General features: G+C 49.9%; 8 protein-coding genes across 14 annotated transcripts; 7 read left to right on the forward strand and 1 right to left on the reverse strand.

The window, feature by feature from the left end:
* The first annotated feature begins 8,695 nt into the window (after positions 1-8,695).
* On the forward strand, positions 8,696-39,726 carry DIXDC1 (DIX domain containing 1). 5 transcript variants are annotated; one of them, XM_071449433.1, is made up of 20 exons: positions 8,696-8,777; positions 21,439-21,568; positions 22,500-22,625; positions 24,117-24,348; positions 25,689-25,796; positions 30,551-30,663; positions 30,980-31,128; positions 32,069-32,158; positions 32,256-32,309; positions 32,928-32,978; positions 33,899-34,003; positions 34,435-34,488; positions 34,995-35,087; positions 35,164-35,235; positions 35,719-35,805; positions 35,889-36,068; positions 36,173-36,239; positions 36,843-36,951; positions 37,139-37,247; positions 38,085-39,726. In XM_071449433.1, the coding sequence occupies exons 1-20, from the start codon at positions 8,721-8,723 to the stop codon at positions 38,163-38,165; spliced, it is 2,067 nt and encodes a 688-aa protein (XP_071305534.1). In that variant the 5' UTR covers positions 8,696-8,720; the 3' UTR covers positions 38,166-39,726. The 5 variants fall into 5 exon arrangements, with proteins under 5 accessions (XP_071305534.1, XP_071305533.1, XP_071305535.1 ...); XM_071449432.1 differs by lacking the exon at positions 8,696-8,777 and adding an exon at positions 11,326-11,692; XM_071449434.1 differs by lacking the exon at positions 8,696-8,777 and adding an exon at positions 11,355-11,692 and having other exon boundaries at positions 35,907-36,068.
* An 895-nt stretch (positions 39,727-40,621) lies between these two features.
* On the forward strand, positions 40,622-49,877 carry DLAT (dihydrolipoamide S-acetyltransferase). Its single transcript, XM_071449762.1, has 14 exons — positions 40,622-40,928; positions 41,831-41,932; positions 42,683-42,807; positions 42,924-43,080; positions 44,043-44,169; positions 44,419-44,612; positions 45,017-45,176; positions 45,395-45,462; positions 46,132-46,215; positions 46,299-46,406; positions 46,838-46,953; positions 47,214-47,376; positions 47,848-47,984; positions 48,448-49,877. The coding sequence occupies exons 1-14, from the start codon at positions 40,710-40,712 to the stop codon at positions 48,575-48,577; spliced, it is 1,890 nt and encodes a 629-aa protein (XP_071305863.1). The 5' UTR covers positions 40,622-40,709; the 3' UTR covers positions 48,578-49,877.
* A 1,335-nt stretch (positions 49,878-51,212) lies between these two features.
* On the forward strand, positions 51,213-54,843 carry NKAPD1 (NKAP domain containing 1). Of its 2 annotated transcripts, none has more exons than XM_071449764.1 (5): positions 51,213-51,413; positions 52,256-52,356; positions 52,549-52,704; positions 53,179-53,232; positions 53,637-54,843. In XM_071449764.1, exons 1-5 carry the CDS (start codon positions 51,345-51,347, stop codon positions 54,160-54,162), a joined length of 906 nt encoding a protein of 301 aa, XP_071305865.1. In that variant the 5' UTR covers positions 51,213-51,344; the 3' UTR covers positions 54,163-54,843. The 2 variants fall into 2 exon arrangements, with proteins under 2 accessions (XP_071305865.1, XP_071305864.1); XM_071449763.1 differs by lacking the exon at positions 51,213-51,413 and adding an exon at positions 51,672-51,816.
* A 607-nt stretch (positions 54,844-55,450) lies between these two features.
* Positions 55,451-59,015, forward strand: SDHD (succinate dehydrogenase complex subunit D). The gene is made up of 4 exons (XM_071449765.1): positions 55,451-55,585; positions 55,854-55,958; positions 56,995-57,139; positions 58,356-59,015. The coding sequence occupies exons 1-4, from the start codon at positions 55,540-55,542 to the stop codon at positions 58,519-58,521; spliced, it is 462 nt and encodes a 153-aa protein (XP_071305866.1). The 5' UTR covers positions 55,451-55,539; the 3' UTR covers positions 58,522-59,015.
* Positions 59,016-59,537: 522 nt separating this feature from the next.
* On the reverse strand, positions 59,538-75,216 carry IL18 (interleukin 18). 2 transcript variants are annotated; one of them, XM_071449768.1, is made up of 6 exons: positions 74,834-75,216; positions 63,147-63,220; positions 62,518-62,526; positions 61,759-61,896; positions 60,540-60,685; positions 60,041-60,411 (listed from the first exon to the last, which is right to left on the reverse strand). In XM_071449768.1, the coding sequence occupies exons 1-6, from the start codon at positions 74,866-74,868 to the stop codon at positions 60,166-60,168; spliced, it is 648 nt and encodes a 215-aa protein (XP_071305869.1). In that variant the 5' UTR covers positions 74,869-75,216; the 3' UTR covers positions 60,041-60,165. The 2 variants fall into 2 exon arrangements, with proteins under 2 accessions (XP_071305868.1, XP_071305869.1); XM_071449767.1 differs by lacking the exons at positions 63,147-63,220; positions 74,834-75,216 and adding an exon at positions 59,538-59,815 and having other exon boundaries at positions 60,201-60,411; positions 62,518-63,125.
* TEX12 (testis expressed 12) lies at positions 68,287-69,746 on the forward strand. The gene is made up of 4 exons (XM_071449770.1): positions 68,287-68,379; positions 68,871-68,976; positions 69,078-69,129; positions 69,390-69,746. The coding sequence occupies exons 1-4, from the start codon at positions 68,323-68,325 to the stop codon at positions 69,532-69,534; spliced, it is 360 nt and encodes a 119-aa protein (XP_071305871.1). The 5' UTR covers positions 68,287-68,322; the 3' UTR covers positions 69,535-69,746.
* Positions 74,454-90,359, forward strand: BCO2 (beta-carotene oxygenase 2). The gene is given in 14 exon segments (XM_071449761.1): positions 74,454-74,715; positions 74,718-74,873; positions 75,653-75,745; positions 79,287-79,491; positions 80,461-80,672; positions 81,576-81,691; positions 83,194-83,296; positions 84,295-84,423; positions 84,551-84,711; positions 86,075-86,242; positions 88,109-88,246; positions 88,420-88,602; positions 88,968-89,078; positions 89,376-90,359. Coding segments are annotated over 14 exon segments (2,106 nt in total). The 5' UTR covers positions 74,454-74,498; the 3' UTR covers positions 89,490-90,359.
* Positions 90,360-92,039: 1,680 nt separating this feature from the next.
* PTS (6-pyruvoyltetrahydropterin synthase) lies at positions 92,040-95,984 on the forward strand. Its single transcript, XM_071449769.1, has 6 exons — positions 92,040-92,246; positions 93,379-93,458; positions 94,145-94,167; positions 94,569-94,625; positions 94,910-94,980; positions 95,512-95,984. Exons 1-6 carry the CDS (start codon positions 92,173-92,175, stop codon positions 95,648-95,650), a joined length of 444 nt encoding a protein of 147 aa, XP_071305870.1. The 5' UTR covers positions 92,040-92,172; the 3' UTR covers positions 95,651-95,984.
* The last annotated feature ends 41,249 nt before the right edge of the window (positions 95,985-137,233 follow it).

A 137,233-nucleotide genomic window follows, 5' to 3' on the forward strand; every position in this document is an offset into this window, starting at 1 on the left:
GTAGAATTGCGCATGCGTGGGCAGCCATGGGGGGGGGGGGTGGGGGTGGTGCGGGAGGCGGCGGAGCTGCGGGAACGGGGCACGGGGCTGCGGGAACGGGACACGGGGCTGCAGGAGGCGGCGGAGCCGCGCCATCCGGCAGCTCGGAAGCAGGAGGCTGCGGCGGGGCACGGCACGGCTCGGGCCGGCGCCGCGGTGCCGAGCGGCGGCAGCAGGAGCGGGAAGGCGGCCGCGGGCGGCGGCGGGGCGGCCTCGCCAGCGGGAGATGATCCCGGCGTGGCGGGAGGCGGCGGGAGGCTGCCGCGGGGGCCCCGTGCCGAGCGGTGCGCTGGGCGGGCGGCTGGAGCGCGGCGTGCGGCCGCTGGGAGCCGGGCTGGCTGCCGGCCCGGCGGGCAGGAGCGGCGCCGGCACGGGGCGGCCGGGCGGGCCGGGGCGCCCCGGTCCCAGCGCCGGCGGTGCCGTGCCGGGACCGGGGGATTGCGCCGGAACGCCGGCGCTGGGACGGGATTAAACACGGGCGTGTGCGCTGCCGCGGGGCCCGTGGGCAGCTCGGGGTGCGCTGCGTGCGCTTGAACGGCGCGGGGGGGGGGGGGGGGGGGGGGGGACAGGGCTGCCCGCGGCAGCGCGCACAGGGGGCGCTGGGGACGCAGCGCGGCCGCGCCAGGCGAGCTCGGCACCGCAGATCCCGGAGCCGCGGGGAACGGCAAAGACGCAGCAGCAGCGGCGGGACCGGGACCAGCACCGGCCCCGCTGGGTCGGCAAAGGGGGCGGGGGGGGCGGCAGGAGCGGCCGCACTCGCGGGTAGCGGGGGGGAAAGCGGCGGGATCGGGGGGGGGGGGTGGGGGGGGAGCCGCGGTGGTGCCGGTGGGCGGGCTCAGAGAGGCGGAATTGAGGGGCGGGGCCGCGAGGATGGCGAAACCGGGGGGGCGGGGACAGCGGGGAAAAAAGGGATGGCAAAGGCGGGGCCGGTGGGAGGGGCGGGGGGCGGGACCGCGAGGGCGGGGGGGCGGGGCGGCAGCGGCGGGCACGGCGGCGGAGACCGGAGCTGTGGGGGGGCGTGTCCCATTGGAGACTCGCGGCACGAGCAGAGCTGGGCGGGGCGGCTGCTGCGGGCATCCCCCGTGCAGCAAACGCCTCAAGCAGCGCCTGGCAAGCTGAGAGCAACTCCGGTGGCAGCCACGGCCCGGCGGGAAATCCCATTAAAGTGCTTTAAACACCTGGGTCCCTGAACGGCACTCCCTTTTACGACAGTCATTTACAGCACTTTTACGACAGTCGCGCTTTACGGCCCCTTTTGCGACAGTCGCGCTTTACGGCCCCTTTTGCGACAGTTCTGCTTTACGGCACCTTTTGCGACAGTTCTGCTTTACGGCACCTTTTGCGACAGTCGCGCTTTACGGCACCTTTTGCGACAGTTCTGCTTTACGGCAGCTTTTGCGACAGTCGCGCTTTACGGCACCTTTTGCGACAGTTCTGCTTTACGGCACCTTTTGCGACAGTCGCGCTTTACGGCCCCTTTTGCGACAGTCGCGCTTTACGGCACCTTTTGCGACAGTCGCGCTTTACGGCCCCTTTTGCGACAGTCGCGCTTTACGGCACCGTTTACGACAGTCGCGCTTTACGGCACCTTTTGCGACAGTTTCTGCTTTACGGCACCTTTTACGACAGTCGCGCTTTACGGCACCTTTTGCGACAGTTCTGCTTTACGGCACCTTTTGCGACAGTCGCGCTTTACGGCACCTTTTACGACAGTCGCGCTTTACGGCCCCCTTTTGCGACAGTCGCGCTTTACGGCACCGTTTACGACAGTCGCGCTTTACGGCACCTTTTGCGACAGTTCTGCTTTACGGCACCTTTTGCGACAGTTCTGCTTTACGGCACCGTTTACGACAGTCGCACTTTACGGCACCTTTTGCGACAGTTCTGCTTTACGGCAGCTTTTGCGACAGTCGCGCTTTACGGCAGCTTTTGCCGACAGTCGCGCTTTACGGCACCTTTTGCGACAGTTCTGCTTTACGGCCCCTTTTGCGACAGTCGCGCTTTACGGCACCTTTTGCGACAGTCGCGCTTTACGGCCCCTTTTGCGACAGTCGCGCTTTACGACACCGTTTACGACAGTCGCGCTTTACGGCACCTTTTGCGACAGTTCTGCTTTACGGCACCTTTTGCGACAGTTCTGCTTTACGGCACCTTTTGCGACAGTCGCGCTTTACGGCCCCTTTTGCGACAGTCGCGCTTTACGGTACCTTTTGCGACAGTCGCGCTTTACGGCCCCTTTTGCGACAGTCGCGCTTTACGGCACCGTTTACGACAGTCGCACTTTACGGCACCTTTTGCGACAGTTCTGCTTTACGGCACCTTTTGCGACAGTCGCGCTTTACGGCCCCTTTTGCGACAGTTCTGCTTTACGGCACCGTTTACGACAGTCGCGCTTTACGGCACCTTTTTGCGACAGTCGCGCTTTACAGCACTACCCTTTATGGACCTTTTACAGTACTTTACAGCATTTTATGGCTTTTATTTTGTTTTTCATTTATTTTTAATTAATTTTATTTTAAAATTTAATTTTTATTTTTAATTTTTCCTATTTTTAAAGCTTTTTATTTTATTTTTTAATTTTATTTTTCTTTCAAATTTTTCTATTTTTAAAGCTTTTTTTTTAATTTTTTTTTTTTTTTTTTACAGCATCTTTTACGACAGTTCTGCTTTACAGCACTACCCTTTATGGAACTTTTACAGTACTTTACAGCATTTTATGGCTTTTATTTTGTTTTTCATTTATTTTTAATTTTTTTTTAATTTATATTTTATTTTTAATTTTTCCTATTTTTAAAGCTTTTGATTTTATTTTTTAATTTTATTTTTCTTTTAAATTTTTCTATTTTTAAAGCTTTTTTTTTAAATTTTGTTTCTTTTTTTTACGGCACCTTTTGCGACAGTTTTGCTTTACAGCACTACCCTTTATGGAACTTTTACAGTACTTTACAGCATTTTACGGCTTTTATTTTTTTTTTCATTTATTTTTAATTAATTTTATTTTTTTAATTTTATTTTTTAATTTATATTTTATTTTTAATTTTTCCTATTTTTAAAGCTTTTTATTTTATTTTTTAATTTTATTTTTCTTTTAAATTTTTCTATTTTTAAAGCTTTTTTTTTAAATTTTGGTTTTTTATTTACGGCACCTTTTGCGACAGTCGTGCTTTACAGCACTACCCTTTATGGAACTTTTACAGTACTTTACAGCATTTTATGGCTTTTATTTTGTTTTTCATTTATTTTTAATTTTTTTTTTAATTTTATTTTTATTTTTAATTTTTCCTATTTTTAAAGCTTTTTATTTTATTTTTTAATTTTATTTTTCTTTTAAATTTTTCTATTTTTAAAGCTTTTTTTTTAAATTTTGGTTTTTTTTTTACGGCACCTTTTGCGACAGTCGTGCTTTACAGCACTACCCTTTATGGAACTTTTACAGTACTTTACAGCATTTTATGGCTTTTATTTTGTTTTTCATTTATTTTTAATTTTTTTTTTAATTTTATTTTTATTTTTAATTTTTCCTATTTTTAAAGCTTTTGATTTTATTTTTTAATTTTATTTTTCTTTTAAATTTTTCTATTTTTAAAGCTTTTTTTTTAATTTTTTTTTTTTTTACGGCACCTTTTGCGACAGTTGTGCTTTACAGCACTACCCTTTATGGAACTTTTACAGTACTTTACAGCATTTTATGGCTTTTATTTTGTTTTTCATTTATTTTTAATTAATTTTATTTTTTTAATTTTATTTTTTAATTTATATTTTATTTTTAATTTTTCCTATTTTTAAAGCTTTTGATTTTATTTTTTAATTTTATTTTTCTTTTAAATTTTTCTATTTTTAAAGCTTTTTTTTAAAATTTTGTTTCTTTTTTTTACGGCACCTTTTGCGACAGTTTTGCTTTACAGCACTACCCTTTATGGAACTTTTACAGTACTTTACAGCATTTTACGGCTTTTATTTTGTTTTTCATTTATTTTTAATTAATTTTATTTTTTTAATTTTATTTTTTAATTTATATTTTATTTTTAATTTTTCCTATTTTTAAAGCTTTTGATTTTATTTTTTAATTTTATTTTTCTTTTAAATTTTTCTATTTTTAAAGTTTTTTTTTTAATTTTTTTTTTTTTTACGGCACCTTTTGCGACAGTCGTGCTTTACAGCACTACCCTTTATGGACCTTTTACAGTACTTTACAGCATTTTATGGCTTTTATTTTGTTTTTCATTTATTTTTAATTAATTTTATTTTTTTAATTTTATTTTTTAATTTATATTTTATTTTTAATTTTTCCTATTTTTAAAGCTTTTGATTTTATTTTTTAATTTTATTTTTCTTTTAAATTTTTCTATTTTTAAAGCTTTTTTTTTTTTTTTTTACGGCACCTTTTGCGACAGTCGTGCTTTACAGCACTACCCTTTATGGACCTTTTACAGTACCTTACAGCATTTTATGGCTTTTAGTTTGTTTTTCATTTATTTTTAATTAATTTTTTTTAATATATTTTTATTTAATTTTTATTTTTAATTTTTCCTATTTTTAAAGCTTTTTATTTTATTTTTTAATTTTATTTTTGTTTTAAATTTTTCTATTTTTAAACCTTTTTTTTTTTTTACGGCACCCTTTTGCAACAGTCACGCTTTATGGCACTTTACAGCACTTCACTTTACAGCAGTTTACAGCTTTTATTTTGTTTTTCATTTATTTTTAATTTATTTTTTAAATTTAAAATAAAAATTAAATAAAAATTCCTTAAAAATAAAAAGCTTTAAAATAGAAAAATAATTGTATTTAATGCTGCCCAGACCAGCTCAAGCCGGTGATTGTGGTGGTGTTTGAGGGTCCACAGGACAAGGGAAGAGATGAGAATCTTGACCCCCTCTTTCAGCAGGCTGATTTATTATTTTATGATCTCTATTATATTAAAAGAAAATGAGATATTAGAACTATACTAAAAGAGCAAGGAGACATCAGAAAGCTGGAGAGGAATGAATAATAAAAACCTGGGACTGCTCACAGCCGACCCAGCTGGACTATGATTGGTCATCGAGTAGAAACATGCACAGGAGGACCAATCCAAGATGCCCCTGTTGCTAAACCATCTCCAGCCCACACTCCACAGCCAGCAGATCGTTATTGGTTCCATTTCTGTTCTGAGGCTTCTCAGGTGAAAAATCCCAGCGAAAGGATTTTCATCAAACACGTCAGTGCCAGGTGATGGCAGCTGGCCACTGCGGGCCACAGACCCCCAAACACCTACGCCAGCCCTTTTCCTTTTGCCCCCCAGCCCTCAGGCTCTGTCTGTCGTCCTCAAGCCCCCCCTATGCCCCTCAAGCCCCCTCTCAGCTGCCCCTCAGCTCCTGTCTGTCACCCTTACTCCCTCTCCTTTGCTCCTCAGCCCCCCAGCTTCTCGTGTCACCCTCCAGCTGCCCCTGCCGCCCTCAGCATCTCTGTGTGTCACCCACTGTGCCCTCTCCCTGCTCCTCCTCAGCTCCCAGCCTCTGCCACCCTCAAGCCCCCACAGTGCCCCTCGAGCTGCCCCCAGCCTGTCATGCTTGAAAGGACCCTAAAAAAACCCTATCAAATCTCTTTTTTGTCCTTCATTCTCTGTCCTGCCCTTCTCCCTGTCCATCTCTTCTCTGTCCTTCTCTCTGTCCTGCCCTGCTCTGTACTGTCCTTCTCTCTGTCCTGCATTCTCTGTCTTGCATTCTGTCCTGCCCTGCTCTGTCCTGTCCTTCTCTCTGTCCTGCCCTTCTGTCTGTCCTGCATTCTGTTCTGCCCTGCTCTGTCCTGCTCATCTCTGTCCAGCTCTTCTGTCTGTCCTGCCTTTCTGTCCAGCCCTCCACTATCCTGCTCTTTTCCCTGTCCTGCATTCCCTGTCCTGCATTCTCTGTCCTGCATTCTGTCCTGCCCCTCTCTCTGTCCAGGCCCTCTCTCTGTCCTTCTCTCTGTCCTGCCCTCTCTGCACCTTGCAGGGGTGTTCTGGGGATGCTGCCTGGCCTCCTGTGCTGCTGGGGGAGGCTCTGTTCCAAGGGAGCTCTCCAGGGCTCTCTGGAGCTGCTCTTTGGAGCAGGGCCCCTTTCTGACCCCACCTCCTTTCACCAGGAGCTGGCCCCTTTCAGCTGCCAGCCAGCCTCTCCTGCCAGCCTCATCAGCTTTAGCTGGAACAATTTCCTTTGAACTCGGCTTGAGTGAGCATCTCCATGGCAATGGGATCGGGGCTTTGTGTCCCTGCACCCTGCCCTGCACCCTGGGCACGGGGAGGTGGGCAGGGGTGGACAGGGATGGGACGGATGGGCAGGGATGGACAGGGATGGGACGGATGGGCAGGGGATCAGGGATGGATGGGCAGGGATGGGATGGATGGGCAGGGATGGACAGGGATGGGATGGATGGGCAGGGGTGGGCAGGGCACCCTGGGCAGCAGGACCAGCCCCTGATGGGCAGAACCAAGGGCAGGAAGGGCTGGTTCTGCTCCTGGAGCTTCCCCAGGGCAGGCAGGACCCTGCAGGGCTGAAGGAGTGGGTGTTGGTGGGGTGAAAGCAAAGGAGATCTTCCTCCACCATGGACAAAACTGAGCTTTGCTGGGTCTGGGGTTCTCTGGTGGAGAAAAAATGAGGGAGGAAAGGAAAGGAAAGGAAAGGAAAGGAAAGGAAAGGAAAGGAAAGGAAAGGAAAGGAAAGGAAAGGAAAGGAAAGGAAAGGAAAGGAAAGGAAAGGAAAAAGGAAAGGAAAAAGGAAAGGAAAAAGGAAAGGAAAGGAAAAAGGAAAGGAAAGGAGAAAAAGAAAGGGGAATGCTCCTGCTGTATCTAAACTCAGCTTTTTCCCTCCTTTCCCCTCATCTCTCCCACAGCCTTCCCCATCTCTGCTCCTTCACCTCCAAGAAGGGAATGTGGCCTCCTCCATGGCTTGGGAATGTGCTGCTGCCCAAGGAGGTTCTCCCGTGCTCCCAGGGACCATCTCCCTGTTTGCTGCTCAGATTCTCCTCCTTATTCCTCCTCTAGCTCCCCCAGAAGGAAGATCCCTCTCTTGGGGCTGTTGGGAAACTTGACCTTTCCATTTCTGCTGCCTGTGCATCACCCCCAGCTCCACCACATCCAGAGCCACTTTATTCCCTCCTGTCCCACTCCTGCTCCCAGCCTGGCCCACGTGGGCCGGGCTCTCTGGCAGGACTGGGCTCTCCCCAACAAAATGGGTTTGTTTTTTTTTCCTCCTGTGCAGTGAGAATGAGCTTTTGCAGCCAACTCTGTAGGTGGAGAGAAAAAAAAAAAAAAAAAAAAAAAAAAAAGAGGTTTTTTTTCTTGGAATGTTGGGTAAATTCCTTGGGAGCTGCCTCAGGGGAATCACAGTTCAGCTGCTTCTTTTTGGAGATGATGTAAACAGTGAAACAGTGCAGGGCTTCTCCTCTTCATCCTTTCCTCTGCTCCTAAACACCCTGGGCAGGCTCTGGGTGCCTGGTGGATGTTTCCTGTGCAGAGAGGTTTTCCTGGGGGTGACACCGAGGTCAGGGCTGTTCCAGCTGTGATCCCCTGAGCCTGCAGGACACAAACCAGCACAACATGGACACGCAGCTCTCACAAGGTAAAAAGAGAATTTTTAATTTCTGACTCCAACGTTTATAGATTTATAGATAACATTTATAGATTTCCAAGAGTGACAGTGGATTGGAGGGTGACAGTGCCACCTCTCCAATGACACTGCACAAACCAACAGCCCATCCAATTTCTCTTCTTCAATAAAAGAATGCAAAGCAATGAGTTATTTACAGAAAGTGTGCGAGGAAGTTTGCTACAAGAATGTAAACATCAGAAAGCTTAGAAAATCTTAAAAAATCAAAGTGACACATCCTAGAGTCAATTCCATGCTCATCCTACAGACAATTCCACACTCCCATTCCGGTGACTTTCCCCAGGTTTTCCGAGATTTTCCTGAAGGATCGGTTTTGCACTGAACATTAAAATCGGCACTTCCCGCGGCTGCCGTGTGTGCCAAACGAGTGCTGCTGTGCCATTAAAGATGCAACATTCAGTTTGAAGTGAGAATTCCGCTCTTTGGGCGAGGCTTTGCGGGGCTGGGGGCACACACAGGGTCCCGCTGCCGGGGGGGCGGTGCGGGGCTGGGCAGGGGCACCCCCGAGCTGGCTCCGATCCCATCCCGATCCCATCCCGATCCCGATCCCGATCCCGATCCCGATCCTGGGGCGGAGCCAGCGCCATCCCGCCCCATCCCGCCCCCGTTCCCGTGGCAACCGGAGACGCGCCGGGAGCAGGTAGGGCCGGGAGTGCGGGTCCTGGGACCACCGCATCCCGCGGCACCGCATCCCACGGTATCCCACCGCATCCCATCCCACCGCATCCCATCCCATCCCACCGCATCCCATCCCACCGCATCCCACCCCCCCTGCCCCGCTCTCTCTTCCCATTTCTCCCCGTGCCACCCCATCCCCAGCATCTCCTCACCCCCAGCACTGCCCTGCTCCTGATCCTATTCCTGTTCCTATTCCCCACATTCCTGTCTCCCACAGCCCATCCCAGCCCTGCTCCTGGGTATCCCCCATGCTCCAGACCCCATCCCATCCATCCCACCAATCCCATCCCACCCCACCCCAAATCCCTGATGGATTTGCTTTTCCCCTCAGGCTCAGGAGTGCTGGGACCCTCCCCTGGCACTGAGGTGACATCCAGCATGGGGACTCTGATGGGCACGGGGCCCTGTCACCCCCCACAGCCTCCTGCACCCTCTGTGAGTTCCCAGAACCTTTTTGGTGCCCTTTCTGTCCCTTTTGGTGTCATTTCTGTCCATTTTGGTGCCCTTTCTGTCCCTTTTGGTGCCCCTTCTGTGCCTTTTGGTGCTTCAGGAGGAGTTTGGGATCAGTGACACAAGTGCAGCCATGCCTTCAGGCAGCTCTTTGGGTTCTTGCTGCAGTCATGGCCCCACAAACCCCATGGGTGAATTCCTGAGCCAGGAATGGGGTTGGATCATCTACGTTGGATCATCTCTGGGCAATGAACAAGTCAGCCCCACAGGTCTCAGGAAATTATTTTTGCTACCCGAGAGAGAAAAGTGATGTATGAGACTGGAATTATTGCTGACCTAGGAATTCCTCTTTTGTTTTTATCCCCCCAGCCCCGATTTTAGTGACCGAAAGGGTGCAAGGACAAGGGCTGGGGTCATGCTGGAAGCGGCCAGGAGATGGCAACGCCACCAGCCCGAGTGCCACCACCTGGGCTGGGCACAGAGGTCACTCACCCCAGGGGCAGCTGCGGGGGCACCCTTTGGGTATCACTGCCCTGACTGGGCTGGAATCACCGGGCAGAGAATTCCCTTGGGAAAATTCAGGGAGAATTCTGAATTTCCTGTTAGTGAGAGGCTCCTTGCGAAAGCAGCACTGAGAGGCAGCTCTTGTGTAAAACTGACAGCAAAGCAACCCCTGCCAGCAGCAGCTGGAAACTTCGGAGTGAAACACAAAGGGAGAAGTGGAATTTAATTTTTAAGAGTTATTTTTAGCCCCCCACGCCCACCCCAGCCCCATTTGTGTCCCCACAATGGGCAGGAGAATGGCTCAGCATGTCCAGCCTGGTTTCTGTTCCCTGGCATTCGGGCAGAGATAAGAAACTGTAAGAATACAACGAGAAACCTCCTGCAGAAGCAAAGCTTTGATGAGAAAACCTCTGAGCTGGGCTGTACCCGAGCCTGGCAGGGAAAGGGAGAACATTTGGAACATTTTTGCCTTTGCTGGGCTGGTGCTGGGGCAGGAGGGGGCTCTGCAGGAGGGAGATGGGATGAAAGGGAGCCCCTGCATCCCAGATCTTCTTGATCGACCCAAAAAATCTCAAAATCCTTCCTTGTTATATTACAAATCCCCTATAAACGTGTGTTTACCATGTAAAAACCAGGTGGTAAATACATGCAATGCAAGAAATATAAATATATGTAATAAATTATTAGTCAAGAAAAGCATTTTAAAGTCCACACTGGAAGCTCAGAGTGTGTTTTGTTGGTTTTTCCTTCAAAATTAGGTCGCTTTTTGTCTCATGGGGGAACCACTTCGTTTTCCCACCAAATTTTATTGGAATTGCACAGGCATAAGCTACTCAATTGCATTAAAAAATGGGGTTAAATATTTATTTAATGGCATTTTGAAGCTCAAAAGTAAACGGGATCAAGGCTCCAACCCCCCGGCAGCTCCAGCTTACGAGGCTTTGTGCAAAGCCTCGCTGTAATCTGTTGTTTTGCTTAACAGATGTGGCATTAGAACCGATGAAAACATCAAAATCTCCACTCCCAGGGAATTATGAAAAGCAGGGAGAGCAAATGTGAATAATTCAAAACGGGAGGAGAGGGAACCGCCTCCTTTTGGGTTGGGTACAGGGGGAACCGACCTGTTGCTTTTCTTTCTGTATTTCAGCTGTGCCAGGCTAAAACTGTGAAATTGTGCCATTGGTTTTTCCTGGGGATGCTTCAACACTTAAGCAGGGAAAAAAAAAAAAAAAATTGTTTTTAACCGCGTTTCACACTGAGAAATGCCGGGCAGGACACTTTGGAAGCCGAGGGCAGCAGGGTCAGGGCTGGCAGAGCCCCTGCCCCAGGAGTTTTCACCCTTTCCGCTTCCATTTTCCATTTTTTCCTTCCCCCTGGGCACTTCCTGAAAGGTGACACCGACTTCGAGGGGCAGCCTGGGGACACTCGATGCTCATTTCTGCCATGGGAGCCTTTATTGGTGTACAGAACGAGCTGGGGGTTGTGTTTATTGTTTGGACGATTTCTCTCGTGTTGGGTTTTTTTTTGGTTTTTTTTGGTTTTTTTTTTTTTTTTGTTTTTTGGGGTTTTTTTTGTTTTTTTTTTTTTTTCTTGTTTTTGTTTTTTGGGGTTTTTTTGTTTTTGTTGTTGTGTTTTGGGGTTTTTTTGTTGTTGTTTTTTGGGGTTTTTGGTCTTGTTGCTGTTGTTTTTTTGGTTTTTTTTTCTATTTTGTTTGTTTGGGGTTTTTTGGTTGTTTTTTTTTGGTTTTTTTTTTTTTGTTTGGTTGGTTTGGTTTTGTTTCGGGTTTTGTTTTTTTTTTTTGTATTTTTGTTTTTCATCGAAAAACGCAATGTTCAAACTTCCGAACCTCCCAGCTGTCGTGGCCTGCCTTGCAGCTTCCTGTGGCCGCAGAACGATCTTCTCTCAGTGCTTTGCTCCCCGTGCAAGACATCACCTCCCTCCCTTCCCCTTCCTCCTCCTCTTCCTCCTCCTCCTCTCTCCCCCCGCTCCACGCAGAGCTCCCTGTGTATGGCGCGTTTGAAAAATTCTCATTTCCACAGCTGCTTTGGGGATAGTTTCGTGAGGGTTTTTTTTTCCCCTGCTTTCGGCTGGAAATGGGTTTCAGATGTTTTTTCCCCGCGCCTGCATCTCGTAAAGCCGCGGCGTTGCCGTGACAACCGAGTGACATCTCCGCTCCCTCCGCCCTCCGAGCATGCCCAAAGCGGCTCCGCTCTGCCCGGGCTGCACAGATGGGACCATGAGAGCCCTGCCCCACCAGCTCCCGGCCTTTGTGCTCGGGAGGAAGAGGAGGGAGAGGAGGCAGAGGCGGCCCCGCAGCCCCTGAGCCCCCCGGGACGATGCTCGCCTGCCTGGCCAGGGGCAATCTGCTGGACATCCTGCAGGAGGGATTCACCGAGGTAAAGCCACGGCCCCCAGCTCCCCCGGCAGGAGGGCAGAGCGGGTTTGTGCGGAACCGTGCGGCAGAAAGGGGAGAAAACAGCGAGGTTCATCAGCGGCGAGCAGGAGTTGGTGGGGAGTTTGTGGCCGCTTTTACAGGCGGGGTTTGAGCTCTTCTCGCTGCTCTGCTGCCGTCCCGGGGAATTGTACAAACCGTGGGGTCCTGGGGAATTGTACAAACCGTGGGGTCCTGGGGAATTGTACAAACCGTGGGGTCCTGGGGAATAACACAAACCGTGGGGTCCTGGTAAATAATACAAACTATGGGATTGCAGGGAATAACAAAAACCGTGGGGTCCCGGTAAATTGTACAAACTGTGGGGTCCTGGTGAATAACACAAACTGTGGGGTCCTGGGAAATAACAAAAACTGTGGGGTCCTGGGAAATAACACAAACTATGGGGTCCCGGTGAACTGTACAAACTGTGGGGTCCTGGTAAATAATACAAACTATGGGGTTGCAGTGAATAACACAAACCGTGGGGTCCTGGGGAATTGTACAAACCGTGGGGTCCTGGGGAATAACACAAACCGTGGGGTCCTGGTAAATAATACAAACTATGGGATTGCAGGGAATAACAAAAACCGTGGGGTCCTGGGGAATAACAAAAACCGTGGGGTCCCGGTAAATTGTACAAACTGTGGGGTCCTGGGAAATAACACAAACTATGGGGTTGCAGTGAATAACACAAACTGTGGGGTCCCAGTGAATTGTACAAACCGTGGGGTCCCGGTAAATTGTACAAACTGTGGGGTCCCGGTAAATTGTACAAACTGTGGGGTCCTGGTAAATAACACAAACCATGGGGTCCTGGGGAATTGTACAAACTGTAGGGTCCTGGTAAATAATACAAACTATGGGGTTGCAGTGAATAACACAAACTGTGGGGTCCCGGTGAATTGTACAAACTGTGAGGTCCAGGTAAATAACACAAACTGTGGGGCAGCGTTTGTTGTGTAAAATCGACTCCTCTGCTGAGGGATGTAAATCTGATTTATGGACTCACATTGCTTGGGAGAGGCAGCCAAAGAGCTGCTTTGGGGTTCCCCCCCCCCCCCCCCCCCCCCCGTCTTTTTCTGTAAATTGAATCCTCAGGGGACTGAAATGCAACTTGGTGGGGAAAATGTAATTTTTAAAGTGTTTTTATTCGCCTATTCTGCTAGGAGAGTAATGAATAATAAAATAAGGACATGCACAAGAAACTGCAGAGATGGGGATCCCGCGGCTGTGTGGGGACAGCAGTGGGACCTCCCTCTTTGGAGGGCACAAAAAATGAGTTTTGTGGGGTATTTATGGATATTTATAATGCCTGGGCAGCCCATGCTGGAGCACGATCTGCTGTCTGTGAGCTGAAAAGGGAGAAAAAACGGGGAGGGATTTGCTGGAACCCCAGAGCTGCTGCTATTTTCTCTTTCACTTTTGAGTGGTTTTTATTCTTTCTTAAAGAACTGAATTCAGTTTAGCGTTGGGTGACTCCTCAGCCGTGCTGTGCCTGTTATGCACAGAAAATGAAAAACGAACCCTGCACATCCCTGCAGGGCTTCTCGAATCCGGGCAAACCAAACTGGGGGTGAAACCTGAGCCTGCCCGGGCTCCTGGGGCTGGAATCGCTCCATCCTCCTCCTCCTCCTCCTCCTCACAGGGTCAGGCTCATTTTTAGCCAGCCAAGGTCTGGGTTTAGATCGAGCTCGTACTTCCTGTGCTCGGGGCAGCACAATTAGTAACTTATTTATTAATAACGGCATCAGTGATTGGAGTGAACCCCAGCCATGCTCAGTGCCTGCTCCTGGCTGGTTTTACCCTCAGCTGTGGAGGAAACTTCCCTGTGCCACCAGAAAAACCCCAGATTATCGGGATCTCTGCCTCCTCACACGCTCCAACAAAAGTAAAACTGAATTGGGTTTAGCGAGGGCAGGACCTGGGGTTTGCCAAGGCTCTGGAAATGAGCGAGGAGCTCTCACTCCATTCTTGCTGCGATCACCAGCTCTGAGCCCTGCCCGTCTCTGTTTGCCTGTTTGGGTGTTTATTTACACAGAAATTAACGTGGAATTGAGTCCCGATGCCCGGTGCTATTTACATTAAAATTAACGCGGAATTGAGTCCCCGTGCCCGGTGCTGACCGAACCCAGCACAGCCGAGAGCCTCGGGGAGGTTCCTTTGTCCCTTTGCCTCCTTTCCCCCCTCCCTCTGCGTCCCCTGTGACCGAGGGCACCTCAGCAGCCCAATTATCCCTAATTAGTGCTGGAGCAGGCAGCAGCATTGTCCTTCTGCGCTGCTGCTTTCTCCGCCATGTGAGGAACCCCATCCTGCTCCAGGCGCCCCGAAATTGCTGGATTGTCACTTGGGGCCCCTTTATTTCCCTTTCCCCCCTTCCCTTTCAGAGCCAGAGCCCTGGTGGACGCTGTCACCTGCAGACATCTGAGGGCAGGATGGTTTTGTTTGATGTTGAGATGCAGCAAAGTCCCCCCCGTGGGCATTAAAGCCGCTCATTAATGGCCTGCCCTGCCTTGAAGGTGTTTCCCCGCTGTTTTTGGGGAGTTCTCTGGCTCCCAGGCAGATAAATAACCCAATCCCACAGCTGGATGGGGCCCTGGGGATGTGTGGCTGCTAAAAGCAGGAGTTTATAATGAAAGGGAACCACAGAGAGGGGGCTCATCTGCTCTGCCTCTGCCCATGTGGCCCCAGCCTGTTCCCTCTCCTCGGGGAAATGCAGTTTATTTATGTGCTGACACTTCTGTCAGCTCTTGAGAACAGATGGGGCACAGAGAAATGTGTCACAAGTGAGCTCCGAGCTGCATCTGAACAACAACTCACCTTCTCTTTTTGGAGCTGGAGGGTATTTCCTGTGGCAAACTTCGTGATGTGGCTGCCTGTGTGCACTGAGTCATCCAAAATAACCATTTTCTTTCCCCCCCTCCCCGAGATTATGTTGAACAAACAATCCATTCCAGAGAGGCCAGGGAGGCTTGCAGAGGTTGTTGGGCAAGCAGGGCAGGGTTAAATGCAGGCTGGGGGAAATCTCCCCCATTTCTGGGCTGCAGAGGTGCTGCAGGGCTGCTCTGCCCCTCGCCAGCTGTTCCATGGGGTTTGCCCCTGGTTCTCAGCCCAGTGGGTGATTCCTGCATTTCCCACTCCTCCTCCTTCGCCCTGGCTGGGTGGAGGTGCCATCCTGCCTGTGAGCTGCCACTCCTCACCCTGGCAATGCCCTGGGGGTGATTTGGGTCCACTTCTCTATTTGGGGTCATTTTCTGGGGTGTGACCTGGCCCTGGCTCTGTTCCCCTCGGGGCAAGGTCCTGAGCTGTGACTCCTTACCCTGGGCAATGCCTTGGGGGTGATTTGGGTCCATTTCTCTATTTGGGGTCATTTTCTGGCTCTGCTGCCCTCGGGGCAAGGTCCTGAGCTGTGACTCCTTGCCCTGGGTGTGATTTGGGTTCGTTTCTCTATTTGGGGTCATTTTCTGGCTCTGCTGCCCTCGGGGCAAGGTCCTCATCTGTCACCAAAAGGTCTCAGCTGGGTGATGTCAGCACCAGGAGCTGGCACTCACCCTCTCCTGCCCCAGGGCTATTTATAGGATTAATAGGATTCACCATGGAGAGCTGGTTTGACTTCTGGCTCCCTCATCCTGCTCAGCCCCAGGGCTCCCTCGGGGGCACCGAATGCTCCCAGGACACCCCAAGCTCCAGAGGTGCTGCTCCATCACCCCAGCTCTGCTTTGGGGTGAGCCTGGCAGCCTTTCCCACCTTCCCCACCCTGCTAAAGCCTCGGGGAGGCAGCTGGGGCTGAGGCAGCCCTGGAGCCTTTGCAGGGTGTCTGCCCTGCCTGGGCTGCCCTGAAACCCCTCCAGGGCCCCAGCACAGACAGAAAACACAGCTGGGGCTCCCCACAGCTGCATTCACCCCCAGATGTGCTCCAGCAGACCTTGCCTTGCTCTGTTTTCAGTTTTGCCCCAAACCCTGGTGCCTGGGACTCCTCAGCAAGGTTTTGCTGCTCTATAGGATTAGGGTGGAGCAGTTGGGATCAGTCCCTGCCTTGGTGGCTAAGCCAGGCTGTTCCTTGGCAGGGTGTCTCTGCAGAGCAATTTGCACAGGAGCACTCCCAGATTTCTGCTTTTCACACCATTTTGCCAGGAACAGGAAGATTATTGCAGCTGCTTTTTGGGTGGAAAGAGGAAAAAGGGGGTGGCACACACACGGGAGTCATGGCAGGGGGAATCCAAAATTCTGCGTCCTAAATGTGCCTTTAGGGCTCTCACCCTGGGCCAGGGGGGCTCTCTGGGGGTCCCTCCCTGCCTGCAGATTTTGGAGTCCTGAGGAGCTGAGGCTGCTCTCAGAGCTGCCTGGGGATGGGGATGGTGATGGGGATGCTGCTGAAGGAGGAGCAATGCTCCTTTTCCTCCCCAGAGCACCAGGGGAGGTGTCAGTGCTTGGGCAGACCTTGGGCTCTGCTTGGAACTGACAGCTCAGGGTCAATCATGTGCTCCAAGGTCCTCTTTGCACTCAGAGCTCAGCTCTTTGCCAGTTTTTTTTTTCCTTTATTTTTTGCCTGTAGCTGGCACAGAAGCTCTGCCTGGGTGGGAAAAGGGCCTCAGGTACCTGCTGAGCATCATGTGAGAGGTGCTTACATTTGCATTATTAAGCCCTTTCACAGCTCAAAATTAATGAAATGCCAGGATTTAGGCACAGGTGGGAATGACTCCATCCTGCACTGCAAGCTGGGTGACTCTGGGATGGGCCATGGCAGCTTTTGGCTTTTTTTTTTCACAAGGAGTGAAAATCAAAGGGGAAGAAATAATTTAGGGAGTTTGGGTGGAATTTGTTCTTGCTGCTTACACTTAAGCTCCTCCTGTTAATGGGTAAAGAAAGAACTGAGGAAAAGGTGGAAAACTCTGGAGTCAGGAATTCCATGTCCTGCTGCAGGGCTGGGCACTCTGGAAACCAACACCTGCTTTAAATTATTACAGGTTTTATGAAGGAGAACTCCTGTGGGTGCTGTTGGTCATTCTGGCCTCACTGTGGTCATAACTGGGTGGTTTTCACTGTTGGATGCATCTGAATACATTGAAAACCCTGAATCACGTTCAAACATCAACTTTGAGGGGAAAACAAAAAATCTTTTGCTGCCTTTGAGAGCAGAGGGAATCATTTTCTTTGCTTGGGAGTTTGTGCTTTCTGCTTCCACAAAGGCCTCCTTGAACAACAACAAAAAATTAATCAGCAAACTGGAGGAAGGCTGGGCGGAAAATTACAGTCCCCATCTAATTAAGGTAATGTCAGAAAGCTTAGAAATCATCCAGGGCCTCAGCCTGATGCAATTGGGCTGCTGCAGACCTTTGGCTCAGGGCTCTGAGGGGAGGAACAGGGAATTCTTTTCATCCTGGGCTCTGCTTGCTGACCTGGGGCTTGGGCAGTGGCCACAACGGTGCCACAAAGGGGAATTGGTGTGAAGAGCCCCAAAAACCTCATCCTAGCAGGATGGTTCCCTAAATCAAACAGTAAGGATGGATTCCAGCTCATCAAAGCAGTGCACAAAGGGAAATCAGTGTAAAGAGCCCCAAAAATCTCATCCTAGAGGATGATTGAGCCCCAAAAATCTCATCCTAGCAGGACGATCCCCTAAATCAAACAGGAATGATGGATTCCAGCTCAGTGCACAAAGCCAAATCAGCGTAAAGAGCCCCAAAAATCTCATCCTGGCAGGATGATTCTCTAAATCCAGTGGTAAGGATGGATTCAAGCTCATCAAATGAATGCAGAGAAGGGATCTGTTTCTAGAAGGAAACAGGGTCACAGGATCTACTGGAAGCTGGCAGTGAGCAGGGCAGGCCCTCCTTGCTAGAAAAATGATTTTGTCCATTTGTTCAACACCAAAAAGTGCAGTATTTTAATCTCAGAGAGGTAAAAATTAACCTCATATATCCCAACCTGGAATTTACCCATGGAACTCTGCTGGGATGTCCTGTAGTCCCCAAGAACTTGCTTTAAAAACCTTCTCCTGCCCTGCAAGGTGTTCCAGAGTAAGACAGAAACACCAAAAAAGCTCCAGCTCCCTTCAGGCACAGCTGCTGCTCTTCCCCATGGCAAGTACAGGTAAAAGGGGCTTTTTTTGGAACACAAAGCTGTGTTAATGTAAACAGGATTAAGCTTAGCTCCACCATAATCCTGAATAATGTGTGTTCTGTAGAGCACACCCCACACCAGGCTGCTTTTCCTCTGAAAAGTTCTGGGTTTGGAAGGAGTGTTGGTGAGGAGCTGAGCAGCCTGAGCCCTGAAAATTCCAAGGCTGGGCTCAAACCAAAGCGCAGGGGAAGCACGAGGGGCGCCGTGGTTGTTCCCAGACCTTTTTTTATTTCGGAATTTTGCCGGCTGAAAGGAGCTGAGAGCTGTGTGAGAGTGGGTGCTGGGATGCCTGCAGCCCCAAACGGGGGTGGATCCCCACTGGGGTGGGTTTGGGGCATTTCTGTGGGCAGGGCAGGCTCAGGAGGGTTTTGGTGGGGTGGGCAGAGCTGCTGCTCCCAGGGCAGGACCCATCCCAGCAAATCTTTGTCCTGCCTGTGCTGGAAGTTGAATTCCTGGAGGATTTCCCAGGGTGGCAGCAGGAATGGTGCCCACCCAAGCAGCAAACCACGCTGTGGTTTGAAATAATATAGGAATTTAAATGATATTTAGGGCTGTGTTGAAGCAGCTGCCTTGGGGCTTGAAACAAACAGAATCATGGGGGGGGGGGGTGAAACAAAAAATATTTCACTTTTTTTTGGAAGCCTGAATCTGTGGATTTAGAGGTGGAAATGTGAGCACTGAGGGCTCATGGCTGTGCTGAAGGTGCAGCCCACAATGTCCTTTGTTATTCCCCTGCGGCATTTTGGACTCTCCAGCTTCAAAAGTTGCCCTTGGGGTTTCTGCTGGGCAGCTCAGGGGCTTTGTCCCTTCATCCCTTGGTGCATTTCACAGCACTTGGCCTTTTTTAGGTCACTTAACTTTTAGTTCTGATAAATTTCCTTGGGAGGTTCAGTCACACGCTCCCCTCTGCTGCCAGCACTGACAGCTCCCTCTCTGGATTTCTGAGTTCTGCAGCAACCCAGGGCTCTTGCTGAAGTCCCTCAGTCTGCCAGGATTTTGGGTACAAACTTAGGAAATGCTCTTCAGTCCAACTGTCTGAACATCTGCAGGAAAATCTGATGTTCAATGGAAAAAACCCAAAACCAACCAAGTGAGTCTGGAAACGAGGTGTAAGTCTGCACAATTACAGCAGCCATGGGAGTGAAATGACTCTGTCCTGGTGCCATCCCAATTCCATTGCCTCAGAAGCCTCCTTTTAATGCTCATTGTTTAAAATGTAACTGCTCTGGGATTTAGGGATGGCTTTTTAAATTTTTTACTAATAATAACAGTGGCAACCTCCTCCTGCTTTTAAGAGATAGAGACTAAAATCTTGCCAAAAATTCTTTTTTTTTGTGAATGCACGAGGAATGTTCTGAGAGGAGGAACAGAAAACAAACTGCTTGGTGAAAGGGATTTTCCTCTAAATGAGACAGAAGAGCCACAGAGACTCCTCCAAAAACTGCAGATTTTCTGCAGCCTGGGAGGGGCTGTGTCCTTGGGGAATCAGTGCCAGTCCCTAAAATGATTAGAAAAATACAAAATAAAGACTTGTGGGGTGTAGGAGTGTCGAGGGTAGGACAGTGGGGATGGACGGAGATGAGAGATCTCTGCAGCCAGGGCTGGAATTTGGGGTTTATTGCAAAGGGCCTGGGTGCAGGGCCCTGCTGGGAGCTGCCAGGCACAGCTCAGAGCAGGCCCAAGAGAAGAGAGGGGAGAGAGTAAAAGGGTAAGAGAGTAAGGGAGTAAAAAGGTAAGAGAGTAAAAGGGGTAAGAGAGCGAGGTTCCCATTACAACACCATAAATCATCTTCTGTGTTGAATATTCTGATTCTCACTGACCAATCTAGTCCAAGATACAAATCCTACAGCATTTCCATACAGCCTATAAGAATCATTACATCACCATCCTGTGTTACATTTTAAACCCTATAAACTCCTCTTTGGGCCCCTTCTGCCAAGCTGTAGGGTCTGCTCTGCCCCTTGGGGCTGTCTGCAAGCAGAGGGTGTTGTTCCATCAAAAGGGGATCACCTTCAGCAGCCACAGCATTGTTTTCCAGTTGTTCAGTAACTGAGGGATCTCAAAGCTTGCTTTCATTTCAATCTCACTTATAGTTTCTATATTCTCCAAATCTTTTGCCAGACAATCACATTGATGAGGCTTTCCTGTTTGATCTCCCCCAGCAGTGGGGGAAGATGGGCATTGCTGGGCATTGCTGGGCATTGCTGCCCCTGCAGCAGGAGAAGCTGCAGAGCCCCTCCCCAGGGCAGGCCAGGTCTGCTGCAGCAAAGATGGATCAGATCTGACATCTCTGCTCCCTTTAGTGCCAGAGCCCCCAGGGCAGCCCCTTTGAGTCCCCCAGGCTGTGCTGAGTGAGCAGAGCTGCCTCCCACAGCTCCAGGCACCTTCCTGAGCCAGCCACGAGTGATCCAAGCTGGATTTCCTCTGTCAGGATGATTCAGAGCCAGGCTGTGACCAGACTGTGACTTTGATGGGCTCAAAAAGCATCAGCACTGCTGAGATCATATGGAATGGGGGCTTAAAACCTGCTGCATGGGCACAATCATGGGGAGCTTAGTGAAAAGGGAGCTAATCCCATCAATGGATCCGTTTGTTTACCCTCCATGTCCCACTGCAGCCTCTGCAGCAGCCCTGCAAGGGTTACAGAGAGGCTGCAAAGGGAAAGGGCACCGGGATCTGCTCATGGCCTTGGGGTCATTTGTGCCAGATCACAGGGTCCTCAGGGTGATGGGGAACCTGAGTTTGAGTTTCCCTGGTCTGAGTTTGAGTTTCCCTGGTCTGAGTTTGAGTTTCCCTGGTCTGAGTTTGAGTTTCCCTGGTCCGAATTTGAGTTTCCCTGGTCTGAGTTCCCCTGCTCTCTCCCACCCACAGCATCTCTCCTAAGCTGCTGGCCAGGCCCTTTCCTGGCTCCCATGCCTCAAGGCAGCTTCCCTGTATGCAGGAATAGAAACTGGGCCACTGGAAGTGCTGAGGCAGCTCCCAGGATGTGGAGGGGGCTGTACAAGAGTTCCAAAGGAGCCACACTGGGAGTGTTACAGAGGGAGGCTCTTGTCTCTCCAGGAATCCTCCCCTGCTTGTCCTGGGGTTGTTAAATGAGCAGGCAATTGTTAAATTGTTAAATAACTCAGTGTTCCCTGCTCCTGCACGCTGGGTTCCTGCTCTGGGGGTGAGCAAACTCCCAAAGTGAGGGGATGACAGCGCTGGTGTGGCTCCAGTGCAGGTGGAATGCAAAGCTCTGGGGTCAGCTCCAATTTAGATGAAAAGCAAAGCTCTGGAGTCAGCTCCAATGCAGATTGTGAGAAATGAACCCCATTTATCTCACAGATGCCATGCAGAGCTCTGGGGTCAGCTCCAATGCAGATTGTAAGAAATGAACCCCTTTTATCTCACAGATGCCATGCAGAGCTCTGGGGTCAGCTGTGCCAGCTCAGGACTCCTGTCCTGCTCCCTCCTCCAGGCTGAGCTGCCCCAGGCAGGCTCTGGGGTGACACCTCTGCTCTGTGCTCCCCAGGGCAGGGACTGAGATCTGTGAAAATCACAGAGAAAAGCGAAATCCCTGCAATGCAAACGTTCTGGTTTCTGTTTCAGCAACAGCTGCAGGCCTATGTGGCCTGGGTGAATTCCCAGCTGAAGAAGAAGCCAGGGGTGAGGCCAGTGCAGGACCTGAGGCAGGACCTGCGGGATGGGGTCACCCTTGCCCTGCTCATCGAGATTGTAGGTCAGTGCTGCCATCTGGCCCTGTTTATCCCCTCAGCTCTGGCTCTGGCCTGCAGGGCTGCCCTGGCTCTGGCATCTGTCAGGCAGATGCTGCTGGGGGTGGCAGAGCTGGCTGGGAAGGAAAACAATCACAAATCAGATCACAAATGCAATTCCATTACAGCCCTTATGGTTCAGAGGCCGTTGGAGCAGATGGGGAAGGCTGGCAGGGGCACTGGGAGCTCCCACAGGGCTGGCATGGACTTGGGGGTGGTTTTTGGGAAGAGTGACCTGTTTGCTGATGGCATTGGGCAGGGGGACAGGGAATGGGGCTGCAGTGAGTTCATTGTGCTCACTGCTCCTTCCTGCTCCCACTCAGCCCCTGCCCCAGTGGGGACAGCTCTCAAACTCCTCCCTGGTGGGGCTGCCCCGCTTTGGCACCAGCTGAGCCCTTTCCATGGAGCTCAGTCCTTTGGGAAGGGGCAGCTCCAGCGTGGGTGCCTCAGGGGGCCACAAATCCTGCCAGAATCCAGCCCCCAAACCCTGCCATCGTCCCAACACAGCCCCAAACCCAGCCACTCCTGCTGCTGGTTCTTGCTAAGCTGGACCAGTCACTCCTGGTGCTGGTTCCTGTTAAACTGGACCAGTCAATCCTGGTGCTGGTTCCTGTTAAGCAGCTCCAATCAATCCTGGTGCTGGTGTTAAGCTGGACCAGTTAGTCCTGGTGCTGGTTCTTGCTGAGCAGTTCCAGTCACTCCTGGTGCTGGTTCCTGTTGAGCAGCACCAGGAGCCCCATGCAGGACCCAGCCATGAGACCAGAGCAGTGCCAGCAGTGCCTCTGGCAGTGCCCAGAGCTCCAGCCCTCCTCTGATAATGCCCAGAGCTTCAGCTCTCCTCTGATAATGCCCAGAGCTTCAGCTCTCCTCTGATAAAGCTTTTTTCTCTCCCTTCAGCTGGTGAGAAGCTGAGTGGCATCGAGCCCAACCCCAGCAGCCAGCAGGAGATGAGGGAAAATGTGGACAGAGTCTTGCAGTTCGTGGCATCCAGAAAGATCCGCATGCACCAGACGTCAGCTAAAGGTGTGTGGCCCTGGGAGGGGATTTCAGCTGCTGAAATCCTGGTTTTGGCTTTGTTTTCTATCAAACAGGTCATTTATGAGTAAATTCATGTGTCAGTTTGTGGGGCAATTGGGGGTTTTTGCCCCCTCTGGTTTAGTGGAGTTTTTGGGTTAAAAGATAGGGAATGCAGAGAAAAAAAAACCCTGACTTTTTTTCTTGCTACTGAGCACTGAGAAGGCCAGGCAGTGGTGTAATGAAAAATACAGGCTTGGAATCTTTCACCAAAAGGACACATAAACCTGCTAGAGTGAAAGGAGACATGGAAAAAATATTTGTGGTTCACTGGAAGCCATGGGCTGGAAACAGAGAGGAGACACAAGGCACAATCACATGTCTGTGGCGTGGTTTAGTCAGGACTTTGAGCAGCTCTGACTAAATTGTTTTGGGAAATCTTGGTCTGGGAGAGTGGCTGATCTTTGCCATGACATCAGCGTGCTGGAAAACACTCGTGTGATCTCACTGAATGTCATTAATTTACATTTACATTCGCAGGGTGCTGCAAACAGCTGATGGCACCACTGGAGAAATGCATCGCTGTTCTGCCTTTAGTGTTTCAAAAAAGAGAATTCTCTGCCAATAAAGTCAGTGGCAATCCTCAGTAACTGCTCTGCCCCTGAGTGAGCACTCAGTAATTATGTGTCCAGTAATTAACTGCTGGAAATGGCCATGAAGGGAGGCTCAGGGCTGTGCTGTGGAGGTGGCAGCACTTTGCAGTGCCCTGCACCACCAGGGCTGAGCTGTGGCCGCCAAAGTGAGGAGATGAGAGCGCTGGTGTGGCTCGAGTGCAGATGAAATGCAAAGCTCTGGGGTCAGCCCCAATGCAGATGAAATGCAGAGCTCTGGGGTCAGCTCCAATGCAGATTGTGAGAAATGAACCCTATTTATGTCACAGATGAAATGCAGAGATCTGGGGTCAGCCCCAATGCAGATGCAATGCAAAGCTCTGGGGTCAGCCCCAATGCAGGTGAAATGCAAAGCTCTGGGGTCAGCTCCAGTGCAGATGAAATGCAGAGCTCTTGGGTCAGCCCCAATACAGATGAAATGCAGAGCTCTGGGGTCAGCTCCAGTGCAGGTGAAATGCAGAGCTCTGGGGTCAGCTCCAGTGCAGATTGTGAGAAATGAACCCTATTTATCTCACAGATGAAATGCAAAGCTCTGGGGTCAGCTCCAGTGCAGATGAAATGCAGAGCTCTTGGGTCAGCCCCAATGCAGATGCAATGCAGAGCTCTGGGGTCAGCTCCAGTGCAGATTGTGAGAAATGAACCCTATTTATGTCACAGATGCCATGCAGAGCTCTGGGGTCAGCTGTGCCCAGCTCAGGACTCCTGTCCTGCTCCCTCCTCCCATCCTGAGCTGCCCTTGCTGCCTTTCCCCATCTCCATTTCTCCCGCAGCGCCCACAGCTCTGCCAGCACCCCCGTTAACCACCCACCCAACCGTTTGCATTTTGCAGATATCGTCGAGGGCAACTTGAAATCCACCATGAGGCTGATCCTGGCCTTGGCTGCTCACTTCAAGCCGGGCTCTGGCAGGGCCGGCTCGGGGGGCAGGGGCTGGGCAGCGCCCCCGGGCCGGCTCCGGCCGCGCTCGGCCGCCGCGGTGGCGCAGGGGGCGGCGGCCGCGCTGGCCGATGTCCGGCAGGATGTCCAGCACTCCGGCCGGGAGCTGCTCCGCCACAGGCACAGGTGAGGCTCAGAGGTGACCTCATTGCTCCCTGCTGGGGCCCTGTTCACAGCGGTCCCAGGGTGAGGGGACAGACGAGGGTCTGACTCCATGGTTCAGAAGGTTTGATTTATTATTTTGTGATATATATTATATTAAAGCTATGCTAAAAGAATAGAAGAAGGGATTTCATCAGAAGGCTGGCTAAGAATAGCAAAAGAAAGAATGATAACAAAGGTTATCATTATCCAACTCTCTGTCTGAGCCAGCTGGGCTGTGATTGGCCATTAATTAGAAACAACCACATGAGCCCAATCCCAGATGCACCTGTTGCATTCCACAGCAGCAGATAACCATTGTTTGCATTTTGTTCCTGAGGCCTCTCAGCTTCTCAGGAGGAACAATCCTAAGGAAAGGATTTTTCAGAAAATTTTTCACCAAAAGAATTATAAAGCACTGGAATGCTCTTCCCAGGGAGGTGGTGGAATCACCATCTCTGGATGTGTTTAAAAACAGACTGGGCATGGCACTGGGTGCTGTGGTCTGGGTGAGGTGTGAGGGCACAGGTTGGACTCAATGATCTTAGAGGTCTCTTCCAACCTCATCATTCTGGGATTCTGTGATTCTGTGAGGGCTTTTCCCTGCTTATGCAAGCCTGGGTTGGATTCAAATGCAAAAGAAAATGAAAATAAATGTATTGCAGCCGGGGTCTGTGTACAAACCATGAGCAGGACATCAGGATGTTGTACAAGTCCTTTCTGGCTCCTCCACTGCTCATCCCACTGCTCCAGGCAGCTTCTGAGTCCTGGGGGTGCTGAAAATCCACACACGGGGGGAATAATGCTAAAAATCCCATTTTCCCATATGCCAAAGGTGCTGTGGGGGTGACAATAACAATAATAGCAGTGACATTTAGCTGGGAGCCAGGTGCTGGGGCTGTGCAGGGTTTCGTTTACACAGCTGAAGGTCATTTCCCATTTGATACTGGCTCGAGGGAGCACCCATGAAACAGTCTGGACAGGAGGCTGAAATGGTAATTTTGATTGAAAAATGAAATGTTAAATGTTTCCCTGGCACAGACCTTGGAGTTCTTCAGGAAAGCCAGTCCTTGTGATGCTTCCTTGCATTTCCAGAGCTTTTGGAGTTTTCTAGTCACAGAATTAGGGATGAGTTTAAAACAAGGCCCGTTTGCCTGTTTTCCCTTAAGAAGATGGGGATCCCTGATAGGAAAATTGGCATTTTTCTGGCTGTCTCCTCTCCCTTGCCTCCTTTTCCTCAGCTCTCCTCCCTTCCTTTTTGGAGAGAGAAGAATCCCAGCAGCACCCAGGTGAGGCTCCCCTCATTTTGTGACTGTCACCCCCAGGAACAGCAGCGTGGACGAGGAGATTGAGAACCCCTGCTGGAGCGTGCGGGCGCTGGTGCAGCAGTACGAGGGCCAGCAGCACGTGCCCCTGGAGCCCCACCCTGCCAGGTGAGCAATTTTATTGCCAAGGTGTCTCCTCTTCAAGATGCCACCCTGCCAGGTGAGGAATCTTATTGCCAAGGTGTCTCCTGTGCCTGACATGGCCTAAAGTGCCTGCTCTCCTCACCAAAATCCGCTCGGGTCTGATGGAAAAAGGCATCCCTGGCTGGTCTGGAGGGAGAGAGCTCAGGAATCAACATAAAGCAGTTCTCTGTGAGAAAATGCAGCCAAAAAGGGGCTTTTGAATGAAAATTACTCCAGTGAGGGAGCTGATCCAGCATGGAGAGCTCTGTAGTAAAGGGAAGTCGCTCCCTTTTCCCCCAGAGAACCAGAAACGACCCAGAAGAGCCAGAGCTGAGTTACTGAACCACTGGAACTCCCTCTGGAGATGGTGCTGTGCTCCAGTTAATCTCATCTGGAGCAGATTCCAGGGCAGGGCTGCACGTGGGGAGCTGCAGCTCTTTGCTTCAGAGCCTCCCCCTGCCACTGGAAGCCCCAACTCTGATTTTCCGTGTCCTTCCCCTGCCTGGGCTGCTCCCCGAGTGCCTCCCTCCCGTTGGTGTGGGAGTGAGGAGCTCATTTGCCAAGGACAGATTGCCACTGACAGCCTCTCAGCAGGCAGGACGTTTCCCCAGCGTTTCTCAGGCCAATTTTTACGCTCCACAGCACCAATAATTCTCCGTGTACCTGAAAATTAAGGTTGCTTTGCCCAGCAGAGGAGAAAAACACAAGAGTTTGTGTTTATCCCCCAATTCTGCTGCGTGTCATTGAGAGTGTGTTTATAAATAGACTTTTGGAGGAGTGTGGGGCTCCCGGGGAGGCAGTGCTGGAGCAGTGCCTCCACATGATGTCAGCAGTGTGCTTTTGAGGCCAGTCTGCCAGGGGGGATGTAGAAATCTGCTCTTGGCAGCGGCATTTCATGGATAATGCCACAGGAGCTTGGCTCTTGAACCGGGAGCCTCAGCAGTGCCACATCTTCTGCCTGCTCCCATCCCTCCCTTTAAGGCAGATGGAATATTTGATGCATTCTTCTGCCCCATCAGGTGGCTGCTGTTTCTTCGTATTTTGGTATTTTGGCGGTAAACCAAAATACCAAAATCTCTCTGCGCATCCTGCCTTTCTATTTTATTTTCCCCCACAATGTCACGGATTCTCTGGTGATGTCATTGCTGATAGGGCGGAACACAGCGAGAATCTTTCCAAAATGATCAAAAACTGGGAGAATTCTTCCCCTCCAGCTGCTGGGGGGGTGTCTGTGCTGGGACAATTCTGCACGATGAAAACGAGCTGCGTTCCCTTCCCTGGCGGGGAGGAATGTGCTTAGAACAGCCTGGGAGGATCGAGATGCTTTTTTTATAGGTGAGAGACGTTACTGAGTGCAGCGACCCCCTCCTCCAGCCGGCTGGGGTGTCCCGGGGCAGCATCCCCGGCCCCTTCCCCGCTCCGAGCCCTCCCAATTCCCAGGGGCGGCAGCGCAGGCTGCCGAAATGATTCATGGAAAAATCTGCCCAAAATCAGATGATTCCCAGGCTGCCGAGCCCCTCACCCATCCCTCTCCATTTCCCCTCCCCTTCCAGCAGCATTCCCTCCCCCACCCCTGAGCCAGGCATCTCGGAGAAAGCTGTGCCTGCACAGCCCGTGTGACAGCAGGAGGGAGAGGAGAGGGAGAGGGAGAGGGAGAGGAGAGGAGAGGGAGCCGTGCCTGGGGCTGGGGAGAGCCTGGGCACAGCCTGCATCCCTCTGGGAGCTGGGAGAGCATCCTGAGCAGAGCCCGCATCCCTCTGGAATCTGGGAGAGCAGCTTGGGCAGAGCCCGCATCCCCCTAAAGCTGGGACCCTGGAACCTGGGAGAGCATCCTGAGCAGAGCCCGCATCCCTCTGGAAGCTGGGAGAGCATCCTGAGCAAAGCCTGCATCCCCCTAAAACCGGGGAGAGCAGCCTGAGCAGAGCCCGCATCCCTCTGGAAGCTGGGAGAGCAGCCTGAGCAAATCCTGCATCCCCCTAAAACCGGGGAGAGCAGCCTGGGCAGAGCCCGCATCCCTCTGGAAGCCGGGAGAGCATCCTGAGCAAAGCCTGCATCCCTCTGGAAGCTGGGAGAGCAGCCTGGGAAGAGCCCGCATCCCCCTAAAGCCGGGGAGAGCATCCTGAGCTCATCCCGCATCCCCCTAAAGCCGGGGAGAGCATCCTGAGCTCATCCCGCATCCCCCTAAAGCCGGGGAGAGCATCCTGAGCTCATCCCGCATCCCCCGGCAGCGCACGGACCCCGCGCCGGCAGCGGCTCCTTCCCTCCCCCGGCGGCTCCTCGGATGCTCGGCAGCACAAGGAGGGCGGGATGGGATGAGAAACACCCCCGGCAAGCCCGGAGCCTTGTGATGAACACAAGCGGCGGTGCAGCTGAGCAAAATGCAGCAGCAGCGGGAGGCGAATAACCGGCGAGGGAAAGCAGCGGGAGCCACGGGCAGGCTGCAGAATTCCCCCCCGGCTCCCGAATCCTGCCCGTTCCTGGGGGCTGCGGATTCGCCCCTCGGCCGGAGGAGCCCCTGAGCCGGTTGTTTTGGGGGTGTTTGCTGTGTTTCGGCTGGGAATCTCCTCGGCACTCGGGCTCGCAGAAATTTCCCCCGGAGTTTGGCAGGAGCTGAGCCCCGGGCAGTGAAGAAGGGAAGGAGGAATGAGCAGAGCCGGGATCCTGCGGATTCTGTGAGGCCACAGCTTCAAGTGGGATCATGGGAGGGAAGCAGGTCAAATGGTGAGCGATTGTGTGCATTGTGATGGGTGTTTATTAAAATTGGGGGCATTCAGGGGCTCGTTGCTCTGAAGCTGGGCTGTGCTGGAGGATCTGGGGCTCAGGGGAGGCAGGATGTGGGTTAAGGAACCAAGTGGTGAAAGGAATAAAGTGGAGCAGTTTGCATCATAAATCTCTCTTGGAAAGCTTTCATTTCCCAGCCCTCGTTCCTGCATGCTTTAATAGGAAATTGTTCTGCACTTTTAAAGGCATTGCATCAGCAGCTGTTTTGTACTCTGATGGCTCAGACTGATACAGAACCTGGGCAAGTGTTTGCAGCATTAATTGGGTGATGCAGAAAGCAACCTGACCTGTGCTGCTGCTTCAGCTGCCTCTGGCCCTGCCACTGTGTGCAGCGTTTGGGAGGTGGTTGTGAATGCTGGCTGGACCCAGGGGCCTTTGGAAATAGGAAAACCCCTGGAAAGGGTCTGGGCATGTGGGAATGCCTCAGGAAATGTAAATCTGTGTGCTGGGGGGACCTGTCCCCACCTGTGGTGCCTTTTCTTGGCTTTGGGCTGTGGATCCTGTGCTGGGAGAAGAGGATGTGGAATGTTATTTCCAGGCTTGTTTTTCACCCTGCTCATCCCTTCCCCTGTCTCACCACCTTCTCTCCCATCTGTGCCTGGTGGTGTTTTTCTGGGACAGCTTCTGCATGGATGAGAGCCAGCAGTGCCTCGGGGTGAGGGCAGGTTCAGAGCATCAGCTGGGAACAGGAGGGAGGGAATTCTGAGATCTGTTCCTAGAAAGAAGTGAAATCCCTCCTGGAGCTGCTGGCCATGTCAGACCAGCTGGGCTTCCTGCTGGCATCTGTGTTGTGTGAAAGTTCCATCCTTTCTTCTGGCCCCTGTTACATAATGCAATCCCAGCAGAACTGCCAAATCAAGCCATAAACAGCATTTAAAAAAATCCAAAACAACCCATCATTTTATGCCATGCCCCCCATTCAGCAATGAGCAGGAGCAGGGGCTGGTTTGATATTAAATTTGATATTAAAAATGTGTCTAATGAGGGACTGCTGTGATGGATTTGGAATTCCTGGAGGTAAATCCTGGAGCAAAGCCAGGTGGCTGGGAGCCCTTTAAGCATCATGGACACACCTGAAAGGACTGGCACTGTCCCTGTGGGACATTTCTATTGGACATTGATTATTCTTTCACTTTAACTCAGGGGAAGCCTGGGCCACAAAAATCTGGACTCAGGTCTGTAATTTGAATGAGGAGAGGCTGTCCTGGCCGTGGGAGTGGGGCAGGCAGGAGCAGCAAGTCATTTCCATCTCTATTGCAGGGCTTGTCCCATTCTGTGGGAGCTGTGGGAGACGAGCAGCAGGGCTGGGAAGATGCAGGGAGGGAGCTGCTGAAGCCTCTTATTTTTCTAAACCTATTATATTATTTCCACACTGTTTTTCTTTTTGTTCCCTGCCCTTTGTTTCTGTGTTGGGGGAGAATGAAAAATTAACTCCTGCTCACACTTGCAAGGATTAATTCCTGCGACTTTCGGGGTACATTGAATGGGTCAGTGAGCTTCAGCCACCTTTTGATGTTGTCTGGGAGATGCACTTAGGAAGAATTTCTGAGAAAAAGATTGCTTGAACCTCCCAGTCAGCTGAGACGGCTCCTGTGAAAATATGTGGGCACTTCCAAGAAGTTTTAATCGAAGAACACGAGTGAGTGGAATCTGCCTCTCGAATATATTGGGATTTAAAGTTGGAATGATTAATCTGAAAGTTCTAGAGCCAGAGATGAAGCCAGGGTGGCTTTTTGTCCAGCATAAGGCTGGCAGTAAATGACTCCTCAGTGTGGTCCAACCCCTGTGTGAGAGTCTGAGATCAAAAATTTACATGTTCAGGCTGGGTTGTTAAAGGTTTCTCTGGGATGCAGATAATTCTTAGACAAAAGTGAATATGGAGAAATGCTTGTTCAGAATTAGTGCTGATTAACATAATCTCCACCATCTAAAAGAGCTGTTCCTGCCTTGCTCTGCAGCCTGACTTCACCCAGCCCCGTGCACAGCGCAAAGAGCGAATCCACTGTAGCCCCCTCGGAGGAGAAGGAGAGGCTTGTGATCCTCCAGGCTGAAGAAACAGAGCCTAGAGCAGGTAAAACCTTGGGATTGTTCTGTGTGATGGACTGGAAAAGCTCCCCAGGGACTGCAGTGCTGCCTCCAGGGTGTCCTTGGGCACGGAGGGATGCTGTGCAAAGCCCCCAGGTGCTTCTCCCCCTCTGTCACTGTCCCCAGTGCTGAGCTTGGAGCTCTCCCGCTGCAGTTACAAATGGAGTGTGTAGCACAGCTTGGATTGCCTCAGGAATGGGGCAGGGATCCTGGGGGCAGCTGAGCTGTCAGCCCTCGGCCCTGGGAGTGCAGCAGGGCCCTGCTGGGCTGCCAGCAGCACACCCAGCCCCTCTCTCCTGCAGAAGAGCCCCAGGCTCACTCCCAGCCCGAGTGGCAGCCGGGGAGCTCTGGGTCCTACCTGGAGAACTCATGGGAGGAGCAGCTCCTGGAGCAGCAGGACCACCTGGAAAAGGAAATGGAAGAGGCAAAAAAGATGATTTCGGGTTTGCAGGTGAGAGATTTCTCTTCTCAGAGAGCGCTCCCTTCCAGGGTCACCCAGCCCTGCATCGGTCAGTCCATGAGCTTGGCTGAACCTTCACATTTGGCACATTCTCCCCACAATTCTTCATTTCTGGGGTCTTTCCCTCGCCTCCCCTCCCTGCCCCTCAGCCCGGTGTGTGCCTGGGGAACAGAGCCCCTTGATCCATATGGTGAAGGCACTGAACTCTCTCAGAGCATCCCTTTCTGTTTGTGCTGGGAACCACAGTGGCTTTGAATTGTAAATATTTATGTGGCAGTAAACAAAGCAGAGATTGTGCGAGGAGCACAGGCAGCTGGGCGGGCACTTTCCCAGGGGACAATGGGCAGGACACAAAAGAGTCCCCAAAAAAAAAAAAGAAAAAAAATTCCTTGGTTGACTGGTAAAATCCCTGCATTTTGTGCCCACTGGGAGCAGGGACAGGAGGGACTGGCACTGCTGCCCCCTCATCCCCTGGGAGTGGGGAGAGGCAGCTGATGTGGCCAGGCAGGAAATTGGATTTGGTTCATCGATTTTCCTCCTCTTACTCAATAATTGAGAAGCCTCAGATTGTGACAGTTTGGTTGAAATATTGGGGATCTGATGCACACACACCCTATAAGGTGCCAAAGCTGAGACTTCACTCCCTGGAAATCTGAGTTGTCCTTGTTTGGTTCTTTCTGTGGGGAAGAGCATGGGCTGACAGATCCCTGGGAGAGCTTTGTCAGGGGATAAATCTTCTTGTTCATTCCTGAAAAAAACAAAAACCAAAAAACCCCTCATTTTTGAGGGGAATAAATGAGCAGAAATGGGAAATGAAGCTGGTTAGGGACTGTTGATAGGAGTGACTGCTGGCCAGAGCTGCAGCTCACCTCTTCCCCTTTGAAATCTCTGAAAATGAGATTTTTTTTTCCTTCCCTCTTTATCTCCCCAGGCTTTGTTGCTCAATGGGTCTTTACCTGAGGATGAGCAGGAAGGGTCCTTTGAACTCTCTGAGCGTGGAGCCTGCCCTGAGGAGCAGCTGGTGAGCACAGCCCTGGACCCACCTTTCCCTGCTGCAGCTGCCTTTTGGCCTGCCCTGCCCCTGCTGCACAATAACCACGCTGACATTTTGCATTCAGATCATCATCCGCAGCCGCCTGGACCAGAGCGTGGAGGAAAATCAAGATCTGAAGGTTAGAGGGTGACAGATGGAGGGGGAAGAGAGGTTTTGCAGATTGTTCCACTTGACTTTTTAGGGGAAAACGGGGTGGGGATGAAGCAGGGTGAGCAACATGATGGGTAAAACTGGGAATATTCTGTGAGGGCTCCAACTCTGGAGGCTTGGGACCAGTTCTGATGCTGGCAGAAGTGTTTGATGTTGGCCTGAAGGAGAGGTTTGGGGGACTGGGCAATCGTTATTTTCTTTATTATTTTATTATTATTTTATTTATTATTATTTGTTATTTATTAATATTTATTAATATTTAATATTATAATATTTACTAATATTTATTATTATTTTCTTTATTGTTTTATTATTATTTATCAATAGCTATTAAAAGTTATTAATATTTATTAATATTATATTTACTAATATTTATTATTATCTTTATTATTTTATTATTATTTTACTTTAATAACAGAGATCAGCTCTTTGTCATGCTCGTAACTCACTAACATTTCTCAGGCTCTTGGATCTGTGGGAAGAGGAGGGATGTGCTTCCTCCTGCAGAGAAAACACCAGCTCTGCTTAGTTCTGAAGGGGTTAACAACACAAGGTGCTGTTTAACCAAATTGTGTTGCATTTGCAGAAGGAGCTGCTGAAATACAAACAAGAAGCTCGGAACCTCCAGGGAATAAAGGTGAGGAAAGGGGCATTTCATCAAAAATGAATAGTAGTGCTTTAGGTGAGTAGGGCCAGCAGGCACCACACACCTCTGAGGAACCCCAGATTGTGGAAGGAGGAGTATTGGGGGATCCTGTGGTTCATTTCTGAATTTTTAGGCAGATGTAAGGAGCTGGGTTTCCAGTTTTCTGCTCTGTCTGTAAGATTGTGGTCAAATATTCCCCTTTTTCTCTATTTCCCCCTGTTTCTCCTAAACAAAAAGAGGCATAAATTGGCTGGCTGGCTCTTTTATTCCCTCCTCTCTTGGAGTACACAGCCAGCAGCATTGGCCCAGTGAACTCATTCCTGCCAGCACAGGGAAAAGAGCCTGGGGTGTCCCTGTCCTGGCCAGAAGCAGCTCAGTTTGTGCCTCTGGAGTGCTAACACTGCTGATCTCCTCCTGACAGAGGCATTTTTAGAGCTGCCTGTCAGAAGGGAGCAAACAGCAGTAGCTGTGCAAGGTGCAGCTCTGGGTGAGTGAAAGGTGCAGAATTAGTGCTGACTTTGGCCTCTGCAGAGAGGATTCCACTGCACAACTGGGTCACGCTCAGGCCTTAAGGCTCCCTGTGTCCTGGGCTGACCTTGGCCTCTCTGTGCCCTCGGATGAGTGGCTGGGGCAGGAGCTGCAGGGCTCAACGCCCTCCAGAGCTGTTCCTGTCCATCACAGCCAATATTCATCACTTCTGGAGAGGGAAATCCAGGCTGAAGCACAGAAATCCCTCTGTGCTGGTGGCCAAAATGTTGGCAGGGAAATCAGTTTTGGCTAAGGGAGAGGCAGGAGGGCTGAGAGCCCCTTCAGCAGCTCAGGCCTGGGTGGCCACGGGGTGTTGTGGCCCCTGAGCCCCAGGGAGGGGTCCCTGTCCCCCCTGCCCTCCTGCAGAGGTCACCTCTCCCCAGGACGCCCTGCAGCAGAGGCTGCTCCAGCAGGATGCTGCAGTCCTGCAGCTCAAGCAGGAGCTGCTGAGAGCCAACATGGACAAGGAGGAGCTGCACAACCAGAACGTGAGTCACTGCTGCTGCTGGGGTTGTTTTGGGGGGGTTGTGGCCCCAGGGGTGGCTGCAGCAGAGATTTCAGGGTCGTGGGATAGTGAACACGCAGCCAGAGGTCTCTGCACAGCACAGGCTGCTCACAGCCTGCTGGCCAGCTCTGAGGCTGGACATTCCTGACCTGCACTCCCACTTCCTGTCCTCCAGGACCTTCAGCTGGGACAGGGAGGGGCTTTCCCTGATGTTTTCAGTGCTGTTGCATTTGTCCCTCCTCGTTCCCTGGCTTAGCAGGTGGCACCTGCCCTGTGCAGGTCTCTGTCCAAAGGTGCCACCCTAAACAGCAGCTGCCTTGACCTCTGTAGGTTTCTGGTCACCCTTTAGCACAAGGGGCAGAGGTTTTCACTCTCTGGGAATATCTGCCTCACACCTGGCTGTTACTCCTGCAGGTTGACCTCCAGAGGAAGGTTGAAGAGAGAAACCGGCTCCTGGCAGAGTACAAAGTAATGGAACCTCTTCCATGGGGGTTTGGGTGGATCTCCAGTTCTGGCAATGGGATTGTTCTTTCCCTGGCACTTGGACAGCCCTGGGAGGGAGCCGTGGGAGCCAGGGGTGTTTGCAGTGAGGTGGGGGGATCAGAAGTTCTTTGCATTCCCCCCACAGCTTCCTGCAGATCTTTAATTGTCGTGGGTTTTGGTGGTGGCTGCTGAGTGTCCAGCACTTGTGCAGAGGAGGGTGGGTGACCTGTTTGTGCTCTGATCCCTGGGGAGTCTGTGTGCTCTGGGACAGCTGTGTGACCTCAGCAGCAGGTCTTTGGCCAAGGGGACTTTGGGCAATAAAAACCTGATTGATCTTGTCCAAAAAAAGCTCTGACACTCAGCTCTAACAGCTGGCAAAGCACACCCTGCGTGAGCCACCTGATCCTGGCACACGACAGGGCTTTCCCTGCCATGGGAAGATGACAGAGCCTCCCTCCTGCCCTGCTGATTCCCTGCACCCTGTGTTGCAGAAGGAGCTGTGCCAGAAGGAGCGGCACCTGCAGCAGCAGCAGACCAAGCTGGATGAGATGCTCAGGCAGCTTTCTGAGGCCAGCTACCAGCAGGTAGGGAGAGCTGGGCTGGGCTGGGAGCTGCTCTGCTGGCCCATGGGGTGCTGACCCCTCTGCTGGCCCTCCACAGGTGGATTTGGAGCGGGAGCTGGAGCACAAGGAGGCCCTGCTGGCTCACTGCATGAAGAGAGAAGCTGAGGAGGTATGGGAGCCTTGCTCCACACCTGGGCTGATGTTTGCCCAGCACCCTGCAGGGACCTGTCTCCAGAAACCCTCCCCTTCATCCCACAGAGGTCTGGCTCCCCTTTCTCACTGACCAAGGCAGGGAAAGGCCCCAGCACAGAGCACTCTGGCTCAGCCTCTTGGCTCAGAATGCTCAGGGATGAAAGCCAGAGGCTTTCTCAGCTTCCAGCTTCACCTGTGACCCTGGCAGTGGTTAGACCACAGCTCAATTTACTTCCCCCTTTTCCTGCTGACCCTGGTTTTGAGTCTTTCCACCTTTACGTGAGGAATCAGGTCTGTGCTGTGAGCAGGAACTCCCTGCAGGCTTTAGGGAGCGTCTTTACCTGGGAGAAGATGGGAGCTTTATCCCTGATGTGGAAAGCTCTCATTCCCTCTCACTTTGATGTGCATAAATGTGGATTTCTGGGGAGATCCTGACCCTCCCACATCTTCCCCTGCCCAGGTGATGGCTTTCAGCAGTCACAGTGCCCAGAGCAACGGCTTTCTGCAGCCAGCAGGAAAAGGAGCAGCTCCCCCAGCCCACCGAGGGGTAAGTGCCCCTGAGGGCTGCATTCCCAGCCACACATCGAGAGGTTTCCCCTTGCTGGGGAGGCAGCCCCGGGCTGGGGTCAGCTGTGCTGTTTTGGGCAGACCAGTGACCTGCAGCTGGTGCGGGACGCGCTGCGCAGCCTCAGGAACAGCTTCAGCGGGCACGACCCGCAGCACCACACCATTGACAGCCTGGAGCAGGGCATCTCCAGCCTCATGGAGCGCCTGCACCGCATGGAGACGCACAAGAGGCAGGACAGGAGGGTAAAGGCTCCCCTGGGCGCTCAGCTCCTGCCCCTCACGCCCTCACACCCCAGCCTGGCTCTGCCTGCGAGCTGACACTCTGTTCTTCTGGTTTTGTGCCCCAGGTGAGGGGGAAATCACCAGCAAGCAGAGCAACCAACGAGTGCAGAGACTCCTGGCCTCCCAAATCCAGTAAGTGCCTGGCAGATCCTGCCCTTCCACTGCCAAATCCACTGCTCAGTTCCCAGGTGTAGAATCCCCTTGGGAATCTCCCCCTCCGGGATCCTCCCTGGGGCAGAGCTCCCTGCAAAGGGAAGGGACACATGTTTATGGCTGGTGTTCTGTGAAAAGAAAAAATCATCCACCATCACAGCGCTGCTCTGGGCCTCTTGGGCAGGGCTGCAGCACAAATAAGCACGGCAATCACTGGGAAAAGGGATGTCATCCCAGCTTTCTGCTGCTGTGCACCATCTAGTGGGGACAGAGGAGTGTTTCCTGCTCAGTGTTTACTGCCTTTCATATCCACAGAATGAAACACCACATTTCCTTTTTAAACACCACATTTCTGTGTGTGCAGAGAATTCTCTGCATAAAAGGAGCCTTAAAACTGTGGAGTTCAGTTCCTCTGTTTCAGCTCTTGGGGGGAAGCAGGAAACAAGGCAGGACCTGGGGAGAGAAACACAAATGGACAAATTAAAATCCATGCACCACCATCCATCCTGGCCAGCAGGAACGGGAAGCTGGGGAGGGATAATGATGATAAGGGATGATAATGAGGGAGTTGCTGCCTTGCAGAGCTGCCTCACTCTCAGAGCACGCCCGTGATGAGCACCAGTGCCTGCACCAAAGTGTTGTACTTCACCGACCGCTCCCTCACCCCCTTCATGGTCAGCATACCAAAGAGGTGAGCCTGGCCTTCCTAAGCCTCCTGTGCCCCTAAAACCAGCACTCTGATTTCCTGGGCATGCTCCCAGCCAGCACAGGTTTGCTGTGCTTTAACTGGATTTCATGCTGTTGGCTGGGGAAGATTATCTGCAGTAGTCCCTGAGCTTTGTTTTTGTGTTTTGTATTTGCATTTATTTCCCTTGCAGGTTAGGGGAAGTGACTCTGAGGGATTTCAAGGCAGCCATCGATAGGGAAGGAACCCATCGGTACCACTTCAAAGCCCTGGACCCAGAGTTTGGCACAGTGAAGGAGGAGGTAAAAGTGGGACTGGCCTTGGGATCAGTGTCAGCACACAGCCCTGGGGACCATGGTCACCTCACTTTTAAGCTAATGAAATAGTGGATGTTCCCCCAAACAAAACTGTCTGCTTTCCCAGCCGTGGGTTAAGCTCCTGTTGTGCTAAAATATTTTCATCCTCAGCAAAAGCAACTCCATGGATGTGGTTGTGACTGCCTGGGAGTTGCAGAGCCCCTTGGGCAAAGCCAGCCTGTGACACAGCCCAGGGACACAGCACAAATCTGGGCTGCAGGTTTTATAAACCCCATTGCAATGGAAGAGCCTGTATTAAACGTACAATTTCTTCCTTTCCTCTGAAGGTTTTTCAGAGAGAGCTCTGTGTGTGTGGCATCGTTCCCTTTGTGTGCTGCAGTGCAGCCCTGTTTGTGCTCAGGCTGGCGTGGGTGTGGATTGGATTCATCTCAGGTTATTGGGACAGTTCTTGCTTCACAGATTGATTAGGGCAAGGGCAAAGGGTCACCCTCTCTGGGGACAGGCAGCAGCAGCAGCTGGAGGTCGTGGTCTGGCTCAGAAAAGCCGTGATTCCTGTCTTTAGTTTACCTTTAATGTCAAAAAAAAACGGCTGACAATAACCCTGATATTCATTGGTTAATGAGGCCTGGTCTGTTATTTACCTAAATTGTGAAAATGTGACTCATACCTCAGCCATCACTGCCATGTGTTCCCTGGATTATTTTGGGAAATCTGAGCTAGGATTTGACTTCATGCCCCTGATGCCACTCACACTGCAGAACCCTGTCTCCAGACCCCAGACATGACTGAAATACTTTATTTTTTTAATTTTTTTTTTGGTAGGTGTTCCATGACGATGACATCATTCCTGGCTGGGAGGGGAAAATCGTGGCCTGGGTGGAAGAAGACCATGGGGAGAATTAATGGATCTTTCAAGCCCTGTTTCTATGGAAACCTGTGACTGTCTGCAGAGCTCAGAGAGTGACCAAGGAGCCCAGGTGCTGGGAGGAGGCCAATTCAAGCTGCCAAAAAAGAGCCTCTGTGCCAGCCACGGGTGGTGCAGGCTGTGTGCATGGACAGCTGGCACCTGAGTGCCCGTGCCCGAGGGCAGCTGCTGTCCTGAGGCTGCAGGGACGGCTCTGTGGAACAGAAACACCCGGCTCAGCCCTGCCAGAAAAACCCTGGAGGCCTTAAGGATGCTTTGCCCCCTTCTCCTCCATCCCTGCAGCGTGTGCTGCGGGCTCAGCTGGGCATCTCCTGTGCTGGTGTCACAGAAAACTGCACTGATGGTGAAAATGTGAAGCCTTGCCTTCATGGAGAAGAGGTTGCTGGACCAGCTGTTGTCCTGCAGGAGCAGAGTGACTCTGTGGACACTGCAGGCTGACCAGACCTGTTCTGGGTGAGGGAAGAGTCCTCTGGAGGGTTGATGCATGGTCTGAAACAAAGCTCACCAACGTTTCTCCCAAACTCAGGCTCCCTCCTTCCAGCCCTGCCTTCCCCACTTCCCAAAGCTGTTCCCATTTCCGAGGGGTTTGCTCTGCAGCTGTGGGGACTCTGGGATCTCGGTGCTTGTTTGTTTGCTGAAGGATTTCAGGGGTGGGGGAGCTGCCATCAGCTGCTCCCTGAGGTCTTTGCTGAGCCTCTGTCCCTGTGCTCCTGCCCTCTCTGCTGTCACCCCCTGTGCACAAGCATCCCCTGCTGCTGTCCCCACTGCCAGGGCCACCAAGCACTTACCCACACCAGTTCCTTGCTATGCTGAGTCCTGAAGGATCAGGAAAGAACTGCTGGGGAAAGAAGAAGCCCTACAATCCCCCAAGGGTGGGTTTTTCCCTTTGGTTTTGTGTTTTTTTTCTCTACGTTGCCCGTGGGCTTGGGAGGTCAAATGGGCTCTGCTCCTTCCCAGCTCCTGTGGGACTGTCTGTGTGTGCTGTGCATGAGGCTGGAAAAGGGGGCAACCTGGTTTTACTGTTTTATATTAACATGTCCTTTTGTAAACCTGTTCTTGAAATTATTTTGTACCGATTCACATTTGTCTGAGGACTGTGGATATTTTTATACTAGTGCAAGTGCTCTCTGTATATTTCTGCACGCATTATACTGTGTTTTACTCCTTTCCTGGTGGATGCTGAGATGTTTTGTATTGTCTTCTGTTGACACAACACTGGCCTTGTAATTTTACCTTACTATGGAAATCCAATTGGTTGATACTGGGTTTTATATCAAGGGTCCTACGTGATTTTGTGCCACATTGGCACAACACAAGCTGCCTCCTGTTCTGGACAATTTGTGTGACTTTCTGCTTACAGACAGCAGGAGGAAAGTTCATCAATGAACAGGTTATAATTAATGGGGGAAATACATCCCTTTGGAAAAGAAATGATGATTTTCTTTCTCCCCTGGACACAGTTTCTCTGTTGCATGGTCTCTAGTGAAGAGGGTATGGGCTTGTGATACTGAGATCAATTGTATTTGAATTGCAAACTTCTCACAAGTGTTTCATTCTTTGGGTTTTACTCATTGATTTTATTCCAGCAATAGCCACACACCCGGGCTGGAGTTTCATGGAGCAAATTTCAAAGCTTTTCAAGGTCTATTGTTGGCCAGCCTCATGTCCTTCTCTGCTACCGGAGGAGCAGTTTGCTTTGGGAGGTTTCTCCCCCATAAAAGCAAAAGGTGTCAATTTTAAATGAGTTTTTACTGACTCCAGAGATGTTGCTACAAGATCAAGTTATCAAGTACAGGAACAGGAAAGTAACTCTGAGGATATTGGCAGAAATAAACCAATTGTAAGCAGTGAAACAGACAAGCCTGGGATATGGCAGCGAGAGCACACCTCAGAACAAACCCGCCCTCCGTGGAAAAAACCTGCTTAGCTTGAGGTGGAACTTGGTATGTTTTAATTTAGGACTGAACGGAGCCTGGCCTGTCCCCTGACACCCCTGGGTGTATTTAATGTGTTCTGCCCCATCCACAGCCGCTTCCCTCCCGTTCCCGGGGAGCAGAGCCCATCCGCGGCCGTCCCCTCTTCCAGGGAGCTGTGCAGCGCCAGAACGAGCCCCATATCCCCATTTTCTGCCGGCTGAGCCCTGTGCAGAGCCAGAACGAGCCCCATATGCCGTTTTCCCTAGGCTGAGCCCTGCGCAGAGCCAGAACGAGCCCCATATGCCGTTTTCCTTAGGCTGAGCCCTGCGCAGAGCCAGAACGAGCCCCATATGCCGTTTTCGGCAGGCGGAGCCCCGTACGCTCGCCGCTCCGGGCAGGGCGGTGCCGAGGCGGTGCTGAGGCGATTCTGAGGCGGTGCCGAGGCCGTGCCGAGGCGGTTCCTGAGGCGGGCCGGTTCCCGCCCGCCGCCGCTTTACGGCCGCCCCAGTGTCGCGCCGCGCCGCCCGCACGGAGGTCACCGAGCGCCGCCGGCCCCGGTGCGCCCGGCCCAGCCCAGCCCGGCTGCAGCCCAGCCCCAGCCCCAGCATGTGGCGGGTGTTGGCGCGACGCGTGTCCCGGGGCGCGGCCGGGCCGCCCGGCCTGGTGCGGCCCCGCCGAGCGCTCGGGGCCGGGGTCGGGGCCGGGGCTGGCCCGGCCCGGCGCGGCCCGGTCTGGGGCGGCCCCGCGCCTCGCCCGCTGCTGCCGCCGCCCGCCTGGCCCCGGCTCGTCCCGCGCCGCTGCTGCAGCCTCCCGGCGCACCAGAAGGTGAGAGTCACACCCGGAGCCTGCCCCGCTGTCCCTCGTGTCCCCCTCGCTTTTCCCCTCGCTTTCCCCTTCGCTTTCCCCGTCCCTGCCCTTTCCCTGTCCCTGGCCCTTCGCTTTTCCCGTCCCTGCCCCTTCGCTCTCCCCCTCCCTCCTCCTTGGCTTTCCCCCTCGCTCTCCCCCTCCTGCCCCTTCCCTTTCCCCCTCCCTGCCCCTTCGCTTTCCCCTCTCCGTTTTCCGTCCCCTCCCCGCGTGGCTCACTTTGCCCCGGGGATTGAGTTATGGGATCATCAAGGCTGGAAAAGTCCTTTAGGATCAGCGAGCCAGCGCTGCGCTGGAGCCCCCCACCCGCACGGCTCTTAGACGCCCCCGGGGATGGGAGCTCTGCCACTTCTGTGGGTAATCCTGTTTCAACGCCTGGCCGCCCAAACTGGGAGAAAATCGATGTTTTTTGTGTCTTTGGCACCACTTAGCCTCGAGCCCCTGGGTGGCTGTTGGGTGCTCCCTCCATCACCTCTGTCCTTTATCCCAGCTCCCTGTTGGCCCTTGGCAGACCCAGGCTGAGAGCGGGCTCTCTGTAACCCTTTCGTGGGAGAGTCACAGAGTGCCAAGGGGTTGGAATGGACCTTAGAGCCATGTGCAGGGACACTTTCCACTGTCCCAGGTTGCTCCAAGCCCCACCCAGGCTGACCTTGAACACTTCCAGGGATGGGGCAAGCACAGCCTCTGCCCTCAGCACCCACTGTGGCTTTGCCAGGGTCCTTCACCAGCAGCTTGGGGCAGTGCTGGGGATTTGCAGCAGATCTGTGCCCCACATCCAGGCTGAGCTGAGGATTTGTCTCTGTCCCATGCGTGCTGCCTGCTGCTGCATCTGCCTGGCTGTGACACTGCCCTGTCCCTCACAGGTGGCACTGCCAGCGCTGTCCCCCACGATGCAGATGGGCACCATCGCACGCTGGGAGAAGAAGGAGGGGGACAAGATCAACGAAGGGGATCTCATAGCAGAGGTATCCTGGGGGCCAGGCTGGGCTGAAAGGGATCTCATAGCAGAGGTATCCTGATAATGAGGCTGGGCTGAAAGGGATCTCATAGCAGAAATATCCTGGGGAGGAGGCTGGGCTGAAAGGGATCTCATAGCAGAAATATCCTGGGGATGAGGCTGGGCTGAAAGGGATCTCATAGCAGAAATATCCTGGGGGCCAGGCTGGGCTGAGGGGGATCTCATAGGGGATCTCATAGCAGAAATATCCTGGGGGCCAGGCTGGGCTGAAGGGGATCTCATAGCAGAAATATCCTGGGGGCCAGGCTGGGCTGAGGGGGATCTCATAGGGGATCTCATAGCAGAAATATCCTGGGGATGAGGCTGGGCTGAAGGGGATCTCATAGGGGATCTCATAGCAGAAATATCCTGGGGACCAGGCTGGGCTGAGGGGGATCTCATAGGGGATCTCATAGCAGAAATATCCTGGGGGCCAGGCTGGGCTGAAGGGGATCTCATAGCAGAAATATCCTGGGGACCAGGCTGGGCTGTTTCTCTTGAGCTGCATGTCTGGCCTAGGGGCTGTCCCTGGCTGAAGGCAGATTTTGGATCCCAGGTGCCAAGGGGTACTGGTGGGAAGGAGTGGCTGTCAGCCTCTCAGAGCTGGTTTGAGGGCAAACTTCCCTAGAGCTGCTGCCTCAGGGTGATTGTTCCAGAACTGTGACCCTGCAACAGACTGGGGGGCTCTGGGCTCACCATTTGCTGTTTTCTCTCAAAGGTGGAGACAGACAAAGCCACAGTTGGCTTTGAGAGCGTAGAGGAATGTTACCTGGCCAAGATCCTGGTGCCTGAAGGAACAAGAGATGTTCCTATTGGGGCCATAATATGTATCACAGTAGAAAAGTATGTATTTTCCTAACCCTTGATGTGAATTTCCCCTCTTGGGGCTTCTGGGGTGCCTTGAGTGAAAGACTGAGACCATCACCTGATGGGCTTTGGGGCTCTGTGTGTTCTTCTAGGCCTGAATTTATTGATGCCTTCAAAAACTACACCCTGGATTCTGCAGCAGCTGCTGCCCCCCCAGCCTCAGTGCCTCCCCCTCCAGCTGCAGCCCCCTCCCCACCACCTCAGCCTTCTCCTCAGGCCCCTGGCAGCTCCTACCCTCCTCACATGCAGGTAAGAGAGCACTGCTCCTGCTTTAAGGCTTCTTGCACTCCTTTTCTGCCCCAGCATTGCTGCCTGTGGGGCATTTTGTCATAAAAACTGTCTGGAGAATTTATTAACTGTGCTGCTTCAGTTGTGGTGTGCTTAGAGCAGGTGTTGGGGGACACCCCAGAAAGCTTTTTTAATAAATTCATTTCAGCATCCCAGCTGCTGGTGGAGGAGAGACTTGTGCCTCCACGGTTGTTGCTTTGAAAAATGTGTTAAATCTGCATTTTTTGGACAGTTGTGGTGTTAAAAGCCCTTGTGCTTAGTGTAAGTAGGCTCTGCTCATATCTCAGAGCAGAACTGCAGCCTGTGGTGCTCTGGTGACCACACCAGATGTGTCTGTGGCTGACTAATAATGAATTGTGTTTGTGGGTACAACCTTTTTGCTTTGCTTGGGTTTTGAAGTGTATCCACTGATGGATTTGAGCATTTTGTACAGGGGCTTGCTTTGAAAAGGAAAATTTGGAATATTGAACCCCATCCCACAGATAAAGCATGGGGGAACTGATTTGTGTGAGATGTTACTCAAAGTCAGGAATAAAATAATCAATGGATGGCTTCTAAATGTGTGTTTTGGCTACTAAAGTTGCTTTCTTCCCTCTGCTTGCCCCCTCTGCCCAGTTTTGCTCCCCATGTGTGTGTCACAGTGACAGAGGGACTTGCTGCAGCCTTCCTTAGCCTTGCAGGGTGATGATTCTTTTGATTTATCCATTTCTTGCCCTCTGCTCTTGCTGGCTCCCTGTTCAGGCCTCGCTAACAGAAGCCAAAGCAGCACAGAGGGACAGCTCTGTTTGGCTGCCATGGAGCCAGCCTAGGAGTGCATTAAAGCTGCTTCTTTAGGTTGGCATCGCTTCTCAGGAGTCCAGGCTGTGTTGCTGAGCCCTGGGGATGAGCAGGGTCTGACTGTGCTGTGTTCTGTGCCTTCCCAGATCACCCTCCCTGCTCTGTCCCCCACCATGACAATGGGCACAGTGCAGAGGTGGGAGAAGAAGGTTGGGGAGAAGCTGAATGAGGGAGATTTGCTGGCTGAGATCGAGACAGACAAAGCCACGATCGGTGAGTCCCCAGCCAGGGTGGGTGAGGTGCCCTTGGGAGAGTCCTGAGCAGCCTCTGGGAGCTCCTCTGCCTGCTCAGGGGGTGGTGCTGTGGGACAGTAAAAACACTTCTATTTCCTCATCAATCCTTCTTAGCAGGTGCATGGAGAGGTTCCCTGCTGGAAAGGGCTCTCCTGCTTCACTGCCAGGCTCCAGCAGCAGCACTTGCAGCAGCCCTTCAGCTCCTCAGTGTTGTTTCTCTCCCCTGCAGGCTTTGAAGTGCAGGAAGAAGGCTACCTGGCAAAGATCTTGGTGCCTGAAGGAACAAGAGATGTGCCCCTAGGAACTCCTCTGTGCATCATTGTGGAGAAGGAGGCTGATATTCCAGCCTTTGCTGACTACCAGGCTGCTGCAGTCACTGACATGAAGGCACCAGCTCCTCCTCCCCCTCCTCCTCCTCCACAGGTAAGGAGAACTCATGGGCACCACTGAAAAGCCTGAGCTGAGCTGTTGTTGACAGTGTGAAGCTCAGGCTTCAACTGGAGTGTTCTGATTTTTGAGTGCAAGGCTGATCCATGTGCTGAGAAGTGATCCCTAATTTGCCCTCCAAGACCTACAGCAGGTTTCATTCATTCTGATCATTTTCCCAGCTTGTTGCTTGTGCCAGTTCTGATTCCTCATCCTTGAAAATGGGGAGCTCAAGTTCTGTATTTTATTTGGTTTTTTATTCAGCTGACCTCCTTCCCAGTGAGTTTCTGATTTAATTTTCGGGAGCCTTTGTGCACACGAGTCATTATCTCTTGATTGATAATTAGATGGGCCAGTTCTCTTACTGTGGGTTCCACTGATGGCTTTGATTCTTTGTTAAGGTGGCAGCAACCCCTGCAGCTGCTCCTCCTGCTCCCCAGCCTGCCCCTGCTCCAGCAGCCCCCTCAGCAGGGCCGCCCCGCAAAGGAGGAAGGGTCGTGGTCAGTCCCCTGGCAAAGAAGTTGGCAGCAGAGAAAGGAATCGACCTTACCCAAGTGAAAGGTACCTTCCCTTTCCACTGCTTTGCTCCCACTGTCAGTTTTCTGTCCCTGTAGAGCCATGTTTTCCTGTTCTTCTGACTGTGCAGCTGTGAGCCAGGAGTTGTGTTCAATGATTCTCTCTGTTGAATAAAGCTGAATAAAACTCGGCTTTATAAAACTAAAGCAAAGCCATGTTGGAAATAACCAAAATCCTCTCTCGTTTTCCTTTGTCCCTTTCAGGCACTGGACCAGATGGCAGAATCACCAAAAAAGATGTGGAGTCATTTGTGCCATCAAAGGCTGCTCCTGTGAGTAGGCTGGAAATCTGTGGGAGTGGATTTTACAGGCATGGAAAGCTCTGTGGAAGGGCAGTTCCTGCATGGAACAGGCATTGCTGGGTTCTGTGGGTGGTGGTGACTGTAAGGTTGGGAAATTTAACCTGCCAGAAACACTGGTGAAGCCCTCTCCCTTTGTTTGTCCCTTTGATATTCCACTGAAAACTAAAATAGTGTGCTCCCAGCCCTTCTCTGGCTGCTAAATCTTCATGGGCTGAGGTCACCCAGTCCCAGCTGGTCCAGATTGCTGGGGAGAGGGGCTCAGAAGGAAAGCCAGGCCTAGCAAAGCCCAGCCTGTCACTGCTGCCCCAGGAGTGCTCTGATGCTGTGGTTTGTGTTGTCCCTGAGCTGATGGAGGTGTTTTCTGTGTGCTGCAGTTTGGGAGAGCCCCCCCAGCACAGCTCTGCTCTCTGTACAGCCACCAGAGCAGGACTGGCTGGGCTGGGAGCTGCACAGCAGCACATCTCAGTGCTGAGCTGTTAAATCACTCCATGCTGCATTTAGTAACCAAACAGAGGGGTTGGAAGGAGCTTGGTGGGCACTGAGAGGTGGAAATGGCTGCTGCTCTTCCCAAGGGGCAGCTTGGCCTTGGCACTGAGCTCCCTTTGGCTGTTTCTGGGCTGACACTGGTGTTCCCTGCAGGCTGCAGCTCCGGAGGCAGTTCCTGGGGTGGCAGCAGCACCCGAGGGGACCTTCACAGACATCCCCATCAGCAACATCCGCAGGGTAAGGGCTCAGTCTGTGCCAAGGCCCTTGTTCTGGCTGGGAGGGTTCCAGGCTGATCTGTGTTCATGCTCTGCACACCCCAGGTCATTGCTCAGAGGCTGATGCAGTCCAAACAAACAATACCTCACTACTACCTGTCCATTGATGTCAACATGGGGAAGGTCCTGGTGCTAAGGAAGGAGCTCAATCAGGTGAGGTTTGGCATCTTGGCTTGGGAAAAAAACCCATTCTTTTCAGTGCCTTTTGCGGGTCAGTTCTGGACTGTCTGTGACAGAATGAGATTTTCCTCATGCTTGCTCCTTCCTGACTTCCCTAAGGGGCTGTTCTGAGCTCTGCTTGGTGGTGATTCATTTTTTCAGGTGGAAAATAAAAGGATAGGAAGATTTTTAATAAGAAGAAAGGTAAAATAATTCCAAGCCAAGTTTGAAGAAAACCGAACATTAACAAAACCTACGTTCTTAAATTATAAAGGAAATACTTTCACCTTCTAAATTATCCCTGAATTTTAATGCTTGCAAGTGGTGTGATTGTTTTCTGTTTCCTGTGAACTGCAGTGACTGCCCTTGTTAACTGGGGGGATGTGCAGGGGACAAACTGACACCTGGAATCTCTTCATTTGCAGGAGGTCTCAGAGAACATCAAGCTTTCTGTCAATGATTTCATAATTAAAGCTTCTGCATTGGCATGCTTGAAAGTGCCTGAGGCAAATTCTTCATGGATGGACACAGTTATTAGGCAGTAAGTTTATGGCATGGTCAGAGCCAGAAACTTCCTTTGTTCGTGGCAAAACAGAACTTCTGCTGGGATTTGAGGGAGGGGAAAAATATGGTGTGAAGGTGAGAGGTTTTGTTAAAACGATAAAATCTTTGAGTCTAAGGCTGGTGGGCAAGGTGAAATAATTGTCACAAATTCATGTTAATTCTGGGTTGTCTGGACCGTTTCTGTTTTTCCTGTTTGCTGCCTTGCTGGAGTGCTTTCAGCTGCTGTGTGTGTTGCAGGAATCACGTGGTGGATGTGAGTGTGGCTGTCAGCACCCCCGCAGGGCTCATCACCCCCATCGTGTTCAACGCCCACATCAAGGGCCTGGCTGCCATCAGCAAGGACGTGGCTTCCCTGGCAGCCAGAGCCCGCGAGGGCAAGCTCCAGCCCCACGAGTTCCAGGTCAGACACCCGAGGTGGTGTTAAACTCTGCTGCTCTTGACTTGCTTGAAAGGAGCAAAGGCTGCTTTGTGATGTTGGAGCCTTGTTCAGCAGTCACAGAATGTCCTGAGTGGGAAGGGCCCCACAGGGGTCATTGAATGCAGCCCCTGGCCCTGCCCTGACACCCCAGATCCCACCCTGGGCATCCCTGAGCACCATCCAACCCTCCTGGAGCTCTGGCAGCCTCAGGGCTGTGCCCATTCCCTGGGGAGCCTGGGCAGTGCCAGCACCCTCTGGGGGAAGAACCTTGCCCTGAGATCCATCCCAAATTCCCCTGGCACAGCTCCAGCTCTCCCTGGATCCTGTCCCTGCTCACCAAAAGCCTCCCCTCCTCAGGAAGGTGCAGACTGGAATGAGGTCCCCCCTCTCCTCATATTCCCACATAAAACAGTTCTTGTGAGTTTGCCCATGAATGTGTTTGTTTTCTTTTAGGGTGGTACTTTCACAATTTCCAATTTAGGAATGTATGGGATTAAGAATTTCTCTGCCATAATCAATCCACCTCAAGCCTGCATCCTGGCAGTGGGTTCCTCAAAAGAAATACTGGTGCCAGCTGATAATGAGAAAGGGTGAGTTTCCATCTGATCCTGGACTCAAACTCTGAAGTCATGCCTAGTTTCCTAACACCTACCTTAGACAGTAATTGTAAAGACACTAAAATGTATTGTTGACACAGTGCTTTCAGTACTTGCTTCAGTTTGCATTTAAGGAAATCCTCAAGGATGGACCCTGTATGAATATCCCCTTGCTTGGAGCTAAAATGGTGTGGGGCTGTCCTTGTGCTGCAGGGAAAGCTGAGCTCCCTGCCCTCAGGAGAGCACACAGAGGTGTTTTTAGTGCCTCTGGGAAGCTCCTTCCTTGGTTTTCCTCAGAGAAGGAATGAACATGATCTGCTCCCCAGTGCAAATGGGGGAAACATCAGTCACCAGGCACCAGCTGCTATTCCTGGCTCTCCAAGCAGCCTCTCTGCTCTGTAGTGGCACTGCCTTGCAGAGGAGTGTGTTAACCCTTGTTTTGTTGTTTTTCTCCCAGCTTTGACGTGGCCAGCGTGATGTCTGTCACCCTGAGCTGTGATCACCGTGTTGTGGATGGAGCAGTTGGAGCACAGTGGCTTGCTGAGTTCAAGAACTTCCTTGAAAAGCCAGTAACCATGCTGCTATAATTTAACCATGCAAAGCAGAATTTTCATGGGTCACACTGTTGTGTTTTAAACAAGCTATTTAGACTTTAGTGTTCAGACTTTGAGAGAGTTCCTTTTTTTATTTAAAAAAATGTATTATATTATCTGGTAATGTTATTTACCAGTCTGTACAGAAAAAAAAAAAGTTTGCAAAAGTGCTTTTCAGAGCAATATTACAGCTACACTGTATTTTTATACAGTTAGTTAACTTGCAAACTCTTCCAAAACAGAGTTAAGCGTCCCAGATTTTAAATAAAACAAAATTATCCTGGCATTGTGCCAGCTGCTTCTAAACTCGGGTGCCCAGGGGCTGCACACCAACATTTTCTTTCATGACCTCGGTGTTGTCAGAGCCTGGAGTTTCAAACATCTCTTGCCAGGAGCACAGGTGAGAGGGCCACAGAAGGGCCAAGAGGAGGGGACCTGCCCCGTGCTGTTCTGGGCTGGGGGTGGCACAGCAGGGCTGGGGACAGTCCCAAAGGCCAGCGCTGCTGTTCCAAACCTGTTTGGAATTTGGCTCTGGCCGGGACCTTCTCAGCTCCCTGAGCACTTTAGGGTGAAGGAGCTCTGCTGCTGGGGGTCCCAGCTCTGGGGCACCCCACACAACGTGCTGTGCTGTCTCTCATGGTCCCACTGCCATCTGCTTTGCTGTGGAACCTCTGCAGCTGCTGTTCCTGTGGCTGAGTGAACCCCGGGCTCTGGTGCCATGGAAGTCACTGTTTTGCAGAATGTCCAGTGTGTGTTGGAAAGCAGTGCAGGCAAATCACACATGCTGATAACCCCAGCAGGGGATGGGAATCATGTGAGGACTGGGATGTTTGGGATTTTTCATTTCAGGCATTCTTACATAGGAAGCTCTGACTTAAGCCACAGGAACTGCAGACCTTCCCCGGATTGTCCATGTTGTCCAGCCCCAGTGAAGCTGCAGAATGTGCTCTCCATGTACATATTGTATGTAAGGTGCTTCTCTAGTCTGTTGGACTCGTGTCCAGTTACCCCAGGCATTGCACCCTGCGAGGGCTGCAGTGCTGAACATTCTGAAATTCCACTTTCCACATGGAAACGTTCATGTAAAAAAAAAGGACAAACATGCAGTAATGACAGAGTGACCAGGAGAATTAAATAGGGGGGCAGAGTTGGAAAAAAAAAAGGAAGAAGTTGTTCAGGCTGATCCTGTTATTCTGTATATTGCATTAAGTACTGTCTCCTGTAAAATTCTACATAATTCACTAAAGATACTGAAAGAAAATACTGTGGAAATTAAATATTTTTGTGGGAACTATTTAGTGTCTGGTTGCTGTGATGCCTTGCTTAAGCGCAAAAAGTGCATTAAGATTTTGGATTTTCTTGAATGACCCGAAATACCTTGATTCCAGACTGGCTCTAGTGAACCCATGTTCCATTAAATGTTGGGAATTGACAACTACTAAACCATGTCCCAGTGCTTTTCTCTTCAGCTGTGTGTGGCTTTCCTGCTGTGCCTCAGTGCTCTGCAGCCTCTCAGTCTCACAGTGCAACTCACCCTATTAACCTGAGATTTAATCACAGATCTTTGGCTTTTTGCTGTCTGCAGCTTCCTCTCTGCTCTGCTCACCCGTGGGGCTGTGTGGGACAGGTTGTTCCAGCATTAAATACTCGAAGAGAGCTGCCCTAACCGTGGCATCCTGTCCATTTATTTATTTAACAAAAACACATCACCACTGTTCCTGCTGTCCCTTCAGTAAAGCCTGTGGGTGTTGATGGTTCTTTACTACAGCACATAACAAATTCTGTAACTAAATATTCAACTATTCTTTGAATATTTACAGTCTTTACTCATTTTTACTGCTGTTCCTCCAGTCTTCCTTTTCTGCTTGCATCTCTAAAGGCATTTGAGATATTCACCCCTCATGAGTAAAAAGTGAATTAAAAACGCCCTTAACTCCACTCCTACCAAAGATTTTCACTCTGGGCTTTTGTTGTGTAATCTGCCAAAACTTCAAGAAGTTTCAGTCGTTTTCCCAAGCTGTGTTTGTGCAGAAGTATCTTTGCTAAATGCTGGCTAAGAATATCCACAATTACGGAAAACAATTAATTAAAAGGCAATTCAAAATACATTATAAATAAGACTCAAAATTTATTAAAACTTAAAACTTATTTAAAATGTTATTAAAAACATTACTTTAAGCCATTAATTAAAATTGAATTTAAGCTATTCCTTAAAATTAAAATCAAACCATTACTTAAATTTTATTAGTTAAGTAATTGATTCAAATTACTATCGTTTCCAGCATTACCCAGCCACAGTGTTTCTGGCAATTTCTGCCTTAGTTTGGGGTATTTTTTCCCCAAAAAGAGAATTTCTTTCGAGCAGCCACCTGCTGTCCGGGGCCCATCGCTGCGGCAGCGGGGCCCAGGCGATCCGAGCCAGGGCGGGCAGGGCGGGGATGGATCCGGTGCCGGGCCGGGTGGAACTGGGGCGGTTCGGGTCCATTCGTGCCAGTTCGGGTCCGTTCGTGCCAGTTCGGGTCCGTTCGGGTCCGTTCGGGCCGGTTCGGGTCCGTTCGGGCCGCCCGGAACCCACGGCCCTCACGGCCATGGCGGCGCCGTTGCCCCGGAGACGGCGCCGGAAGCGGCGCGCGCGCGGCCCCGCGCGTTTCCGCGTCCCCCGCCCGGCCCGGCCCGGCCCGGCCCCGCCGCCACAAACAGCGCCAGCACCGCCACCGATACCGGCACCGAGCCCGGGCCGGCCCGCGGCAGCGCCCGCAGCATGTCCCGCGTGCCCGTGGGGAAGGTGCTGCTGCGCAACGTCATACGGCACACCGGAGCGCACAACAAGGTAAGGCCCGGGCCGCCCGCGCCCGGCGGGGCCTGCGGGGCCGAGCGGGGCGGCCCGGGCTGCGGGGGGGACACCGTGAGAGACATCCCGGGCTGCGGGGACACCGTGGGGGACATCCCGGGGTGCGGGGACACCGTGAGGGACATCCCGGGGTGCGGGGACACCGTGAGGGACATCCCGGGGTACGGGGACACCGTGAGGGTGCGGGGACAGCCCCGGTGTGCGGGGACAGCCCCGGTGTGCGGGGACAGCCCCGGTGTGCGGGGACATCTCTGTGTACGGGACACCCCGGCGGTGCCGCCCGGAGATGCGGGAAGATCCCGGCGTGCGGGGCAGGCTTCGTGCCCCGCTGCTGATGCTGCAGGGCAGAGCGGCAGCGTTGGGCAGAAATCAAAGGAATTTGGTAAATCCGCCACATACTCAGGGTCACTTTTGGTTTAACGCCGTTCCGGTTTTCCCCGAGTTTCGGTTTCACCCCAATATGTCTGTATTTACTTAAAAAGTAGCAAATCTCAAATCGGTTTTGTTGTATTTTATTTGTTGCCCAGTGTATGTGCTTTTAATTGCATTAAACAATTTGAACTTTGTTTTGCACAGGCAGGATTTTAGTGCAAGATTAAGCAACTCCATTAAGTTTAGCAAACTGTTTCATGAATCATAATTCAGCAGGTCTAACCAGCACCAGGAAGTTCTGTTTGGGATACAGATATGTGTAAATAATCCTTTGTTTGGGGATGGTAGGAGAGGTGGCTGTGAGTTTCCTTACCAGGAGTGTTGAGGTGGGTGCGGCATAACTGAATTTCCCATGATGTTCAACTCATTTCCCTTTCTGTGACTTTCAGCTTCAGGAAGAGACAGAAATGTGGAAAATAAGGGAGTGGGAGAAGCAGACAGAAGAGACTTACTGGAAAAGGCAGAGTAGAATGCTGTCAGACACCTCCAGGTGAGATACACCACAGAAATATTGATTTTCTCCTTGAAGACTCCCTGCAAAGAGGTCAGGCCTGTGCTTGAGCCTGGTCTCAGAGTGTTGATTGAGACGTGAGGTGTTGGAGGTGCCAGGTGAATGAGTGAGGGGGTTTTGGGGGGCTCTGGGAGGTGCTCCCCACCTGAAGGAGCCGTTCCCTCTCTGCAGCAGCCGCATGCGCAGCGACGGCTTCGACGAGGAGGGGCACAGGGCAGACTGGAAACCCAGGAACCCGCAGCTCCTTGACCTGGTGGAAGATGATCTCCTCAGGGCCAGATCCTGGAATAAAAAGCTGTATGAATGTGAAGCCAACATGCCAGACAGGTCTGTGGGGGAATTCTGTGTTCTGTGGTTGTGATTAAAACATCTTTTTGGAGCCCTGTACCAAAAAATGACACTGTTTCTGTTTGGTGTGTGCTGTGATGAAATAGAGCTTCAGCTCATTTTGAGAATGAATAACATGTACAAACTTCTGCCGTGTCACAGAATAACCAATTTGAGCTCATCAGTGGAGTTTCTAAGACACACTAAGCAGCAAAAGCCCAGCCCTAAACTTAATATTTACTACTCTGCCCAGAAAGCTTAGAAAATCTCAAGAAACACAAGTCCAGGGTTGGATTTAAAGAAATCAGAGTTGTGCTTTGAGAATATAAGGTGTATTTAAATAGCACCAAGCAAATCAGTCCCATTTCCTTCCTGTCTAAACTCAGATTCATCTGTGGCTCTGCCTTTTCAAAATTGCATTTTTGTCATCAAACACATTGTCTGTTTTTAATGGATGGTTCTGCTTTCTTACAGGTGGGGGCACAGTGGATACAAAGAGTTGTACCCTGAAGAATTTGACACAGACAGGTAAGGCAGACACCCTTACTGATGGATCCAGAATCTGCCTTCTGACAAGTTCTGAGGGGAATTTTACAAACTGAGTTTCGAATTTTGAATACAAATCAACCTTGACTGCAAAGCCTTACTGTTAAAAAACTCAAATCCATTAACGTGGTGTGAGTCTTCAGAGAATCTTTTGTATTAATTAAGATATTCATGTTTAGCTGGAGTTACCAAAATCGATGAGTCTGGGAGGTAAATAAATTCTTGCAGTATCCTGGACAGTGGAAAAACAAGATTTTAAGACAGAATTAATTATTTTTAACCTACACCCAGCAGAATCATCGATATTTTTCAGGCTTACAGTTTGGATATAAATGAGTTTCATCACTCAGTGGCTTCCAGTTCACCTCCTCCTGTTCTTTTTCCAGTGATCAGCAGGAAGGAGATGAGCAAAATGCTGTCAATGGGAAGAAGAGATCCCACCTGGGGAAACAAACAGCCCGTGAGCCCCACAAAAGGAAAAAAACCAAGAAATCCCACAAGAAGAAGCAAAAAAAGCGCTCACACAAAAAGAGGAAGAAAAAGAAAAAGGAGCAGGAGAGAAGTTCCACAGATTCCTCCCGGGGGGAGAGCGAGGGCTCAGGAGAGGAGACTCCGAGCGCCCGGAAAGGAAAACACAAGCGCAAGAAAAAGCCCAGGAAAGTGCCTGCCAAGGAACCTACCTCTTCTTCTGGGCAGGAGAGTGACTTTTGCCATGCAAGCAGCTCCAGCACCAGCAGCTCTGAGGACACTGAATCCGAGGGCAAAAAGGAGAAGCGGCCCCCAAGGAAGAGGAAGAAGCGGCACAGCTCCGTGCCCGAGAGGCCGAGCGAGGTGCCCGAGAAGAGGAGCAAGAGGAAGAACTGGAAGGTGGCGGGGGATGAGAAATCTGAGGACAGCTCTGATGAGGACTGAGGGGTCTGGGTGCAGCTCAGAGCAGGAGGGGAGGACAGAGGCAGTTCTTTGTCACTCAGCACTGCTCCAACACTGGTTTACACACGCGCTGCCAGCCCGCAGGGAGCAGGGCTCGCCAGGCAGCACTGCAGGACAGCACCTACCTGGCCCACAGGTGGGCTCATCCTGCCAGCTTGGCTGTGATCAGGTTGTTTTGTTTCTTAAATTATGTTTGAACAGATTGCTCATTGGCTCACCAAAACAATGGCCAGTAGGAGAGAGGACAGGCTGGTAAATCAAGCTGGTAACAGAGGAAATGTCGCTGTAACCCCCACGGTAGTTTTGTCTTCCCATCCTCCACCAAAAGCAGAGCTGTGGGGGCATGCACAGGGTCAGCTGGACACGGAGGGGAGCTGAGGGAATATTCCCATTCCAGCTGAAGGGCAGTGACTTCCCTAATGGTGAAAAAATCCAGCAGTTTGCTTGGTTTAGACTCCTGTCCAGAGCCTGCTGTGGGCTGGCCACCGTGTCCACCTTCCTTCCTCCCCTCGGGGGATGCTGAAAGCATTTGTGCTGACAGAGAGGCCTTGGTGGGTGTTGTGTCCTGTCTCTGCTCTGCCCAGTGTGTTACTGGAGAAACTGGTACCAGGCCGTTCTCCCTGCAGCGAACAGCCAAGCCTTTTAATAAAACAAATAAATCCAGATGTGTTTGATGCTTTAGTCATTGTTCTGGAGCAAAGCCCGGGGACAGAGCACAGGCCTGGGAGTCTGGGTGGTGCCTGTGTTCTCTCTGTGCTGTTTGTTGCTGCCCGACCACACTTGCAGGAGATGAAATCAGGGCACTGGGAAATGTGTGGGGTGATTGTTGTCTCCTGGACAGGCACGAAACAGTGCCAGCGGCCCTAAATCCTCACTCCAAGCCCTGCTTGCTGTTCCTTTTTTCCCTCCAAATGGAAAGAAGAACAGGATATTCATGGAGGTGTTTATGGTCTGTACCAAGGTGTTGCAGTAGTGAACACACAGATGAAGAGCACCTGGGTCTGTTGCGGGGTTTAAGACAGAATGATAGAATTACAGAATGGTTCTGCCTGGAAGGGAATTTAGAGATATTCCAGCTCCCTGAGCACCACACCTTCCACCAGGATGCTCCAACCTGTCCTTGGGTGCTTCCAGGGATGGGGCAGCCACAGCTCCTCTGGGCAGCTGTGCCAGGGCCTGCCCGCCCTCACAGCGGAGCATTCCTGCCCTAGATCCCCCCACCGCTGCCTCGGGCGTTCACATCCTCCCCGCGGAGCCCCGCGGCGGCCGCTCCCGGCCGTGCCGGTGCCCCGGAGGCGGAAGCGGCGGCGGAAGCTCGGGCGCGGTTCCGTGTCCGGGCGCGGTGCCCTTGGAGCGGACATGGCGCTGGCGCTGCTGCGGCCGCGGCCCCGCGGGGCCGCCCTGGGTCAGTGAGGCCGGGGCAGCGGGGCGGGGAGCGGGACCCGGAGAGAGCGGGATCCCGGAGGGTGCGGGACCCCGAGGGTGCGGGACCCGGAGGGAGCGGGACCCCGGTGGCTCCGGGACCCCAGTGAGTGCGGGATCCCGGAGGGAGCGGGACCCCGGAGGGTGCAGGACCCCGGTGGCTCCGGGTCCCCGGAGGGAGCGGGACCCCGGTGGCTCCGGGTCCCCGGAGGGTGCGGGGTTCTCACGTCGCGCCCCCGTTGTCCCCGCAGCTCTGCTGGGCTCGGCCCTGCTCCGCCGCCCCGCCGCGCTCGGTGCCGCCGCCGCCCGCTGCGCTCCGGCCCGCGACAGCCACGGCCCGCCCCGCCAGGGACACGGTACGGCCCTGTCTGTGTCTGTCTGTCTGTCTGTCTGTCTGTTCGTCCGTGCTGGTGTGCGGGGATCTCGTTTTCCCGGAATCAGGACCCTTTTCCCATCCCTGGAACTGCCGAAACCCGAGCACCCAGGTCTAGCTCAAGGCATCCTGCCCAGGGCTGGATGTTAGATGATCCTTCAAGTCTATTCCAACTTCTGAATATTCTGTGATTCTGCCAAGAAAGGGCTGTAAAGGACCAGATTTTGGCTCCTTTGGGTCCTTCAAGGCACCAACAGAGGTGACAGAGGTAGTACCTGATGGCCATGCAGGGACCTAAGAACAAGATGAGCTTTAAGGTCCCTCCCATCCCCAAACCAGGCTGAGTCTATAATTTTTTGGGGCCACTCTAGGAGATTTTAAGTGGCAGCTGTAACAGAGAACAGAAGATATTTACATATGGTGCAGTGCTTTTCTTGGTGTCCTGTTGGGTGATGTACAGTTATGGGTGTTACCAGCAAAGGAAAAAATAATCCTAAATGCCCGTTGGTTTAAGGGAAAAGCTGTGAAATGCTGAGCGTTGTTAGATAGGGCAGTAATTGTGCAGAGATGTTATTTGTGATAAATAAAGGTGCAGTTGTGGTGCCTCAGGCTGTGAGGAGTGTGTGCACCCTCCCCTTCAGCAGCACTCTTACCAGTCAATAGCACTTCAGTTTGCACTTTGCCCAAGTCCAAACTTCAGATCCTTTGCTTTCCTTGTCTTGTCGCTTTCTAAATTTCTTTTCTCCGTGCCAAAACGAAGGAAACCATTTGCATTTTGGTTTAGGTGTATGATATCTGTGTGTTAGTTGAGCACTTTGGGGTGTTGCATTGATAATTTCGCAGAGTCAGTTCTTGATGGTTTCAGCCTGGGCTGATGCTCCCGTTGTGTTGCCAAGCCTTGCTCAAGCAGGGTTTTGGTTTGCAAACCCTCCAGATGTCCAAGCCATCCCAGCCAGCCCTCCAAGGGCTGCAGAGCCCTTGGCAGAGGGGCTTTTCCCTGAGAATGTCTCTCCTTGCAGGCGGTTCCAAGGCTGCGTCTCTGCACTGGACAGGGGAGCGAGCTGTCAGTGTGCTGCTGCTGGGGCTGCTCCCCGCAGCCTACCTGTGCCCTGGACCAGCTGTGGACTATTCCCTGGCTGCAGCCCTCACCCTGCACGGCCACTGGTAAGCACAGCAGGGCTCAGCTCACAGCAAAGGAGCTTTGGTGCCTCCAAACCTCATCCTGGGCTAGGGTAAAACAGCTGGAAAAAGTCCTTGGTTTCCACGTTCGGTGGCAGGAGTGGTTGTACTTTGGTCTTCCTTTCTCACACTGTCCTCTCACTCAGAAAAAGAATCCATAAAATCTTAACCTTAAGAGCACTTCCTTGCCACTGGAGGTGTAGAATCCTGGATGTTTTTAGCATGTGGAAGAATCAGTGTTGTGTGAACAGAAGGAAACAGAAAGAGGACAGATCTGTATAAAAAAATACACAAATATTCTGCCTCTAAAGCTCCGTGCACTGGCTTTGTACATCTCAGTGGTGATGAGATGGTCATCTCATCCATCTCAGTGGTTCTGCATAATAAAGAACTCACAGCAAATATTCCACTAAGGAGACATGGGTGATTATTTCCTTTATTCCTGGATGGATGTTTGCTCAGTGTAGTTCTGCTGTGATCCTTAATGAGAGCAGGGACAAGACTAATTAGGAGTGGATCCAGCTACGTGGTTGGCCAGGCTGGCAGCACCCACCTTCCTGAGGTGATCCTGGTTTGGGAGTTCCTGGCCACAAGGATAAAACAGATTTTTGTGGTACTTTGGGGGTGCCAGGTTTTCTTAAACTTCAGCTTTGCCCTTAGGAATTTGTGCCAGGGATTCTTGCACTTTCCTTGCTCTGACTGGGAGCTTTTTCCCAAAACAAGCATCCCGTGTCTCAGGTTGCTGGATAGTTCAAATCTGGACAGGAGTTCACTTCCAGATGTAGAAACAAACTAAAAATACACTAATTTCTTTGGTTGCCACTCTTTTAATCTAAAGGCATACCCAGGAGTCTTCTGTGTCTTTGTGACAGTGGCTGGTCCCAGATATTTCCTTGCTTTTCCTCTTTTCCAGTCCTTGGAAGTCAGATAAGAAGGCAGATCCAAGGATTCTGTTTGGAGAGCTGTGGTCAGCCCTTGTTTTCCTCAAGAAAACTCTGAGCCAATGTGTGTATTTTCAAGGGAATCTGGAATGTTTTGGTTTGTTTTTGAAATAGATTTTTCCTCTTTCTGTGTGGGAGCTGAGCATTCTTCAGGAAAGGCTGGAAAGGGGGAGAAAAGCCAGTTGGCAGAACGGGGGACACAAAGAGGATGGGTTTTAGTGAGTGAACTTTGCTGATTTGAGCTTTTCTCTCTCCTTCAGGGGTCTGGGCCAGGTAATCACTGATTATGTGCACGGAGATGTCCCCATTAAAGTGGCCAACACGGGGCTGTACGTCCTGTCTGCCCTGACCTTCGCTGGCCTCTGCCACTTCAACTACCACGACGTGGGCATCTGCAAGGCTGTGGCCATGCTCTGGAGCCTCTGAGGAGCCCCAGCCCTGACACACACGATTGTCCTCTGCTGCCTCTGCTTCATCAGCTTGTCAGCAACATCCTGCACCACAAAGGAACAGCCAAGGGTCCCCAGAGAGCCTGCAGGGGGCTCAGAGCTAGTTTAGGATATATAGAGAAAAACGTGGTTTAAATACAGATTTAACTGGAAGATGCCCAGTGAGATGAGTGGATTCAAGCTGCACTGTAAATAAATTGGGATGGATGGATGGATGAATTACATCAGTGGCAGATTTGCATAGCTAAAGGGAGCTCTCCTTGTAATACCAGCTTTATTGAGTGTTTTTCTAACTGTTGGTTGGTTTCCTGTTCTGTAAAACAAGCTTGGCTTGCGGAAAACTGAACTCCTTCTTCTGACATCAGTGTGTAAGGCAGACCCTGTAACACTTGGGACCCTGGGAGCTGATGAGCTGATGTAGAAAAGGGAATACTTTTTTTCAGAATCCATGCAATAAAGAATTTACAGAAATTTCGTGTGTGCTTCTGAACCATTTTTACTGCTTTGGGTTGCCTAAAATGTTTTCTCTGTCGATAGGTCTGCTCTGCCTTACTTCATAAAATGAAGAATATTTGTATGAATTAATACTTAGAGGTGACTTAGACCTAACACAAGGATAATTAATGCCCCTTAGAAAACACAGCAAGAATAAAAATACTTCTGCAGATTGACTTTAGGAACATTTGACTTTCAAGGTTTTTATGTTCATCTACAACACTTTTTTGAGGTTTATTTTCTAAATACTCTGGTCCGTGTTGTCCTGTGTGACAGAAAAGACAACGAAGAGGAGGCTGAGGGAATGTTCTGTTCTTTAAGGGATTTTTTTAGGGGGAACTGAGATTGTGGTTTCTAACTTTTGCTTCATCCTGTCTGACTTTCACATTACCAAGGAGTGGAACACTCTTTCCACACTCTCATGGTACTTCTGTGGCACTATTAACAGTGAGAGGAAGAGAATGTTACTCTGCAATGAACAGAACAACCAAGTCACTATTTGGATTCTACAAGACTCTGAGGTTTTTTCTCGTTTTAATGTGGATTGGAAATTTTATTTATTAACAAAAGCAGGTAGCTGGCCAAAGTTTTGATGGTGTTGTGGCCAGAATGGAGCTGTGGGCTGGTGTAAATGCCAGCATGTGTTACGGTAGGGCCAGGAGGAGGAGCAGACAGATGGTGAGTCATGGGGAAGTCCCTCTGGGCAAGCTGGGGGTCTCATGGAAAGTTCATCTGAGGTTTCCTCACACAGGATGCAGCTGGATGTGGTGTCTAAGCTGCTTGGGAGAGAAATTCATTATCTGAGAGGTTTGGCAATGTAGAAGTCCAAAGCTAATGCAAAAGCTGTTGGGTTGATGTTAAAGATTTTAGGGATTTAGGCATTAAAGATTTTAGGGATCAAATTCTACAGGGCTATATTGACATTATGGACATTCTTGTTTCTTCAGAGTGTAGTTCTCTTCTGTCTGACTGGAAAACATGCTTGACCTTTTGCCAAAAACTTGCATTTATTTTTTTTTAATGAGTACTGACAGTAGTTAAAACTGACATGTTTAGGATAAAGGACTAAAGTTTCTTGGGTAGAAAAAAAAAACCAAACTGTATTTTAAAACTGCTGAAGTGTTCCTCATAGGTTGTGATTTTCATTCTGACCGAACTTACATAAACTCATCTTCATGGTTTCATCCACTTCATCTTCTGACAGTTTCTTAAGGATTAATTTTCTCAAGTAGCCTTCTTCCTCAAAGGCCAAGAACATTCCTTGTTCCATGGAGTATTCAAACTTAAATGCTTGGGAGCAGCAAGATGTAAATGTCTTTTTGAAAAAGATGATGTTGCTTTCACCAGGAATTTCTTTGGGAACTTCTCCTTCCTGAGGCAGGAGAAATGGAGCAGGTTAATCAATCCCAGCACGAGCCCTGAGCAGTTTTATTCCAGCTCTGAGCTGGTAATTGTGCCTGTTGGATTGGTAGAGATGAGGAGAGGGAGGCAGATCCTTACCTTGAACCTGACGATGATTTTCCCACATTCCCTCTCACAGCACATGTAATAACTCTTGTTTTCCACTTGGACACTGAAGGCCACGGGCAGCCCAGCTAAGGGCGTGGTGGTTTTGTAGCAGTGAATGCTGAAATGCATCCCTTTGCCTGGAAGTAAATGGGTTCTTGTTGATAACCTGCCCCAAGGCAGCTCCAGCAACTGCATCCAGTGATGCTTTACCATTCCCCTGGCAGCTCTGGCTGCCTCACCAGGGTATTTTCCCTGACAGAAGAGCCAGGACTTGAATTTTTATGGCTTCTGGTTGTGCTTTATGCAATCAGGCAACAACCAGGGTGCACCAAGGTCACCAGGCAGGGTCAGACCCTTTTATGGGCATGCAGGAACTGAGACTGGCATGTGGAACTGGCTATCTGTAAATCAGAGCATGGCTGGATACATGTGATCCAGAAATAAATACGGGCAATAAATAGAGGTGTAAATAAACTGCTGAGGAACCCCAAGAAGTCAAAGCCAGAACAGTTTATAGCTAATATTATTAATAATATATATTAATAATATTAATAATATTAGCTATAAACTGTTCTGGCTTTGATTATATATATATATATATATATATATATATATATATATATATATAATATTATTATATATATAATAATAAATAGAGGTGTAAATAAATTGCTGAAGAACCCCAAGAAGTCAAAGCCAGAACAGTTTATAGCTAATATTATTAATATATATTATTAATAATATTAGCTATATTATTAGCTAATATTATTATTAAGTTTATAACTAATATTATTATTAAGTTATTATTATTAGCTATATTATTAGCTAATATTATTATTGAGTTTATAGCTAATATTATTAGAAGAAAGTAGGACCTTTTAGTGCCAATAAATTGTTTGAATTTTAAAGTGATTTTTGGTAATCCAGCTTAAGAAAAAGGGAGGAATTAAGAATTTTGTGATGAGAATCAAGCAAAAATCTTAACAGCCCTTTTTCTGCATGTGACATCCTGCAGGCTTCGGTCTGACCCAGAAACCTCATCCATCACCAATGCCCAAGACACAAAATTTCACTCTCAGCTTCGTTTTCTTCTGGCAAATGAAGCTTTAAATCTTTACTCTCAGTCCCATCATTGATCACAAAGCACAAAACCACCTCCAGGATAAAGCAGCAGGGCAGTGGGGATGGTTTCTGCTGGTTTGGGAATTACCAGATTGCATCTCCTGGTCGGTCACATCCTCAAAGGCGGCCACGTTGAGGTCGGGGCGCACCACCAGCAGCTGGCTGTTCACGTTCCTCAGCACTCGCTGCAGAACCTTCTCCTTGCACAGGGCATCACACTCCAGCTCTGCAGGAAAAATCAAGCAAAATTCTGCATATTTTAGCTGTCTCCTCACATCCTGACAGCTGGCTGCCAGCTTGATCCTGGCGTTATGGGTGTCGTGTGAAAGAGTTCAGAGAATGACATCACACACATCAGCTTTTACACCTCTGCTTGAAGCAGATTTCCAGAATCTGAAATTTAGTTACATAAGCAGAATCTGAAATTTAGTTATAGAAGCAGAAATTTATTTATAACATAATATTTTAATACAATTTTTAATATAATATAACATAATATTTATAATAGACATAATATTTATTTATAACAGAAATGTATTTATAACAGAAATTTGTTTATATAAAATTATTTATAGATATTTTATTTTTAAGAAAAGCTGCTGTGTTTGTTAATGAGAATGCAGAAACAACAGTTCTCTTTTGCCCAGCGATTAAAGTGCATTGAAAGGTGGCTGCCAGGGAAGCCACCACCCTGTGTCTTGAGGGGAATTAAAGCAACATCAGCATCACAAGTGATGAGCTGTAGCTCTGTGTTTTTTGCAGCCGCTCTCAGTGTGAAACTTGCCCTCTCTGGATTAGTAGGTATGAAATGAGCAATAAAATCATAAAAGACGAGTTCTCAGCTTACCATCGTCGTCTTGGTTCCAAGTGAGCAGTGCAAAAAAAGGAAAGAAAAACAACATTAAGCTCTGCCCCCACAGAAGTCACTTTGTGCCCAGGCAGCCACCTACACGTTCCCACAGCCAGTGCCACCAAGGCTGAGCTGCTCACTACAGACAGGATTTGTCTGTCAGCAAAACAAATGAAAACCCAGACATCTGAGAACTGAGTCACCGCCAAACCAGAGGAATGCAAAATGCTTTTTTAGGGTTATTTAAGGGTGAGAATGTCACCCTAAGCCTAAAACTGAGGAATAATTGCATGCAAATTTTTGGTTTTGTCAGTGCCTTCAAGTGAGCGAAAGGACAAGAAGAACTCATTACAAATTGCTTTTAAAGAAGAAACTGTTTCCTAATTGACTTTTTTCCTCAAGATCGGAAATTACTCACTCCAGGTCCACACCCCAGTATTCCAACACTTCGAGTGTCCTTTCCCAGGGTTTTTTTGTAAAAGCAACAGCTATTCCCCTGACTCAGCTACTTGGCTAGCAACACTTCAAACTGAAGCTTATGGGGGAAATTGGGTGAAATCAGACTGACAAAGGAATTGTGTTAAATCAGTATTCAAACAGAAAAGGTTATTAAATGCTCTAATTACCTTCAAAGTAGAGGCAGAAATTTTTTCCAAGTTCTACTGCATGCATCAGGACCTCTTTAGCACTCATCTTCACCCTGCCCACAGCACAGGAAGAGGAATCAGAGTTAACCTCTATGCTTCTTACCCCATAAAGGGATAAAAGCTAGGTCTGCACACACTGATCTTACCAGGTTCCCCCTAAAAAAGCATGAGCTTCCAAAATACCCCAAAGTTAGAACCCATTTCTGACTGCCCCTAGGAAGGTCATCCCTTGCACTAAAGATAATAAATGTCTTAAAACCAGGTGAACAATGGAGAGATCTGGCTCTTGCACGGGGATTTGATTGTGCAATCAAAATACCCAGCTCACTCCAAAGCTTTCTCACCAGATGAAAATGACCTTTTACACAAAGAATGAGCAATATAAACATAAGTAAACATGCACACCCAGAGCGGTTAGGGTGGGAATCACTGTAGTTTTCTTTGTCCCTGTAGCAAAGCACTTTAATTAATGTATTTGAGAGTGATTTTTATCTCTTTGTATTTCATATGGTTTTTATGCAGTTGCAGCTGTGCAGAAGGGACAGCAGGCTCCCAGCAGCATCTTTGTTTGCAAACATGCACATTCACACCTTGGAAACGAGATTCCGCAGCACCCAACCGAGCACGTCTCATTCTTAGCACATTAACCTCAAAATCCTCTGTTATTGTAAAACCCAGGGGCAAGCCCAGGCAGAGGACTAAAGGAACAAGTGGCCCTTGGTTTAATGGGTCAAACAAAACGACTGCGCTTCTTCCCTTGATCACAGAATCCAAAACGTTGGAAAAGACCTCCAGGATCATAAAACCCAAGCCTGAGCAATAAAAGATGGTTATTTAGACCTTTCACCGAGGACCGTTTTTAGACCTTTTACCTTTGAAAGGAACGGCAAGAGCTCAAAGGAGTTCCTGACTCGGTCGTGGAATGACTCACCCCGGGAAGCGGCAGGGATGCGGGGCGGGAGCAGAGATGGCTCTCGGTGATCCTTTCTGGCTCTCTGTGATCCTTTCTGGCTCTCAGTGGTCCTTTCTGGCTCCTGGTGGTCCTTTCTGGCTCTCGGTGTTCCTTTCTGGCTCTCAGTGGTCCTTTCTGGCTCTCAGTGGCCCTTTCTGGCTCTCGAGAGTCCTTTCTGACTCCTGGGGAGCTGCAGCCGGGCGATGGGAGCCGGCAGAAGCGCAAGATGCAGGGTGGGAGCAGAGGTGGCTCCCGGTGGCCCTTTCTGGCTCTCGGTGATCCTTTCTGGCTCCTCGGGAGTCCTTTCTGGCTCTCAGTGATCCTTTCTGGCTCTCAGTGGTCTTTTCTGGCTCTCAGTGGTCTTTTCTGGCTCTCAGTGATCCTTTCTGGCTCTCAGTGGTGCTTTCTGGCTCTCGGGGGCTCTTTCTGGCTCTCAGTGATCCTTTCTGGCTCCCGGTGGCCCTTTTTGGCTCTCGGTGGCCCTTTCTGGCTCTCGGTGGCCCTTTCCGGCTCCCGGTGGCCCTTTCTGGCTCTCGGTGGCCCTTTCTGGCTCCTCGGGAGTCCCTTCTGTCCCCTGGGGAGCCGCAGCCGGGCGATGGGAGCCGGCCGAAGCGCAGCTGCCGGCTCAGGAGCGGAGCGGTGCCTCCCCGGGGCAGTGGCCGCCGCCGCCGGGGATGCCCCAGCCGGAGGGAAGCCGGCGCTGCCGGAGCGCTGCCGGGAGGGGTTTTATAGCGGCTGAGGCGGCCGAAATCGGGACGTTTTCCCAAGGTCTGTGCCTACGTCCGCATTTCTCGCACGACATTTCCCCTCCTCGCTGCAGGAGCCAGCGCCTTATGCAAATCTGGGGCTCCGAGGGTGGCTTCGTGCCGCTCGCTCGGTGTCGCGCTGATGTCAGCGGGCTCGTCCTGTTGCTCCATCATTCCGTGTGCCTCGCCGGCTCCCCGTCTGTCGGAAAAGCCGCTGTGGGATGGAATCAGGAATGCCGGCCGGGGCGGGGAAATCTCCCGAGGCAGCAGCCCCGAGTGCAGGAGCGGCTGCATGGGAGGAGTTCACGGACGGGGAGAACGCCCCGTCCGCATCCCGCTGCCTTTGGGGAGGAACGCTGCAACTGCAGCCATGGGACAGGCCCTAAAAACCCGGGCAGCCAGCTTGGGAACGAATTATTTCTCAATGTCTTGAGATTTTGGGAAATTTGGGAGAAAACCTCAAAAGGGGTTTTCTCTGCAAAGCAAATTTAAGTGGCCTTTCTTCCAATTGGTTTGGAAAAAAATATTTATTTGGCGAAAAGTGGGAAAAACTTGTTTATTTAACAGGCAAAGCATTCACTAACACATAAAACGAACAATATTCAACAATAAAACTCGCTGCTCCAAAAGAGATGACAAACTCAGGAAGTCCCTCTGTGGGCTGTAGCTTGGCTCACTCAGTGTCTTATCACTGTCTTATCAGTGTCATATCAGTCTCTTATCAGTCTCTTATCAGTCTCTTATCAGTGTCTTATCGGTCCCCCCAGTGCTGGAAATGCCGCGGCCCAGGCCCAGCCTGGTGGGCTATAGGTGCTCTTCTGGGTGTTCAGTCCAGAGCAGGTTCAAATAGTTCTGAAGAAAAAGAAAAACCACATTCCATGGAATTCCTCTTCCTCAGCTAGCTAAAAAAATAACTAAAAGCAAAGGAGAGCTCCGTCCTGCTGTCTGTCCATGCTGCAGACAACACAGTCCAGGAGCCGGAATGTGGAGGAGTGCAAATTCTGAAAATAAACTCTGCACTTCTTCTCTCCCCCCTTCACTCTCAGAACCAGCCTTAAAGGTGCAAAACTTATTTCTGGGCTAAACAGAGAACTGGGGACACGAGCACCATACGGTGCCCCCGGTTTTTACGTCTCCATGCCTGGATTTGCTGTTTCTGGGGCCGGTCACAATTTCGGGTACTCAGCCCTGCAGCTTGGGGGGTAAATTGAAGAGCCCCAGCTGGTGAGGATTATAAAAACACCCCCACAAAATCTCCACATCAAACCCAAACCCAAGTTCTCAGGGCATTCTCTCAGCTGCTCACATGCCTTTTACTGGTCCCGGAGGCAAAAAAAAAACACCAAAAAAAACCAAAGATCACAGGGATGTTTTAATATCTGTATGATAAACATGAGGAGGTGGTTTTGAGGTTAAAAACATGGCTTTCAACTTTATTTGAAGTGGTAAAGATAAAAAAACCTGCTTCTTTTACTAATAAACCTGGATTTTGGCTGGTTTAGCCAAAACCATTTTTCAAAAATTAAAGCCGTACTACTAATTCATAATTTAAGTTTAAATATACATTCAGATAATTCTTTATTTTGTATTAGCTGTTGGCACTGACATTTTTGGCCAATTGATATTCCATACAAAGCTATCAGAAGGACTTGGTCTTTCATGTCAGCCTTTGAGAGCCTTAAAATTCAATTAGTTCACTGAACACATTGAATAAAAGGCATTTCCTTATCCTTTGTGCACATATTCACATTTTTCAGGACCAGATCTAGCTCATACAATGGCTTCTGTGGTACAGTTTAGAATTTTCATTTCTCCTGGATATTAATATCTCCAATCTTAGAGGAACTGCAACTACTTTTAGAGTAATGGTTTTGATCATTTTGCTCCAGTTTTAAAGGAACTGGAACTCCAGTAAGAGTGAACTCTCTCCTCTTAGATAATTTTCTTTTAAATGTTTTAATGTTATTTTTAGTCCTAGTTTTATTCCTAGACTATTATATCCATAAGAAAATGGAAATGAAAATTCAAATGTTTAATTTGTTTTACTCCAGGTGGTCTGTTAATAAAAGCTATTACCATGACACAATTAAGTGAACATCTTAAGAATATTTTCCTAACATGTTCTGTCATATCTGTTTGTTAATGTTTTGATAATAATACTTATAACATAATTACATATGAGATATCTGATAATTAAATGAAGTGGGCTATGGCCACTTATGAAAAGTTGTTTCTACTATGAGGAAATATTTAGTTCTTGTTCCTTCAGGAGTTTGATTTCTCATGCTGATATTTTAATTTCCTCTGTGGATGATGTGTGTGAGATTCAGGTCCTTTCCTGTCTTCAAAAGAGAACATAGAAAAAGAAAGAAAAGAAAAAAAAAAGGAAAAAGCACCCAAGTGAGAGGCAAAGTTCACATAATCTTACATGCCATAACTTTAATACATCATAATTGAGACGCATAACATAGCATAACATAATCATAAATTCCCATCTTGCAATGAACAAAGACTTGGTTCACCTACAGCAGTGAAACACAGCCTAGGGAAATTTACAATTTTATTCCCCGCTTATTAGCGAGAGAGAGAAAATATGGTCTTGGCAGCCCTGTGTCGTGGTGGTGTTAATCGTTTTAGTGTTACTCATTTTAGTGTTTTTATGCGTTTTTAGTTTTTACTAGTTTTGTGCTGTTACTCATCTTAGTGCTGTAACTCATTTTAGAGTCTTTACTCATTTTAGTGCCTGGCCGCTCCAACTGAGCTCATTTGGGGCTCGTTTTTGGGGGCAGATCCATCGCGCATGAGACGCATTCCAAGGATTTCATTTAGAAGGTGAAATTTGACGGGAAATTTGAAGAACTTTTCAAAGCTTTAATTAATCGAATTTGATTGAATTAATCCCAGCCCGGGCCGGAGCCGCTCCTTGGGCCCTCAGGGCGCGCCTCGGGCCGCTCCTGCCGCTGCCACCGAGGGTGGCACCGGGGTGCTGCCAGCCCTGAGGGGAACGAGTGTCCCTTGTGTCCCTTTTTTCCTGTCCCCTGTGTCCTTTCTTGTCCCTTGTGTCCCTTGTTTCTCGTCCTTTGTCCCCCTTCCCTTGTCGCCGCAGTCGCGGCCCCTCAAGGCCATTGCCCGCCTGCCTGAAGGGGAAGCGGCGGGGCCGGGGCATCCTGGGCTCCTCGGTGCCTTCAGGCTCCGGGGGGATCAGAAAGGTTTAAATCCCCTCGGGTATCGAATTTAATTCCCTCGGATATCGAATTAAATCCCCTTGGATATCGAATTTAGGCCGGCCCGGGACTCCCCGGCATTCCCCCGCCGTCTCCAGCCCTTTGAGGCGCTGCCTCCCCCGTGAGAGGAGCGCCCTTGCAGAGGAGCCAGCCGCAGGTTTTACAGGTTTTTATTTAAACATTCTTCCAGCGTGACCTCTCAGCAAACACCTCGTGCTTTTCGTGAGGCAGCCATGGCGAGCAACTCGCAAAAAGCAGATAAAAATAGAAATAAAAGCAAAAAGATGGAGGTGAGCGGTGCTGTATGAGGGAGGAACCCCCCATCCCATGTCCTCCTCCCGACTGAAGGAACAGAGATCCACGGCACTTTAGGGAAGTTTAGGGGAGCAGAAATGATTTTTTCAGTGTGGGGAAACCACAGTTTCTATGAGGGCTTCAAGCCCACCAAAACTGGGTAAGCCCTGGGGTATATTTATGTAGAACTTCTTGAGAGCGAGATTCTGAAGTGCACCAGCTTTTACTGTGCTATATATACCACATATATCAGTATATAGATATAAATATGTGTGTATATATATATATAATGTGTGTATATGGAGAGATCTCAGTCTGGTACTTCCACCCACTCCCCAAGATGCTCATGATACTGTGAACCCACTTGCATTTTCTCCAAAAACATCCTCAAGGTCTTTTTAAACCTTTTCTTTCTCTCAGCTAAACTCTGTGCAAAGCTTGTTTTAAATCCCAGAACTGTATTTTTCCTAATGTGCTCTGTTGTTAGAATGAAGCTTCAGAAAATCCTCCATTTTCCGACAAAACAGATTTGGCTCCTTCTGAGGACTCGCAGTCCCTTTTCAAGACTGAACCACTGGAAAAGGTTGTAAATGGTGATGTAGTAAATACACTGGAAGTAAGTATGGAATGACCTAATTTCATCTTGAGATTCACCCAAATGTTTAAATAAAATTATCTTTTTCTCTCTTAACAGAGATCAGCAAAGAAATTAATAATTTGCTATCAAAATATGCTGACACTATAAGGCAAGTTAACTTTGTGCTATTTGCACAGCAATTTTAAAATTCTCTAGATAAGATGGATGGGTGGCTGCAGTTTAGGGAAATTAACACTGAAAACTGTCAAGCAGATCTTGAAAGAAAAATGGTGGTTTTTATTACAACAGAGGATTAATTTGGTCAGAAACTGGGTATTGATACACGACCCATTTTTAAGAAAAAAATAAAAGTCGTGAGAAAGTTAATGACATTAGCACTGATTTTAACCACAGATTTCTTCACTTTAGTGCAGGAATAGCATTGGATTCTTCTTATGTCCAGGAACTCGATGAGATCCTAAAAGAAGCCAGGGCCATTGAAAAGCACTTAAAGCAGAAAAGGGAGAAGCTGAAACAGAGATTCTCTGTCATTGCCAATAGTCTGCAAAGCTAAATGGAGTTTGTTCTAAAAATGCAGAGCCAAAGTTGTGTTTGTGTATGAAAACAAACTGTGATGAGTGTTGTGATGTCTGTTTCTTGTATAAATATTTCTGTCAGTTCAGGAAACTTCCAACAAGTTAAGCAGCTACTTAGTGTTTAAATACATAGTGTAGGGGCAGTTAATAAAACCAATTCTGAATATCTGTCTTAAATCCTGTGATTCAAGGGATTAAGACATTAAGCAATGTTAACCCATTAAACATAGCAAAAAACCATTTCTATGAAATATAGAAATTTATGATGTAAGTGGAAAATGACCTCAGATTATTTCATGTTAACCATTTTCTGCTTATGAGTTGTTGTTTTTTCCTTTCTACTTTAAAAAATGGGGTTTTTGCTAAAATCTTAGTAGAATGTACTTGCAATGTTATTTACATTTGGCCAGAATGCAAACAGGCTGAAAAGATCAGCTTAGAAAGAAGAGAGTTCTATAAAGAACTTTGAAAAAGTATAAAGTCTTAATTTCAAATGCATTGTAATACTGGTAAAATGTGTTATATTTCGAGGCCACGTAGTTATAAAACATAATCAAAGCTCTGCTGTTGATGTCAATAAGTAAATAGACAATGTTAACATGATCTAGAATTACAGTGTTATTTTACTTGGCTTCATGAGTGTTGTTTGTTGATATTCAGTTTTTCTGAGAACACTGAGCTCTTTTTCTTTCTCGTCATTTTACTGCATTAAAAGATAAAAAAAGATGAAACATGGAATGTACAAAGGATCACTTGTACAAAGTGTGGGGCTTATGTAATAAAGAGAAGTGCTGGAACAAGATATATTTCCATCTCTACCCCAGTAGTGTGCAGTGATTTCCTCTCTAAATCCTCTCAGATCTAATCCACCCTCCTTTCCCCCTTTCCTGAGCTCAGAGCCAAACGTGCTGCGTGTCACAGTGACACGATTTAAAGCAAAGAATGAGAGGAACTGGACATGTAGGGTGAGCTTTAGATCCCTAAAGATGCAGAGATGTCCTTAGCAGGATTTTCAAAGTGCCTAAGCATGGTGTAAGCGCCTTACCCGCTTAGGAATTTTGGAAAATCCCATAAGGTGCCTATCTGCATCTTTAGCATCTGAAGGCTCTCCAAAGTCTCACCACTGCTCTGCCATCATATTTAGCAGTCCCCTATTTTTTTTCCATGATACTCTCAGGCTTCTCTGTTTATACAGAGAAGATTTAGGAAGTGACATTTCTTAAAATACTGGGCTGGGTATTTCTAAAATCCTGGCTCATCTGCAGTGATGACACAACCTGGAGTTTCACAATGACACCTGCCAAGAGCCTGAACTCAGACATTTACCCACAGTTACTTCTGAATTGTAAAGAAAAGTTACACAACTCTAATTACTGAGGAGCATCTGCCCGTTACTGCATTTGAGCTGTTTGTGATTGGGGAAATTGTGCAACCTCTTCAGGGCATCTGGGTTTGGATTATCTCCATTTAGTTTACATGGCCAATATATCCAACTATCATTGAGTGTCAGAACTTAATTTTGGGATACAGTAATTTTATAAGATTTTTTTCCCACGAGGAATCAACTGCTCCTGTTGCAGCAGTTTTCTCTATTTAAAAACTTCATAAAATCCAACAAAAATGATTAAAGTTCCACTTTTAAAACAATGAAGGACTGCTTCGTGCAGTTCAATCCAGGATTTATTTTTAGAATGATGACTCTAGGTTTTTTACAGTGATTTCTTATACAGTTGGTTGTCATTCCAATTAATAACCTTTAATAGAGTGGGATCTCTGGGATAATAAGAGGAATTTAAAGTTTGAGGAGTAAAGTCAGTGAGTATGCCCATAGTAACTTAGGTCAGCTTATGTGTGGTCATAATTATTAAATTTTTTTAATTACTAAGAGCAACAAAGCTTCTGGTTTTGCTGCACAAATATAGGTGACAAGATATATATATATATATATATATATAAAATATATATCTATTCATTTTACTTTATATATATGTAGTAAGTAAAATGAATTCAATATCTATTTTAGAGAGTTTAGGCTTGAAATGGTGAGTTCAGAAATTTTAAAACATCCATTGAAAATAAGTCAGCCTCTCCTCTTGTGAAGTTAAATAATATTTCAATAATGGAAATAATTCCTACATTGGAAATTGTAATTGAAAATGGAAATGGAAATCAATCATACATTTATCTCTCCCTACTGAAAGGGAACTTTCCATAATTGTGCTGGTCAAAAACACAGAGCACTTTTCTGCTGGCTGCTCTTTAGTGTTCCACTCAGTATCTTAATATATAAACACACTCATTACACACTCTTTTCCTTCTAAACCATTAAAAATAAAAATTTACCACTTTCCTTTTTGACTAAAACTCATCCACTCGGCTGATTACCCCCCTTATGGATTTCAGTGTTCATTGGGTGAAACAAAAGAACTTTTCTCTTCTGATCTGACACCAAGGGCTCCTTCCCGCTCTCCCTGAGGAGTGAGCTCCTTGTGAAACCCACCTGGCACCCATCCCATCCCTGTCTGCTTTCCAGTTTTACTGCAGGAGGTTTGGACAGAAAATTAATTGGCTTTAAAGCTGCTAAACCTGATCAGCAAAGCTCAGCTGGTAACTACGTTTTCTTTTAAGCTTCTCCCCTCCTTGCTTAAGCTCCAGCCTATAAATTAGCAAGAACGTCTAAGATGACAGATCAGTAACAGAATATAAATGGATTTTTTTTTTTTTTAAATCTGGAAGCATTTTAGATGAAGTTCTGACCGCTCTTGGAGTCAAGGGGATCTTGACACTGAGCCTTTGCATTTCTGAGCTTGCTGTGAATTTCTTCACAGGCTGGAAAGTGTAAGTGATGAAAAACTCAATTTCTCTCATTGCTCTTCTATTATCTAAAAGCTAAAAATGGGAAATAACAGATAATGCAGAGAGTTTAGATAATCAGTGATGGGAATTCTTTCCTTTCCCGAGAAAAGGCTAATCTTGATTGTTTACTTAAAATGAAACTGCCTTTTAGCATAAATGTGGGTCAGAATAGGAAAAAAAAAACCCAAATCTAGTGGGGACTTAGAGGTGCTTTAGGCTCAGGACATTCTGTCCAGAACCAATCAAAATGCAATTTTGCTAATGGTAGAATGCTTGACCTTTGAATTGTCTTTGAAGGTGGCACTGGAAAAGAGCAGAGTGGGCATTTTGCATCAACAGGGGAAGAGCCAGGAAAAGATGGAGGGCAAAGATCCATAGCTCAGTCAGCCTAAATCCCATCCTGCAGAGAGGCTGGAGGAAACTTCTTAACTATGACTTGGATAACAATAAACTAAAAAAAAAAAAAAAAAAATCCTTTATGAGAATAGCTGGTTTAATATGGAAAAATTACCAGTAGGTGCAGCTTGATGTAAGGTCATAGACAACATTGTGTATGATGATATAGAAAATAAGAGCAATCAGTTAGTCAGGGCAAACAAATGAGTTTAAAAGTAAACGAATACTCTTGGTTTTTTCGTCATAGATCAGCCTATGTGGTTTCGCATAGTGATCTGCTTCCAGCTTTGCTAATTCCACATTATCCCAAATGATTTAGGAAAAAAACCCCAGAATTAATATTAAAACAGAAATAAAAATAATATAAACCCAGAAAAAAACCAGAATTAATATAATTAATTTTTTTAAAGAGCAGCAAACTAGAAGTCACAAATGCATCACTAACATACATTAAAAATTCATGGTAATCTCAAAAACATGAAGGGTTGAGTGGAAATCAAGATTTCCAGAAACCAGAAATAATAAAGAGCTGAGAAAAGATGATCTGTGGGAAAAGGTTGAAGCAGATGGATTTGTTGAGAGAAAGCACAACTCAAGGGAGGGAATAATAAGAGAGGAGTTCTAAAGGTGCAGGAAGGACGGGAAGAAATCAGCTTAATTCAGAGCAGGTTTCAGATGAGATTTAATCTGTCTGTGGAATGGGGTCCCTGGCGTGCTGTGCCTGCTGCCCAGCTCCCTCTCCAGGCACAGCACAGCCTTTAAGAGCAGATTAATGACATGAAACCAATGTTCCATCACAAATCCAGAGCGCTGGCAGCTCGCCCCTGGCATCCCCAAGGGAAGGCTCTGTCCCAGGTGCAGCTCAGCAGAGCACAGCCCATCCTGCTGGGTTTGGAGGGGGAATCTGGCAGCCAATACTCCCAAAGAGATTCATTAAGGTGCAAAATGGCTCCTCAGGTTTTGAAACAAAACTATTTTGCATCCCAAGTATTTCTGGGAGCTGAACACGAAGGTGAGGTGATGGGAATTTCCTAAAATTACCTGGAAGCCTGGCTGCTCTGATACACAGATCCACGTCCTGTTCTTGCCTGTCTTTCCATCTCCCCGGCTGGCACACAGCGCTGGAGAATTTTTCCCAGGCGCCACAGTGCCCTGGCAGCGGCAGCAACGCCCTGGTAGTGATGGGCAGAGACCTGGCAGGGGCAGAAATGCCCTGGCAGTGATGGGCAGAGCCCCGAGAGCAGCAGCAACGCCCTGGCAGTGATGGCAGAGCCCTGGCAGTGATGGCAGTGCCCTAAGGGCAGCAGCAACGCCCTGGTAGTGATGGGCAGAGCTCCGAGAGCAGAACAATGCCCTGGCAGTGATGGCAGAGCCCTAAGGGCAGCAGCAATGCCCGAGCAGTGGTGGCAGAGCCCTGAGAGCAGCAGCAACGCCCTGGCAGTGATGGCAGAGCCCTGGCAGCGGCAGGAACGCCCTGGCAGTGATGGCAGAGCCCTAAGGGCAGCAGCAATGCCCGGGCAGTGGTCCCAGTACCCTGGCAGCAGCAGCAATGCCCGGGCAGTGGTCCCAGTATCCTGGCAGTGGTGGCAGTGCCCTGGCAGTGGTCACAGTACCCTGGCAGTGATGGCAGAGCCCTGAGAGCAGCAGCAATGCCCGGGCAGTGGTGGGCAGAGCCCTGAGAGCAGCAGCAATGCCCGGGCAGTGGTCCCAGTACCCTGGCAGCAGCAGCAATGCCCTGGCAAACGCAGCTCACCTGGCCCAGGTGCACGGAGCGCTCGGGGCCGGCGAGCCCGCGCTGGCGGCAGGATCCGCCCCGGCCCGCGGGACGCGGCGCTGCTGCGGACACGGCTCTTATTGTGAAAGGATGATGAGAGGCAGCGCTCACCTCTCCCGACCATCGCTGCCTCCCTGCTCGCTGCCCTGGCACCGCTACCTCCGCCCGGCCGCTCCGAGCCGATGCCTCCTGCCCGCCGGAATATGTTCGCCAAAATCCTTTTGTCCGCCGCCAGCCTCCTGCTCGCTCACCTGCTGCATTTCCTCTGCTCTTTGATGCAATTCATTCCAGGTAAAACGCCTTAAAATCCCTTTCATCCACTGCCCTCGGAAAGGGGCTGCTGCTGCTGACACGGGTCGGGAGAACAATTCCTATTGTCAGGCGTTCGCGACGGAGCGATTTGAAGCCTTTGTTAGATGGCAGAAAATGCCTGTTATTTGTTGAATGGATAAAGGGCAGAGGCAAGGATTACGGCAGATACAGATGGTCTAGAGCTGGAAAAGCAGCACACAGCCGATTCTCTGTGCGAGGGAGCCAGCTGGAAGTGGGCAGGGAGAAGGTTCTTTGGAGCCGCATCGTTGCCGAGGCTTTAGCCCGAACGTGCAAACGGTGAACTGCCCCAAAGGATTTTGTATCACAGCCCGACTCTGCGCTTTGTGTCATCATTGCAACGCTTGAGCTGCTTTTTTTTGGGGTTTTTTTCTTCGTTTTATTTTGTTTATTTGTTTACTCGTTTTCAGAAATTAGGAACCAATAAAAATCATGGCCGACCTCACGGGAATTTCTGCTTTTTGATGGTAGTGGTGCCCCTTTAAATTCAAAGCATTGCTTCCGAGGTATCCAAAGAGCTGAAAAAAATCTCAAATCTGCCTTGTTGTGCCACCAGAAGACCCCAGAATGTAAACTCTAATTTTTCTGGGAAATCAACAGCTATTTCATGTGCTGGAGTTCACTGTCGCCTTCCTCCTTTCCTTCCTTTGAGCCTTCCCCTGCTCTTTTTCTCCATTTATTTTTTTCCCTGCGTTTTCTGTCGTTTCTTTTCTGTTTTCCTTTGCTCCTCGGGCTGTTAGAGAGGAAGTCGGTGCCCGAGCCCCTGGCCATGGGGAACCAAGCAGCTGCATGGAACAAGGAGCCCAGCACGGGCACATCCCGGCGCTCGCAAGGCAAGTGCTGCACCTTCCCTTCAGAATTCCCTGGGAGCTCAGGGCTCCGACCCTGGGGATGGCTGGAGTCCAGAGGGCACAAATCCACAGCTCTGGTTCGGGCTGGGGTTGGGGAAAATTGATCCGCTTCCATGTTGTGCCAGTGTTTTATATGGAACAAAACACAACCTGTGCCAGAGGATAATTCCCAGTTTGAATGATCCTCGGGGAAAACAGAATTCTTGCCTCATTCTCCCTATTTGAAGAATATAATGAGCTTTCTATGTGCTAAATTTTGCCCTTCATTGTGGAGTCGAACAATTAGTCTGTCTGTGGAGAGGGGGACCCCGAGCCTTGGCTTTGAACGTGTAGATTAAGATCAAAATGGCTTTGCCCTCTCCCATGTGATCCCATGTAGCAAATGGCTCCCATGCCTCTGTCATCCGCCATTACAGATTTCGTGTCCCACCCACTGCTGTTGAAGTACAATTTAATGTCTGATTCATAGTGGCTGCACCCACGGCAGCTTTCTCTTCAAGAGCCTGGTCCCTCGTCCCACCATATCTGCATATAAGCAATCAATAAATAATCAGTGCTGGAGTGTCAGTTTGTATTGGTCAGTGAAATCATGGCACACTGTACAGGGAGCTGGACAAAGGGTAACTCTGCAGTGACTGCCTGCTATCTTGAGAAAATATTGGAGGAAAGTTACACCGCCGTGTCTGGCACTGCCTCTGCCAAAGACCTTAAGCCTGTTTGTAAAAGTCTGAGGTAGGATGGAAAGAAACTACAGTGGAGAAATGAAGGTTCTGGATCTTGTGCTGATTTTCAGGTGTTCAAGCACACACAGAGAGCCCCGCTGGGACTGTCGGGTTTTAATTGTGGATTCAAGTCCTTCCATCTCAGAGCGTGGCCAGAACTGAGGGAGTCATTTTATTTACGCATTGTTTAATATTAAAAACCAGTCTGTCTTCTGCCTTTCTCAGAGAGAGATTGGTCCCTTCTTGGGGAGCTGGATGTTAAAAAAGGGTTTTGTTATGAGTGAGTTTCTCCCTGAAGCTGAAACAGCATTTTTGAAATTACTCAGGAACATTGTATTGAGCAGGAGTTTTCTGTGTTCTGTGCATTCAAAATTCGGTTAAAGTGAACAGTTATTACTCAGATGTCTTTTTGTTCAATAGGGAAGATATGTTGGGGTTTTTTTTCTTCTTGCATGCCTTCCTTCCCCCTAGCTATTCAGAATTGTCTGCAATGACTTGTCTTGTTTCTGAGAGCCTCTGTTTTGGCTGATCTTAGTGTTGGGAGTCGCTCCCATTTTGCGCTCATTTCTGCCAGGATCTTCAGCTCTTTTGAGTGATGCCCGGAAGAAAAAAACAATCGATTTTCTTGCTGAGCTTCTTTCTCTCTCTTTGGCCTGGGTTTGGGGCATTCCCGTAAATATTCTTGTTGTTTACAGTCCATTTTATTGAATTCCAGTTTGTAGGGGATGCCTTGGAATGAATTGTAATGAGATGAGTTCTAACTAGATCAGATTTCAAGGATTACTGAGATGACCACGTGAATGGTTATCACAGGACAGGAAAAACAAAAAGAACTTGGCTTACTTAGCTTAGGAAGTGATATGATTCTTCACCCTAAATACAAGACAAGGAAGGGAAAACTACCTAAACCACACACCAGAGCTGCCAGAAAAACAAGAATAATGTCCTTTGGTAAATTGAAAGCATTTTCCTGATCATCTGGACAAGGAGCAGTTATCCAAAGAGGGAATAAGTGCCTGTACACAGAATAATTTTTAAGACAGAATTCTTATATAAGAATTTCTGGGGCAGCAGTTGGGAGGGGTGGACTCAGGAGGTCTTTTCCAACCCTGGCCAGGCTTTTTTGTGGAATGTGTCTTTGCAAAATTTCCATTTACAGTGCTCTCCAGGAACTTTCAATGTAGTGCTGTCCTGAGTCATGCCAGCTTTGTTTCTGCTTGGATGTGAAATATCTCCTTAAGGATGTGTTCCTCTCATTCTTTAATGCGTATTCTGCACCTTTGCAAACGAAATCTTCAAAATATCTCCTTATGGTTGTGTTCCTCTCATTCTTTAATGCGTATTCTACACCTTTGCAAACGAAATCTTCAAAATATCTCCTTAAGGATGTGTTCCTCTCATTCTTTAATGCATATTCTGCACCTTTGCAACGAAATCTTCAAAATATCTCCTTATGGTTGTGTTCCTCTCATTCTTTAATGAGATGTAAAAATTTGCATATTTTTATGCAATTTTAATGTAAAAATTTGCATATTTTACAAATGAATCTTCCAAACATCTTCTTATGGTTTGTTCCTCTCATTCTTTAGTGCATATTTTGCATCTTTGCAATCCACATTTGCATTTCTGCAAACACTTCAGAGATCTAAAGGAGGATTTGGGGATTGGCAGATTGGAGAGCTAGATTGGAACCTTGCATTTTACCTTCTTGCAATCCTAACACGCAACCTGTGGTGGTTTTGTGTAGAAAAACAAGCTCAGCAGAATTCTGTCTTCCAGCTCAGCTCTTTTGCAAATAGTCCAGCTGAAAGAGCAGATTTCCTCTGGAGATGTTGAGCAAAGGGTTTCAGAGGAGGGAAGCTGGGCAGCAGCTACACTTGGTCACCTGGATTAAAGGATGTAGGCCAGAAGCGGCGGTGGTGAAAGAGCAGAAAATCAGAGTGAATTCTGTAACAGCCTGGACTCCTTCAGTGTGTGGTGTCTGAGCAGCCCTGGGTGATGGAGCTCTGCCTGCCAGGTGCCCTTTCTGGTCAGCATTTCAGCCCACTCAGTGCTCAGCAGCTCAGGCTGGCTCCGTGGTCTGGGGGAGAGCACAGAGCGGCTGCGCTGAGGGCAGCACGGGCAGGTGCCAACCTGGGCAGGGAGGCACCCCCGGCTAAATCCACCTCTGCAGCTAAATGGATTGCTAAAACAATCCTTGTGTTGATGAGGCTTTGCAAACCAGGCTGTGGGAGCCAATCACGGACATCACTGGTAGCTCACAGCATTCCAATCGCTTCATGCTCTCCTGCGGCTTTTGTTCTCCAGAAGGGGTGGTTGCAGCCAAACCAGAGGCTCCACCAGTAATTATCCTTCTCTGCTTATCTCCCTGCCAAATAAAACTTGTAAGTCTGTTTTGTGCTGTAAATGGGCTTGGGCTCAGTTTCATTGTTGTTCTTCCATTTTTGCATTTCTTTTTTCTTCTCTTAATTATTTGCGAAATTAAATCCAAATATACATTTCTTTGATTAAAAGAAAATTCATCATCTTTTCTATCGTCCTATGTTCTGTTACCTCCTTTGGGCTGCAGAACTAATGTCTCTTGTGGGTTAACTAGAGCAGAGTAGAATCCCCAGGATTTTCAGCTCCCTGTGGATATGTTGGGTTTTGTCGCTTTACCTTGAGTATCCACCACAACCTGGCTGCTTGCAGATGCTGAATGCTCTTCTCCCTGACATCCAATCTCAAGATCTAGCATTTTTCACTTTAATCCAGTGAAAATCTCAATTCCCTTTGTTTTGTTCTCCCTGCTCTCTTTGCAGGCTTCAAGAATTACCTGCCCAGCCCATCCAGGGAGCAAATCCCCTGCCACAGACCCCGGGGGCTGCAATGCATCTCCCCCTTAGTGCAGAGCGTGGAGGAGACCCCCGAGCCCATCCCAGCCAAGATCAAAGGACATATTCCCAAGTGGATTAATGGAAATCTGCTGAGGAATGGCCCTGGCAAGTTCGAGTTTGGCAATGACAAGTAAGTCTCCTTTAAATGAATTTTTAAATGGTTCTGGCCAGAACTCTGCCTAAACCTAAAGGGGAGTCCCCCTCATGACTATTTAGAGCATCTTTTAGTTTCTTTTTACGTACGGGAAGGAAGAAATATCGATGTCAGTCTTTTGAGAGCAGTTGCTCCCTCATTTGGGAACTCCTGTTTTCTGCAAAGAGGAGATGAATGGTGAAGTCACCCAGGCTGGAGAAGCTGAGTCACAGAGAGGCTCTCACCCACTCACCATGGTGGCGTGGGGAATAAAACATGCCCAGCTTTGTCCTCTGTCCTGAACAAAAATCCACCCCTGAGCACTCTGAAATAAATCCAGGGCAGGAATTTGGAGAGTTGGTTGCACCAAATGGTGTGAACTGATTGAGAAGCAAATCCACCCAGTGCTAAGAATAATATATTAAAACATCCTCAGAAGGCACTTACTCCCTGTGGCTTGGAATGTGCCATTCTAGTAACTGACAGCTCAGCTGATGGCAGCAAGTGGCCAAAGCTGATCTCCTCCTCATATTCCTGGAGTGAGACCATCAGGTGCTCTGGGAGTCTCATAAATCCCTTGGTTTGGAGACAATAAATTCCTGCAAGAAGCTGAGAGCTAAAGGCCTCTGGGTTTGCAGTATTAATTTATATTGTTGTACAGTACAGCACAAACTCCATTCCCTGTGCAAGAAGTGGGTGGTTTATCTGTATATTCCCAAAAAACCTTACAGCATTTGCAAACATCACACCCCACAGCTGTGAATATACTTGTTTTGATTCGTTTTGATTTGGTTTGGTTTGATTTGATTGATTCAGGGGTTTTCCCAAACAAAGCTGTGCCTGGTTAATAATTCAGGGGATCTGGGAATCAGCTTTTACAAAGATCACTAAACCTAAAAAGAGGGTACTACACAGTATCATATAATGCCCAACTCTTCTTCATCTCTTTTTTCTCTCTCCTGGAAGGTTTAACCACTGGTTTGATGGCATGGCCCTGCTGCACCAGTTCCAGCTGGCCCATGGCACGGTGAGCTACAGGAGCAGGTTCCTGCAGAGCAGCTCCTACCTGAGGAACAGCCAGCACAGCCGCATTGTGGCCTCCGAGTTTGGCACCTTGGCCATGCCAGACCCGTGCAAGAGCCTCTTTGGGCGCTTCCTGGCCCGCTTCGAGCCGCCACGTAAGAGAGCTTCTGTAAAACTCGAGGGGCTTCTGAGATTTCCTTGGAGGAACTTGTGGTTAGGTGGAAAGGGAGGGGTGAGGAAGTCTGACAGACTTTCTGTGAGTCCATGTTTTTCTTAGAATATGGCCCAAATGCCGAAATTATGCAAATTGGTGTCAGCCTCAGCGGGGGGAGGCAGAGTTTAATGTTTTGATGCCACTTGAGCTCGCTCAATCCTGGATCTTTCTGCAAATTTCCCAAAGAAAGCTCTCCCCGAGAGAATATCCTGTGCAGTGCTGACCCTGATGTTCTACCTGAGACACAGCTTTGCCCTTAAAACACCTTGCCTTGCTAAGCTTGTAGGGTAAGTGGGCTAATCCCTCCCTTCCTGGACTAAGGGGCAGGAGATTATTGAGTAGGGTGAGGGATGGTGCTGCACAGCCATGGAAGTTCCAGGACCTTTAGGATTCTGTGTACGTCAGGGAAGAAAGAGGCTTAAATGCAAGCAAAGTGCTCCCCACTAAAACCAGCGCAGGGCTGAAGTTTGCAGCCTGTTGCTGATGCTGTGACCATCTTCCTTTTGTCCTCTCCCCTCCTGCCACATCATCTGTCCTTTCCCGAGGTGCTCACACCTTCACTCGTGGTGACACCCCCCAAATCCCCACCCCAGCTCCCTCAAGACGTTCCAGACCTCTCCACATCCCTCACCTGCCTTTGCCCAGCTCCCACAGTGATTTCCATCCCTGTCCTCGTCCTTTTAACTCAGTTCCACCTGCACAGTTTCCCTTTGTAGATGAGCAAAATATTTCCAGTCAATCTCACAGGGATTAATGTCACTGCAAATAGGTATATTTGTTTAAATATGTCTAACTTGCCATGATCCAACATGAGCTGTGCACAATGCCAAGATTTCTGTTTCAGAGCCCAGTGACAACTGCAATGTGAACTATGTGCTGTACAGAGGGGATTATTATGTCAGCAGCGAGAACATCTGCATGCACAAGGTGGACCCAGAGACACTGGAAACAAAGGAGAAGGTGTGTTCAGGTGGGATTAGGGAGCTGGGGCACGGTGGTACAGAACCACACCTTGCTGGCTCAAGGGCAATTCCACCTCCAGAGGAATTTGCCTGTGCCTGCAGCGTCTCCCAGCTGGGTCCCTGGGCAGCTCTCAGGGGTGGAGGTGCAGTCACTGCCTGGCTGGGCACAGCTATCAGTTCTCCTCTGCTCTCCCTGCTTGCCTGGGCTTGCCTGCACCTCTTAGCAGAACAGGAAACAGCTTTTTTCTGTGTACAAGAAAAAGTGAACACTGCTGATCTCACATCTGCCTTTTCCCTGGTGCTTTGCTTTCATATCAATTCTCTTGATCTGCTTTTTACGCCTCGAGCTTCGCACACTCCAAAGCTGCCCTTGATCAAACCCTGCTGTAAAGGGGTGGTTCAGCTGCCACTTGATTTTCTCTCCCTGCTAGAAAATGACCAAAACTTCAGAGAAGTTTTTCCCTGTGGCCAGAAGTGACAGAAGGTGACCTGTGACAGGACAGCACAAGCTATGTAGGGCTGGCCTGAGTCATGCCAGCTTTGTTTCTGCTTGGATGGGAAATATTTCCTTATGGATGTGTTCCTCTCATTCTTTAATGCATATCTTGCACCTTTGCAAATGAAATCTTCAAAATATCTCCTTATGGATGTGTTTCTCTCATTTTTAATGATATTTTTCACCTTTGCAAACGAAATCCCCCCTGCCTGCACCCTTAGAGGGGATTTGGACTGGACAGCTGTGGGAAGGGCTGAGTGAGGATTCTGCCCTTCCTCAGTCTGTATTTACTGCTGGGTCTGTTTGACACCAAAAAATGCCAGCTCAGAGCATCCCTCAGGTCATGAGGGAGCCACTCCAGGAATTCCTATCTGCAGGATCAGTAGTGAGTCATGAATAAGCTGTGTGTAAAGCACAGCCACCGAGCTGGAGCTGTCCTGGGTGGTTTGCCAGCTGATCTGTTTGTAAATCAGACTGCAGTCATGAAAAGACACGTGGGGATTTTCAGGTTCAGCTCTGCTGAGCCATCTTATCATAAAATGAAAATAATTCCCCTCAAGCATTTTTTTTTAGATGCAGGCTGTTATTTTTTTGGGTAAGTGAAGAAATGGAAGGGATGATCTCACATTTAAGCTCTCCAGTTTGAGATGCCTTAATAGGACCTGGTTTTCTGAGCATGCAGTGACAAAACTCTTGGTGATTGTTTTGGGGCAGTGACCGTCCCTTCACACACCTGCCTGTGCTTGTTATGGGCATCATTCCCACCGTGCCAGCACTTGTACCATAAGGAGCATCTGTGTCCTCCAAGGAATGTCTACTGCTATTAGTCCTGCTTTCCTGATAGAGAAATATCCTCATTTTCAAGGATTTGCAGGCAGAATGAAGGCTGGAGTCCAGATCCCACATTATTAATAATGAATAAAATCTGCTCTTCTTCCTCAGACTTCCACAAAAGCGACCCTTGGGGAAGTTCTGCACTGACTGAAAATCTCTGGCATTTGCAGGTGGACTGGAGCAAGTTTATAGCAGTGAATGGGGCCACAGCTCATCCCCACTACGAGTCTGATGGGACAACCTACAACATGGGCAACTCCTATGGGAAGCACGGTGAGGAGGCCTTGGCCAGGCTGGTTTTTTTGGGCAGGGGGTACAGGACCCCTCCTGGTGCTGCTGTTCCTCAGTCAACGTGTCAGTGCCAGTCTGCCCCATAAAACTGGCTCCTGTCAGGATTTAGTTTCAGATGCTTCTGACTTTGGCCTGTGAGTGTCCAGCAAATTCTCCTCTTCCTCTCCCAAGCTTTGCTGGAAAACAGGAGAATGACTTTTGTAAAGTCCCCTCCACTGCTGAAGCCTCATCTGAGGAAATTTAGCAATTCATGTTTTTCACTTAGAATAAATTGGCTTTTGGTGAGCACCATAAGGGTTTTTGCAGGAGGGAAGACAGAATTTATTCTGGTCACCTGGCTATCTTCCAGCAAAGCTGAGTTTTATGGGATATTTTTCTTCTTCTCAGAACTCTGAGCATCTTGATAGGACCCTGTTCCATCTACAAGGCTGCTCAGAGCAATCAGTCCCTGTCAGCTGTGTGAAATCCTTCTTTTCAAGGGGCCTCTGAAAGCAGCCACTGCCCTTTATTGAGATCCCTTAGGCCAGCTCTACATTTTCCCAATTTTGACCATTTTTCGTTCTTGCTGCTTTCATTTCCCTTTGGCCTCAGCAAAGCCCAGCTCTGTGCCACGTGCTTTTTCCAGCTGGACATACCAAGCTTTAGATCATTATTATTCAGCCATCCTTTCCTGCTCATATGCCAGGTTTATTAAATGAGCATTACTAAGGCTCCGAGTTCTCATTTCCTGTGAGCTTGGTTTTCATCCTGCCCCTGTTATTACAGGAGAGTGCTTCAGGCAGAGCTGGCATTCTCCTAGGCTAAGATCCCTCTATTTCCTTTCAAGCATCCTCTTTTTGTTTTTCTTTTGGTAGATAAATCCTCTGTAGAATGCTTTACTGCCTGTGGGGAGACATTTAGGAGAGGTTGTTCCAAGTATTCCTGGAGAACGGGAAGGAGCAGAGCCTGAGTTTGGTTTGAACACCTTCTCCCCTTTCCAGGATCCAGCTACAACATCATCAGGGTCCCCCCACAGGAGTCAGGCCACGGGGACACCTTGGAGGGAGCCAAAGTTCTGTGCTCCATCCCTCCCAGGGACAGGGCAAAGCCGTCCTACTACCACAGCTTTGGTAAGAGCCCACCCCAAACTCAGGGAATTTGGGAAAATGCGATGCAGAAAGGGCCGGCCAGCTCTCTCTGCCCTTGAGATGTTTTCCTGCCTCATATTTGGGTGATATTCCTCCCTTCTCTCCTCAGGGATGACTGAAAACTACATCATTTTCATCGAGCAGCCCCTCAAGCTGAACCTGCTGAAGATCATCACCTCCAAGCTCCGTGGGACAGCCATCTATGATGGGATCAGCTGGGAGCCTCAGCACAACACCTACTTCCACGTGGTGAACAAGCACACTGGGGAGGTGAGGGGGTCTTTGGCCCCTGCAATGGCTGATCTGGAACTTTTAAGTTCCAAATTTCCAATTTTTTCTTTTTCCAACTTCCATTCCCAAAAGTGTTACGTAGCAGCCATGGGGAGTTTAAGAAACAACCCAGAAGTTACTGCAATAAATATTTTAAAGTTTATTGTAGTGTAGATTTACACCACAATGTTTATTTGTAGATTTGCTAAAAATGGGGTTTCTTCATGCATTTTCCTCTTTATTCATTCATTTCTTTGCCAGCCCTAAAAGGACAGGCAGAAAGAAGCAGTTTGGAGGGACAGGGACTGAAATGCAGGTCCCAGGTACTACAGGGTACAAAAAGGTCAGAACCTGGGAAAGATGCACAGCAAGGGGCTGCTTGGCATTTTGGGTTTTCTTCTTCCAGCTTTGCTCCTTAGGGGCTTAGAGCAGCCCTTTTGTGGTGACACAAGGACAGAAGGCAAACCCCAAGGAATGAGAGGGGTTGCAGTGGGGGGCAGAGTGTAGTATTTGCAGGGATCCTCAGTGAGGGGAGAGAGTGATGCATCTGACTCCATCTCATCAGAAGGCTAATTAATTACTTGATTACACTATTACTCTACACTATATTTGACTATATTACATTACCTCTATAAACTGAGTCTGCCAAGCACTCAACTGCATTGAATTTCATGACTGTCAGCCCACAGTCCTGACACACACACACACACAGACCTGGCCCTGACAGGCCAAGGAAACAAAACCCCATCACTGTGGGTAAACAATCTCCATCTTGCATTCTCCTCTGGCACAAACACAGGCACAGCAAATGATAAGAACTGTTTTTCCTTTCTCTGAGGTTCAGAGAACGTGAGACCCAGAAATATTCTTGGGAAGAACTGTGCCTTGCTTTCCTCTGTGAAGGTGAATTTCTCTGTGAATGATGAGGAGGACTGCATTGCTATCAGAAGGCAAATTAATTACTTCATTATACTATATTATTCCATACTATATTACACTATGTTCCATTCCATCTACACTGAATCTGCCAAGCACCCAGCTCTGCACACAATCTCGTGACTGTCCCGACTCAGACACACACACCTGGCCCTGACAGTCCAAGGAAACAAAACACCACGACTTTGGGTAAATAATCTCCATATTGCATTCTACTTTGGCACAAACACGGGCACCCCAAATGAGATAAGAGTTGTTTTGGTCATTCTCTGAGGCTCAGAGGATGTGAAACCCAGAAATATTCTTGGGAAGAACTGTGCCCTGCGTTTCTCTGCGAAGAGAAGTGTGGGGCTACAGGAGAGAGGAGAAGGAGGGGGCGAGGCAGGAGCTGTGCAGAGGAGCTGCAGCTGTGCCCTGCTCCCTGCAGGTTCTGCCGGGCTCGTGGTGCTCCCAGCCCTTCGTCACCTTCCACCAGATCAACGCCTTCGAGGAGCGGGGCTGCGTGGTGCTGGACCTGTGCTGCCAGGACGAGGGCACCAGCCTGGCCCTCTACACGCTGCAGAACCTCAGGAGGAGTGGGCAAGGGCTGGACCAGGTGAGACCCCGGCCTCTGCTCCCCCAGCGTCTGCTGCAGGAGTTGATTTTCTGCAGCAAAGCTCAGGCTGGGAGAATGGGAACAACACCGTGGGGACAGCACGAGCACAACCCATGAAAAACGGAATGATCATCTCTTGATGCTTTCTCTCCTTTTTAAATCTCTCTCCATGGAGTATGCCCATGAAATTCTTCAAGCCCTGTGTGTGACACAGAGCTCCATAGCCTGGCAGAATTTATTTCTGTTTTAAAACCTTGGTTTTAATGACATTCATTTTCCCTGTCCTTGTGTAATGCAATTTTCCCCCCAGAAATGATGCAAAATAAGTTGTAGCATAACTTCGAAATGGAAAAAGAAAAAGGAACCCTGTTCTTTAAGACATTACTTCATAAAAGGAGCAGTTTTTATGAAAATCACAGAAACACAAATACCACAGAAACCCCTGCCCTGCTCCCCACAGACACCTCACAACAGCACATTCAAATAAATTATTTATTGTGGACACTGTGGGCTCTGTGAAAAGCCCCGTGTCAGGCTGTGTGAGGGGCATTAGTTTGCATAGGTCACACATGGGAAAAGTGGGGCTGCTTTCAGTTTCTCACCCTGCAGATGTGTTTGTTGGAAACCCAGCGTGCTGGGGGGGCTGCTGCATGTCCAGACAGGGCTGAACTTCCCCTGTCTGTCCTGAGCTGTCTAGAACCAGCTCAGCTCCGACCTGAAAGGAGCACAGCTGTGTCCCATCGGGTTCTGCTTTCTCTTGGCATTTATTCTGGGGCTTTTTCAAGCATTTTTTGAGCATAGTCAAGTACAGCGGGTTGTTAATCCCAGTTTTTTGTTTGTCCTTCTCTGAGCACAGCCCAGGTGGAGTTTGATGTGGCTGAAGGTGTCCTGGTGCCAGCACTGGGCCTGTGTTTCCAGCAGGCACAATCTTCAAGTGACAAGTGATGGCATCCCCAGCACACTTCAGCCACCCACACACACAGGAGTCATTTCACAACAGAAGCTCAAATTCACTGCATCAAAAGCCTCAGGAGTGTCTGGGCATGGCTTGTCTCCTTTCCCCAAATTTGCTGGCTCACTAACCCTGGCAGAGTACTCTGTCTGGCAGAGTTCCTCAGCCAGATTACATGAACCAGAAAAGGTTTGAAAACAAGGTTAACATGTAATTAACAGGGAGTTTCACAAGTGAGCTGGTGAGTTGTGGATTGAAGTAACCACAACACGCCAAAACAGGGTCCTTATCTGTTTTACTTAAATGGGAATATGATGGGTTGTGAACTTGGCTCGAGCAGAGCTTTAGTGGCAGTGGTGGAATTATCCTCTCAATTTGCTGAGTGTCTGCCACACTGGGGGCTGCACTTTGCTCCCCAGGTAAATCCACCATCATTCCCCTGGACTTCCAACCATGAATCCACGGCTACCTGAGCATGGAGGAGGGAATCCTGCAGGGGAGCTTCAGGCACTGAAGGCACAGTGCTCTCCTGCTTCTCCTCAGAGTGATGTGAAGCAACACAAGCCTGTTCTAACTGAATAAAACACATGCAGTGTCTGTCCCATTGCTGGATTTGGTGATAATGGTTTTTTATTGGGCTGATTTGCATACCCAGCTCAGCATTAATTACTGTGAGAGCAGTGCTGACCCTTTTAATTCATGTGGTTTTAGTTTCTGCTGTAAATTACTGGAACATGCAGGAACTTCTTCTTTCCATTATGTGCTTTACCTTACCAGAACTTGGTCAAACACATAAGGAAAAGAAGAAGAAGAATTCAGGGGTGTCTAAAACTTCAGAATTGTTCCCTAAAAGTGCATTTAAGCTGAAATGTCTGTCCTCTGTCCATCACCATCACTCTCTGTCTCTCTAACAGGTTTATGCCTCCGTCCCCAGAGCTTTCCCTCGCCGCTTCGTTCTCCCTCTGGACGTGGGTCCAGACACACCCGTGGGGAAAAACCTGAACCCACTGCCTTACACCCAGGCAAAGGCTGTGAAGGGTGCAGATGGCAAGGTGTGTACCAAAGCATAAATGCATTTCTGCAGCAGCTCCCGTTCCTCAGAGCTTTCAGCACCTTTGGTTGTGCGGTGGTTGGTGGGACCAGCCAGCTCTCCTGCCCTGTCCAAGCTGAACCAACCCCGCACATTTCCTGGAGAAATTACTCTGCAATTTTCTTTTTCTCCCAGGTCTGGTGCACACACGAAAATCTCCACCCTGAGGGCTTTGAGAAAGTCGGGGGGCTGGAGTTCCCCCAGATCAATTACGCGGCGCACAACGGCCGCAGGTACCGCTACTTCTACGGCTGCGGCTTCGGGCACCTGCTCGGGGACTCCTTGATCAAGGTTGATGTGGAGACCAAGAATTTCAAGGTGAGGTGAAGTCAGCTCGTCGAGTCCTTCCCCTGAACTGGATTTGAAGGTGTGACGTTTACTGGGGGTTTTTTAGGGCTTTGCACAGATGGCTTTGGGAGGAGATTCCCAGTTTCATCCCTCACCTGGCACCTTATGAACGTGGCACAGTCACCAAACAGGAGAGGATGGCACCAGCACTCTCCTGGAATGGAAAAAAACAGTTCATAAAAAGTTGAACTCTTAAGTTTCTTGGAGCCCAGAGTATTTCCAGGTGCCTTTGTGGGGAGCACTTGTAACTCTGCTCACCGTAGCAGACAAGTATTAATGCAATGAGGCTCATCCATACGTCCCTGAAGCTCATCCATATGTTCTGTGCTTGCTAGATTTGGCAGGAGGAGGGATGCTACCCATCAGAGCCCGTGTTTGTGCCAGTGCCCAATGCCACGGCAGAGGACAGCGGAGTCATCTTGTCTGTGGTGGTCTCCCCTGCTGAGGTAACTTGCTGGCTGTAGTTTGTCAAAGTCACACGGCATTAATTCACTTTTTAAACCTCAAAGCCGAGCTGGAGGCTCCCTGGCAGGTAGTTCTGGCTCTCCAGAGTGCCTGGCCAAGCACAGGCAGTGCAGGCAGGAGTTTTGCCCAGGATGTTGCTGTGTCCCCAGTGGAAGCTGTGAGGCTCAGAGCTCCTGCCCTGCAGGTTTGGTCTCCGTGGTTTGCTCTGTGCCTTTGTGTGCAAACAGTGCAAGAAGTTCAGCCCGGCCACTCACTCTGCCTTTCTGCTCCTCCTGCAGAACCAAAGTGCTTTCCTGCTCATCCTGGATGCAGAGACCTTCCAGGAGCTGGGGCGAGCAGAAGTCGGGGTGCCAATGCCTTACGGGTTCCACGGCATCTTCAGTGCCCACTGAGGGACTCCTGGGCACCTCCTGGGACTCAGGGCTGAGCCAGCCCCACAAAGAACCTCTGCTGCCTTCACCTCCCACCTTTCCATCACGGCTGGGATGAAGGAGCTGCTTTTTCTCCACCACAACCTCCTGTATTCTATATAACAAAACACAGCCAAGGAAGGCAGGAGCCCTTTGCTCCCACAGCCCACTGCTTTATCTGCATTTCTTTTACTATCTTGCTAGGCCAGCTATAGGAGCAGTTCACTAAGGATGCCAGGGTGAGGCTTGCAAGGCAGAAAATGGAAACTGAGGTGATAAATCCCTTCCTTTGGTGCCCTGAGGGGAAGAGAACATCAACGCTCGGGGCTGTGACTTTGGCTGGAATGTGTAGAGCAGAAGAGAGGAGTAAAGCCCAGCAGGTGACAGGTGGGCCCAGGGAAGGGGAGTAAATGCCCCCCTTGCATCCAGGTTGCCTTCAGTGGGCTCCAGGGGGTAGATGCAGACACTGACAGAAGCTGTGCTTGTGCTTTTTTCTGTACCATAGCAGTGCCCTCAAATAAAACCTTGGGAAGTTTTTCCTTTCTCTGCCTGCCCTCAGAGTCTTGTAGATGTGGGGACACATCTCCAGGGCAGGACACAGCTCTGCTGGCTGACAGTGCCTGCCTTCCTCCCAGTTCCACCAGTAGGAAACACAGAGAGCCCCACTGAGGCCTTGGTGTCCCTCTGGGGTTAAGCAGAGCAGAACAAACTCCAGCCCCCTGTGTCATCCAGGCTTCTTCAGATCCTGGACTCTGGGTGGGTCAGCAGTGAGGACTTCTGGTTGTACTTTTTCATTGTGAAGAATTATTTGAATCATTTCCTTGAGTAATAAAGGAGCCCTTTCGCCCTTGGGGTTTTTCCTCCTCTTAGCTTCCTTCACCTTCCTTACAGGTCTGGGGAAAAGAAAAAGGATTTTGCCTCAGGGCTGCTGCTCTGGGAGAGGCAGAGGAGGCTCAGCCGGAGCTGGTGGAAGCCACTAGATGGCAAACAGCTCCCGTTCAGCAGCCTCCGGTCACTGTCACACCCTGCCCTCCTCCTGGAGCCCGTCCCCGCGGGGGCAGCCCCAGCACGGGCAGCACAATGGTGCCACGAGGAGTTTGATGGAGTTCAGCCACCATTGGTTCTCTTTTTTAAATTTTTTTTTTTTCTCGTTGAGGTGGGAAACGGAAAGAGGTCAGAGGCTCAGGTGGCGCCTTGAGTGGATTAGAGAAAAGTTGCCGTGTTTAAAGCTCCGCTTCCCCAGCACACAGCCCTGCCTGGGCTGCGCACACGGGCTGTGCTCCCCACCCCAGCAGCTCCGGCGTGGAGGATAGAAGGGGGTGGCACGGTCGGGACGGACGGAGATGAGAGATCTCTGCAGCCAGGTCAGGAATTTGGGGTTTATTGCAAAGGGCCTGGGTGCAGGGCCCTGCTGGGAGCTGCCAGGCACAGCTCAGAGCAGGACTGAGAGAAGAGAGAGGGTAAGAGAGTAAAAGGGTAAGAGAGTAAAAGGCAAGAGCTAAGAGGCAAGAGGTAAGTGAGGTTCCCGTTACAACACCATAAATCTTCTGTGTTGAATATTCTGATTCTCACTAACCAATCTAGTACAACACACAAATCCTACAGCATTTCCATACAGACTATAAGAATCATTACATCACCATCCTGTGTTACATTTTAAACCCTACAAACTCCTCTTTGGGCCCCTTCTGCCAAGCTGTAGGGTCTGCTCTGCCCCTTGGGGCTGTCTGCAAGCAGAGGGTGTTGTTCCATCAAAAGGGGATCACCTTCAGTGGCCACACCATTGTTTTCCAGTTGTTCAGTAACTGAGGGATCTCAAATCTTGCTTTCATTTCAATCTCGCTTATAGTTTCCATATTCTCCAAATCTTTTGCCAGGCAATCATTTGATAAGGCTTTCCTGTTTGATCTTCCCCAACACCTGCGGATCCTCTCACACAGACCCTGCCCCGCGGCTCGGGGTTTTCCCACCCTGACAGATTCACTCCGGTACCGCCGGCAGTTCCCAGGAACTGAGGGAATGCACATTCAAACCCTTGCAGCGCTGAGAAATCCAGTTACTCCCTTTCTGAAAATCACCACACTCTAAGGCTTCCTCTGCTTGAACTCCATGAATGTTATTGCCGGGGTGTGCCCCTTCAGGGATGTCCATAACCAGCCCTGGGTCCAACGCTGACATTGGGGGGACAAGGAGCTTCCTGAGGCTGAACACGGGGAATTGGAGCATCCCGGGGCTGAACACGGGGAATTGGAGCATCCCGGGGCTGAACACGGGGAATTGGAGCATCCCGGGGGCTGAACATGGGGGATTGGAGCATCCTCGGGTCTGAACACGGGGGGATTGGAGTATCCCGGGGGCTGAACACGGGGGATTGGAGCATCCTCGGGGCTGAACACGGGGGATTGGAGCATCCCCGGGGCAGAACACGGGGAATTGGAGCATCCCGGGGGCTGAACACGGGGAACAGGAGCATCCTCGGGTCTGAACACGGGGGATTGGAGCATTCTTGAGTCCGACACCGGCAGGGAGGGACCGGAGCACCCCGGGTCTGAACACGGGGAGGAACTGGAGCGTTCCCCGGTCTCGGAGGGCGGATTCCGCGGGCCGGAGCCGCCCCCGGGGCCGGGCTGGAGCCGCCCCGCTCCGGCCCCGCTGCGTCCCCGCGATGTCGCCGCGCTCCGCCCGCCTGGCGCGGCTGTCGCGCTCCGTCACCTTCAGCGCCTGCCACCGCCTGCACAGGTGAGACCCGCACAGGGGAGCGGCTCCGCACAGGGGAGCCCAGCACAGGGAGCGCCGCATAGGGAGCCCCGCACAGGGAGCCCCGCACAGGGAGCCCCGCACAGAGCCCAGCACAGGGAGCCCCGCACAGGGAGCGGCCCCGCACAGGGGAGCCCCGCACAGGGAGCGGCCCTGCATAGGGAGCCCCGCACAGGGAGCCCCGCACGGCTGAGCCCCGCACAGGGAGCGGCCCCGCACGGCTGAGCCCCGCCGGGAGGAGGCTCCCGGCCCCGCTGCGTTTCCCGGTTGTGTCCCTCGCCCGGCCCCTTCCCGCAGCCAGCCCTCAGTGCCCGGCTGCAGTTCCGTCTTCTGACAGAGCCGGCAGCGCTTTCGCTTTGTAAACATCGCCCTGCGCCCCCCGATCTGCTGGTTTTCCCCCCAAAACTGATAAATTCCTTGACTGAAGATGCCTCAGTTTTAGGCTCAGTCTCTTCTCCCTGGCTAGGAGCGGTAGGATGAGGGGAAACAGCCTCGAGCTGTGCCAGAGGAGGTTTAGGCTGGAGATCAGGGGGATTTCTCCATGGAAACGGTGGCCAGGCCTTGGAAGGGGCTGCCCGGGGAGTCCCCATCCCTGGAGGTGCCCGAGGAACTCCTGGATGCGGCACTCGGTGCTCTGGCTCTGGTTGGAGCCCATGATCTCACAGTTCTTTCCCAACCGCAGTGACCCTGGGGTTCTGTGATGTTCCCAAAATGTGCCTTGACCTGAAACACTCAGAGCAGGGCCCCGGAGTGCTTCAAAGGGAAGATTCAGAGGGAAATCCTTTGTACTTTATGGAGAGGCTCCCTCAGCTTTGTTAATCAGTAATAATAAACCCAAATGTGCAGCTTGCTCCAGGCCTAAGTGATTTTTGGCCCAGATGTTGAACATTTATCCAGCAGTGGTGTCAGGCAGATGCTGTGAAACAGACACAAAACCACAGCAAGGAAAGATTCAGTGCTGTCAACAGCATCTTTTCATGGACCAGACACTCTGCCTGTGTTTGTGCCTCCTGGGCCGGTGAAATGTGGGAGAGGGAAGGGATGGAGAGCTGGAAAGCAGAGTGGAGTGAATCCATGGAGATGTGGAACAGATCCATGCCCGCCTTTCCCACAGCAAATCCCTGAGTGATGAGGAGAACCTGAAGCTGTTTGGGAAGTGCAACAATCCAAACGGCCACGGACACAACTACAAAGGTAGGAAGGGAGCTGATTTCCATCCTGGCTCTGGAGTGGTGCTCTCAGCGTGGGGAGGGCTGGGCCGCTCATTCTCAGCAGCCTGATGCAGCTTTTAGTGGCTGGGTTTGTGTTTTTATTCAGAATTAGGAGGGAATTTCAGCAGCAGGGCGTTGAACCATAGCGTGGGTTTGCCATTTTTCAGCTGAATAGATAATAAATATTTATTTTCAAATGCCACTTTTTGAATCAAGTCTGCTTGTTTACACTCTGCAGAGTCATTGTGATTGGAATGGAGATTTTTCTAAGCAAAAGCCATGCAAATTAAACAGCCTGTAAACATTATTTGAATGGGTTTTTTCACAAGTTCTCCCATTTGTACACCCCGAGCACACAGAATTAGATCTCTCCCGTTCCTGGAGTGGCTCCCTGTGTTGCTGGCACCCTGAAACCTCTGCTGAGGAGCTGCTTTACCAGGGGAGACAGGCTTATCTCCAGCCTGCCTGTGGCACCAGCCCTTGGGGAGGGATTTTTGTGCCTCTGAGTCACTGTTCCTATGGAGCATCCCCTCACAGTCCCACTCCCGAGTGCAGCCCAGCAGCAGCAGCAGATTTGGTTTGGGGTTGTGTGTCCCAGCAGCAGCAGCAGCTGCAGCTTTGGTTTGGGTTCATGGGCATCACAGTGACCTGATCTTTTCTCTTTTTCAGTTGTGGTCACTGTGCGTGGAGAGGTGAGTGCTGCCAGCGCCTTTTTCTGTCCCTCGGTGTGGCAGAATCCCCACAGTTCTGGCCCCCAAGCCTGGATTTCCCGGAGTATTTCAGAAACTCTGTGCACATCACTAGAGCAGGTTTTCTGTGGCCAGTCCTGTTCACAGCAAGGATTTGCAGTTTAATGCTGTTTTCATGCTTGAAGGCTCTTCCAGAGCATTGTTTCTGCCTGGTGTCAGCTTTTAGGAAAGAGTGGAACCTCTGGAATTGTTTCCAGGCTGTATCAAGCCCTTGGAAACATCACAGGAGTGGAGCTGGAGCCCCCTGACAGTGGGAAGACAATTTCCTTGTGGCTCAGATGAGCTGAGCAGAGATATTCCTGTCTGGTTTGTGTTGCCACCAATGTCCCTTGTGCTTCCTGCAGATTGACCCAGTCTCGGGGATGGTGATGAACCTGACAGACCTGAAGGAATACATGCAGGTAAAAATAGCCCAGTTTTCCTTCTAATCCCCTGGGAGAGATGATCAGAGCTTGTCTGGTCCGTGGTGAGCTGCTGATGGCAGGACATCAAAAGGAAATTAGGCAATAATTGAAGAATAAATGGCTTAGCTCTGTTCTGTGAGGCAGAGCCACGTCTCCAGCTGGGAATCTCACAGCTGGATCTGGGGCTCTTTCCCTTTCTTCCCATCCTGGCTGTGTGGGGTGACCTGAGCCTCAGGCCAGGCAGGGACAGGGACAGGGCTGGCACTGTCCTCTCTCTGCAGGCAGCGATCATGGAGCCCCTTGACCACAAAAACCTGGACAAGGACGTGCCCTACTTCTCTGAGGTGGTGAGGTGGGTCTGGGGGGCTCCTGGAGGGGCTGATCCTCCCTGGAAGCAGCAGCAGCAGCAGCAGCAGCAGCAGCAGCCTGTCCCTGTGTGCTGACCACACTGTGTCCAGCCCTGCTGCCCCTCCTCACATCAGCCTGGACAGGCTGGACCTGCCCATCCCACCCCATCCCACCCCATCCCATCCCATCCCATCCCATCCCACCCCATCCCACCCCATCCCACCCATCCCATCCCATCCCATCCCACCCCATCCCACCCATCCCATCCCATCCCATCCCATCCCATCCCATCCCATCCCATCCCATCCCATCCCACCCATCCCATCCCATCCCAATCCATCCCATCCCATCCCATCCCATCTCATCCCATCCCATCCCACCCCACCCCATCCCACCCCCTGTGCTGGCAGTGCCACCATCCCCACACAGCTCAGGTGTCCCCAGCTGCCCCTCAGCATCCCCCAGCCCACCCTGGCTGCAGATTTTGGTGTCAGTTCTGCCATTCCAGCCCTGCCCTGCTGCTGTTCCCCCTCAGCACCACGGAGAACGTGGCTGTGTTCATCTGGGACAGCCTCCAGAAGCTCCTGCCCCAGGGCATCCTTTACAAGGTGGAAGTGCACGAGACAGAGCAGAACGTGGTGGTTTACAAGGGAGAAGAAACAATTGTCAAGTGAGATCAGCCTGAGCTCAGCTGCTCAGGAGAAATCTCCATCATCAGCTCCGTGGATCCCTGCTCAGCATTTCCTGCAGCCAGCCCTGGGTTCTGTGCTACAGCAGGACAAGGGCAGATGTTTCACAAGGACCCTCCCAGCAGTTTGCCCATCTGGCTTCTCAGAACGGGTCGGTTTCTCTGCTTTTCCTCAAGACCTTCCTGTTTTGCCAGCTGATGTGAAATTTAGAGTTGTGCCGTGGTAAATAAAGCAGCTTTGTGGAGAGGAGGTGGCCTGGCAAAATCACAAAAGTCTTTGATTTCTCTCTGATTAAAAATTGAATTAATTTATTTGATAATGTGAGCTTTGGTGTTGCTTTGCTCTTTGATCAAGCAGAGAAGCATTTTTGAAGGTGAGAACAACATTATCTTTTCTTTTTTTTTTTTTTTTTTTTGCTTCTTATCAGTTTATTTCCTGTGCTGCAGGCACATTTCTTCCTGTGGCCAACAGATCTTCATGGGTGTGTGTGTAACTTCTGTAGTGAGCAGTAAAAAAAGCATTTCTGATCCAAACTGGAGAGCCAAAGGGAGCAGGGTGAGAATGGGAAACTGAGGGAACTGCAGTGGGAATGTCCCAGCCCCAGTGGTGGCAGAGCCCTGGGGAGGGAGTGCAAGAATAAACCCTCAAATCAACCTTTAAATCCAGCCTTAAATCAACCCCAAAACTCAGCAGAGGCTGTTGCAGCAGGATGAGGCTGTGAGAGGAGTTTAGATGGACACTACCCCAATTATCCTGGATATTCTGGAGCTGGGGCCACGCTGGGAAAGCTGAGGAAGGGCAGTGAGGGGATGGATATTGCACAGTTCCTGTGGTTAAAGGCCATCCAGTCCCAGTGCCTGTCCAGAGGCAGCAGTGGCACTGCTGTGTGTGATTCCCTTGGTCACATCAGCAGTGTCCTGAGGAGTAATTGGGAGTGGCCATCAAGAATAATTTAATGCATATAATTAAAAAAAACCAACCTGATAATGATAAGCAAGGCAGCAATTCCTCTGCTTTCCAAGGAAATGGGGTATTTGAGTAACAGGAACAAACATCCCCTTTGGGGAGGTTTAATGAAGCTTGCCTAATTGTTCACCTTGGCCTCACTCTGCTGCAGGTTCAGGTAAAGTGGGGTTTGCACTGCCAAAAAAAAAAAAACTGGGATGGTTTTAAACTTTAAATTCACAGGAGTCTGGGCTGCTCTGGAGTGTAAAATGGGAACTGCTTTAGCTGGGGACAGCCCTGTGCTGTCCCCTGCACTGGTTCAGCTTCACTCCATCTCCCTGGAGAGCTTCAGAAAGGGAATTGGGAGAGAAATGAGGGAAATTCCCTTTGGCAGAGCAGAACCTCTGCCCTGGCAGCTGCAGCTTTGAGGAGTTTTGAGGTTTTCTTTCCTTTTTAAAGGTGGTGCTTTGGGGGATATTTGGCTGCAGGTTCCTTGCGGTGTGAGCCAGGCACGGAGCGCTCAGTGCCTTGGGAGAATAAACACTCAGCTGGCACATTTGCCCCATTTTACTCTCTGCAGGCTGAGGTTAAGTGGGGTTTGCACTGCCAAAAAAACCCCAAAAAACCTGGGATGGTTTTAAACTTTAAGTTCACAGGAGTTTGGGCTGCTCTGGAGTGTAAAATGGGAACTGCTTTAGCTGGGGACAGCTCTGTGCTGTCCCTGCCCTGGTTCAGCTTCACTCAACCTCCCTGGAGAGCTTCAGAAAGGGAATTGGGAGAGAAATGAGGGAAATTCCCTTTGGCAGAGCAGAACCTCTGCCCTGGCAGCTGCAGCTTTGAGGAGTTTTGAGGTTTTTTTCCCTTTTTAAAGGTGGTGCTTTGGGGGATATTTGGCTGCGGGTTCCTTACAGTGTGAGCCAGGCACGGAGCGCTCAGTGCCCCGGGAGGAATAAACACTCAGCTGGCACATTTGCCCCATTTTACTCTCTGCAGGCTGAGGTTAAGTGGGGTTTGCACTGCCAAAAAAAACCAACTGGGATGGTTTTAAACTTTAAATTCGCAGGAGTCTGGGCTGCTCTGGAATGTAAAATGGAACTGCTTTAGCTGGGGACAGCCCTGTGCTGTCCCTGCCCTGCTTCAGCTTCACTCAACCTCCCTGGAGAGCTTCAGAAAGGGAATTGGGAGAGAAATGAGGGAAATTCCCTTTGGCAGAGCAGAACCTCTGCCCTGGCAGCTGCAGCTTTGAGGAGTTTTGTTTTTTTTTTTCCTTTTTAAAGGTGGTGCTTTGGGGGATATTTGGCTGCAGGTTCCTTGCGGTGTGAGCCAGGCACGGAGCGCTCAGTGCCTTGGGAGAATAAACACTCAGCTGGCACATTTGCCCCATTTTACTCTCTGCAGGCTGAGGTTAAGTGGGGTTTGCACTGCCAAAAAAACCCCAAAAAACCTGGGATGGTTTTAAACTTTAAGTTCACAGGAGTTTGGGCTGCTCTAGAGTGTAAAATGGGAACTGCTTTAGCTGGGGACAGCTCTGTGCTGTCCCTGCCCTGCTTCAGCTTCGCTCAACCTCCCTGGAGAGCTTCAGAAAGGGAATTGGGAGAGAAATGAGGGAAATTCCCTTTGGCAGAGCAGAACCTCTGCCCTGGCAGCTGCAGCTTTGAGGAGTTTTGAGGTTTTTTTCCCTTTTTAAAGGTGGTGCTTTGGGGGATATTTGGCTGCAGGTTCCTTGCGGTGTGAGCCAGGCACGGAGCGCTCAGTGCCTTGGGAGAATAAACACTCAGCTGGCACATTTGCCCCATTTTACTCTCTGCAGGCTGAGGTTAAGTGGGGTTTGCACTGCCAAAAAAACCCCAAAAAACCTGGGATGGTTTTAAACTTTAAGTTCACAGGAGTCTGGGCTGCTCTGGAGTGTAAAATGGGAACTGCTTTAGCTGGGGACAGCTCTGTGCTGTCCCTGCCCTGGTTCAGCTTCACTCCACCTCCCTGGAGAGCTTCAGAAAGGGAATTGGGAGAGAAATGAGGGAAATTCCCTTTGGCAGAGCAGAACCTCTGCCCTGGCAGCTGCAGCTTTGAGGAGTTTTGGGTTTTTTTTCCCTTTTTAAAGGTGGTGCTTTGGGGGATATTTGGCTGCAGGTTCCTTGCGGTGTGAGCCAGGCACGGAGCGCTCAGTGCCCCGGGAGGAATAAACACTCAGCTGGCACATTTGCCCCTTTTCCCTGCTTTTTTCCCTCCCCAAATGTGGAAGCAGCAGGTTTTATTCAGCCTGGGGGTTTCTGCAGCTGCTCTGCCCCCTCGTGCTGCTCTGCAATGATGTAAATTCGGGGCTGGTGCTGCTGATTCACAGAGCACCCGTGGCTGCGGTGACTCACGGACACTCAAACGCATCATGTGCTCTCTTTATCAGAGCACGAATCCATTCAGCTGCTGGCAAAAGCCGAGCAAACAAACCTTACATCTGCCCAGCACTGCCCGCTGCTTTTATTGGCACGGAGGCAGAAAAAGCAGCCCAGACTGCTGAGGGTTTGTGCAGCTCCGCAGCCCTGACAAAGCCCCTGAGTGCGTTTATTGCTGTGAAGATTGATCTGTGCCAATTATTCTGATTTCTCGGATTTAAATGACCGCAGCTCTGGGGAAATGGGAATAAATTGGGTGCCTGGGCAGGGGTTTGGGTGAAAGGGGGCTGGAAACAGCAGGGCTGGAGGTGAAATTGGGATTTCAGTGGTGTGAGAATTGGGATTTCGGTGGGTTTTGTCCCCTCATCGTGCTCAGAGGGAATTCTCTGTGGGATTCCAGATTCCCAGCTGAGGGAGGGAGGGAAAGAACTCCCAGAATTAAACATTAAGCTCTGCCCGGGTTACTGAGTGATGAAATGCTTTGAGGACAGTTCAGGTGACAGTGGGGACAGCCCTGAGAGGCCACAGCTGATCCCAGCAGAGGCTGTGGGACCAGGATTTCCAGCTTTGGTGCATGGAAATGAGAATGGCAGGGAAATAACGACAGGAAATGTCATTAACAGTGCCCAGTTGTGTTTAGTGGGACTGAAAGACCCAGCCCTGCCTTCCTGCCCCATGCTAAAACCAAATCAGGGTTTGTGGAAGAGCTGGGCACAATAAATAATTTATTTGAATGTCCTGTGAGGTGTCTGTGGGATCAGTGCAGGGGTTTCTGTGATTTTCACCAAAACTGCTCCTTTTCTGAGCAAATGCCAGGCCAGGGCTGGCTGTGCCAGCAGCTGCTGGAGTTTGACACCTGTGGCACCATCTGCTCCTGTCAGCCAAAAGCAAAGGTTGAGGCAGCCCAGGAAATCTGTCCAGCAGCAGCTTTCCTTTTTATTTTCATTTATTTTCATTTATTTTCATTTTAATTTTTAGTTTAGGGAGGTTTTCCCCATTCTGCCTCACTGGAGGAGGAAAAATCTTGGGTTTTTTTTTTCCCGTTTTTGAAGCACAGCAGCCAAGGGAGGACTGAGGGTGCAGCTGTGGCAGTGGAGCTGATCCCGTTCCTGTGACACCTGGGGACATTCGGAGCCCAGAAGGAGCAGCAGAGAGAGGAAACTGCCCCAGGTTCTGCCAGGCAGGGGCCACTCCTCGGGCTGGCTTTTTACAGCCCATGGTAGCCCAAACAATGCAGGAGTTAATCAATAATCCACACACGGAGGGATGAGGAGCTGCTCCTCTGGGCTCAGAGCTCCAGCTCCAGCTCCCCACTGGGATTTCCCTCCTGAAGGTGCTTTTATTTCTCTCCTTAAGGTGATTTTATTTCTCTCCTTAAGGCGCTTCTATTTCCCTTCCTTAAGGTGCTTTTATTTCACTCCTTAAGGTGCTTCTATTTCCCTTTCTGAAGGTGTTTTCATTTCCTTCCTTAAGGTGCTTCTATTTCCCTCCTTAAGGTGATTTCATTTCCTTCCTTAAGATGCTTTTATTTCCCTTCCTTAAGGTGCTTTCATTTCCTTCCTTAAGGGGTTTTTATTTCCCTTCCTTAAGGTGCTTTTATTTCACTCCTTAAGGTGCTTTTATTTCCCTTCCTTAAGGTGTTTTCATTTCCTTCCTTAAGGTGCTTCTATTTCCCTTCCTTAAGGTGCTTCTATTTCCCTTCCTTAAGGTGCTTCTATTTCCCTCCTTAAGGTGTTTTCATTTCCTTCCTTAAGGGGTTTTTATTTTCCTCCTTAAGGTGCTTTTATTTCTCTCCTTAAGGTGCTTTTATTTCCCTTCCTTAAGGTGTTTTCATTTCCTTCCTTAAGGTGCTTCTATTTCCCTTCCTTAAGGTGCTTTTATTTCCCTTCCTTAAGGTGTTTTCATTTCCTTCCTTAAGGGGTTTTTATTTTCCTCCTTAAGACGTTTTTATTTCCCTCCTTAAAGTGCTTTTATTTCCCTGTTTAAGGTGCTTTTATTTCCCTTTTTAAGGTGTTTTTATTTCCCTCCTAAAGGGTTTTGTTTTTCTTGGGATTGCAGTGCCCCTGCTCACTTTGGGGCTGGGCTGGCAGTGCCAGCACAGGGAACTGAATAAATCCAACAAGGAGCCAAAAACTGGAGCAGGCCACTGAGAAAAGGAACCGTCTGTGCCCCAGAATTCCCCAAATTTCCTCATTTTCCAGAGCCCCGGAGCAGACACAGCTCCCACCCAGCAATTCCCACCCTGGGTAAAGCTCATTAGGGTGTTTGTTTGTGCCTGGCGTTAATTGGCACCAATTAATTAATACCTGTGCAGGGGGGAGGCCAAGTGGAAACGGAGCGTGGAAGTCTGAAAAATGAGGAGGAAAAACTGGGGCTGGGTGTTCAGGGGCATTTCGTGGCTTTTCCCCTGAAATTGTTTGTACACTGGTGTGGGAAATTCCAATTTCTGCTGGTAAATTTACCCAGAAATTCAGTGAATGTGGCAAAGAATTGAACAGCTCCGTCCCTGTAAATTTACCCAGAAATTCAGTGAATGTGGTAAAGGATTAAATAATTCTGTTCCCATAAATAGACCTAGAAATTCAGTGAATGTGGAAAAGGATTGAAAAACTTTGTCCCTGTAAATTTACCCAGAAATCCAGTGAATGTGGTAAAGGATTAAATAATTCTGTTCCCATAAATAGACCTAGAAATTCAGTGAATGTGGCAAAGGATTAAACAATTCTGTCCCTGTAAGTTTACCCAGAAATTGAGTGAATGTACCCAGAAATTCAGTGAATGTGGCAAAGAATTAAATCATTCTGTTTCCATAGATTTACCCAGAAATTCAGTGAATGTGGCAAAGGATTAAATAATTCTGTTCCCATAAACACACCTAGAAATTCAGTGAATGTGGAAAAGGATTAAAAAACTTTGTCCCCATAAATTTACCTAGAAATTCAGTGAATGTGGAAAAGGATTAAGCAGATATGTTCCCATAAATATACCTAGAAATCCAGGGAATGTGGCAAAGAATGAAAAAATTGTGTTTCCATAGATTTACCCAGAAATTCAGTGAATGTGGCAAAGAATGAAACAATTCTGTTCCCATAGATTTACCCAGAAATTCAGTGAATGTGGCAAAGAATTAAACAATTCTGTTCCCATAAATATACCCAGAAATTCTCTGATTATGGGAAAGAATTAAACAGCTCTGTCCCTGTAAATTTATCCAGAAATTCAGTGATTGTGGCAAAGAATGAAAAAATTCCGTTTCCATAGATTTACCTAGAAATTCAGTGAATGTGGCAAAGGATTAAGCAGATATGTTCCCATAAATATACCTAGAAATCCAGGGAATGTGGCAAAGAATGAAAAAATTGTGTTTCCATAGATTTACCCAGAAATTCAGTGATTATGGCAAAGGATTAAGCAGCTCACCCTGCAGCGCTGGGCTTTTGGTGGGATGGAAATGGAGCAAATTTAACCCTCAGTGTGGTGTTGAGCCCAGAATTCCCCCTGAGACACCCACAGGGAGATTTTTCAGTGAGAAATCCTCTCTAAAACAAAAAATTGGGGCTGTTCTGATTTTTGTGAATTTATTTTTTAGCACTTAAAAAAAAAAAAGGTTTTTTTCCCTCTTTTTAAGGGAAAATAGGGTGTAAAAGGAAATGTTCATTTTTGCTGCTCAACACAGTAAAATTAATGAAAATTAAGCCTGGTTATTTTGTGAAATTTAAGTTTTTAGCTTTTTTTTTTTCTTGTGAATTAATTTTTAGCACTTTTTAAAAAATGTTTTTCTCCTGTTTTTTAGGGAAAATAGGGTGTAAAAGGAAAGGTTCATTTTTTGCTGCTCAACAGAGTAAAAAATAATGAAAATTAAACTTGGTTGTTCTTGTAAAATTTAAGTTTTTAGCTTCTTTTGTGAATTTAGTTTTTAGCACTTTTTGAAAAAAGTTTTTTCCCTATTTTTAAGGGAAAATGGATGGAGCATAAAAGGAAATGTTCATTTTTGCAGCTCAAAATTGTAAAAATTAATGAAAATTAAGCTTGGTTGTTTTTGTAAAATTTAAGTTTTTAGCTTTTTTTTCTTGTGAATTTAGTTTTTAGCACTTTTTAAAAAAAAGCTTTTCCCTATTTTTTGGGGGATTTAGATGGGGTGTAAAAGGAAATGTTCGTTTTTGCTGCTCAATAGAGTAAAAATGAATGAAAATTAAACCCGGTTGAATTAATATTTGTGAAATTTAAGTTTTAAGCTTTTTTTTTTTTGTGAACTTAGTTTAGTTTGTGGGTTTAGTTTGTGAATTTAGCACTTTTTAAAAATGTTTTTTCCTTATTATTTAGGGAAAATAGACAGGGCGTAAAAGGAAAAGTTCATTTTTGCTGCTCAATAGAGTAGAAATGAATGAAAATGCCACTGATGAGGCCCACGGATGGGACAAAGCAGCACATGGGGATAATGTGGGACATGGGAGGTGCCACAGGGACATTTAAATGCAATTTCACATTTATCATCCGAGGCTGTAATCTCAGCAGATAGATGGGTCCACAAAGAGATGGGAGTCATTTCCAGCACTAATTAGGATTTTATTGTGTGCTGTGCACTGATAAAGAACCTTCCTATCTCTGCTAATTGCCCTGTCTGCTAAACAGAAGCCGAATTTAATGGCTGGCCACTAAAATAAAAGTCATTTCTCTGAAATGCTGCGAGAACATTCCGTGGATGGAGCCCTGCAGGCTCAAACTGCACCTGAGAAAATGTGAAATTGTGCTGGGGAATTCTTCCTTCACAGGAATCGGGGAAGAAGTGGAAATTAGGATCAAACAAGTGGAATTTGCACTCAGGGCACGGGAGGGAGAATTACCTTGAATTACCTTTATTTTTTTGAGGCAAACCATGGCTTTTGTACAATTTGAACGAGCAAGAATTGAGTGAAAGCTCAACCTGAAAGCCAAACCAGCCTCAGCAATGTTCAATCACAGCTGTCAGCTTTTAGGGATAATATTTTGGACAATTCTGATGGAATTTAAAAAAAAAATCCCTCTTAGGGCTGATCTGAGTGCCTGAGAAATAGAAATGGGCAGGCACAATTTCTCTCTGAATTCCTGAGAAATATATATATAATAATTTTTTTCTGAATGCTTGGGAAATATAAGTGGGCAGGCACTTTTTTTTTTCTGAATTCCTGAGAAATAGAAATACAACAAATATTTTTTTCTGAATTCCTGAGAAATGGAAACGGGCAGGCAGAATTTCTTTCTGAATTCCTGAGAAATAGAAATATAGCAATTTGGGATCAAAGTGGGATCAAAGCCAAATATTTCGGGATAATTTCAAACCCCCCCCAGCCCCAACAACATCAGCAGGAAATAATGGCAGGTGCAAGAACCAATCTTAATTCCTTATTTTATTTAGATTTGTAATTCCTTATTTTATTTAGATTTGTAATTCCTTATTTTATTTAGATTTGTTTAAGGGGGAAAAAAAATCGCTTCCCACAAGTTGGAAAATTTCCAAACACACATTTTGCCCATATAAAAATACAAACAACAATAAAATCAAGACATCCATTGGCCCACACAATGATCTTGCCCTACAGCAAAAATCAGCTGTTGATTTAAAAAAAAAATAAAGAGGAACACAAAATGCCCACCTTGCCTTTCCAGGGCAAAAGAATAGAGGGAGAACAAAGAGAAACTTTGTCATCTGCTGGAAGAAGGAAATTTCGGGGGATTTTGGAGCAGAAATTCCTGGGCTTGGCGGGGGCTGTGCAGCCTCTCCTGGGCTCAGCCTGGCCGGGTTTGGGGGTTCTGGGCTGGATTTCCCTCCCCAGGCTCCCTGAGATCCAGGGCTGTGCCAGGAGGGGATGGGGGACAGAGGCAGAGCCCTCCTGGAGCTTCTTGGAGGAGGAGGAGGAGGAGGAAGGAGAAGAAAAAGAAGGAGAAGAAGATGAAGATGAAGAAAAAGGAGAAGAAGATGAAGAAGGAGAAGGAGAAGAAGGAGAAGAAGGAGAAGAAGACAAAGAAGATGAAGAAGACAAAGAAGACAAAGAAGGAGAAGAAGGAGAAGAAGACGAAGAAGGAGAAGAAGGAGAAGAAGGAGAAGAAGGAGAAGAAGACAAAGAAGACGAAGAAGACGAAGAAGACGAAGAAGACGGAGAAGACGGAGAAGACGGAGAAGACGGAGAAGACGGAGAAGACGGAGAAGACGGAGAAGACGGAGAAGACGGAGAAGATGGAGAAGATGGAGAAGGAGACAAAGAAGAAAAAGAAGAAGAGAAGAAGGGATAATAATAATAATAATAATAATAATTGTCCTCCCTTTGGGCATTTTGTGCTTCACAGAATGCCTTCAGGCAATGAGGAAATCATGGATTCACGAGTGCCCCGTGTTCCTTGGGCTCTGCTCGCCCGTTTTTGGGTCGGAGAAGCACAGGCAGGGCAGGGGGATCTCTGCTGGGGAAATTTCCTTTTGCTGAGCTCATGGGCAGCAGGGGAGGATCAGCTGGGCACTGACACAAACCTTCCTCATTTCCCGTGCAGGTGCATTTCTCACACATTCCTCCCAGCAAGGGAGAGTTTTCCTGAGTGAATCAGCTCAGCCCCGTGCTCCTGAGGCGGGGAAGGGGCCCCTCTAGGAGAGCAGCCGGGCTGTGAGCAGCAGCAGCAGCAGGGCAGGCAGGAGCCAGGAGCTGCCCTGAGCTCTGCCCGCAGAGCTGGGAGTGGTGCTGGCCGTGGAGAGGGTGCTGGAGGGCACCGGGGTGGTTTCTGCCCCTGAAATGGAAAAAAAAAATTGATTGCAAATGCAAAAGGACCAGATGAGAGCTTCTGCTTCTGTGAGTTCACAGGAATGAGAGGTCACAGTCTCTGTGCAGGAGGGGGGTGGCTGAGGACATCAGAGGAGCCTGAGCCTGAGCCTGACCCTGATTCTGAGCCTGAGCCTAACCCTGATCCTAATCCTGACCCTAACCCTCATCCTAATCCTGACCATGGCCCTGACCCTAACCCTGACCCTAATCCTGACCCTAACCCTAATCCTGACCCTAATCCTGACCCTAACCCTGATCCTGAGCCTGACCCTGATCCTAATCCTGACCATGGCCCTGACCCTAATCCTGACCCTAACCCTGATCCTGACCCTAACCCTCATCCTAATCCTGACCCTGATCCTGAGCCTAACCCTCATCCTAATCCTGACCATGGCCCTAACATTAACCCTAACCCTGACCCTAATCCTAACCCTGATCCTGACCCTAATCCTGACCTTAACCCTGACCCTGACCCTAATCCTGACCCTAATCCTGACCCTGACCTTAACCCTGACCCTGACCCTAATCCTGACCTTAACCCTGACCCTGATCCCCCTCTGGCCTGGAGCACCAGAAATGCTCCCTGGCAGCAAAACCACAGCTCCCCGCCCTCTCCTGTGCCAGTCTCTGCAGAGATCAACAAGCCTGGCCCCTGGTTTGCAGCTGTTTCACGTCCCTTAAAGCAAAAAGGGAGCTGGGAAAGGTTTTAAGTTGGAATTCTGACCTGAAAACCCTCTGTCTTTGCCTGGCTGCTGGAGAGAGGGGAAATCCTCAGCTCCAGGCACCCCAAATCCCTCCCTGCCCTCTCCCCAAGCCCTGAGCAGAGTGAAGCCCCAGCTCAGTGTGTCCTGTCCTCGCCCAGAGGCTGGAAATGAAGATTATTCACCTCTATGGAGATGATTTATTTACCTCTGTTCAGCATCCAGGTCTTGAGCTCAGTGATGTTATCAGGGAGCCTGAGATAGACCCTGTGGGAGGAGGGAAGAGAGAGGAAAACAAGTTCAGGGGAGAGGAGCTGAGTGTCCCAGGGGGATGGGAAAGGGGACACTGCCAGCAGAGGAAGGGTCAGGAATTCCAGAGCCACCCTGAGCTCACTGATGCTGCCCTCCAGCCACACTGAGGGGTTTTTCTTTGGGGGGGTGTTTTCAACATCTGAAATTGTTTCTCCATCACCTTTTGGCTGGGCTGGGGATGGATGGCAATTACCTGGGAACCATCTGCTCCCTGTAATTAGCAGCGCTCCTGGCAGGAGCTGCCTGAGCTTCCTCCCCACAGATGAGGCTGGAGGCTCTGCTTGCCTTGGATAAGCCTCTCCCACTGGGGTAACGGGAGTGCTCAGCTGGGCCATTTCCATGGGATTAATCTGCATTTCTACTCTGGGAGCATCTCCAGACTCCCACAGCACCCCTGGGGTGGCTTTTGGCAGCAAAAGTTGGAGAAGAAGAAGGAAAAAAGGAGGAAAAGGAAAATCCAGAGGGCTGTGGAGGACGTGCTCAGGCCCTGCTCTGGAGGAGGGGGTGGCTGTGGGTTTGTCCCAGCTGGAGGCTCGGGGGGATCAATGCTCACCTGATCTGCACAGAGGAGAGGTTCCCTTCAGGGGGGGATGTCCAGCTGGCTGCTCTCTCAGAGATGTTCAGCACTGCTGTGAGCACAGAGCTGCACATCCCTGTGGATGCATTCTCCCACCGCCCCACCGAGGCGTTCTGGGGGCTCAGGGCCTGCAGCAGGAACGTCCCCGAGCTGTTGCTGTGGTTCCTGTCATCCTTTATGGTCACTGGGAGCAGAGCGAGAGGGACAAAGTGAGATTTCTGCCAAAACGAGATTTCCATTTCTGCCAAAACGAGATTCCTGCCAAAATGAGATTTCTGCCAAAACAAGATTTCCATTTCTGCCAAAATGAGATTTCCATTTCTGCCAAAATGGGATTTCTGCCAAAATGGGATTTCTGCCAAAATGGGATTTACATTTCTGCCAAAATGAGATTTCTGCCAAAACGGGATTTCTGCCAAAACGGGATTTACATTTCTGCCATTATTACATTTCTGCCAAAACGAGATTCCTGCCAAAATGAGATTTCTGCCAAAACAAGATTTCCATTTCTGCCAAAATGAGATTTCTGCCAAAATGAGATTTCTGCCAAAATGAGATTTCCGTTTCTGCCAAAATGGGATTTCCATTTCCGCCAAAATGAGATTTCTGCCCTGCCAGGACCCCGAGCCCTCAGGATTTGCCCAGTCCCTGTGTGGCACTCGTGGTGACAGCAGCCAGCACAGAGGGTGTTTTACCCCCCCAAAAAACCCCTTTATGTGTCCCTGAGCTGCTCACACCGGGCTCAGCCCCTGGCGCCACACCTGGTGCCACACCTGGTGCCACACCTGGTGCCACACCTGGTGCCACACCTGGCGGCCCAGGCAGAGCCCTGTGCCCGCCCTGCAGACGGGAAGGGCTGGAGAAGGAACCTCTGGGCAGCCCCAGCCTGGCTGGGTGTGCCTCACCCTCCCTGCCCAGCCCCGGGGCTCTCGGGGCTTTTCTCCAGAGCAGAAGCCGGACCATGGCCGGGTGGGGCAGGGAGGAGCTGCTGGCCACCACCAACCCCGGCCGGCCACCACCAACCCCTGCTGGCCACACCAACCCCTGCTGGCCACCGCCAACCCCTGCTGGCCACCAACCCCTGGCGGCCACCGCCAACCCCGGCCGGCCACCACCAACACCTGCTGGCCACCGCCAACCCCTGCCAGCCACACCAACCCCTGCTGGCCACCACCAACCCCTGCCGGCCACCACCAACCCCTGCTGGCCACCACCAACCCCTGCCGAACACCAACCCCTGCTGGCCACCACCAACCCCTGCTGGCCACCAACCCCTGCCGAACACCAACCCCTGCCGGCCACCACCAACCCCGGCCGGCCACCAACACCTGCCCAGGTCCCTGTGAGTGCCCTGCCATGCGCCCGCCTCAGGCCAGCCCTGCTTCAAACCAAAGCTGCCAGAACCTCCAGCAGCTGAGATGAGGCAGGAACTGCCATCCAACCTCAATTCCCTGCTCAAAAATATTGAAATAACAGCCAGAACCTCCAGGAGCTGAGGTGAGGCAGGAGCTGCCATCCAACCTCAATTCCCTGCTCGAAACAATGGAAATAGCAGCAGTGAGCAAATGAAAGGAACCCAGCTGAGCGCTGTGGGTGCTGCCTGGTGGGATCTGAGGGAGCCCCTGTGCGTGGTTCACTCCTCCTCCCTGCAGGAAGGATCACATAAGGCTCAGGATGTCTTTTCTCCACTGTTTTCTCAGAATTTGGGTTTTCCTGGACCTCAGGGCACAGGGGGGTTTGTTGGCAGGCTCAGGGCTGTGTTTGCCCCATCCTTCTGCAGCCTGAAATCCATTTCCTCCCGTGGATGCTGAACGTTTGTCAGCACCAAAGTCACCTCTTCCCCTTTGTCTGTGCAGAAAGGCAAAGTCCGAGAGGAGGGGAGGGAACCAAACCACAAAACAACTTCCCCAAGTTCTGTCTTTTCTTTGCTCCTTCTGTGCAAGCTCAGGCAAAAAGATAAAGGAGGAGAGAAAGGGGATTTGGGATTGAGCTGTGGATGGAAAGATGAAGTAGGAACAAAGAGGTAACAACAGCACCATTTACCCATCTCCCGCCTGAAATGAAGAAGAATTAAAGCAGAAAGAGCACGTTGCAGTTGCAGCGGGAGTCGGGAGGGGCAGGCACAGAGGGCACTCTCTCTGTGAGCTCCAGGCAGGGCTGGCTTACCCAGGTAGGTCGTGTTGGGCTGGTAAGTCCCAGGTGTGGTTTCCACAGAGAAATTCCCCTCGGTGGCGTTCCAGAGCCACAGGCACCCCTCAGTGTCCGTGTCGGCCTGGCCAGGCGCTGTCCCCAGCAGGAGGAGCGGTGCCAGGAGCAGGAAAGCTGCCATGACCCCTCTGGTGCCTCCTGCTCACCCACCTGCCCTGGGACTGAGGGAGCCTCACCCCCTCCCAGCCCCTTTTATACCCGGGCTGTGATGAGGTAAATGCAAATATTTCCTCCTCCCCATCCAGCTCACACGTCCACACCCCCCTGCAGATTTCGCTGATAGAGACGCTTCCTCCTACCTGCCCAGAACTGGTGAAAAACAAGGGGTGAGCCCTGTTTAAGGGGTTCAAATCGACTCTGGGGACATCCCTGGGCTGGACACCAAGGTCTGTGAATGTCTGTGTCCCTTGGAGTGGTGACCAGCCGTGAGAGCTCTTTGTAGAAACCCTGGAATTGTGGAGGAGCCTCCAGTCTTGATCTCCAGGCTTTTCTTGAAATTCCAGAGGATGTGGAAAACCCAGAGAGGGAACAGCCCTGTAAAAATGCTCAAATTCAGCTTCTGATCCTGCTTGGGAAAAGCTGGATCATGAAGGGCCAAGGGTCTGTGGATCATGAAGGGCCAAGAGCCCCTGGAGGTTTCACTGATAGAGACACTTCCTCCTACCTGCCCAGAACTGGTGAAAAACAAGGGGTGAGCCCTGTTTAAGGGGTTCAAATGCACTCTGGGGACATCCCTGAGGAACCCCTGCATTGGACACCAAGGTCTGTGAATGTCTGTGTCCCTTGGAGTGGTGACCAGCCCTGTGAGCTCTTTGTAGAAATCCTGGAAATGTGGAGGAGCCTCCAGTCTTGATCTCCAGGCTTTTCTTGAAATTCCAGAGGATGTGGAAAACCCAGAGAGGGAACAGCCCTGTAAAAATGCTCAAATTCAGCTTCTGATCCTGCTTGGAAAGAGCTGGATCATGAAGGGCCAAGAGCCTGGGGAGGACTGGTCTCTCCTTAGCCCTTTTCACAACCCCTCAGTGGTGAACATGGAATTTTCATGCTGGGGACTCATCCTTGGTGTGATTCCCCTCCAGTAATTTTGGCTGAACACCTCAAAGACATGAGGAAAACAGCTCCAGTTTCTCTCTCCTCTCCTTCCTGGATTTTTCCTCATTTCCCCCTCAGGTCCTTGGCTGATTTTGAGGCTGATTTTGAAGTGTTTGAAGTCTGATTTTAAGGCTGATTTTTAAGTATTTCAAGGTTGATTTTGAGGCTGATTTCAAGGCTGATTTTGAGGCTGATTTTGAGGTTGATTTCAAGGCTGATTTTGTAGCTGTTGGGGCAGTGGGATCAGTGCTGGGAACAAGGACAGCACTTCCCTGTCCCTGAAACGAGCGGGATTCCTCTTGCTCACCTTCCACCTCCTTGGGATGGGAGAAGGAACTGGGGCCAGAGCGAAACCCAGCTCTTTAATTACCCAGTAATTAGAGCTGATGATCCTGAATCAGTGTCCCTGCACGGGGATGGCTCCAGATCCTGCTCCAGGGATGGTTCCACTGAGATTTACATTTCTGCCAAAGTGAGATTTCCACCAAAATGATGTTTCTGCCAAAATGAGATTTACGTTTCTGCCAAAATGACTTTTCTGCCATTATTACATTTCTGCCAAAATGAGATTTCCACCAAAATGAGATTTACGTTTCTGCCAAAATGAGATTTACATTTCTGCCAAAATGACATTTCTGCCAAAATGACATTTCTGCCATTATCACATTTCTGCCATTATTACAGAGGGTGGCTCTTTCCAGCAACACAGGCACCCCAAATGAGCTGGATCCCCCCAGAAAGAAGGGAATGGCCTCTCTTTCTGCCTTGCAGAACCTCAGGCTCATGGAGGGTTGAAAAGACTCTAAAGCACAACCCCAATTCCACATCCACTGACTCCAGCACCTCCCTGGGCAGTTTATTCGAATGATTGACCACTCTTTTTATTCTGATTTTTTTTTCTGATATCCACTCTGCTCCTGCCCTGGAGAAGGGGATGAACCTCCCTGGTGTTTCTGATGCCCTCATGCTGTGGTTTTGCCAGGCTCACTCCATCCTCCTCCTCCTCCTCCCTGGCCCTGCTGAGTCACTCGTGCTGCCCCAGTGGGAGTTTGGGTTTCCTTGCCCTGCCCCAGCCCCAGAGCTCCTGACCCAGCTCTGCGAGGCTGTTGTGGAAAATACTTCCCATAAAGGCTGAGCAGAAGTGGGAGAAGAAGGAGGAATGGAACAGGGGAGGTCAGGGCAAAGAGGAGAGCAGCAGGAAAGGCGCCAAGGAAAGGAGAATGACTTGGAAGAAGGTCCAGTGATGCTGCTTTGCTTGGAGGTGAATTCGGCCCCAATGCTCAGAGTGTGGGCAAAAAAAGAAAAAAATAAAAGAGATTTTCTGGTCTGCTGAATTCACAGGATCAAGTTCTCCTGCAGAGCCTCATTTCCCTGTGGTTTTTATCTCCTTTTCTGTCCTTCTGGAGCTGCCCTGGGCACTGCCTGGGGCTGCTCTGCTCAGAGGGAGAGCTCCAAAAAGGGACCTCGGGCTGGGGAATGGGAGCTGCTCTTCCCAGCTGCTGGGAAACCTTTCCTGGGAGCCCCCAAGGAGCAGGGGAAGCGCGCCAGCACCCTGAGAGCACAGGGAAGAAACGGGGATGGGAGCCGAGGGTTTTGCAAGCCCGGCTTTGCTCCTTGCCCTGGGCAGTTTCGTGTGGATCCTCCTCGGTGCCATCTCTGGTGCTGGGGGTGACTCAGAGCGGTGTCACTGTGCTCTCCCAGACAATTCCATCTGGGGGAGAAAGAAAAGGCAGGGTGGGAGTGCTCCAGAAACCTGCCCAGGGCCGAGGGCAGCCTTGGGAGGGGGGCAGGAAGGGACAATTTTTGTAACTTTTTTTTTCCTTTTTTTTTTTTTTTTTTTTTTTACTTTTTTTCTTTTCAGTTCTGCCGGTTCTTGAAGAGGTTGATCTTCTGTGGGGGTTGAGCCCTGCCTTGGGGAGAGGAGCCAGCAGAGAGCTCCAGGAAGAAGTAAAATTCTTTTTATCCCTAGAGGTGGCTGCACAATCGTTCATTCACCCAGGGACAAAGCCATGAAACAAAACCAATCAAACGGGTGTGAAGCCCAGAGGAAGGGCAGGAAACAGAAACTTCTGTGGGAGATTTGTGTGTGACAGGGGGACCTGAGCTTCTGGAGGGCCCAAAATGTCTGGGGAGGGCTGAGCCTGCTCAGAGCAGCATCCAAGGAGATCAGAACCTGACTCCAAGCTCTCAGAAGGCTGATATATTATTATATTATATTATATTATATTATATTATATTATATTATATTATATTATATTATATTATATTATATTATATTATATTATATTATATTATATTATATTATATTATATTACATTATATTATATTATATTATATTATATATTACATTATATCATATTACATTATATTATATTGTATCATATCATATTATATTATATTGTATCATATCATATTATATTATATTTTATTATATTGTATTAAAATACTATACTAAAACAATACTAAAGAAATAGAGGAAAGAATACATCAGAAGAGAATGAATAATAAAAACCTGCGACTCCTCAGAGAGTCCCACACAGCTGGTGGTGATTGGCCATTAAATTAAAACAATTCACGTGCTGGGATGAACAATCTCCAAACCCCATTCCAAATCAGCAGAACAGGGAGAAGCTGAAGCTTTCCAGGAGACAAAAATCCTGGTGAAGGTAATTTTGAGACAATGTCAGGGTGCCAAGGGCCCAGCCAGGTGCCAGCTCCAGGCTGGGTTTGGAGCCAGAGTGAGCAGAGGCCCTGGGGAAGGGCAGCAGCCCCGGCTCTGGTGCTCAGGGATGGTTTGGAAATGCTCAGGGTGTTTCCCTGGAGCCACCCACATGGCAGTGTGTCACCAGAGGGGATCAGCAGGATCCTGATCAGGATCTGCTCCCTCCTGGTCTGCAGGCAGGAGCTGTCACCAGGCCTGGGCTGCTCTGGGATCCTTGCTGCTCACAGGGACCCCAGATGTGTCAGGAATTCTCTTTTCCCAGCCCAGCAGTTGAAGAAGGAGTCAGAGGAGTCAGAGGAGTCAGTCTTCATTTCTTGGTGTCAAGGTTGTTTATTATTTCTTATCTGTAAAATTTTTTCTCCTGTCCAGCCAAAGTCCACTCAGCAGGACAGACAGAGGCACCCTGACACCCTCAGGGCAGTGTTATCTTTTATACTAAAAACTACCTGTACAATGTTTACAATTACTTCCCAATACCCATTACCTATGTTAGACACTGAGCTTCTACTCTAAACCAATCCCAAAGTGCCACCATCACAGCAGAAGATGGAGGCCAAGAAGAAGAAGGAGAAAGGCTGGACACACCCAGATTCCTCCATCTTGCCCCCTGAACCCCCATTCTAAAAACCCCAAAATCTGCTTTTCACCCAGTCATCAATTCACTATCATTCTACTTAAACTTTCATGGCCTGTCATTCCTCACACAAGGTTGGTGATTGTTTTTTCCAAGGGCTCAATCAAAGGCACAGGGGGCTCTGGGGCTCTGTGCCGAGGTCTCTGAGCCCCCTGGGCAGGGGCTGGAGCCCTCCAGGGCAGCCAGAGGAATTCCCTGGGTTCCAACAGGCTGTGCCCCCTCCTGCTGGATCTGAGCCCAGTGAACATTCCTGGGTGAACAGCAGCGCTTGGAGCTCGGGGCTGTGCTGCAGGAGTGCAGCTGGAACCCTCCAGCACACAAAAAGCCAAGATGTGCTCCCTTGATAAGGAACCTGCAGCTCTATCCCAGGCTGGAATAACCCAGGGAAGGGCAGATCCAGGAAAGCCAAACCTCCTCCCACGTGTGCCTCACCTGGAGGGGATGGCAGGGGAGGGGAGGGCAAAATGCAGGGAATAAATCAGAATAAACAACACAAGCACCTGCCTGGGAGCAGGGAAATGCCAACCACAGGGAAAGCAGCTCAGGCTGTGCCCGGGTCAGGCAGAGGCGATGGGGAAGGTGAGGCCAGGGAGATCTCTGTGTTCCATTTCCTGGTGCTGGAACTGCTCTGGTCGGGGCTGGGCTGGGCTGGAGCCAGCCTGCACATCGGGGCATCCTCTCCTCTCCCCTGCCAGGGCTGCTGGCCCTGCCTGGCACAGGGTGGACTCTGCCCAGCCCATCAAGCAGGGCTGTGTTTGCTCTCGGCTCCCTTTATGGGGCTGTTTGCTCTGGGTGAAGAACAGTTGAGGTTTACTGGCCTGTTTTACAAACACTGTGTATTGTAAATGTGGCCATGGAGGGGGTTTTACTGCTTGAAAGGATTCCTTGTCCTGCTGGAGGTGTGGGGCGAGTTCCTGGCGCTGGGATGGGCTCAGGGCTTGGCAGTCTGTCCCTGCAGTGTCCTCAGCTCCAGAAATCCACCCCATCCCTGCCTGCAGCAGCAGGGAAGCCAGAGAGGGCAGGCAGAGCCTTGTGGCTCGCTGGGGTTGTAAATGAGGAGTGGAATGGGGATGGATTTTGCATCCAGAGGAGACAGGAGGCTGCCAGGGCCCCACACCTGAGCACGGCTCCCCTGCCAGCTCTGCAGGGCATTTCCCACCTGCAGCAGGAGGAATCCCAGCTCTGAGGGCTGATCCCAGCCTGGCAGGACTCTGTCCAGGCTGCAAGGACAAAATGTGGATTGTTCTCTGCAGGGATGAGATCCTGAAACCCCTCATGGCCCACAGGGAGGGGAGGGCAGGGGGAGGCAGGAAGGACAAACATTTTGCCAGAAGGATCTTCCCCAAAGCGAGCAGCTCAACAAGGGAACTCTGCTGCTCCTTTGGACTCCTCCAGAAGCTCCAGAAGGAGGAGGAACAGCAGCCAGGAGCTCCATCTGGCCAGCTGGGAGGCCTGGGCTCTGCTCCTGCTCTCTCCCCACATGCAGACAGTTCTCCCTGCTGGAGCAGAGCTCTGCCCTCTCCTTGTGCCTGCAGAGCCTGTCTGGGACAAAGCCCAGGCTGTGCTGGTGTCTTTGCTGCCCTGTCCCAGCCCTGGGATGGATCCCTGGTGTCCCCAGCTCCATCCCTGGTGTGCCCAGCCCTGGCGAGGGGACAGGAGCCTGCCCAGCTGTCTCGGTGCCACCTGCAGCAGCGCTGCTGTGGTGGGTGCCCAGGTGATCCATTCCCAGGTGATCCATTCCCAGGTGATTCCCGGGTGATTCCCAGGTGATTCATTCCCAGGTGATTCCCCGGTGATTCCCCGTTGATTCCCGGGTGATTCCCGGGAGTTCCCGGGGTTCCGAGCCCTGCAGGCGCAGCCAGGCGGGCGGGGCAGGAGGGAGCAGCAGCCCTCGGGAAAGGCAGCAGGAGGGGCAGAGGGTGCCCAGCGCTGCCCAGGAGATGGCAGCAGGCTCCCACCGTGCCAGGGCTGCTGTCCCGGCCGCGGCCACCGCTGGGGACGGGCTCAGCCCCCCCAGCACACCTGCAGAGGCGCTTCCTGCGCTGGTTTGCATTTGTACGTTTACATTGCAGCCCGATCCCCCAGAGCAGGCGGCAACGCTGATCCCAGCCCTCCGGAGGGGCCGGAATTTTCCTGGCTGCTCCTCCTGCTCCTCCATCACCACCTGGGCACAGGAGTGTCGCTGCTGTCACCGCAAGGGCAGGGACTCCCTGAGGATGCTCCGAGTTCGGGAGGAGGCAGCGGAGGGGGATCGGCCGAGGAGTGTGGGGGGCTGGGATCACCTGCGAGGCTGGGATCACCTGGACAGGCTGTGCTCACCTGGGAGGTTCTGTTCACCTGGGAGGCTGCACTCACCTGTGAGGCTGTGCTCACCTGGGACAGGCTGTGCCCACCTGGGAGGTTCTGTTCACCTGGGATAGGCTGCACTCACCTGTGAGGCTGTGCTCACCTGGGGCAGGCTGTGCTCACCTTCAAGGTTGCACTCACCAGTGAGACTCTGCTCACCTGCAAGGCTGTGCTCACCTGTGAGGCTGCACTCACCTGTGAGGCTGTGCTCACGTGGGACAGGCTGTGCTCACCTGGGAGGTTCTGTTCACCTGGGATAGGCTGTGCTCACCTGTGAGGCTGTGCTCACCTGGGGCAGGCTGTGCCCACTTTGGAGGCTGCACTCACCTGTGAGGCTGTGCCCACCTGGGACACTCATCTCACCTGTGCTCACCTGTGAGATTCTGCTCACCCGCGAGGCTGCTCTGAGCCTGGCCCCGGCACCAGGGGCTCAGAGGAGCCAGCAGTGGCCCCCTGTGAGAGCTGCCAGGTTGGCACCACCCTGGGCACTCCCTGGGGCTGCTCTCAGCCTGGCAGGGTGGCTGGATGGGAGCAGAATGTTATTGAGATGAGGATTAGTGGGATTCCTGGGAAGGATGGGCTTGAAAATTGGTGGAAGGAGCTTAAGTTCATGGTCAGGTTCAGGGGGCAGTGCTTGGAGCGATGGGTGGTTTGTTAGAGGGGGGATTTATTGATAGGAACAACGCCAGGACCATCCCCTGATCCCGCTTGTGTCCCCCTGCTCTGGGTGAGCAAACCCTGCCTTGCACCTCAGGGCTTGTCCCCCCTGACCTGAGCCCCCTCCCAGCTCCAGGTTTCCCTCCACAGCAATTTCCAGAACCTGGGAGGTTTTCCTGCCTCCTCCCCTTTCCTGGCAGCCCTGGCTGGGGCAGATGGGCTGAGCCCAGAGCTGGCAGCACAGCCTGGTGCTGCTGCTGCCACAGCTGCCCACTCCAAGGTGCAAAATGAGCATTTTTTTGGCTGCAGAGCCAAAATGTGTGGTCCTGGATAAGGAACCTGCAGCTTGATCCCAGGGAGGGGTTCCCAGCTCCCTGCTGAGACCATTTATTCACCTGCTAGGATCCATTTATTCACCTGCTAGGATCCATTTATTCACCTGCTAGGATCCATTTGTCCTCCTGAACCTGAGCACCACAAAGGTGACTTCCAGCCAGGCTGGGAGGACGATGGATCCGTGTTCAATCATCCCTTCCTAATGGCATTTGGGGATTTCCCATTTAATCAGTAATTAATGTGCCTGGCAATTAATTCTGCAGGACTCTCAGTGCCCTGAGCACTGCAGGGTGGATTCTGAGCAGCCCCTTTCTTACTTTGGGGGAGCTCTGAGCAGTGATGAATTTGCTGTGATGAATTGCTGGAGATATCAATTTCTTTCCTGATTCCTTCTAATTAGTGTGAATTTTTAATTTTTTTTTTTTTTTAAACCAGGATATGAGCATTTCACTTTTTGGAGAACAAGGACCAGGCAGGCAAAGGAAGGAGAGGAAAGAAAAAACTCTTGGATTAAAAAAAAGGGAAAATTGAGAAAAGTTGCTATGAGCGGATTTTGCCTTGCATCTCTCAGCTGTGAGACTCCCACATCCTCGAGGCACTTTAAAAAGAGAATTTCCCCCCCGATTTCCCAGCCTCAGCCCCTGTCAGGGGTGCAAGGTGTGGCCTGTGCTGTCTGGGTGGGATTGGGCTGCTGGTCCCTGCTCTGCCCTCTCAGGAGCTGAGCTTGGCTGCCCCTGGGCAGCTCCTCCAGGGCCATCCGAGCTCCCAGCTCCAGCTCCGGGAGCCTTTGGCAGCCAGTGCTGAGCAGGCCCCGAGGACAGGGCTGTGGAGGAGGCTCAAGAGCAGGAAAACACTGCAGAACTGGGCTGCTTGAGCCAGGCTTTGCTAAAACCCTTCCCCTGCCTCAGAGCACCTTGAGCTGATCGTTTGTGTTCGTGCCTGGCAGCTCTGCACTTGCTGGGGAGAGGGGAAAAAAAAATAGAGGAGGAGAAACATTAAAAATGCTTCACTTGAGCTGGAGATTCAGCCCTGCCTTGGCTTTCTGCCTGCTTCAAACACAGCAGCAGAACCTCTTGTGTTTAGCCCCAAAGGAGTCCCTAATTAGTGGAGAAACTGCAGAGCTCTGAACTTGTTTGGGAATGCTTTAGTGCAGTGGCCCCCTGAGGTTCATTAAACAAATGAATTCAAAGCAGTCAAATAGCTGGGATCTTCAAAGTGACAAGGACCTCGGTGCCTGGGCCCAAGGCAGGCAGGCGCTGCAAATGAAATATTTCCTGCAGTGGTGGAACTGCTCACTCTGAGGGAACAGGGAAGGGAAACCATGGAGAGCAGCACAGCCTGCCCAGGGAAGGGGCAGCAGCAGCTCCAGCCCTGCTGCACCCTCTGGGGACACAGGACAAGCCAGGTCAGTGCAGGGACAGGGGACAGGGGACCTGACAGGGTGATGGGGCAGATGGATGGGACAGGGCTGGGGGAGCGGGAGAAGGACGGGGCTGAGGGGAGCAGGAGATCCCCAGGAGAAGGACAGAGATGTGGGGAACAGGAGATCCCCAGGAGAAGGACAGGGCTGAGAGGAACAGGAGATCCCCAGGAGAAGGACAGGGCTGAGAGGAACAGGAGATCCTCAGGAGAAGGACGGGGCTGAGGGGAGCAGGAGATCCCCAGGAGAAGGACGGGGCTGGGGGGAGCAGGAGATCCCTGGGAGAAGGACAGGGCTGGGGGAACAGAAGGACAGAAGTGTGGGGAGGAGGAGTTCCTCAAGAGAAGGACAAGGCTGTGGGGAGCAGGAGAAGGACAGGGCTGAAGGGAGCAGGAGAAGAGCAGAGGTGTGGGGAGCAGGAATTTCTCAGGAGAAGGACAGGGCTGAGGGGAGCAGGAGTTCCTCAGGAGGAGGACAGGGCTGAGGGGAGAAGGAGCCACCAGGATGAGGAAAGAGGTGTGGGGAGCAGGAATTTCTCAGGAGAAGGACAGAGGTGTGTGGAGCAGAAGGACAGAAGTGTGGGGAGCAGGAGTTCCTCAAGAGAAGGACAAGGCTGTGGGGAACAGGAGAAGAACAGAGGTGTGGGGAGCAGGAATTTCTCAGGAGGAGGACAGGGCTGAGGGGAGCAGGAGTTGCTCAGGATGAGGAGGACAGATGTGCAGGGGAGCAGGAGTTGCTCAGGATGAGGAGGACAGATGTGCAGGGGAGCAGGAGTTGCTCAGGATGATGAGGACAGATGTGCAGGGGAGCAGGAATTCCTCAGGATGAGGACAGATGTGCAGGGCAGCAGGAGTTGTTCAGGATGAGGACAGATGTGCAGGGGAGCAGGAGTTGCTCAGGATGAGGAGGACAGATGTGCAGGGGAGCAGGAAATCGCCGCCTTCTCCCACCCAGCCATTCCTGGTCTCTCCCCCATGCAGGGATGCCCGTCCTGGCTGCAGCCCCAGAGCTGCCTCTGCCCAGCCTGGAATCCTGGCTGGGCATTTTTTGCCAGGGTTTGACTGAATTGCCCATCCCTGGCAGCGCCCAGAGCAGGCCCAGGTTCCAGGGCCTTTAAAACTTCTATTTCAGCACTTTCTGCTGCAGGAGGAGCTGCTGGGGCTGCCAGGGAGGGATGGGATCCATCCTCGGGGAGTTCTCCCTGGATTTTCAGCTGTGCTGGTGGCAAAAAGCTGCTCTGCCACCAGCACAGCTGAAAATCCAGGGAGAACACAGCTCCAGGGAAGGAGAAGAGCACGTGCAGAGAGCTCCTGACACCCTCTGCAGGGAGATCAGCCACAAATCTGCCTGTGCTGGGTTTGCTCGAGTGAATAAATTCTGCTGGAGAATAAATAGATCCTAAATTACACCCTGGCCTGGCCAGAACTTTTATCTTGCCTGTCAGGACTGTGTAATATTAATTATAGCCTGCTCCAGCTGCCCTCAGGGAGAGCTGGCACATGGCTGCAGCACTCAGCTGTGACTCTTATTTGATTTTTTTTTTTTCATTTAATCAATGCCCAATAAATCTGTAATCTCCTGAATCTGGACATCTGTGCTTAATGTATCCGGGGAGTGACCTAATTAAATTCCAGTTTAGACCATCTCAGGCTGGAGCTGGACCCTTGGATTCCTGTTCTGGTGGGGGAATATCCCCTATTGTATTTGTGGCAGACATTTTAAATAGTCTTGGAAAACTTCCTCCTGACAAGAATCCTCTGAAGGCTCCCCTAGGTTTGGGATTTTTCCTTTGCCAAATTTCTCTTAAAAACTAAAAAACTATTTTCAGCAGCGTTTTACATTCTGTCTGTTTTGGTTTTGGGTAAAATCTCCTCTAAGTCTTTTTTTACTATTTTTTTTTTTTTAATTAGTGCCTAAAGCTGACCTGGGAGGGGAAATCCTGCAGCATCCAACCCAACCCTCCCCTCCTGAATTTATTGCTGGGGATTGATTTGCTTGGGAAAGGTGGCTCTGGGACCTGGGAGAGCCTGGATCACCCCCATGGTGGCTTCGGGAAGTTTTGTGTCCTGGGAGGCTTCACTCCTCACTCAGGATATCAAACTGTGACTCTCCCTAAAGAATGGGAAAAAAAAAAATAATGAAAAAAATGAAACCACAGAACCCAAAAGGAAGAGAGTCACCTCCAAACCTGAGAGGTCAAAAGCACTTTATTGCAGCCCTGTAAAGCTATTTTTGATGGAGTTTTCAGAGCTGCCTGCCCTTAAATCCAGCCAGGGAGGAGCTGATGCCAAGACTGAGCTGTGCTTTGGGGAGGTTTTGCTGTCACTGTCCCAAACTCCATTTCCACGCCTCTTTTTCCCCATCAATATCTGAGATGTCCTTTTTTCAACTGCTCTGGTGGGCTCAGTCATCCTTAATTTAAAGTTTCCCACTCTCACAGGCTGTGAGGTTGGTTATGCACATTTCTTGTGCAATTAAAGCCACCGAGTGCAGCAGGATCTGCACCAAAAGCATCCTGCCCATTAAAGCTGCCTGAAATTTCCTCCGTGATCCACAGCTCTCATCCTCCCAGACCAGTTAAAAAGAGAGCATTTTCTGTCTGGGAGCCCCAGAAATGATCAGCAGAAGGAAATTGTTGCTCTTAAGAGCCTTATTGCTTATTAATGGAGGTAATTAAATGGCTCTAGGCTGGGGCTGAGAGTGCAGGCACATGTTCCTGGCCCGAGTGCTGCACTCAAATTAACAAAAGAATTGATGGAGACAGTGGCTGATGGCTGGGAATTGCTCTTGAGACTGTAATGAACACAATTGCCTCCTTCAAGCTTCCTTTCACTGAAATAAAGCTAAAAATAGCCCAGGTTGACACTGGCAGCAGAGCAGCTGTGGTGCAACAGCGTTAGATGTCACAGCACACCCAGGATACATGCAGGGGTGGAGGACCCGGGCTGCTCCTGCTGCTGGGAGCCAGAGGGGAGCAAAGGCTGGGGCAGGGCAGGAGGGGAGCTCCTTGCAGCCCTGTGCCTGCTCCAGGGGGGCTTTGGGCTTGGAACCACCCAAACCCAGCATTTTCTGGGCTTGGAACCAGCCAAACTCAGCCATTTCTGTGCTTGGAACCAGCCCAACCCAGCCATTTCTGGGCTGGAACCAGCCAAACCCAGCCATTTCTGGGCTTGGAACCACCCAAACCCAGCATTTTCTGTGCTTGGAACCAGCCAAACCCAGCCATTTCTGGGCTGGAACCAGCCAAACCCAGCCATTTCTGGGCTTGGAACCACCCAAACCCAGCATTTTCTGTGCTTGGAACCAGCCAAACCCAGCCATTTCTGTGCTTGGAACCAGCCAAACCCAGCCATTTCTGTGCTTGGAACCAGCCAAACCCAGCCATTTCTGTGCTTGGAACCAGCCAAACCCAGAAATTTCTGTGCTTGGAACCAGCCAAACTCAGCAATTCATGTGCTTGGAACCAGCCAAACTCAGCCATTTCTGGGCTTGGAACCAGCCAAACCCAGAAATTCCTGTGCTTGGAACCAGCCAAACTCAGCCATTTCTGTGCTTGGAACCAGCCAAACCCAGCCATTTCTGTGCTTGGAACCAGCCAAACTCAGCCATTTCTGTGCTTGGAACCAGCCAAACCCAGCATTTTCTGTGCTTGGAACCAGCCAAACCCAGGAATTTCTGTGCTTGGAACCAGCCAAACCCAGCCATTTCTGTGCTTGGAACCAGCCAAACCCAGCCATTTCTGTGCTTGGAACCAGCCAAACTCAGCCATTTCTGTGCTTGGAACCAGCCAAACCCAGCATTTTCTGTGCTTGGAACCAGCCAAACCCAGGAATTTCTGTGCTTGGAACCAGCCAAACCCAGAAATTTCTGTGCTTGGAACCAGCCAAACTCAGCAATTCATGTGCTTGGAACCAGCCAAACTCAGCCATTTCTGTGCTTGGAACCAGCCAAACTCACCAATTTCTGTGCTTGGAACCAGCCAAACCCAGAAATTTCTGTGCTTGGAACCAGCCAAACTCAGCAATTCATGTGCTTGGAACCAGCCAAACTCAGCCATTTCTGGGCTTGGAACCAGCCAAACCCAGCAATTCCTGTGCTTGGAACCAGCCCAGCTCACCAATTTCTGTGCTTGGAACCAGCCAAATTCACCAATTTCTGTGCTTGGAACCAGCCAAACCCAGCAATTTCTGGGCTTGGAACCAGCCAAACCCAGAAATTTCTGTGTTCAGGTGGGCTTTGGGCTTGGAACCAGCCAAATTCACCAATTTCTGGGCTTGGAACCAGCCAAACTCAGCCATTTCTGAGCTTGGAACCAGCCAAACCCAGCATTTTCTGGGCTTGGAACCAGCCCAACTCACCAATTTCTGTGCTCTCTGCTCCTGGGGCAGCCCCCAAGGTGTGGGGAGCAGGGAAGCCCCTGGAGCTGAAATGGGGGAGCCTGCTGGGTGCAAATAAGGAGAATTGGGAGCACAAATGTCAAAGTGCCCTTTCTGATGGGAGTCTGCTGGGTTTCAGCTTGTTCTGGAGCAAAAGGCCTGGGTTTTTGCAGCCCTGGGCTGTCCCCTCCTCTGACAGAGAGGGAATGTGGGTCAGTAATGCTAAACTGGCCAAAAAACCTGAATTCTCCACTGCCCGACCCTCTGTGCTGATGTATTGTCATTTAACTCTTACACATGCATTGTTATTTAACTTTCACCCATGCATTGTTATTTAATATACCCATGTATTGTTATTTAATATACCCATGTATTGTTATTTAATATACCCATGTATTGTTATTTAATACACCCATGTATTGTTATTTAATATACCCATGTATTGTTATTTAATTTACCCATGTATTGTTATTTAACTCTTACTCATGCATTGTTATTTAATTTACCCGTGTTTGTTATTTATCTCTTACCCATTGTATTGTTATTTAACCTTTAAAGATGTATTGCTATTTAATTCTCACACATTTCTTGTTAAATTCTTAGCCATGTATTGTTATTTAATATACCCATGTATTGTTATTTATCTCTTACCCGTGTATCATTCCCCTCCTACACATTATTTAACTCTTACACTTGCATTGTTATTTAATTTACCCATGCATTGTTATTTCATTTACCCATGAATTGTTACTGAACTCTTACACAATCCCAGGGGGGAGAGGTTCAATTTGAGGTTTACCCTGCCAAACCCCAGGGGTGAATCAGAGCCCGCTGTGTTTTCTTTGACTTGTGCTCATCCCATGAGAGGTTGGAAGGTCCTGGGACCCGGGTGGAGAAAAGCAGAGCCCAATTTGGGTTTTGTGAGCAGCTCAGCTCTGCTCTGCTGAGCAGAACACCCTGCTCAGGTGAGCTGGGGCACGGGCAGGAACGTGCTTGTTAAACACATTATACAGAATATTTTGGCTTTCTGCTGTTAAGCAGAACATAAATGTTGGGTTCTGCATTAAACAGGTTTTGCTGCGGTTCAGGAGTTCAGTGCCTTGGTTTGCTGCCTAATAAAGGTCCCAGCAATGAGAAATCAAAGCTCTGAGCTGGCACAGCTTCACCTGGTGGGGTTTGTGCCCACGAGACACAAAGAGGAGTTCACAAAACCCCTGGAGGATGAGCAGGAGTCTGGAAAGGCAGAACATGGAGTATTTAAAGAGCGTTTAAAGAGTGTTTAAAGAGGGTGAACCCTGCCAGAGCCTCTGAAGGGAAGAGGAGCTGCTGTTGATAAAAGGAGAGGATCAGCCAAGTGCTCCAGTGATCTCCACACAGGGATGGAGCAGTAATTCCTCTTACCCCAACGACCTCATTAATCAGCTCTCATCCTGTGATGCTGCCTGGTGCTGGGAGCTGTCTCTGGATATTCTTTATTGCTCTGCTGCTCCCCACTAATCAGTGGAAATGAACCACCAGAAACTTGCACAGTCTCCTGCTAATGTGATAAGCGAGGAGCTCTGAGAAATCAGATTTTTTGGCAGCGTGAGGCAGCGCTCCGTGACAGCTCGTGACTCCAGGGGATCACACAGCAAATCTTCTTCCTCTGCAGCTCCATGGCTCCCCTAAAATGTCCTGATTTATTCCAGCACAGGTTTGGTAGGGACAGGTTTGGTAGGGATGGGTTTGTTAGGGATGGGTTTGTTTGGGATGGGTTTGTTTGGGATGGGTTTGTTTGGGACAGGTTTGTGAGGGGCAGGTTTGTTAGGGATGAGTATGTTTGGGATAGGTTTTTTAGGGAAAGGTTTATTAGGGAAAGGTTTCTTAGGGAAAGGTTTATTAGGGAAAGGTTTGTTAGGGGGAGGTTAGTTAGGGATGGGTTTGTTAGGACAGGTTTGTTAGGGATGATTTTTTAGGGAAAGGTTTGTGAGGGGCAGGTTTGTTAGGGATGTGTTTGTTTGGGATGGGTTTGTTAGGGACAGGCTTGGTAGGGATGGGTTTGTTAGGGAAAGGTTTGGTAGGTTGTCAGGGACACATTTGTCAGGGTAAGGTTTGTTAGGGATGGGTTTGTCAGGGTAAGGTTTGTTAGGGACAGCTTTGTTAGGGACAGGTTTGTTAGGTTGTTAGGGACACATTTGTCAGGGTAAGGTTTGTTAGGGACAGCTTTGTTAGGGACAGGTTTGTTAGGTTGTTAGGGACACATTTGTCAGGGTAAGGTTTGTTAGGAACAGCTTTGTTAGGGATCAGTGAGAGAGCTCTGCTGCCCAAACCATCTTTTCCCTGGCTGGCCCTGCCCCAGGATGTCCTGTGAGATGCCCCCAGCACTGTCTGGGCTCGGGGAGGGCTCTGCTGGGCACAGCTGGTGCCCAAATTCACCTCAGGAGCTGTGGTTTCACCGAAAGGGAAATTCAGCAGGATCTGGAGGGAGAGGGGAGGTCCCTGGGCAGACAGGGAAGGTGCTCCCTGTCTCCTCCCACTCCAGCTCTCTCCAGGAGGGTGCTGTGACAGCTCCCAGCCCGGGAGCCTTTCCTGGGGAAGCCTCCTCTGCTGTCGGTGCTTTCCAAGCTGGAGATGTCCTCCCTTGCTCTAGAAATGAGCTCGGAACCTTTCCCCACCCATGGGATTTGAGCCACGATTGTGCCAGGCTGCTCAGCCTGGAGTTCAGCCACAGGCCCCAGGGAAAACCAGCTCGGTTTTTGCCCCTTTTTTTGCCCCTTTTTTTGCCCTTTTCCTGTGCAATCTACACCTGTGGTTGGTTTGCCTCGCCCAGGTGGCTCTGCCTGGCTGTAGCCTGGAGATTTCCACTGGATCTGGCACATCCCGGGGCCCCCCGAGCCTTGTGAGGTGCTCAGAGCCTGGGCTGATCTGTGCCATCAGCTCTGATCCCTCCGGGCGGGGATTTCACACCGAGATGGGGCTGGGAGCAGTGAACAGTAGCTGCGGGCTGGTTCTAATGCAGCTCAGCCCCCGAGGCTGGAAAATCACAGAGAAACTTCTGATATTGGCAAGAACAACGCTGATCGCAGGAGATTTCCTTCGTTACAATTGAGAGTTTAAGGCAAGCTGTTCCCCTGCCACCTGTTAGTTGCATTGCAACAATTTGTTTTTTATTGTTGTGGTGGTTTGGTTTTTTTTGTGGTTTTTGTTTTTTAATCTGGAAGATGATCTGTCAGAGGAAAAACAATGCAAACGTTGTTGTTTCGGTTCCAGCTGAAATTTGGAAAGTGGTTCTACCTGTTCTGGGTGCCAGAAGCAATGGAATTCCCTTAATTAAAAAAGAATTTGCGATACCAAAGGTTCACCTGCCAAGGAAAGGCTCGGATTTAAATACCATCTTGGGGCAATGGGGAGCAGCCCTTGCTCTCCCAGTGATGCCAAACCAGTTTTTTTTTGGGAAATTCTGCCCTCTGGGAACAAAACACAAATAAATTTCAGCTTCCCAGGTGCTGTAATGGAGTTTTCCTGGGAAGGAGGGTGGAGGGGAAGGTTTGAGGAGAGCACAGCCTCCCTTCTGTGGCACAGCCTGATCCGTGCCAGCCACCACCAGCCCTGGGGCCGGCAGGGAGCTGGCCTGGCTCACACAGCCCAGTGACAGCTCCCAGATGGTGCCAAAACGAGCCCCGAGCCTCTGGGGGGGAAGAAGTTGAGTGGCAGCTGCAGGCAGGGGAAGTGTCAGGAGTTATTTGAAACAAAAGCGCAGACAGAGCTGGCGCTGCTGCATCCCCGCGCAGGGAAAATCAGCCTGGATGTCCCAAATCGCCCTGAAAAAGTTTCACTTCTGTGGTTGAAGCAGAACATGGAGGAGCTGAGGCTCCTCGTCTTGCCAGCAGTAGAAATCCCGGCAAAGGGATTTTTCGGAAAACATGTCAGTGACACACACCCCCGCGGAATTCCCATCCCGTGCCCCTGGAATTCCCATCCCGTGCCCCGGGGCTGTGCCAGCCCATCCCAGCTGGGGCACGGCCCCGGCTCCCGCCTCATCCCCCGGCTCTGGGCTCCACCGGGGCTGCTCCCGCCTCATCCCCCGGCTCCGGCATCCACCGGGGGCTGCTCCCGCCTCATCCCCCGGCTCCGGGATCCACCGGGGGCTGCTCCCGCCTCATCCCCCGGCTCCGGGATCCACCGGGGCTGCTCCCGCCTCATCCCCCGGCTCCGGGATCCACCGGGGCTGCTCCCGCCTCATCCCCCGGCTCCGGGATCCACCGGGGGCTGCTCCCTCCGCATCCCCCGGCTCTGGGCTCCACCGGGAGCTGCTCCCTCCGCATCCCCCGGCTCCGGCATCCACCGGGGGCTGCTCCCGCCTCATCCCCCGGCTCCGGCATCCACCGGGGCCGCTCCCGCTTCATCCCCCGGCTCCGGCATCCACCGGGGGCTGCTCCCGCCTCATCCCCCGGCTCCGGGATCCACCGGGGGCTGCTCCCGCCGCGCGTTTGTGCCGGGGCTGCGCATGGACCCCGAGCACGCCCGGGGAAGGAGCTGGGGAGAGGCAGAAGCGCCTCGGTGATGCTCGGCTTAGCGCGTTGCTACGCGACACCGTGCGGTAACCATGGCAACGCCCAGCAGCCGGGCACAGCCCTTTTCTGGGGCAGAAATCGGGAATTGGGGTCCTGGGGGCTTCTCCACACTGCCCAGCCCGAATGTGTCCCAGTGCCCCTTGGGTTTTCTCTGCAGCCACCGCTGGTTTGGTTCGGTTTTGTTAAGTTATTCCTTAAAAAAATAATAAATTTTAAAAAAGTGGAATTTTCCCGGCTGTCAGCCCTTGGATGAAGAAACCCTGGCCAGAAGAGCAATAAAACTGCAGGGGAGCCGAGCAGGCAGTGGTTACACGAGCTGTGGTGTCCTGAAAGCAAAGCAGCAGATTGGCTTTTCCTGGTGAAGGGAAGGGAACGGTGTCCTTGCTCCTGCAGGGTCAAAGCCACTGGAACTGCCACAAATAAACACTCCCCGCTCTGACCAGCACCAGGTCCTTATTGCTTCCCCTGGGGAATGGCCCCAAAGCAAGGAAAAGTGGGAAATGGGGTGGGAATTCTCAGAATATCTCCTGGTCAGAGTGACTCTGAGATATGGACAAATCTCTTATTCCCAGCCTGGTGGTCGAAGAAGGAGTCAGGATTCCTCTGAGCTCATTCTCAAAGTTGTTTATTGTTTCTTACCTATAAAATTCTTTCTCTGGCCTGCCCAGGTCTGTCTGTTTCTCGGAATTGGTGAATAATTGCCGAAATCCTGTCCGGTGAAAACCTTCTGGGATAAACTTCTGGCACCAACTGTTATCTTATTGATGATGCCTATCAAATGCCTCCTGCTGGGGTCTTGTCAGATGAAAAAATCCCTTGAAATATCCATCTCTGAGACAGTGTCCTCCTGGCCTTTGAATCCCCATCCTTATCACTTAGCCTGTTACTGCTTGTTGCCCAACACTGGCTTTGGTACACAAAATGCTGTGGTTTTTAAATTTCCTTTAGCATGAATTATATTTTATTTTATAATATAATTTAATTTTATTGTATATTTTATTATATTTTATCATATATATTATAAAATATAATAAAATATACTATAAAATATATACTAAAATATATATTATTTTTATATATAATAAAATATACTATAAAATATATACTAAAATATACTATAAAATATAATAAAATATACTATAAAATATATACTAAAATATATATATATATTATTTTTTTATAATATATATTACACCTTCCTCCCTGCAGCAGCCCAGGGACAGCTCCTGCTCTAGAGGGAGGCGCAGCACAGCTCGGCAGGGCTGGAGGGACCAGCTGGAGCCGCTGCTGCAGAGCAGATCACAAAAGAGATTGAGAAGAAAAAGCGGCTTTTGGGGAGAAGGAGCACGCACGGGAGGAGGAGGCTGGGAGTCAAATATGATAAATGTTCGGGATTAAGCACTAAAGCCAGAAGGGGAGAGTAATGTGGATCGCTGCTGAGGAGGAGGAGTGGCCGTGTGTCCATCGGGAGCGCGGCAGGGCCGGCTCGGGGGAGCCTGGCGCTGTCAGCAGCGCAGAAGCGCCGGGACAGGGCTGGGAGAGGAACGGGGGTCCCAACAGCTGCCACAAACCGGGAGCAGGGGGCACAGGGCTGGTTGAACCCCTCGGAGGCTCTGCTTTGCTGTCCCAGCCGTGGTGCAGGGCAGCCCCGAGCTCAGAGCTGATCTGCCCTGCGGGGGGATCCCAAACCTGCGGGGAGCAGGGAGGAGCAGCCCCGGGTGCGGGACTGGAAACCGGGGGCAGGGGGACAGGGCTGGGTAAAACACTCGGACCTGGGCTCAGAGCCGCTCCTAGATTTTACTCTGCTTTGCTTTCCAAGCCGCGGTGCAGGCGTTTTGCGGAGATAATCAAAACTCCACAACTTCTGTGAAAGTTGTAAAGCCGGGATGTTTATTACAGCGCTGGACGCGTGTGGGAATCGTTCCCCTAAAATGACACGCGTGCCTCTGGGGACTTCAGGTCCCTTTCTATCCCCCTCTCAGATACATGTGCACACAATTTCACAATAGGTTCATACATATTCATTTTTACCAATTTCGCGTGACATTTGCCGCTAGTTCTTCTTTATCAGAAAGGATTCCTAGGTGAGGTTGAGCTGCTCTCACAGCAATCTCTGTCTGTCTCTATCACCCTCTGTCTCCCCCCCTTATCTCTGTCCTTCACTGAAGCAGCTTCTCTGAGCCCAGGTTCTGCAGTCAGGCTAAATAGCTCTGTTTTCTAACCACAGACTCAACTCAAAAATGCACATTTCACCTAAATCAAGGTGGATTTCTACCCTGGAAAATTTCCACTTTGCCTCGCAGGGGAGCCCCGAGCTGAGATCAGATCTGCCCTGCAGGGGAAACCCAAACCTGGCTGGGGGCAGCGCTGGGTGCGGGGACTGGGGCTGGGGGACCCCAATTCGGGCAGGACAGGCCTGGCCGGGTCACTCGTGGTCACCCAGGGCCGGCAGTGGCCGCTCCAGCCCCAGCGAGGCTCCGGCAAATCCCCAGCCAGGAGCTGCGGGGTTGCGATGAGCAGCAGCATCCCTGCCCTCTCTGCCTCCCCTCTCTGCCCAGTTCTCTCCTGGGAAGCTGAGAAACCGCAAAGAAAAAGGAAAACAATAATTATCTCATTGACCTCTCCTGTGTTTTGCTGCTTTGGAATGTGGTTGGAGGTTGTTTATCCAATTGTTTTGACTTAATGGCCAATCATGGTCCAGTTGGGACATGGTCCCAGAGTTGGGACTCTGGGGAGAGTCACAGGTTTTTCATTAGTACTTTGTTAAACCTTCTGTCTGTATCCTTTCTCTATTCTTTAGTATAGCATAATAAAAATATAATATAATGTAATATAATATAATGTAATATAATGTAATGTAATGTAATGTAATATAATATAATATAATATAATATAATATAATATAATGTAATGTAATGTAATATAATATAATATAATATAATATAATATAATATAACGTAATGTAACATAATGTAATATAATATAATATAAAATAGTATAATGTAACATAACATAACATATAATACAATGATAAATTAGCCTTCTAAGAACATGGAGTCAGATTCTCAATTCCTCCTCCATCCTGGGGACCCCGACAAAAGCGCAGTTCAGGGGTGAGGAATGGAGCACCTCCCACAAAGAGGGGCAGTTTCTGTTGCTGGGGGTGTGGTATCCTCCAGAAAATATCCCCAAAGGGAAGCAGCCCCAGGAAATTCTGCAGGCTGCCACAAAACCACTTCCACCACCACAACAAGGGCAGTTCCAGCAGAGGAGAGCTGGCCCTGGTGTTTAAATGATGGAATTGTCTCTGAGTGGGGAGCTGAGCGCTGATTTCAGCTCTAATGCTGCTTTTCTCCTCTCTTTTGTTTGCAGTTCCAGGCTGGGAGGACATTTGTGGGCTCTCCTTCGTGGCCAGATTACACAGGGTCCTCCCCTGGGTGTTTGTGCCTCAGCACCACTCCCTGTTAATTTGGGGTATGTGCTGAATAAATAGTGCCTGGCTATTTGATTTTATTTTTTTCCTAAACACATCTGTGATGACAATAAATTAAATTGCTTTCTGATGTTTGACAAATATAATTTTCAGGGTGGGTTTTTTTTTTTTCATCTTTTTTTCTACTGACAACGATTGCAAATAAAATTTAAAAAAACAACAACCCAACCAGTCATCAACTCCAGAAAGCAAGAAAATGCACTTTATCAACAGAGTGAAATTAGATACCTGTCAAAATACATTTGTCCTGAAAATAACTATTCATACACTTCATTTTCCTGCATAAATAGATACTCATCTGCTCTCCTCTGCCTGTCATTTGTTACTCAGAGCCAGCACTGGCTGTGGGAGGGAAATATTTAAAGCTGCTTCCAAAGCAATGGGCAGGCTGGCTTTATAATTTCTGCCTCTGGCTTCCTTCACTTCATTATGAACAGGGAGGGAAACATCTATTTAAAGTCAATCAAATCAAACTGTCTTCCAAAACATGAATTCCTGGCTGCAGCCCCTGCTGGGGCTCTCTCAGATGTGCAGCTCTGGGGGTTTTGATTTCCCAGGCAGGGCAGAGCTCCCTGGGGTGCTCAGGGGGATCCAAAAGGGGTTTAGGATCCTGGGACAGGAGCAGTTAAAGCCTTTTCCATAAGGGATGGGCACTCCTGATTCTCCTTGGGGTGCCCAGGGTGATCCAAAGGGGGTTTGGGAGCATTTGGGGGTTTGGGAGCATTTAAGGTCCTTTCCACAAGGGATGGAACTCCTGACTCTCCTTGTGGTGGTCACAGAGATCCAGAGGGGTTTGGGGCTCTGGGATGGGAACATTTGAAGTCCTGTCCACAAGGGCTGGATGCTCCCAGGTCTGCTCCACTGGGTTTCTTCAGAGGACTTTGGTGAAAAACCAAATTAATCAGCCCCAGGGCTGCAGGGAAGGCCAGGCAACCCCTGTCTGTGAGTTTCCTGCTCCCTTAAAACACTGGAGCTGTTTCCAGCTGAAAATCCCCACTGGAAAGCAGCTGGAAGGTGCCTGAGCCAGTGCAGCAGGGCAGGGAGAGCTCTGAGGTGATGGTGAGGAAATACCAAAGAAAAAATCTGTGGTGGTGTTTCTACCTAGATCAAAACCCCAAAAATACCACATGAAAAACAACTTTGCAGCACAACCTTGAGGCCAGTGGGATTTAGAGTTCGATGTGGTTTGGATCCAGCCTTTATAAAGATAAAAAAATGGTTTAAAATCCCTGCCCTGCTGCTGAAATGTGGGAGCTTCCCTCTCTGCCTTACTTGGTATGGCAGAGGCAGCTCTGGCAGGCAGCTCCTGGAGGGAAGGGAGCTTGTCTGAAGTGTGTGGACTGGGTTTTAATTTGCCAGTCCCAGCCCTCCATGAGGAGCTGCTAATAAAATTCCTCTCTTGTTAAGTCTTCCAGCACGAGCAGAGCACATCTGAAAACGCTGCGGATAAAAGAACTCGCTTTGACCGACGGAGAAAGCACGGATTTGAAAGCCTGCAGAACCAACAACACTCATTAGCATCTGCCTTTCTTCTGGAAGGGCTCCGGGGGGGATGTGAGCACATTTAACACCGGCTGTATCAAAGGAAACCACTCACAGCTCAGCAGAACATCCCTGGTGACAGAACACCTGTGGTGGCAAAGGGTCCCACTCTACCCCCGGTTCTGCTCCCAAACCTCCCAAGTTCCTCCTCTCAGCTGAGCTGGGGGTTCAGGCACAGCTTTTCATCCTCTGACCTCGTTCCAGTTTTATTTCTTTGCTGCAGAAAGGGGAAAGGCGTGGATGAGGAGCTGGGGGAGGGATGGTCCCTCAGTCTGGGCATCCCTGATCCCCCCCCTGCTCTGGGGGTTCCCCCTGCCCAGGGCTGCTCCAGGCTCCAGCAGGGACTGGTTTTCTGTCTGGATCTCCCTCCCTTCTCCCCACAACAGTTCCATGCCCGAATTTGCTTTAGAATTAAGAGGGAAAAGCAGAGGTGGGAAGGGAATCCACACCTGGCAGGGCTGTCCCCTGTCCCCTGTCCCCTGTCCCCTGTCCCCTGTCCCCAGCAGCTCAGACACATCCACACCAAATTTGCCAAGGTGAGCCTGGATTAGCTCTGGACCTGGAGCTTCAAATCTGGGCAGCCCCAGAGGGTGGGAAATATCCCAGTTTTATTTTTTTATATTTTTCTGGTTTCTGGCTCTGGTTCCCTCAGCTCCAGAGGGTGCTGAGCCCCCCAAGCCCCTTTCAAGGACAGGGCCCACCCCAGCCCCAAACCCCAAACTGCTCCAGCCCCCCTTGTCCTGCAGAGCTGGGGGAGCAGAGCAGCAAAAGCCTCGTTAAATCTGAGATTTGGAGCTGAAATGTCCTTGATCAGAAATTTATAACCCATTTAAAACGAATCCATTCAGGGCCCAGCGAGGGTCCTGGCTGAGGGAGGAGATCATTCCCCAGGTTTATTTATATAGTTTGATAGCTTTTATGCCAGGTTAGTAAAAAGGAGCCTGTGCCAATGAAATACTTTTTCTGCTTGTAAAACTCGGGAGGGTTTTATCTGTGGTGCTGAATGGTGCTGCCTTTTAGCTTTCTGTGGGATGTAGGGGAGGCAGCAGAGAAGAGGGGTTCAGCCTCTCTTCCCAGCACCCCAAACCATCCCTTGGCATCTGAACCGTCCTTGAACCGCTCATCTGGGGTGTAAACAGAGCTTGGACTCACTGAAGGAAGGAAAACCCATCAAGGTCTAATCAAAAATCCCTTCAGCTTTCCATCACAGGCATATGATTGTTAGAAATTACACAAAGTTTAAACTTTTTAAATGTAACTTGAATCCTCAGCAGGGAATAAAGGAGATGCTAAACCCTGGGTGAGATTCGCTCTAATCTGAGGCTCCTTTTTAACTCCTCAGCTCCAGGGATTGTTGGTTTGGACTGAAATTCCCAGGTTTTTTCCTCACTCATCCATTTCACTGCCCAGCTGGATGAGGCTCTGGTTTTGATACCCATTAAAAGGTGCCAAGCAGCACCAGTGGGTTCCTTGTTAGCAGAAGAAGAAAACCAAGTGGAAGAGGAAGAACCCCACACTCCAAGGCCCCCAGGGCAGTTTTAGTCCTGGTTTTTTTGTGCTGTCTCCAGGCTGAGTTTAGTGATGGTGGGGCAACAACAGCAGCTCTGATTTGACTGGAATGTGATTCCTGCTGCAAAAATGTCATTATTGTGGAATTTACAGTGACTGGGGAAACACTGGATAATCCTCTGCAAAGTGGGGCATGGGGAAGAGGCAGCAGAAATGATGCTGATGCTGCTGCTGCTGCTTAATTTGGTGACCCACACCTGCCAGGTTCTGCTGTGGCACCCAGAAATGGTGCTGGAAACTCCCATTTTTTGGGAAAACATCAGGGAATTTTGGGAAAACATCCCCTGGGAATTTCACCCAGCAGGGAATGTCCTGCTCGTGCATTTTCTGCCCCTGCACAAGAGCTCAGAGGAAGAATTCTCAGGAGATGGAGGCTGTGGGTGTGTGAGCAGCAGCAGCAGCAGCAGGGAGAATGGGTTAGAGGGAATTTGGAATTTTTGTCATGGCAGGGGCTCTGTTCAGTCCTCAGCATTAATGGCAGCGTTTATCACGCACCCAGAGGAAAGGAAGGGGATCAAATCAGAGCTTTCCCCTTCCTCAGAGACACGGGAGCAGTGACAGGACAGCGGCACCCGAGAGCGCCCTTGGTGCGCTCACAGCGGAGAGAGAAAAGGGAATTCCGAGGGGAAAACAGGAGCTGAAGGGAGCCAGAACAGGGAGAGGAGCAGGAGCGGCGGCGTTATCTGTGACAGCCACACAATAATGTCACCAGACACAGACACAGCCACACAACAATGTCACCTGGCACAGACACAGCCACACAACAATGTCACCGGGCACAGACACAGCCACACAATAATGTCACCTGGCACAGACACAGCCACACAACAATGTCACCGGGCACAGACACAGCCACACAATAATGTCACCTGGCACAGACACACAATAATGTCACCGGGCACAGACACAGCCACACAATAATGTCACCGGGCAGAGACACAGCCACACAATAATGTCACCTGGCAGCGACACAGCCACACAATAATGTCACCTGGCACAGACACAGCCACACAACAATGTCACCGGGCACAGACACAGCCACACAATAATGTCACCGGGCACAGACACAGCCACACAATATTGTCACCTGGTACAGACACAGCCACACAATAATGTCACCGGGCACAGCCACACAATAATGTCACCGGGCAGAGACACAGCCACACGATAATGTCACCTGGCACAGACACAGCCACACAACAATGTCACCTGGCACAGACACAGCCACACAATAATGTCACCTGGCACAGACACACAATAATGTCACCGGGCACAGACACAGCCACACAATAATGTCACCTGGCAGAGACACAGCCACACAACAATGTCACCGGGCACAGACACAGCCACACAACAATGTCACCGGGCACAGCCACACAATAATGTCACCGGGCACAGACACAGCCACACAATAATGTCACCTGGCACAGACACAGCCACACAACAATGTCACCGGGCAGAGACACAGCCACACAACAATGTCACCTGGCAGCGACACAGCCACACAACAATGTCACCTGGCAGCCACACAGCCACACAATAATGTCACCTGGCACAGACACAGCCACACAATAATGCCACCTGGCACAGACACACAATAATGTCACCGGGCACAGACACAGCCACACAATAATGTCACCTGGCAGTGACACAGCCACACAATAATGATGTCACCGGGCACAGACACAGCCACAACACAGGGGCAGCTGCGGCTGCCACGCCTGCTGATAAGGGAGAGCAGCACCGGGGTGGAGGAATGAACCCAGGGACATGGAATTAGGGAGAAGAACAGCACCTGGATGGAGGAGTGAATCCAGGGATATCAAATTAGGGAGAGCAGTGGCACTGGGATGGAGGAATGAATCCAGGGACGTGAAATTAGAGAGAGCAGTGGCACCTGGATGGAGGAAATGAATCCAGAAAAATTAGGGAGAGGAGCAGCACCAGGGTGGAGAAATGAACCCAGGGACATAAGGGAGAGCAGTGCACGGAGATGGAGGAATGAACTCAGGGAAATGAAATTAGGGAGAGCAGCACTGGGGCAGAGAAGTGAATCCAGGGAAATGGAATTAGGGAGAGGAGTGCATCGGGGTGGAGGAATGAACCCAGGGAAATGAGGGAGAGCAGTGGCACTGGGATGGAGGAAGGAATCCCAGGAAATGAGGGAGAGCAGTGGCACCGGGGTGAAGGAGTGAACCCAAGGACATAAGGGAGAGCAGTGCACTGGGATGGAGGAATGAACCCAGGGAAATGAAATTAGGGACAGAAGTGGCACCAGGATGAAGGAGTGAATCCAGGGAAATCAGGGAGAGCAGTGGCCCTGGGATGGAGGAATGAACCCAGAGAAATGGGGGTGAGCACTTGTGGAGGATGGGGCACTGCCACAGGGATGGGAAGGCTCTGGGCACTGGAATTCCCAATTTCTGTCTTGTTTTTTTTTTTCTTTTTGTGGCTTGTGACTCACAGGTGGTGCTTCCCCTGGAGAGGCCAAAGCTCAAAGCAGCTCGTGGAGACAGAAGGGATAAATTGCCACTGGCCACCTGTTTCATTTAGAGTTTCCTACCCTTCCTATGTTGCTTTTGCCCCCTGATTAAAATCCTCTGGCACCTTTGATGGAGTCAATTGATCAAGGTCTGAGATGTTCATGGCACTGAGCACCTGGCACTGCTTGGGAGGACAGGATCTGCTGCCTCCCCAAATGTGCAAGAATTTCTGAATCCTCCCTTTTCCCCATTCCAGGCACTTGGTTTCCTGCTAAATCCTGAATTCACTGTAATCTGGATGATTAAAGAAAAATTCACAGGCAGTACAATGGGAGTGAAAGTTAAAATATAATGAGCTCCAACACTGCTTTTCTGTTGTTGTTGTTTTGCAAACCAGTCCATGCACCCTGCAAAGAATCCAGGG

This window comes from Agelaius tricolor, unplaced genomic scaffold, assembly GCF_023055355.1.
Source record: "Agelaius tricolor isolate 1412-34295 unplaced genomic scaffold, bAgeTri1.0.p SCAF_29, whole genome shotgun sequence".
Taxonomy (NCBI): domain Eukaryota; kingdom Metazoa; phylum Chordata; class Aves; order Passeriformes; family Icteridae; genus Agelaius; species Agelaius tricolor.

Bases quoted from the DNA above. Each gene is read 5' to 3' on its own strand.
- DIXDC1 (XM_071449432.1), top strand. From the start codon at position 11,633: ATGCTCGCCTGCCTGGCCAGGGGCAATCTGCTGGACATCCTGCAGGAG. The intron at 35,088-35,163 runs GTAGGGAGAGCT...GGCCCTCCACAG, and splicing joins CTGAGGCCAGCTACCAGCAG to GTGGATTTGGAGCGGGAGCT. The intron at 35,806-35,888 runs GTAAGTGCCCCT...GGCTGGGGTCAG, and splicing joins CTCCCCCAGCCCACCGAGGG to CTGTGCTGTTTTGGGCAGAC.
- DLAT (XM_071449762.1), top strand. From the start codon at position 40,710: ATGTGGCGGGTGTTGGCGCGACGCGTGTCCCGGGGCGCGGCCGGGCCG. The intron at 44,170-44,418 runs GTGAGTCCCCAG...TCTCCCCTGCAG, and splicing joins GACAGACAAAGCCACGATCG to GCTTTGAAGTGCAGGAAGAA. The intron at 46,407-46,837 runs GTGAGGTTTGGC...CTTCATTTGCAG, and splicing joins TAAGGAAGGAGCTCAATCAG to GAGGTCTCAGAGAACATCAA.
- NKAPD1 (XM_071449763.1), top strand. From the start codon at position 51,721: ATGCGGGAAGATCCCGGCGTGCGGGGCAGGCTTCGTGCCCCGCTGCTG. The intron at 51,817-52,255 runs GTAAATCCGCCA...TGTGACTTTCAG, and splicing joins GCAGAAATCAAAGGAATTTG to CTTCAGGAAGAGACAGAAAT. The intron at 52,357-52,548 runs GTGAGATACACC...CCCTCTCTGCAG, and splicing joins ATGCTGTCAGACACCTCCAG to CAGCCGCATGCGCAGCGACG.
- SDHD (XM_071449765.1), top strand. From the start codon at position 55,540: ATGGCGCTGGCGCTGCTGCGGCCGCGGCCCCGCGGGGCCGCCCTGG. The intron at 55,586-55,853 runs GTCAGTGAGGCC...TTGTCCCCGCAG, and splicing joins GCCCCGCGGGGCCGCCCTGG to CTCTGCTGGGCTCGGCCCTG. The intron at 57,140-58,355 runs GTAAGCACAGCA...TCTCTCCTTCAG, and splicing joins CTCACCCTGCACGGCCACTG to GGGTCTGGGCCAGGTAATCA.
- TEX12 (XM_071449770.1), top strand. From the start codon at position 68,323: ATGGCGAGCAACTCGCAAAAAGCAGATAAAAATAGAAATAAAAGCAAA. The intron at 68,380-68,870 runs GTGAGCGGTGCT...CTCTGTTGTTAG, and splicing joins ATAAAAGCAAAAAGATGGAG to AATGAAGCTTCAGAAAATCC. The intron at 69,130-69,389 runs GCAAGTTAACTT...TCTTCACTTTAG, and splicing joins AAATATGCTGACACTATAAG to TGCAGGAATAGCATTGGATT.
- IL18 (XM_071449768.1), bottom strand. From the start codon at position 74,868: ATGAATTGCATCAAAGAGCAGAGGAAATGCAGCAG. The intron at 60,686-61,758 runs GTAATTCCCAAA...ATTTACTTCCAG, and splicing joins CGACCAGGAGATGCAATCTG to GCAAAGGGATGCATTTCAGC. The intron at 60,412-60,539 runs GTAAGGATCTGC...CTCCTGCCTCAG, and splicing joins AAATCATCGTCAGGTTCAAG to GAAGGAGAAGTTCCCAAAGA.
- PTS (XM_071449769.1), top strand. From the start codon at position 92,173: ATGTCGCCGCGCTCCGCCCGCCTGGCGCGGCTGTCGCGCTCCGTCACC. The intron at 93,459-94,144 runs GTAGGAAGGGAG...TCTCTTTTTCAG, and splicing joins CCACGGACACAACTACAAAG to TTGTGGTCACTGTGCGTGGA. The intron at 94,626-94,909 runs GTAAAAATAGCC...CTCTCTCTGCAG, and splicing joins ACCTGAAGGAATACATGCAG to GCAGCGATCATGGAGCCCCT.